General features: G+C 50.1%; 2 protein-coding genes across 2 annotated transcripts; both read left to right on the top strand.

The window, feature by feature from the left end:
* Positions 1-3,907: 3,907 nt before the first annotated feature.
* LOC131583703 (gamma-aminobutyric acid receptor subunit alpha-3-like) lies at positions 3,908-69,926 on the top strand. Its single transcript, XM_058848110.1, is given in 11 exon segments — positions 3,908-3,940; positions 3,942-4,495; positions 12,899-13,027; positions 17,045-17,166; positions 42,656-42,723; positions 45,858-46,078; positions 54,229-54,311; positions 57,878-58,021; positions 59,520-59,672; positions 62,325-62,536; positions 69,597-69,926. Coding segments are annotated over 11 exon segments (2,049 nt in total).
* Positions 69,927-102,734: 32,808 nt separating this feature from the next.
* Positions 102,735-135,640, top strand: LOC131583535 (gamma-aminobutyric acid receptor subunit gamma-4). Its single transcript, XM_058847748.1, has 9 exons — positions 102,735-102,840; positions 107,948-108,096; positions 108,299-108,366; positions 126,362-126,582; positions 126,973-127,055; positions 128,609-128,746; positions 130,194-130,346; positions 133,016-133,218; positions 134,347-135,640. Exons 1-9 carry the CDS (start codon positions 102,785-102,787, stop codon positions 134,638-134,640), a joined length of 1,365 nt encoding a protein of 454 aa, XP_058703731.1. The 5' UTR covers positions 102,735-102,784; the 3' UTR covers positions 134,641-135,640.
* Positions 135,641-141,659: the final 6,019 nt, after the last annotated feature.

Genomic DNA, 141,659 nt, shown 5'->3' on the forward strand with positions numbered 1-141,659 from the left:
CCCCGGCTCAGCCCTGCCCTGCCACAGAACTGCAGCCAGCTTCCTTGGATGCTGGCTTGGGGTGTAGGGTGGGAAGATTGGGGATGGCCTGGACCTGCCTCCAAGAGCTGTGTGTCCTGGAGGTTTGCTGCACATCCCTAAGCTCTTGCTCTGACCTGCACCTGCAGAATGGACCCTCCTGCTTTGCTGTTGAAGAGCTCAGATCTGCAATTCCATTCTGTTCAAGGGCATTGCAGCATGGACCTAAAAGCAAGCAGACTTTTATTCTGGCTTGTTGAGCAGGTTGATGGGAGGGAAAGGCTTTGCTAATTATTAGCAAGGTATTCCCAGGCTGGTGTACTTCCATTTTGAGAGATTACTCTTCAATAATATGGTGACAGCCACATTTTAACCTTGATCACCATAAGAAAGGTTTTCCCTCAAAGCCATGAGCCCCTGGACTGTGCCAGAGTTCAGGGAGGTGTTCTAGCAGGTAAAGGCAGAGAGGGGGAGGAGATAGTTTAAAAAAGAAATTAAAAGCCTTACAATGGAGAGATGCATTAAAAGATAATTGCTTACAGATTTCACAAGATGTTTTTATGTCTCTTAAATTGATGTATGTATCCACAGAGACTGATACTCTTAATGGAGGGTTACCTTTACTTCTGAGTAGAGCAGAGATCAAGGCAATTACAACTAGATATTGATAACACTACCCCTACCCCCAGAGAAAAGGTTGTCTAAAATTGGACTTCTTAAGCTACCTAATGCTTCCCTGGCCAAAGCTTCTTCCTTCCATCCTGACAGCATCCCCTGGTGTCCAAGCCCCTCCTTTGCTACTGCTGGATAGCCCTTATGTCTTTAATTCCATCATGCACTGTCCAGATGGTGGGAGCACTCACCTCCCTTATGGGTCAGGTGGTTTTCAGCACTGGCTGGGATAGAGGAGGATATCCACAGCCTCCTGTGATGTCTCTGCAGGGCTAACAGGTGGGATGAGCAAATCATGAGGAGCATGAAGATTTCTGGGATCTCTGGCACAGCCTCTCTACTCCAGGAGGGCTTTGACTGGTGGTTATTTTGATTAATGGTTTGGCAGCTGGAAGCAGACCTTGCTGTGGTGCACACGTACCTGCTCTGCCAAGGGTTTGCATCAGCTGATTATGGCATGGATCAGCACATCTGGAGGGGCAGAAAGGGTTACAAAGAGCATACCCACAGATCTCCTAATTTGGGAGGTGTGCCTTTCTCAGGTGCTGCACCTCTTGCTCTGCTCTTAGCAACTCACTGTGCATGTGGTGCTTTCTTTTCTGCCTGACTCCAATTAGTCTCTTCCTCACCTTTGTAAGAACCTGGTGGGTGCTGTGGCTACAAGGGGAGTGGTTCAACTTGATATTTAGATTCTTGGAAAAGCTCTTCCAATAAAGGGCCTTACGCCCCAGACTCGTTCAGGCTGCTGGCAGTGTCAGGGACCAGCGAGCAGGGGAGGCAGCGTTTGGTGAAGGCATCTCAGAGCAGAGTGAGAGATGTTGCTCCTGGGGAAATCTGTCTGACTGTTGCTCGTGGAAGAGCAGGCCTTAAGAGGAGCATGGTTTTTGCTGCCTCTGACTGTTGTTAGCAGTACTTAAATGTGTAAATCTTGGAATGTTCTTCAATACGAGCCATTTAAAATCCTGAGTCACTTCTGTCTCTGGATATGCCTGTCTCACTGATTCTGTTTCATGCCTCTTCTCATATCCAAGGCAGCTCATGCCAGCAGCTGAATCAGTTTGGAAAAGAGGAGGAATAAGTATTAGGACAATTTCTGCTCTCAGCCCCACCAATGTCCTTGAATAGGCCAGGTCCCCTGTCTGGGTGTGGTGATCCTGGTATTCTCCAGTGGAGCACCACCTCCCAGTGGGAAGATGGTGGGCCAGATTCCTGGGGCTTTTAGCTAAGGGAATGGCTGGGCCTTGGGACTCCCTCTGGGCTCTTCCCTGTTCCCTTGCCAACACTCTTTTGTTCACAAGCATATAAATGAGGAACAGAAGACGTGGCTTGGAGGAAACGTGGACGTAAGCAGGAATTCCGTGTGAGGAGCTACGGCCAAATTGTGCTGCTCACAGGGCTCTTCCTTAGCTGACCATGCCCTGAGCAGGACAGTGAATTAGCTGCTGATGTCCTGAAATCTCTTCCAGTATGAGTTTTCCTATGATCCTATGATTTGTCCTAGTTTTGGAGACCAGCAAAAAGCTCCTCTGCTGGCGTGCACACACAGCTGTCTTCTTGAGTGATGCTTTATATTATGGCAGGAGGAATTCAATGCAGAAACAGACTTTTTTAAATGGCAGCAGCCCTACACCATGTACTGGGTGCTGTCATTCATGTGTGAACAGCCTAAGGACAATTAAAACGTCGGCTGTCCACACCAGATCTCTGAAGTTAGATCTCTGCTGCTCAGGCAAAATATTTTTCAGAGGACAGAAAAAATAACAACTTGAAGGTCTTGCTGCTACTGCAAAATTGTCCTGTGAGTATTTAATCTCCATTGTCTGGGGTTGGATATGATGTTGAGGGCTGGAGAAACTTATCTTGATTAGGGTTTGTGGTTCAGAGTTCCTGTAAGTGAGCCGAGTGTCGCAGTAACACTGAAGATGCTTCCTGATCTGGTCTAAAACGTGGCAGATTTGACTGTGGGGGCAGTGAGCAGTTTTTGTTTGAGATGTTAGCCTTCAGATCTTGTGAACTCCTCGGGATTTGCCTGTGAACCCTGCCCAGCAGAGGAAAGCAGAACTCTGCTGGCATTTAACCTGCTTCTTACAGAGACCTCTGGATACATGGATTAGTAAAGACCATCCTCAGATCACAGGGAGATGAAATTTGGGTTTGAAAGAGAGATGAGGTTCTCTTCCCACCGTTCAGGAATGTCATGACAAATACTCTTATCTCACCAAAGTCAGGATGGCTGTGGTCTGCAGGGATGAGGTAGAAGCACGATTGCCCTTAACTTTCTCCTGGAAACAAGAACAGGGTCATTTTCTAATACCTCAGTGCAGAGAACTCACAGTTAAATTGGATTTAATCACCCATGCCTTGAGGGCCCTTGTCCTGAAGTATGTTTCCGTGTTATTTTAAGTCTTCAAAACCAGGAGTATTTTCTAGAGGAGCTCTGGGGTGGTGAGCAATGCCTGCAGCGATGCTCCATTGGCTCACCCCGCACCCTCACTGATGGAGGGCTGGTTCTGCACCTTGGAGTCAACTGCGGCTGAGCCTTGCGGTGCGTGTTTAACAGGGAGAGCTCTGCAGGGACAATATATTTTGAGTGTGCCTTACTGTCAGCTTTCGCCTTCCCAGCCTCGCTGCCGTGTGGCTCTGCAAAACCTCCCCGAGCCCAGCCAGCTCTGGCCAGCTCTTCCTCTGGGATCCCTGCATTTCCACACCTCTTCTGCCCTTGCCTTCGCTGCCTACTCCTTGCTGCATTTTACCCTCTCTTCCTCCTCTCCCCTTCCCCGCGTTTGTTCCCCTCTGCCTCTCGTTTTATTGCGAAATAAGCCTCGGCAGTCCCAAGTTGCGGGCCAAACTTCCCTGCCCCGGCGGGAGAGCCGGGATTCGGGCAGGCCCGGCAGCGTGGAGGCAGCTTGGGGTTCTGCCCACCTCCTTCCTCGCAGGAGCATCAGCGCCTCGAGGAGCTCCCCCCTTCAACAGGTAGGGAGCAGCCAGCCCTGCTCTGCTCATCCTCCAGCGCCGAAAGGATGGCGGTGCTGTGAGGCCGGGGCTGGGCGGAGGACCCCGGAGCATCCATCGCTCGGGGAGGTGGCCCCAAACCGGGACAGCGACAGCGACCCATCCCCGCTGCCTACGCTGCGGGGCGGGCGGCTCGGCACAAAGCGGGTGGGTAAACCCTCCTCCGGGGCGCGGGGAGAAGGAGGAGGAGGAGGAAGGCGGGGGGATGCTGCTCCCCTCCCTCCCTCGCTGTCTGCCTGGCTCGCCGCGGCCGGAGCAGCGCGCAGGCGGCACTGGCAGCCCCGGGCGGGCGGCACGGCGGGCTGGGGCGCGGAGCCCTGCGCAGCGCTGCGGAGCCGAGCGGGCTCCGGCCGCCCCCCGAGCCCCCCGCCGGGGCAGCCGGCGCGCCGGTGAGTGCGGGCGGGGGGCGCGTCCCCGCTCCCCCGGGGCTCCCCCCGCGGGGGGCAGCGCGGAGCCGGGCCGGGGATGGGATGGGGCTGCCGGGGGCTGCGCCGGGCCCCGGGTATTGTCTGGGGGTCTGCGGACAACAGGCGGAGCGACGAGGGAAGGGGAGGGGGCTCGGCCGGGCGGCCGCGGGTTCGGAGCATCCCCGCTCCCGAGGCAAGTCCCGAGCGTGTCGGTCCGGAGCGGAGCCGTGCCCCGCTGCTCCCCGCCGGGCATCCACCCCGCCCGCCTGGCGCTGCCGGCTGGACAGCGGGGAGAGCGGCTGCGGGAGAAATGCCTGGAGGAGGAGAATCCTGAACCCCTCTGGCTGGAGCCCGACGGGGAATGCAGGGGCTGAGCGGGGAGAAGGGTGTAGTAAAGCAAAGTCAAATTTCCCCCTGAATCCCGGAGCCGGGCCTAATGGGCACAGATGCTGTGTTGGGCTGGGGAGGAAAAGGAGTTTTGGGGGCTGCGGTTTCTGAGGCTGGTATGAGGGGAGAGGGGAAAAGAGCTCTAGGTATTTTCTCCTTCTCCCAGAGTTACTAGGACTGAGATAGGGATCATTAAAAAGGAATAGCCTAATGCAATTAAGTGGCAGACAGTCCCCACTGCAACACTTATCCATTGTTGTTCGCTCTGCCTCCTGCCAGAATGGTTCTCGCCTGGACAAGAGAAGTACAATTGAACAAATAGTTATTTCCCTGGCCAATTGCATCTGTAGTGTCTCCCTCAAATCTGCTGCTCACTGGCTGCAAATGCAGCAGCGTCCCCAGACAGAAACAGAGAACCAGGACCCTCTGATGAGATTCCCGCTGCTGTGGGCTGGCAAGAGCAGCTCCCAGTGGCTGCTCACCCGAGTTGTTCTGATGGCAACAGCAGAGCAGGTTTGCTCCCTCACCTCTCCATCCCCTTAGTGCCCTTCTGGGGAGCGCAAAGAAGAAAAACAGCAGGTGCTGAGGCAGGACCAGCCCACTAATAGAAGATGCTACTTGTGGTTCAGGCAAGTCTTCTCCTTTCTGTAATCTCTCTTAACTTTTTCCTTGCCCTGGAGGATGCGGGATTTTGAGGGGTTTGGAGGTGATGCTGTTTCGGTGGAGTTTGGCCAGCCTGCCCTTCAGCCTGTGCCCGCGGTGCCCGGGTGCCCCGCAGTGCACAGAGGCAGGAATGCTGGAGCCTGACCCTGCTGCTCCTTTCCGAGAGAGATCTGAGCAGCTGGGGGGCTTGTGGCTGCACCTGGGCCCTCGGCACACACTCGCCTGGAGGCTGCTGTGCCCTTTCCCCTGGAATCTCCTCCTGGTTCTCAGCGTGCAGCCGAGCCCGGCGCGTGGGGAGGCACAGAAGCATTGTCTGCACTGCTGCGAGACACCCTTGGCACCGGGGGACTGCTGCTTTTCCTCGCTCTGGAGCTTCTTATCACAAGTCTGCATCATGGAGCTTTTCTCCTTCTGTTCTTTCTCCTTTCCTCTCCCTTTGTCTGTAGACTGCCACCTGTCCCACTTCACTCTCAGCTTCTCCTTTGCCTTTTCGTGCTTAATGTGTTCTTTCACCTCAGTTTCTTTTTGTCTAAGTAGACCATGTCCTCTTCAGCCTGTTTCTCTCAACACTGGAGACAGAGCCCAGCCCCTCATCTCAGTCAGAGTATTCCTGCCAACTGTTTACAAAAAGTAGCACAATACCCAGGCTGAACACTGACATAATTACATACCCAGCCAGAGAGTGTAGTAAATAATCCAGCTTTTCAGGCTTTTGCCCAGTGGTGAGTCTTTTGCCATCTCCTCTGCCCATGGGCTAAATGTATTATACTTGGCTTGCATTTACTCATATTCTGGAAGCACGGAGTGAGCGCAGCCGTGTGTGGCATGCGAGTGGATGTACAGGGGGATGCCTTGCACCATACACACTCCCCGTGCCTGTGTGCATCGTGTGTCTCACTCTGCTCCCAGGGCCAGGCTCTGGCAGTTGTGCTGGGCTCCTGCTGAGGCTGCCGGGGCAGGGATGGCTGCTGAGGTGTGGGGATTGTTCCATCAGCCAGGGAAAGATGCTCTGAGGTGAAGGTCAAAAGCGCCAGCAAAAAAAAACCGCGGGGCTCAGTGCACGGTGTTTGCCCTGCTGGTTGGTTTTCCAGTACATGGTGTGTACGTGGAATTGCAGACACACAGAATTGTGGATATTGTCAGCACGGTTGTATTTCCAGTTGTGATTGTGAGCCTGAGTCTGTCTGCAGTTGCTTTGATTGTGAGTCAGTCTGTCTGCAGTTGCAGTAGCTGTGAATCAGTGTCTGCCTGTAATTATGTGGGTGAATCAGTGTTGGCTTGTTACACTATGAGTGCAAACGGTTTCCCATAGCAGTTGTGGGTGTGAATCACTCTACAGTCCCTCTGGATGTGTTTTTGAGTAGAGAGATGCAATACTTGGATTAAATTTGTTTTGATGAGGAAAAACTGTCAAGCGGCTTCTCATTTTGGAAAATTAAAGCTGGGTTGGGAGTTGGGCACAGACCTTATTTCTTCATTACCAGCAGAACAACGAAATCCACTTTAAGGCTTGCTCCCAAGATTTACATGTTGATCTTTAATTTCTTTGCCTGGTGCCTCTTCTTCCGAGTGTCTTCTTCTGCTGGCATCCCTTGCAGAGCTGCAGACAACACATTTGATAACCATCACATGGTGCCTCTTACCTTCTGTGTGTGCCAGATTCACAGGAAGGTTGTTTATGGCTTGTACAGTGCCTGTGTGCTTACGGGGACGAGCCCGTGTGTGCCTCTCGGGTAGGTGAGCACAAACATTTCCATGCTCAGGAGTCGAGGACTGTGTAGCTCCTCTGCCACAGCCAGGGCTGTTTCTCTAAGTAGGTGGCAAAGAGCAAGTTGGGTTCAGGTGGATGGAGGTGCTGCTGTCTGTTTCTTGGCCTCTGATTTCTCTAAAATGCTGTAGCAGCTTCTGGCCTTCAGCAGCATCTGTACAGCACCAGACAGCGCTGGACTAGAAGCAAGCTGGAGAAATCCAGGCGACCTCAGATGATGGAAGCAGAGCTCTGGGCCGGACCCAGGCTCCCAGAGCCAGCCTGGCCCAGTGCAGGTAGAGCTCGGAGCTGGCAGGGTTGGGCTGCTGAACGGGGTGTCTGTGCCTGCTCCGTGCAGCGCACACGGGCGTCCCAGCGAGCTCATTTCAGAACAAAGGGATGCAAACAACCTGGGAAGCGAAGGGATGCGAGACAGGGGTCTTGTGAAACACCACAGCGCCTTACTCAGCCGTTTCCGGGCTTCCAGATGAACTGTGGCTGCTCATTGCTGCCCCTGCCCTCAAATGAAAAGATGTTTTTGTTCCGAGGGACCCTCCTTTTTAGCTGGAGTGATTGAGAACTGACGAAAACCCTTCCCAGCGGGGACACAGGCAGCGTGTGCCTCGCCCGTGTTTATTGCTGCTGCACTGAGCACTTGCTGGCTGCTGTCTCTGCGGAGAGAGCTTGGAGCTTTGCTCGAAGAAGCATTAAAGAGGCACAGCGGTGGTCACCAGGAGCCTGGTGTGCTCACAGAGGGTCAGGGACAGCTGGACAGAGCCCAGCCCCTGCAGGCGGGATGATTCTGCAATCGAGGGGTGTTGAAGGACCTCTCTTGCTGCCTGGGACCTGTTTTGGAGAGGCTCCAGTGCAATGAGGAAGGGCTTTAATGAGCTTCTTGTGCTGTGCAAGTGCTCCTGAATTTGGGGGTAAATATGCAGGTGTTGTGAGGTCACCTATAGCGCTGTGCTTGGCTGAGCTGCCGTGCAGGTGGGCAGATGGTGCTTGACACCACCAGGGTCTGGATCACCCTCTTCTTCCTGCACAGAAGTGCTTTGATCTGGCCTCTTGGGCTGAGGCTGCCTTTTCTTCCCAGTCTGATTTCCAGCTGGCTCCCAGCATCAGCTCCTCACTGCACAGCCCTCCCTGAGATGCCTGACTTGACAAAAGATGTGCAGGTGCTGCAGGTCCTGAGGGCTGAGTGGGAGCTGTCAGTGCTCTGCACCCCTCCAACTGATGCCACTGGTGTCCATGCATGGCACGTGGGGATGCTGATCCAACGGCACCACAGATGAACAGCACCTCCGGGTGCAGTGCTGGGGCAAATTTGTCCTTTGGGCTGGTTTCTGAATGCTGTCTGCACGGTGAGACTATTGCTGAGTGAATCAGATGGTTCCCCTGGCTATGCATCTTCCCAGGAGGCAGTAATTTGGGTGAGATACTCATGTGACTCTCACAAACGTGCCCAGGTGGGTTTATGGGCCTCTTCCACCTTCCTTTCTTTTCTGGTGCTCGCAGTATCCTCCTCTCTGGCCCTTCTCTCAGGTGTTTTCACAAGCTTTGCCTTTCAGCCTCCACCTCCAGAGTTCTGTGTCTCTCCCTTGTCGGCAGTAAGCCTGTGCTAATCACTCTTTCCTAGGAAGGCACTTCAGAACATTTAAAGGTTTCTAGAATAAGGATTTCTGGGAAGATCAGGCTCAGTGTGCCAAGTCAGGAGATACCCAATGTTGGCATAGTTACTAGGGTACCTTGCTGATTTCGAAGTTTCCAGCACTTTTTTTTTGGTTCCCAAACCCATTTCAGTGGGAGCAGGGGCTGGAGCATGTCGCTGTCACAAGGGGAAGGAAGGAAGCTTTTCCAATTCCTTGTTCACAGCACATCCAACAGGAAGACTGTATTTCCCTGGAGTGTCGTTGTGCTACGATGCTCTGGAGATTGGACAGATTGTCTTGGAGAGGAGTGGGAATGTTTGTGAAGCCCTTAGGTGTGTGGTTATAAAGACACCTGCCAAATTCCATGTGCTGTGAACTCCAAGTATCTCTGAATTCCAGCTGCAGTGTCAGCAGGGCTCCTTAGGAAATCTGCATTGGATTCAGCTGTGGAGGTTACCAGCAACTGCACAATTAGTGCTGAGTGCATTTGCTAACTGTGCCATTAAGGAGTGAGCAATGGACAGATGGAGGAAGGAAGAAGCGCAGGGCTGCTCTGAACACACACCATCCCTCCAGACTCCATCTTGCACAGACACAGAGGAGAACCAGAAGCTCTGGGGAGATGTTCTTTAACTTATATGGAAAGGGAGTCAGTCTAAAGAGTTGTACCACTCTTTTCTGAGCTTGGAAATTTGGCCATTCTGCACTTTTTTCTTTATGGACACTGTGCAGTTTTCCCTTCAGCCAGTCCTAGTAAGAGATTTGAGGGGTTTTTTTCTTCTTTGAGGCTGTTAACAGCCAATTAACATTCCTAAACCCTCGCTTGGTTACATGCATGTCGCCTGCATCCTCCCTCCCCTTTCCGAGCATCAGGGATCCCTGCAGGTATTCAGATCAAGGCGTTGGCTGATTCAGAGCTTTCCTGAGTGGGAAGTGACAGCTGAATAGCCTTGCACGAGGACAGCCCCAGCACGGGCTGGAGGAGCTCCAGCGCTGCTTTTCCTGAAGCACTCTCGTGGGTGTTCCCATCCCTTCCCTGCGCACCGAGGGACCCCTTTGCCTGCTCTGCCACCAGCATCCTCTCCAAGAGCTACTCTTGTGTGCTAAAATCTGAGGAGCTCAGTTACAGGGCTGTTGAAACCTCGAGAGTTATTTTACAAACTGATTTTATTAGGGAGGCTGTGTGGCCAGTAGCTATTTGGCTTCTAAAGCACTTGCACCAGTTGGATTCTTGTGTGTGCCTGTGGCTGGGCTTGCAAGAGCCCCAGGAAAGGGGAGGAGTGATGCTGAGAGCTGCTGTGCCACGGGAACCACACTAGGATCTGGCTATGGGGAGCTTTGGACATCCCCTAAACTGTCTGAATGGTGGAATCTCCTCCTCTGCAAAAGCCTCCTTGTATTTTCAACAGGTTTCCTGCTTGGATGAGCAGGACTGGGTCTGCTTCTCAATCCGTCTCCGAGTGTGAGGTAGCCACAGAATGAGGAAAATGCCCTGCAGCCTCTTCTATCCAGCTTCCCTAGAAAAATACAGTGCATGAACCGAAGGGAAGTGGTAGGAAACAGTGCCAAGCTGTTCTCTGTGCTGTGTTGTCCTTCCCGAGTCCATAAGTGCAGCCGTAGCAAATCCCCATTTTGGGGGCATTCTCAGTGTGAACAAACTGAGATGTGACTAGCAGAATGTCTGCTTGGGCAAGTAGTGAAAACAGATTTTGCTCCTAGTGCAGTTATAGAGCTGGTTCTGATGCTTAAAATGAGACTCAAACACAAATTTGACTTAATTCAAGCACCCCTGTAGTCCTTGACTAGTATGTTCCTCATCAGAACTATAGAAAGTAGAAAATTAACCTTCATCTCTGTATAATATTGAATGAAAACTCTATGAACAAGGTTTGGTGAAAACGAAATTGTTAAGAGCTTCTTGGCACAGACAGGACACACCCACATGGAAAGTGTTGGATTTTGCCACTGCTCCTGACCCTCTGAATTACCTTGTTCCTCCATTTTCTTGTATTCTTTTTTTTTTTTTTTAGCTTCACTTTTCCACTGTTGGTGGATAATCTGCCCCACTCATGGTTTCACCAAATCTGATAAAGATGGTCCCAAATGTTCTGCAGGAGCCATGACAGTTCTTGCAGAGCCAGGAGGCACTTGCTGCAAATCCAGTGTCCTCATTTGTGTGGGGAATCCCTGGTCAAGGTCTGCTGGCTGTGCAAATTCTGCCCAAACAAAGCATTTTTGGAAACCAGCAGCTGAATGGGAAAATGTTGATTTCAGTGAAAATTTTCAGCAGTGTCTTGGGAAGGGGGGGGGGGGGATTGACAGCAATAGTTCTTTTAATTTTTTTGTAATTTTTTTTTTTCTTTTGGCTAGTGTTTGAAATTGCCTTAGGGAAAAAAAAATCAGTTAAATACTATTGTATAATATGCAAGTTGAAATGGAATGAAAGGGAAAAGTTGAAAGGAAATCTGTTGAGAAGCTGCTTATTGAAGAAGTTCTAAATTTGCCTTATAAGAAAAATCAACATTTTATCTGTCCTTGTCGTGATTTGGAATGAGTCTCCCCGAAATGCTGGAATTTCCTACAGACCAGATGTTCAGCCAGTTAATTTGTGCTCCATCAGCAAATACATGAATTTCCAAGACTGTGTGTCCCCTCTCAGCTGGAAGGTGCGAGGGCCAGAGGAGCCACCCCAAATCAGAGCTTTTCTCACCAGAGCTGTAGATGTGCCCATGCCAGAGGCTCCTGTACCTCCTTTGGTGTGAGGATGAGCTTCCCTAGGGGACATTCAGGTAAAATCCTGATTAATAAAGCCTGAGCACACTGTGCCTAAATTAATCCGTGCATTAATTTCTGCAAGGATCTGAAGTGACTGCTGGGGAGGAAGGTAAAGGTAACTAGGGCCAAATGCTGGCTTGTTTTTTTTGGTTTTTTCCCCCCCTGTGCCTGCTGTTAGTGAGAATCCTGCCAGAACAAAAGCCGAGGTGGGTGGTAAGGACTGGCGGTGTCTGGCTCTTACCTTCTGCCTGCCTGGCAGCTCGTGTGCTCCTAGAGCTAAAAAACAAGGCTCAGGGAGACTGTAGGGCCACATTGCTGTGGGGAGACCAGCTAAATGCAGAAATGTGATAAAACACACAGCCTGGCCTCGTGCCTCTTCTCTTGCAGGGGCAGGGGTTGCCAGGTACACACTGAGGACATGTGTGACCTCCAGGTGTTTCCATCCTGCTCTGCCTGGAATTTCTGCTGGGAGTTCTCCTCTCCCTCGTCCCTGTGCACAACCCTGCTCCTTGGCAGCACTCAGATAGTTCCCCTGCCCCCTTCATCCTGGGGCAGCCTCAGCTGGCTGGGAATTGCCATCCAGGTGCTGGGGTTTGGCTTTGCAGCCAGCACCTCCTTCAGCGCCGGACGGAGCTGCCTGAGGCTCTGCAGCGTTGAGCGGAGGAATCCAGAGGTCACGTTTGGCTGGCACCAGCATCTTGCCCTGGTTTCTGCCTGCTGTGATTGACTGGAGCCTTCAGTGCTGGCTCTGGGGGCTCAGAGTGGGGCTGGCTGTGCCTGGCTGCCATGGTGCTGAATCCCCTGTGTGGGGACAGGCAGAGTTGTGAGGGGGAGATGTCACGACAAGCTGTATTTATCCAGGCTGTTGCTTGGCAGTGCTGCTCCAAGGTGCATCAACATAATGAGATACATAAAAGGAGAAGGCAGTTAAATGTGCAATAACATCACAATAAAAGTAAAACTGAGCATTAATGAAAACTCTGAGCACACTAAGTGTAGTATCGTCGAGCACTCCCACCACCTTAGGCCTTGGTGGTCAAACTTAATAATAATTTCTGGCAGTGTCATTACTGGAATTAAATGAGGGTTTAACTGTCTAGAAAAAGATGTTGGGGGAAAAAAAAATAGGTCTTGAGACTTCACAAGTGGTTTTGCTGTGTGGACGTCACTGAGGTAGCAGAGGCACCAGAGGCAGGTTGTGACTGCAGGGTGAGGTGGAGGAAGGGATGGGTGGAAGACGAGCCAGTGTGCTTACTTTGGAACTTGAGCTTTGCACTTGCTGTTGAAACACCTGAGGAGCTGTAGGATTGTCTGTGAGGGTGGGGTGAGGGTTTTAAAGTGTGTACCTTCTTGACTCTGACCCATGATGCAGCCTCCCCAGGACCAGCAGTGCTCCAGGGCATGATGCTGCTTTGGGCTCCTGAGGGTTTCCTGAGATTTCAAATACCCCAGAAATGACTCCAGAAATACTGACTGTTGCCCACCATGAAAAATTGAACTGTTTGCTTTCCCCTAGTAACTAAAGTCTCTTTCCTCTCCTCTCATTCTCCTCTGTCCCACCCTGGCAGGTTTTGGAGGCTCGTTTTGCAGTGGCTGCACGCTGACACCATGGCGCCGAGGCTCCCGGGAATGGGGCCCTTCTCCCTCCTCAGCCTTGGAGTCCTGCTCCTGGTTCTGGCTCTCCCTGCTGATGCTGGGTAAGGTGGTGAGTGCTGAGCTGTTGGCCAAGGCTGCAGTCCTCTTACTGAACTTAAATATCCTGGGGTCAGCATGTAAATGATTCATGTGTATGAAGCAGTGCAGGGCAAAGCACTAAAGTGTCTCTGCTGTGTTTGACCCTCCCTTTGTCCCCATCCCCCTGCCTTTCATCCAGGGACTGTTCAGTCCCTAACATGGCTGGCACTGGCATAATTTGAGGTGCTTTCACTGAGATCAATTGTCAGCGTTTTTTAAAACAAAACCCATTTTCAGATTTGGCCTCTGCACAACTCATTCTGGGCAAGGACTGTGCTTGTCTGAGTTTTAACCTGGAAGAGAGATTCCCCCCACCCCATTTAATATTTTAATACTATTTTGGAGAAGAGAAAATCAGTCTGTTTCATCTGTTTGTTTGTTAATGGTGTAATGACCCACGGGCAGCACACCTGACCTGCCGCAGCACCGGGGTTCTCTGCCAGCCCTGGCTGGGCTTGCTGCTCTCCTGTGCCTGGGTGTGCAGGCTCTGGCTGTCCTGGAAAGGAGAGTGCTGCTGCCAGCTTCACCTTCCCAGCCTCTGGAAGCTGTCTGGAGGAGATGAAAGCCTGTTAGTCCATGACTGCATCCCAGCAGAGCCTTTTCTGGGTGAGCTCAGGGAGCCCTTCGAGGAAGGAAGACTGAGATGCCGCCAGCTGTGGGGAGGGAGGAGCCCTGCACAGAGGGAGAGAAATGCAAATAATACATGATTTCTATAAAACATTTAGAAAAGCCTTTAGAGTGCCAGGTATGGACACTGAAATGCTGTCTGCTGAATTAGAAGTCCAGAAGGGACCAAGGATCTTCACGCATGAAAAGATGTTGGCGCTGCCCCTCCCGCCCTGTCCCCCCTGTTCTGCTCTGTCTGCTTGGATTTGACTTTGCAGCTTGCCTTGTGCTGTGAGTGCTGATCCTGCCCTCCTGCACAGGCACAGTCAGCCCTGGGCACTGGCCTCTCACCCACAGGGGCTGTGGGGGGTGTCCCCATGCCCTGTGCCTGTGGCTCTGCCTTCCTCACTGCTGCCTTTTCCTCCCCATCACGAATTCACCCGAGCCGCTGCTCCCTCTCCACCTGCCACGCAGGGATTGCTCAGAATATTGGTCCCCAGGAGGATTTGCTTCCTAAATTATGTGTGAGGGGACCCCTGTGCTGATGTGGCACAGCTCCCCAGAGAGCCTGTGCACAGGTGGCAAGGTAATGACTTTTCCTCAAGCCTATCCTAATTAAATTTGCTGTAAACCTCCGTCCCTCCTGCCTAAAGGATTTTAATTATTTTAAAACCTTGATCCCACACATCTCTTTGCAGTTCCTTTATGCCTTGCTAAAGGGCAGCTTTAGCTTTATGTTAAGGTGAGGTGAGGCAGCCCAAAGCTTTCCTGGGAAAGGAATTATTAGCCCAAATCAGGTGCCAGGCAGAGGTGCTGCTGGCTCTCTCCTGCCTGCACCTTCCCTTGTCCTGCCTACGCTGCTCTCCCCCCAGCACCTCCCCAGCAAATCCCACACTGCTCACATTGAAGTCAAACCCTCAAATGTCAGGCTAAGTAAAACAGCTTTGAAATTTGTAAACTCGTTTTTCCCATCACCGCTGAGCCTCCGCCAGGAGTTCCTTCACAAAAATCCATCCTCTCACTCTTTATATTATGGGTAATTTTTAAAGATAGCTTATAAAACATTAATGAATGAGCTTTTCATGAGCATGCTAGCTATTCATAAGTTATAGATGGTTATATACTCATCAGCAGACACTGGGACAGATTGCTTTTAACCATGACATCTATTGAAAGCTGGTACAATTGAAACCCCACTAATTACAGCAGGCATTTGTTAATCTCAAAACTCTTCTTACCTGCAGGGACTTCAAGTCCAGATGAAAAGCCAAAACCAGTGTTTGGATTCATCTGGAAATCTTGGAAGCTGTGATGCAGTTTGTAATGTCAGGGGTGTTTTGAGGTTTGGATCTGGCAGATTGCATTAGGGCTGGGTCAGGTGTTATTTTCCCTATGGAAACTGGAATTTCAGCACGGTGTTACCCTCCTTGTGTTCCTGGAGGCTCAGCTTCCTGCCTTGAATGCTCCTCCAGGTGCTGCTTTGCTAAAATACTGAGGCTAAGTGGTCCTGAGAGAGGTGGGATGTGCCTCTGGAGAAGTGGACCTCAGGCACTTGAAATGCAATTTCCCAGAGTGTTTGGTCAATGAACCCAATGAAAATTAATGTCAGAATTTCCCAAAACGGAATATTTCAATTAACTGCAGCATTCGAAATAGTATTGATTCAGCCTGACTCTTAAAGTACCCGTACCCTGCTCTCAATTTTTCCTCTTCTGCTAGGAAATACTCTTTGCTCCTCTTCAATCTTACAGAATCTGAGTTTTCTGTTGGGTGAACACTTTGACAGAGAGCTCCAGCTCTGGTACTTGTCACCCTACTGACCCTTCACAGTGTATTTACAGGTGCACCAGCAGTGTCAGGGGTAACCAGGCTGACCAGATGGGATGCAGCAGGATAAAGCTTTGAACTCCTTAAATAATATTCCTTTTTCTGTAGTTTTTTTGTGGGTTTTCTTTCCCCCCCAGTTACTTCATGATGCATGCTGAAACCAGTAGCTGCCACACCTCAAAGGACACAAGGCTGGGCTGGGAAGGAAAGGGGCAGAAGTGTTAGAAAGTGACAATTTAGGGGTTTTCTTCCCCCAGGATGACACTTCTGATGGTCATAGGTGCTGTCCTTGGTATTTGTAACCATGAATTCCATGTCCACCACCTCTGGTTTGTGGCATTTGTGGTCTTACTCTGGCCGGTGCTCCCCTGTTATTCTCTCCTCCACTTAGTGCCAATTTGCCAGTCAGGGCTTCCCTGCTCCCAAGGGGCTCCTGTAGCTGCTGCTGAGCATCCCTCTGCTTCAGCAGCCTTTTTTCCCCTGCCTGCCCGGGCATCCTCAGCCATCTCGCTGCCTGTTTGTGCCTCTTAATCTTTTTTTTTTGCCTCATTTGTCTCTCCCTTATTTCCTCTTCCATCTTCCTTGAAAACTCTTCATCTCTATAGATTTTTATTTTTGTTTTCTGTTACTTAATCTTCTGCCTTTCCATTTGTTTTGGTCCTAACAGCTATTTCTGCTGGGGAAACTGTGCTTGAAGCCACAGCACTGATGCTCTGTGTCATCTGAAATCTCTTTTAGAGGCAGGTGGTTCCAGAAGGACTCGCAATCTCCTTTTCTGTTGGTTGAAAGGGAGACACAAAATGCAAATGTATTACTTGAGCCCCTTGTGTTTGCAAAACTGCACTGAAGATTTTGTTCAGTGAGATGTGCTTTTTTAGAGGAATTTACTCCTTGTTTTATTCCACCTGGGGCAGAATGTGTTCTGAGGAAATCATCTTGTTTGGGGGCTTCCAGGCTTCTTGTGTTGAGCAGAGATGGGAATGTGGAAACTCATTTGTTTTTATAAACAGGGAAAGTTCAGCAAACTGCAGAGATGGTTCACTAGGTGTTTTAATGATGAGGCTTTAAGCCTGTTTACTGAATTTTTACTTTTCTGTCTCCCCTCTTCCCTGGGGCAGAGATCTTTGAAATGGCTCAATCTGGCAAATAACTGGTGTCACTTCTCCCATGCTGCCTGCAAGGAGATAGTGGCACTTGAATAACTGAGCTTCCCACAGCCTCTGCTCAGAAAATGCCCATTTTTAGGGGCAGGCAAGGGATGTTGGAGCAGCTCCCTGTTAAAATAGGGCTCCTAAAGCGCTCCCTGTGGTGCTGCTGGCTCTGAGCAGGGAAAGGTGGGGAGGGGACAGTGGGGAGGTCTGTGAGGATCAGAAATACCCTGTGCTGAGTCCTGCAAACGCATGACTTTATCAAAAGCTGAGTCCTGCACTTCAGGCTGGAGCAGGAACCCCCTTCCCTTCACTCCCTGTAGCTTCTCAGAGCACGCACAGCATAGATTTTCCCCCCTAACGCTTTTTTCCTGGTTTTCCCCCTGTCCCATGGGCCAGGCTCTCTCAGAAGCACGTCTCGGACGTCGTGGATGACAGCAAAGACAACATCACCATTTTCACACGCATCCTGGACCGGCTCCTGGACGGATACGACAACCGCCTGAGGCCTGGGCTCGGAGGTCAGTGGGGTGCTTCCCTCAGCTGCGTGCCTTTAGCAAGGCCGGGCAGCACGGATGATGATGAGGAACTCAGCTGCTGTCAGGAGGGGAGGCTGCTCGCTGCCAGGCTCAGGTGGTGGCTGTTGCTCCTTTTTGGGGCTGTTTTGGGGGTCTCGTGGGCCGAGATGTGTGAGGCCCGGGGCGCTGTGGTGGCCTGCAGATGGAGCAGCTGGGGATGAACCTGCTCCTGCTATTTTAGAGGCATCACCCTTTCAGAAATGCTGATCCATCCAGAAAGGAAGTCATTGAGGGGCTGGAGCGTGTCCAGAGGAAAGGCCTGGAGCACAGATCTGATGAGGAGCAGCTGGGGGAGCTCAGCCTGGAGAAAAGGGGGATCATTCTCACTTTCTACAGCTCCCTGGAGGGAGGTTGTATGTAGCCAGGTGTGGGTCAGTCTCTTCTCCAAGGTAACAAATGACAGGACAAGAGGAAACAGCCTCAAGTTGCACCAGGGGAGGTTTAGATTAGATATAAGGAAAAACTTTTCACAGAGATGGGTGTAAAGCACTGGAAAAGGCTCTCTGGGAAATGGCAGAGGCACCATCCCTGAAAGTGTTGGTGAGGACAAGGCTTAGTGCTGAACGTGGTGCTGGTGCTGGGTGTGCAGCTGGACTTGATGACCTTTTCCAACCTGAATGCTTCTGTGGCTCTATACCACCATTCTGCAGAACCTTCACCTCATGTTGGTGCTGCTTTTTAGTCAGTTTGCTTTGCTACAGAGCCTCTGTCTCCACATCTTCTCAGTTATTTCCTATGCAGCTGTCACCTGGCAGGCTCTCCCCCCGTGCTGCTCTGGGCACCGGGCACTCGCCCAGGCCCTGCTGCCTCCTGAGCTGCATTCGGCACTGCTGCCACTATTGCTGCTGCTGCAGTTTCACTGCAAGCTCCTACACTTGTCTGAGGTGCATCAGAAAGAAAAAGCCGTGGCAGTCACCTTCCCACCTAATGCCTACAGCTCCAGTCAGCATGATCTAAGGGGGCAGGAGAATGGGGAGATGTGTGGGGAAGACAGATGAGATTAGGGAGATGTGGGCCTGGGTGGTTTCCTGGTGCACTGTTGCTGTGGCAGAGGTGGCCCCTCTCAGGTGCTGACAGCTGTGTGTCCCTGGGGCTGCTGAGGGAATGTTCCTGCACTGCTCTGAGCTCTCCTGCCCAGCAAAGGTGTGCTGCTGGAGCATGATTTCCACCCAGAGCTGGAGTCACCACATGCTCTCCTATTTTCTGAAGATCCTGCTGCCAATAGCTGATTTTCTGAGCTCTTGCATGCTGATGGGATCTCCTGGAATGGCACTTTCCTTCCCCAGAGCAGCCTTGCCTCCTCCCAGCCTTGTGTCCACCTTTGTGCCACAGCCCTCTGCCCTGCAGCTGCCATTTGAGACCATGCCAAACCTGGGGAGGAAGGGCTTTTCCAGTGAGCATCCTCCCCTCTGCTGTGCTACAGGACCCAGACAGGAAAGGGTTACGGTGTCTGCATAAGCAATCAGTCAGTTTTATTGCTTTTGTTGCTTGTTTCTTTCCCCCAGAATTAACTGTGGTCCTACTAATAGCTTTGCTTCCTCAAGTCTCCCCGATGGCTGTATTGATTTAACTGAAACGAGTTCTGCACAGGGACTGAGGGGGCATTTCTGCTCACTGTAGGCTCAGCTGCAGACAAGCCCATGCTAAGTGTTAACAAGAGGAGTCCCAGGAGCCCCTTGCTGGGGAAGTTCAAACCTTTCGTGGAACATCTTTGCTTCGTTGCTTTAGATCCTTTAATAATGTGTTTAACATAATAAATTGCCTTTGCCTGAGCCAGCCCTTGTGTGTTTAAAGATTGCTTTCACCTCTGTGTTCCCCTGCTGAGGCTCTCTGGCAGACCCAGATGGGAACTGATGAGGGCTGCAGGTTTTGGGGGCTCTTGACTGGCCGTGAGTTGTCCTCTCTGTATGGAGCAGCCTGGTGAGCCAGGCCCTCCCACTTTCAGTTGTTTTTCCCAAGGCTGAAGCCTTGGAGGTCTCTCAGGAGGAGAATTAGGGTGAAAGACTTCTCCCACTGCTGCTAGTGGCCAGAGAAGCAGAAATTATCTTGCTGCAGACTCCAGAGTTTGGGGTTAATGGAAGAGCCTGTGGTGGCAGTCAGCAAGAGACAGGCTCCTGATGTCCAAGGCTGTGTGAGGGCTGGGAAAGCGATTGTCTTGCTCCAGGTGAGCATGTGGGTGATGGACAAGGAACATTTGTTTTCCTGTAAGACAGCACTGGGCAGTCCCTGTAGTCTCCCCATTTCCCTTGGGAATGTCTTCCATTGCTTTTCTGAAGATGTCAGGCAAGAGCATCCACACCCTGCAGTGCATGGACAGGGCAGATGCGGTGATCTTGTGTCCACACCAGGGCTGGTGGAAGGGTGGAGCTCCCTAAATTGTGTGTAACCTGTGTGAAACAGGACATGCAGGCTCTTTGCCTGGCTGGCTTTCCTGTTCTGGATGAGATGCCCCTGCAGACATTTGGGACATGGAGGGCTGAGCAGGGTTTGGAGCTGCAGCACCTCTCAGGGCTCTGCAGTGCTGTGTGTGCTCAGCCCTGTCCCCTCCTTCAGCTTCCTGTGCGCCAGGAACCGAGCAGTGTTTGTTTAGACTTTGGGAGAAGACACTGTGTAAGCAACAGAGTGTTAATGTGGTGACTTCTCCCCTCAAGATAGCCTCTTTGTATTTATTTTCTTATCCCCTCTGCTTTCACCATCTGCTGCCACCCACTCTAATAGCTGCCATGCCAGAGCTCCTCTTCCTACCAGGATGCTGCAGACACGAGCTGAAGCAAGCCCGTGCTGAGGCTGCTCAGGAGCTCCTGCTGCTGCAGAGCCAGCCTCCAGGTGAGGGTGGCCCTGGGCCTGGCTGCTGCTCCTGCCCCAAACAGGAGACATCCAGTCCAGCCAGGAGCCCGTGCTGGCCTGAGGCGGGGGGAGATTTGTGAGCACAGTCCAGGCTGGCTTAGAAGAAGAAAGGCAGGGGAAGGTTGCTGTCAGACCCCTTCTTCTGCAGTAACACCCTGTAGCACTGGGGACACAACCATTTGTGTCACAGTGTCTGGCAGGAGGTTCCTCCCTGTCTCTGCCAGCTGAGCCAGGGCTGGATTCCTCTTAGGAACAGAGCCGAGTCTTCTCTTTGGCCTCGTGACCACTGAAAGATAGACTGGGCTTGGGGAAGAGGCTGCTGCATAAAGAGAGCATCTTCTAGGACTCAGAGTGGGGGAGGAGAGGAAGGAGCTGTCAGCAGAAAACCTGTTTCCCCTGGGAGAACACGGGGCAGATTGGTTATTAAGTCAGAAGAGGAACAGAGATGGACCCCGAGGGAATGGAGACATCTGTTGTCATGGCCAACCTTGTAGGATCAGAAAATGTCCCAAGAGAGCTTCTGTGGACAGCACGGGCCTCTGCTCTTGGTCTGGAGCTGTGAAGTCACACAGATCCTGTGCCCAGCCTGGAGGGGCTGCAGTGGGAAGTGTCTGTCTGTAGCTCTCTGGTTCTCCTTGCTGGGACTCCCTGAGGAGCCTCGTTTGTGCACCTGGAGCTTCCAAGAGCAGGAGAGGGGAGATGTGGCCAGGAGAAGGAGGTGGAACTGGCTGACCAAGGGTGAGATGTCCTGTGCCCAAAAAGAAGAGATGCTCATGGAGTGCGATGCAGATGAAGGGACCACAAGTGATTCTTTGTGAATGACAGATGTACAGAACTAACCCAGGTGTCCCTGCAGTCCTTACAGGGCCAGTGTGACATCCAGCACAGCAACATGAGGGAGGACACAGTGGTTGGGGGTTTGAGGGTCAGTGGTGCTCCCTGGACAGCTGTATCCCCTCTACCTTATTTTCTAATTGATGACATTTTGTTGTGCTGCAACTGAAACAGAGCCATCCTGGGAATGCCTGGGCAGGGCCAGGAGGGGACATTTCCAGGCTTTTCCTTCCTTACAGCCTCGAGAATGCTTTAAATATGCTTTGGCAGTGTAGCGCTATCAGGGAGCAGCTTAGTGCTCGAGGAGGAGGCACCTGGGACCTTTCCACAGCTGTTTGCAAAGCAAGGCACGGGTTTCTTCCAGCTGAGCCAGAGACTGGCTGCTCCACAGGGCCAGGGTTGTGCCTGAGGCACATTTGGGGTAAGGGTGAGGAACCCAGAGGGTGTCTGGAGCAGTGCTGGACAAAGTCTCTGCATTGAGTGCTTGGGAAGCATTCCAGAAAACTGCTGGGCTTTTCCAGGGCACGCTAGGAGAGAAAGATTTTGCCCCAAGGAAGAGGAGAGAGTAGGCTGCTCAGTTTTCTAAAAGATGAGTTGTAAACATCCCAGATAAGCCAGTTTCTCCAATTGCAATTAAAAAGCAATTTGTACCATGTTAAGCAGCCAGGCTGGGATCGATCACCGTTATCCCTCCTGGATGCAGCATGACTGGCAAGGTAACTCGTGGTATTTCCTTGAAGCTTCTACAGCATCTCTGGAGTCCCTGAACAGCTCAGCCCTGCTGAGGGGGTGCTGGCTGCTGAGCATCCTGCCAGACCAGCTCTGCACCAGGGGTTCTGGACAGCTGAGGTTTGGGAGCCTCCTGAAGTGTCCATGGGGTTTAGCAGGACCAGCAAACACAGGCATCTGGATTAAAGCAACACAATTCCCCAGGCAGAGCAAGGCCCTTCACCCCTTGGGTTCCTTCTTCCTTGGGGACAGGGTAAATTACATTCCTTGGCCCTGGGGAGGTCCCATCCAGGCAGAGGTGAGCCCCAGCTGGGTATATCCAGAGGGTGAAAGCAACCCAGGCTCCTCTTCCTCTTCTCCACTGTGTTGTTCTTTGGTGTCAGCACCTCCCAGCCCGCACTGGGCTCGAGCAGGACTTGGTGGAGTCAGGGCACAAGTGACTCTCAGATCAGGGGTGCCCTCCTGGGCCTGTGGTGCCTTTTATCTACCCTTACTGTGTCAGCTCTGCCTTGCCAATGGTTTTGATCTAAGCCACCTGTTAATATTTATCCTGCTGTTGTATTTCCATGATTGTTTTGTCAGCAAAGTGCACCTCAGCTGGAGTTTCTCGTTTCCTCTTTCTGCGGTGCAATGTTTCTTCCTGCTCTTTTAATGATGGTGTGGTTTGGCAGGATGGCTCCTGAGGAACACCTGTATCCCTGCCTGGCCACCTGTATTTCACTGTTTCAAGTGCTGATGGCCAAAAGGTTTTGAATTTGGGTTCAGGGCATCCCCCCTTTAGGTTGAGACATTCCCAGGAGATGCTTGGTGTGTGATATCTCAGTGCATCTGTTATTTTGGCCTGACCTCCTGCAGGTGAGGGCTTGTCTGTTACTGTGGGAGCATTAAGGCAGAGGGGTTGAAATAGAATAATTAAATTACAGAACTTCCTTCTCTTGAAAGTACAGTGCTTTCCAAAATTAAACAGCAAGACCTTGTCTGCCTGGTAGGATCCAACAAGAAATACCTTTGCAGTGAAAATAACCTATAACAGTAGTAAAAAGTGTTAAATTGTCAGATTGAAGTTTACAGAACTTTTATTTCCTAAAATCTGGATGAAATGTTTAAATTTTCCTTTTCACTTGTGGATAGGTTTTTGACCTGTGTGTGCTGAAGCTGCCTCATAAACATTATCTAGACCTACTGTTTGTGTGAGAGAAACATGAGATGACAAACAGAGTTGTCCTCTGTGGTTTATTACAATTTCTAGGGTTTCAGGTCTGTGTTTAGTCTGTTTTTCTGTCTTAATGTTCCACTTCTCCCACTTCTCTTCCACTCTTCTTCCACTTCTCATCTCTTCTCTCTGATCTGACTTCATGCTTTGTATTGATTACTCCAGGGAGGAATGTGATGCTTTCTTAGGGGAAAAAAAACAAAATCCATGTCTTATCTCAGATTTTTGTCTTTGTCTGAGCTTCCTTGAAGAGTTTTAATTTGAAGCTGAGGCATTGCCTGAACAGCATTTCCTTCTGTTTACCTTTCTGGGCAACGGGGACCCTGCTCTGTCTCGTCAAACTTCTGAAGTCAAGATCTGTGAACAAATTAAAGAAAGGTTGTCTTCCCATCGGGGGAAGCTCTCCAAAGGCAGCTTCACTGTGGATTGGCAGAGCCCTGGTGCTCTCCTCTCTGGCACAGAATTCCCGGTGGTGTTGCTGTTTAAACCCCTGGTGCACAGCTCTGTGTGAAAAGCCTTGCACACATCAGAGGGCAGGCGAGGAACACAGCCCTGACAGCTGTGCCTAAGGGTGGAAGCCTTCTCTTAAATAAGTTACCAATGTGCTGAGGGCAACAAGGCTGTATCAAAGCTGCAGGGATGTCACAGGCACTCGGGAGGGGTCGGGAATCCATTGTGAAAGGAGATTGATTGCTTTTGGTGTGAAACACCTGGCTTTGGGTCAGCACTGGTGCTTTGGGGGTATCTGGCAGCAGCCAGTGCCACTGCAGCGCTATGAGTGTGCCACCACGCCGGGTCCGTGCCCAGCTGTCCTCTGAAAGGGCAGTGGAGTGGCCAGAGCCCATCCCCAGCTGTCCTTGCTGGGCACACTTCTGGACTCTCCAGAGCAGCCCAGCCAAGCCCCCAGGCTGTGGGGTTGTGATTTTTGAGAAGGGAAAGGTGTTCCTCCTGCTCCTGTGGATGCCTTTTTTCAACTCCCTGGCTGTGAGTTTCCAGCGAGGAGCTGCTGACCCTGCCGTGCACCCACACGTGTAGGCAAGAAGATTTTCCCCAGGGTGCAAGACATTTTTCTAGGAAAGGAAAGCCATCTGCAGGGGATTTTTGCCCCAGTAATATGTGCTGGAGTAACATGTCAGAGCTGCAGTGCTGGCTCAGACACCTGCAGTGAAGCAGTGTAAACGCTGGGCAGCTGATCCCTGCCCGAGGGGGAGCTGTGCATGTGTCAGAGATGGGATGATGGTGTTTGTTTATAATGACTCTGGAAGGCGATAGCTGATGTTTCAGCATGTTGAACATGTGTTAGATGGGTTTAAGAACATTAGTAGATGATGTTATAGATGGCTATAAACTGCTTGTGAGGATGTCTTTATTGATCTGTTGGACTATGGCAGCTTCTCCTTTATTAGAATTTCCATTCATTCAGTCCCATGTAAAGGATTTATAATGTGGCTTTGATATGGATTGAGAAATAAGATTTTTTTATTGGATGTTACAGAAACAACTTTAATTGGTTTGTTCTGGGAAGCTGGTAGTGAAACAACTGGTCAAATACTGAGGAAACTGCAGCTTTTATTTTGTTGAGCTAGAGGATAAAATGTTTGCAGCAGTTCATGTAGTAATATAGAGGCATTGTTTATGTCTGATAAGGCAAAGTCATTGATTGTGTTGGTGGTGAATTTCAGCCCTGATCCATCTGGAAGAAGCAATCAAATCACATCTATCTGAGCCCCCTGTGGAGGGGGGATTAATGTTGCTGCTTCAGACCTGTTAGCTTCTTAATGCCGTTCCATTTATTTAAAGGTTATTGTTTGATTAAATAAAAATACTGGAGTGTTTGTGAGGTTGGAAGATGCATGGGGCTTTGGGGAGTGCTGCAAGGCTGAGGCTAAACTGTGCAGGGTCTCTTAAGCAAAGACTGTTAAAAGTCAAATGGAAATTCCCTGTTGCAGTAAGTGGCAAAACTCTCACCTGATGGAGCAGGAATTTCCTGTAATATTTCTTTGTCTACTAACTTGTAGCTTAACTTTAAAAATGCACCTCTGAAGGATGTGCAGCTAATGTTTATTAAAAAAAACCCGAGTGCTTGTGGAGTACTGACAATTATAGGCACAGAGTATAGCCTAGAGAGGGATTTTAATCTGCAATTTGCATTGTGAGGAAAGGACGCCCCGTTCTCTTTACCTTCTGGAAGGATATAATTCGAACCAAAGTGTTGAGAATAACAGGCATGGAAGAAGCATATGATTTTTCTTTTCCCCCCTCTCCCAACCTGCTGGAAAATCCTATTGATGACAAAGTTCAGGCTGAGTCAGTGGATGGAAGAACTCGTGACTGGAGCAAAATAAATTGTGTCTGAAAAGCCAAGATGCTGTTTCCATGTCGCAAAAACCATTTCATACAGCTCTGGTTTGGAAGGATCAGTTCTGATATGAAAAACTTTGCTTTGGAAAGGGTCTGAGGACCATAACAAACACCCCAAAGCAGTGCCAGAGGCTCTGCACAGGGCTTGCTGCATCCTTCAGAGCTCTTGTTGAGGAAGTTTTGTGTCCATATAGGCCAGATCAGGTTTTTTTCTCTGTCCTGCATTCGTACTTACTCATCTGAGTTCTTATCTCATCATGTAGATGTCACATTAGCCAGCTGTGGCCACCGTCCTGCAAAATAAGAAGGTGTAAACAATGTTGGGGTTTTTTTCCCCCTCAAGTTGTGTTTTCTGTGAAGGGTCTGTGCACATGTGGGAATTGAATTCCAGACTTTTGTGCATGAAAGATGAGAGCTCTTCTTCCCTTTGGAGAGATGCACCTGGACTCGCCTGAGAATTTGAAAATGCCTTTTCCTAAAAAAGGGCCTTGTTTGCTTTCAGGAGGAAGGGTTAAAAAATAAAAGCATGAAATCTCCTTTCTTCTTCTCTGATCAATCTAGCCATCATTATGAGAGAAGCTTTCTGATAGCTCCTCTTTGTCATGTAATGTCAATACCATTAAGTCCACTTTGGCAAGGGAAGCGATGTATAATTAATTTGCAAATCAGTAAAGTGGATGTGATTTTTATACAAAGGAGAAGGTCTTTAACTGCAGAAGGCTTTGTGTGGGCATGGCCATGCTTGGATGGGACCTCCCTCCAGCATCCCTGTCCCAGCAGTTCCCCTGTGTGTCCCTCTGGGTTCACACCTTCAGCAGGGCCCATTTGCTGCCCTACAGCAAAGGGACTGAGTCAACAAATAAATGGGAACCATGTGGGGCAGGGCTGAGCTCTAACAAGTGCCTCTGACACCTGCCCAGTGAGTTTGGTTGAGCCAGAAAAACATCTTTAAGACTTTGCCTCCATCCACTGGTTTTGTTATTTTGGATTTTTTAAAGCTTTGGTTTCATTGGAATTATTATTATTTTGATGCAGAACGCATTAAAAAGGGAAAAGGAAAAATATCCAAGCCCTATCCGGACTGATTTGTTCCCAGAAAGATGTTCAATTTTGTATGTATAATTGAAAGGGGCTAAATATAGCTGTATTAATATTTATGGGCCTTATGTTGGAGTCAATACAAGAGTTGCTGTTCAAGGCAATTAAGCTTTACCTTTTCACATGTAGGATTTCGGTGTTTGGAGATGACATTAGTGGTGTGACCTGCATCCAAGAGAGAAAACACTAAAAGCATGCCATCATCTGTGGAGTATGATACCCTGTATTTAGTGCTGTTTGCTGACAGGCAGTTTGTCTCCAGTGAGGCTGATCTCTCCAGAGCAGGGCTGCTGTCTTAATAGCAGGGAAATCAGGGAAATCAGTGCTCTGGGAGGCTCACAGGAGAACTGGCCCTGCTGTGTTATGGGAGGAACTGAGCAACGAGACTCTCATGACATCACAAAGTGAGGATTGCCCACCTCTGCTGCATCTGTAGCTGCTGGGGATAAAGGGAAAATGATGATGGTGGCACTTCATGGATCCCGTTTGTCTTCACACCACCCAGGCCCTGGAGCTGGAGCACAGGAAGTGTGGCTCTCGGTGGAAGTGTGGCTCTCGGTGGAAGTGTGGCTCTCGGTGGAAGTGTGGCTCTCGGTGGAAGTGTGGCTCTCGGTGGAAGTGTGGCTCTTGGTGGAAGCGTGACTCTTGGTGGAAGTGTGACTCTTGGTGAAAGTGTGACTCTTGGTGAAAGTGCATGGGGCAGGGAGGGCTCTCCATGCCCTGTCCCTGGGCTCAGACTCTCTGTGCCTGTCTGCAGGGCCAGTCACAACCTTCATGTCATCAAAGCACAGAGAAAGCAAATCCTGTCCGGGGCTCTGGGCTGCTGTAGGGAGCGTGTGCACGGGGAATTAGGTCGGGGCTGTAACGATGAAAACAAGTCAGATTGCGTTAATAACAAAGGCAAAGTGATGGTGTGCTGGATTTCTAAAGCACTGCTTTTCAAGAGAAGGCTATCACTGGGATAACATGACAGCAATCCTGGCAGTGGCTGAATTGCCCTGCATTGCTGCTTTTTGGGAGCTGCAGCTCCTCACTGCTCCAGTTAACAAAGAGCTGTTAGACGCTGTAAAATCTCTCACTGATAGGCACTGCCTGAGTCCTGCCTGTCTCCTAAATTTGATCAATGTGTCAGGCTTTGCCTTTCTTCCATCTGGCTCTGACAACTGCCTTTAGGAAGAAGGGCTGCAGCAAGGAGCTTTGCTTGGGGTTAACCTGCCCTCCCCAGGGCTGCAGGTGGAGATTGTCTCAGTGATGCTGATCCTGGTGCTCATCCCTTCTCCAAGGACTCTCAAATCCTGAGTGGGTGTGTTTCTGTTCTTCCCCTGGTGCGTGGTGTGTTTTGGTAGCTGGAAGCCTTTTAACCTCCTTCAGTAACCATCAGGGGGGTGCATTTTCCAAGGATTTTCATTACCTTTGGCTGCTGGAGCACAATGGCTGCTTAAACAGGGAGGGAAAAGTGGAAATCAAAGGGCACACCTGCTGAGGTAAAAATGGGGTCCATGCTCTCAGTGGTGGAAAATGAGTTTTCAACTCCAAGTGGCCCTTTGGAATTCCACCTCAGCTCTGGGGATTTGCTCCAGGTGACGCTGACCCCAGCACTGGTATTTCCAATTACTGATGACATAATCCTTGCCCAAAGGGTTCTGGCTCCAGAGCAGAGGAGTTTTCCTTGGTGTGCCTGTGAGTTAGCTAGTCCCACCTCATCTCTGTTCCTGAACAAGGGCAAGCCAAGCCATATATTAAGGAACAAGGAAATTGCACCAGTTAAATTTAAAAAACTCATTTAGCTAAAGCAGTGTAAGCGCCCATGAATATTTATCTGATGTTATGGAAGCGTGTGGACTCCCACCTACTTTATTAAATTGATTTTCAATAAAAATGCAAGTGGAAGACGTTTGATTAATGGCTGGTGGGACGGGACAATTAATGTGAAGTCTGGAGTCAGCAAGAAGTGTCCCCTGAGCCTGTGTGTCCCTGCTTGAGGCTGAAAATGTTTCTAAACTCCTCCAAGGGACCGCAGCAATGTTTATCCATGTGGTTTCTAAAATGGGGTGAACAGGAGCTGCTCTTTGGCTGGTGCGTGGTTTTGCTGAGGTCCTGACCTTGAAGTTGGTGTGTGATGTTTTCTCCCAGTGTTCTGATTTTCCCTGCTTTTCCCACCCCTCGGAGCAGGCTGCACCTGAGAATTAAACCCAGCAGCGAGCCCCGGCGCTCGCGTCAGGTTTGAGTGAGGCTCCCTGGGCCTTTGCATTTAAACATGCCTGGGATTAGCTCCATCAGCCTCCAGATCTGCTCAGCTCCTACCAATTTCCTCGCTCAGATTTGTCTCCTGGAGGAAGGCAATTTGGAGCTGTAACGTTACAGCTCTATTAAGGATCTCCTGCGCGGTTTCCCGCCGGGATCCTCGCGGCGCCGGTGCTGCCTCTTTCCGAGGAGCTGCTGGGAGATGCTGATCGTGGAACAAGTGAGGGTTCTCGGGATGGGATCCTGCTCAGTGAGGGGATCTGAGCAGCCCTGCAGGGCCTGGGGGCTCCCCTGTCCTGGAGGGCAGCAGAGCTGGGGGCTCCTTGCAGCCTGGAGTAGAAACTCACCGCTGGGGTCTTGTGAAAAATCTCTGGAAGCTGCCATGGGAGGGAGGTTACATCTCCCATTCCCCACAGGGGTTTGCAGAGCCAGGGGTGCAGGGGTTTGGGGGTGATGGTTAGGGGCAGGCAGCATGCTTTGGTGGGGCAGGGAAAGCTGGGGTTAAACAGGGAGGTGGCTCCATCTCAGCATCCCTCAGCCCCACACCCGTGGGGCACAGAGAGGCCCCACAACACCACGAGCCACAAAAACTGATAAACAACACTTGGGGCAGGAGTCCTTCCCCCGGGCAGGATGGTAGCCCCATGCCCAGGGTCCTGCGCTGGGGAGCAGGATCAGCACTTTGATGCCCTCCCCAAGAGCTCCAGCCAGATGGAACAGGGAGAGCATCCAGGGGGCTGCAGCTGCTCCTGCTGCTGCACCTCCAGGATGGAGAGGCTCGTGCAGTCTCTATTTTGCAGTACTTTGGGGTTTTCTCTACGTGCAAATGCGGCAGCAGGGAATGGGCACAGACACTTTTGGCACAGTTGGCACTCCCCTGCTGTGGTTGCTTTGCTGGGGAGCTGGGCATGGACAACAGTGATGTGAGCAGAAAGGAATTAAAGGAAAAAAAAACTGGGGGGAAGCAGATGCTGGGCATGGACAAGAGTGATGGGAACAGAAAGGAATTAAAGAAAAATAAAAGGGAGCAGGTGCTGGCAAATAACTGCATGGCAGAAAAAGAGAGGGAGAGTTATGCTTGAAAACAGAAGCTGAGGAAAGGCAGATTGGCAGGCAGCATATTTCTGGAGACAGCTTTCTGCTCTGTAGGCTGAGTCACCTAAGAAACGTGTCAATAAAACACACTCTCGGGCACTGTCTCTAATAAATATATATTTAAGAGAGACATTTCTTCAAAACTTCTGCGAGAAGATGTCGAATTCTGAAGGGATGGCATGAAAAATGACATCTCCGGTGGAAGCAGAGAGTTGCCATGGGAACTGGAACGCTTTGAACATACATCACTAAAACAAGAAAACATTTTCCCCAGCAAAGGAAATTAAAAATTACATACATCTGGAGGCATCTGCCCTCTGCCTGTCTCTGATGGGAGTATCAGAGTACCATGCAGCATATCATAATTCATGTAGTGGGCAGGACTGACAATTCCATATCAGTTGCTGAATTTTTGTGAGTAACTGTGATAAAAAAAGCCTTCCTGTCCTTGGGACAGGCAATGCTGGTGTCTAAACAGTGCCGGGGAGCGGAAGATTTAGAGCCAAAATGGAATTTCCTCTGAAATTGTTTTGCTCACCTGGGCATAACAGCAGCCTGAATTCCCAGCTAAGCCCGTCTTGCCACGTGGGCATGAATCCCCTGCTGCCAGAGTTTGCTGGCTCCATTTGGCAGCCAGGAACTTGTCCTGGGAAGCAGGGGAAGGCAGGTGGGAGAGGATGTCCTGGAGGAGCACAGTGAGTGTTTGGCGATTTATGAGACTCTGTTTTCCCGTGCAAGTCAGGGGCAGCAAAGCCAGGAGGAGTTATTTGCACCTGGCAGTCAGTGCAATTCTTTCTTTCCTTTGTTTTCCAGTGTGTTTCCTTTTTCTTTCTCTCCCAGTGCCTTTCTCGGTGTGTGGCAGAGGTGGCACAGGGTGAGCCCAGGGGAAATGCTAAATTGACCAGTGCAGAGCAGTGTGAATTAAATGAGTTTATTTACACTCTGTATTGGCATTGCTGAAATAAATAAGCACTGGCCATGCAGCCCAGTGGCCCGTGCATGACAGGGGACAGACAGCTCTGTGCAGAGCTGGGCTCTGCCACAGAGACCACGTTGGGGTGCATAAAGAAGGGAAAATGTTTGCCTGCAGTGCCCTGGGAGTGGAGGTGAAGGATACCAGCAGCATCACCAGAGACACACTGTCTGAGGAGCTGATTGAGTTCTCTGCTGAAGGAAATGCCAGCTAGGAGCTAATGGATAAGGGAACCAGAGTGCAAATTACAGCTTTGCTCCCTGCTATGGTACTCTTGTATCTTGTCTCAGTACCTGGCACTGGCCTCGGGGGACAGGCTTGAAAATTAAATGGGCCCTTCCTCTGAGCTGTACAGCAACCCCCAGGAGTCACTTTCTCCTATTTTTTGATTTCCATTTTTTGCCCACTACAGCCCATCACATGTTGTGGCAATGCTCAGCCTGCAGAGCAGCCTGGCATGAGACACAGCCAGAGGCACGGGCAGGCAGCACCGGGGCTGAAAGGCAGGTGGGGAGACTGAGGCACAGCAGAGTTGTGCTCAGAGCCACGGTGCAGAGCAGCAGTGGTGGGGCTGGAGCTCAGAGCTCAGCCTGCAAACCTCATGCACTTCACTGAGACATCACTTTTCTTCCTCCTCCCTCTGCAGTGACACAAATTTCATGCAGTGTGTGTCTCATTTGGTTTGAGACTGTTTGGTTTGGGACCCCTCATGACAAGAGGGAGATTGAGGGGCTGGAGCATGTCCAGGGAAGGGAATGGAGCTGGGGAAGGGTCTGGAGCACCAGGAGTGGCTGAGGGGGCTCAGCCTGGAGAAAAGGAGACTCAGGGGAGACCTTATTGCTCTCTACAGCTCCCTGACAGGAGGGGACAGGCAGGTGGGGATCAGCCTCTTCTCCCAGGCAACCAGTGACAGGATGAGAGGAAATGGCCTCGAGTTGAGTCAGGGGAGGTTCAGGTTGGATATTAGGGAAAAGTTCTTTACCTAAAGGGTTGTCAAAGCCTGGAACAGGCTGCTCAGTGAAGTGGTGGGATCACCATTTCTGGAAGTGTTCAAAAAACACATGGATGTGGCTCTTGAGGACATGGCTTTGTGGTGGCATTGGTCATGGTGATGGGTTGATGGCTGGACTCCATCTTGTAGGTCTTTTCCAACCTTAATGATTCTCTGATTTTTCTTGCATTCCCCTGTTTGCTTCCTGGCTTTCAAGTCTTTGCAGCTGTTTTCTCTGTTGTCTATCAATGATTATCAGGTTGGCAACAGCAGTTTTGTATTGCACCTTCGTGCTTATCTTTTTCCTGGGGATCTGCCTGATGAATTGCAGAGCTCAGTAATCACTTTACAAACGCCAAGGATATTACTGGCACTCATCTGAAGATTTTGCAATTCCTCTCAAAGCAACTGTAGCCTGTTGGGAGGTGGTGATTTCTCTTAAAGAAAGACTTGCAGAGAATGAGTTAACAAAAGGCTCAGTGTTTTTAGGAAATGGAGTAAGCAAAAACCTGCCAAGGCCAGTCTGCCTGAGGAAGAAGCTTCAGAAGGTTCTTGTAGGTTATGGATAAGCCTGGTCTAATAAGTGGTTTTCCCAGCTGGGTTGTTCATGTGTGGAGGGATACAGAAGTGCTTAGTTTTGGTGCCCTCACCACTCCCATGTTTGCAACCTCAGCCACAGCACTGAGGCACTGAACCCATGAAATCTTTCTCTGAGGGTTCTGCTCACCAAGATCCTTTGCCATGGCCAGCAAGAACATTGCCATTGATGCCTAAAAGGGAGAATTAACTGAATAAGGTCATCAAGGCAGGCCCAAACCAGAACACAGGTGTCTTGCAGGTAACACGGAGTGGGTTTGCCCAAGGCTGAGCTAGCAGACTGGCATTTTTGCCCTCATGTTTCTGCTCCTGCAGTAGAACTCTCCTGGCTTTGGTTTTCTTCAGGCATAGCTGGATGTACCAGCTGTTTCCACGGCGTTGCCTGTCTGCTCTTCCCCTGTCCACAGGGACTAGCAGGGATTCCCCCTCCCAAGCACCTCTGGCTAAGCCATCAAGGCCAGGCTTTAATACTGAGTATGTTAAATTATGCATGCTAATTTATATTCACACATTTTCCCATTGTATTTATAATATATAACAAACATGTTTATGTAGCATCTCCCTTCCATTACCACAGGGTCTCGGAGCACTGCAGAACCTCTAAAAGCATGCTCATACATACATATTCCTCCTCTGTCTTCCTGGCATCTGAGGGTGTCCTGAGTCCTTAAAATAGTAACGACACTAGCTTTGTTCATTCTGTCTTAGTTCTGTCTGTGGCAAAAATAGCACAGCTAATTTGTAGGCTCTGTTTGTAGTCTGTATGTGTGAGAATAAGGGGTGTGTATAAAGCCTCCATGGCTGCACACCCTCCAGCACTCTCTGTTTCTGACTCTTCCTTCTGTCCCTGCTGGACTGGATGCTCATCACTAACTTGCACCACACCCCGAATCTAACCCCTGGATGTGTATCTAAATGTGGTGATACAAGTATGTGCACGTGGATAAATGGGGGGCAAGCTAAATTACATCACATTCTGTGGAGCCTTGTGGTAGGTTTTTAGCCAGGGTTTCTAATGGTGTAAGGCTTATCACTCCCATCTTGCTGCCTTTTGTCTTCCATAAGCTTTAGAGTCTCCTGGCTGATCTGAGCAAAGCCTGACAGAAAAGGTAGATAACTCTGGGGTTTGGAGTCCCTCCAAGATTTGTGGAATTATGAAGCTGAGTGGAAAAGGACCCAAAGCCGAGAGGTAACTAGGTGGGATCAACTGGTGTTATGCATCAGAAAAACAGGCAGGAAAAGCTGATCTGCAGGAAGCAGGGCTTGTTGGATCCTCTGCTGGTAAAGCAGCATCTCTCCTAGGCTGCTCTGCTGGGTAGAGCAGTAACCTGCACCCCACACTGTTGAAAAGTGTGAGAAAATGCCTTTCACCAGCATGGGAGGGTGTGAAATCCCCGTAGCACCTTCTAGAGCAGCACCTGGACTGACCCAGTGTGCCAGGTATGCCTGGGAGTCCTCTTACCCAGCGTGTGTTGAGACAAAGGGGCAGCACAGCGAGGTCAGACCAGAAAACTGGGCTACTGTGCTGCTGGGAGTGCTGGGGAGGGAGGGATGGAGAGCAGTTACTCACCCAAAAGGGACCAGCAGATGCCCCCTGTGCCTCTCAGCACTGTGCTGAGGAACAAAGTGTGTCTGAGCACTCTGCTGTAAGCAATAGCTGTGCCTTCATCCAGACTCTGCTGGTTATGGAGTCGTGTAGGTGTACAGAGAGCTCAGCCCTGGGTCAGAGCCATGAGCACATGTACAGCACATTTGCAGACTCCTGAGGGATTTCTCTTCTGAAAACCAAGCTGATCTTCCCTATGCAGCCCAAGGAGTTTGTGCCCCAGAATTAGACATCCATCTATGCCTGAGAGTGTGCCATAAATCCCAGACCAGCCATACTCAAGTGGTAACTGGGTCACTTCATGGTCCTGCAGGTCCTTCCTGCAGAGGACATTGGCTGCAGCCATGTGAGAACTCCGCATCTGCAGCATGTGGTATGAGACAGGGAATAAATCTGTGCCCTGCCTCGGCTCTCGGTGGCCCTGCTAAAAAAAGGGAGCCAGGGCAGGCTGTCTTTCTGAGGCTTTGACAGGCATCATCTCACTTCATCTGTGCTGAAGAATTGAGCACATGTAATTGCAGACCATGCTGATCTCTCTCATCACGTGTGAGCAGCTTCGTTGTTGGCTGTCTCTTGAGACAGCCCCTGAAATTCTTTTGAACTCCTCGTTCTCCCTGAAATATTCAGGTTGAGGGGAGAAAGGAAAGAAGCACAGCTGGAAGTGACACCACATGCATAGCTGTGTTTACAGATCGGATGATTTCTCTCTAGTCTGGCTGGAGGACACACAATTGTAGACACTGATGTGCCATCACACCAGAGAGAAGGTAGTAATTAATCACTATGGCTCACAGAGCAGCAACTTGGGAACTGGCTGTACAGCAAATGCTGGCAGTGCCAGGAGACTGGAGCAGCAGCAGTGGGTGAAAAAAAGCCTCAGCACCCCAGGATTGGGGAAACAGGCTTGATGCTTTCCTGGCAAGCAGCAGATAGCCTTGTTCCCCATCTAAACGCGATGTCCTTTTGATCATAACCCTGCAGAAGTCACTGGAAGCAAAACTAAGGGTGTCAGAGCTGTTACACAGACCCAGTTACTCTGGAATCAAGCAAATAACCAGGCAAAACTGTGTGAGACAAATCGTTTGTGACATGGCAGAGCTAGATAAGGATCCAACCCAAAGGTCTTGTTGGCAATCCCCTGCAGGCTCTTACTCACCCCTGCTTTTGCTGAGATAAGACATTTGTTTCAGACATTTATATTGTTTCTTTCCTTACTATGTGGTTTATTCTGCAGAGTACAGATTTCCCAGTGCTCTGTCCTTGGCTGACCCCACTTTGCAGTAGATGAGCATCCTGTCATCTTTAACCCCACTGTCCCAGGTCACCAGCCTTCATCCATGGGCCCTGCTCACCCTCATCTCTGTGCTCTGTAGAGAGGGGCAGGTGCCATCAGAGGTGGTGAGCTCTGGGTGGGCAGAACTCCCTATGTGTTTACCTGTGGGATTATCCATGGGGCCAGCGGGGTCTCGGCTGTGTCGTGCTGCTTCTGCCCAATTGAGTTTTCCTGGAGATGTGTGGGTGTTTCAGGCAGTTCAGGGAATTAGAGCTGATGCTGCTGTCTGGCCTCTGAAGGGCTGGGCTACCTGCCAGCCCCCTGGTGACATCTCTGGCCCCATTGGCTGCCATTTGGCACTGACAGGACCAAGACATTTTGTGTATGTTCTTGCTGTTTCTTCTGAGAAGAAGAACATGTACACACTCCTGTCCGCTTTTGGGAAAGGTGCCCAGGCTGAGCTGCCAGACAGGGGTGAATGCCTGTGATAGGAGACTTGGCTTTCGCTTCTGAGCAAGTCATTTCATATTCAAGGTTGCTGGGGTGCTGCAACAGCCAAGCAATGTCTGAAAAGATGTATTTTTACTTTGGGACTGGGAGTTTGAAGAGGTTGCTCACGACCTCTGTCTGTGTTGTCTGAGATCCCCAAGTCATACCCAGCTGAGGAGAGAGAAGGGCTTGTGCTTGAGACCTGCCTGCATCTCTGCTCTCCAGCTCTGCTCTCCCTTTCCCAGAGGCTGGAGGGAATGCCAGGAGATTCTCGTGGCTTTTTGCCACCTCTGTTCCCCAGCCTTTCCCTCCTGACCCCAGCAGAGCCTCTGCTCCCAGAACACCTGCTGTGGAAGCACTCCAGGTGCAGTTGGGGTCTTTGTGGTCATGACATTAACAATAGCTCATGCTGCTTTGTGGCCTTTTGTGTGGCAGGAGCTCTGTCAATGTCCTTGGAGTCAGCTTTATCCCCTGGTTGGGCTGGACAAGCCCAGGAGGCATCAACAGCACTGCAGAGATGTTCACTGAAATGTTTCCTTCTCTGCTGCTATTTTTGAGCTCCCTTGGAAAAAAAGAAATTGCAAGAAAAGCAAAAAAATTCTGATGCATGTGGGGGAGTCTAACTGCCCCCACAGCAGGAGAGCAGCAGTGAAGGCCACGTCAGGGCTTTCTGGTGTGTGCTTGGTGATGTAGATGTCTCCATTTTTACAGCTTTATGTTGTGGAGAGGTCACCCTCTCCTCTTGGGCACCTGCCCCTCTGCTCGTGCCTCCCTGTCCTCTCCCAGCACTGGTCTGGCATTCCCAAGTGCCAGGTCACAGAGAAGGTGCCACATGCCACAACACCCAGAGATGTCCCTGCCTTCTTCAGTGCTCTCATCCTGCAAGGAGACACCATTCAGCTCCCACTTTCCAAAACAAGGCAGCACCACAGGTTAAAAGGCCACCTGAAAAACCACAGGCAGGGACTGGGAAAGGCAGCCCTGGAGTGAAGGGGCTGAAGTTGTCAAAGGGAGAGGAAGGACCCAAGGATGGAGTTTCTGGCCAGGGCTGTAGAGTGAGACCTCTGAAGGTAAGGGCTGCCCAGGGCTGTGGTTCAGCTCAGCTCCAGTGGGCTCGTGGAGCTTGTAGCAAAGGTCATGGAAACCTCTTTGCTCCAGAGGCTAGAAGTGGAAGGAAAATTAAATCCCCCCAGTGGGAGGCTGAGAAGGCAAAGAATGAAACACACAAAGAGCTTCTGTGTGCAGCTGCAAAAATTACCTTCTACTGCTTATTAATTACTATGGCAAGGAGTTTGGGGAAGGTATGAGGTGGAAATCGCTAGTACCGGCTGACTTCTTGTGTTTCCCTTCCCAGAGATGCTGAGTTAGCTGGAAAACACCACCCTGGTGTTTTTGGGTGTCACCCTGATGTCACTTTAGGTTGTGTGATGTGCAAAAAAGCAATGCTGCATCCCCTCTAGTCATGGTGCCACCGCTCTCAGCACAGGCTGGTGGGAATCCTTCCTGCAGGGCTTTGTTTGCTTGAGGGGACACTGAATAAAAGGGGATCTCAGAAATTCTTGAGCTGAGGATTAATGGGGTTGTTTAGGAGGGAGTTAAGAAGCACTCTCAGCTTGTTACTGCCCTTCTTAGGTTGTGACCACAGCTAGAGATGGGATAATGGAGCCCAGAGCAGAAACACCTCCCTCCAGGAGCTGACTTAGGGTGGATTGAGGGTGTGTACCCCTGGGCGCACAAAATCCTGAACCTTTCTGTTCTCAGCCACCCCACCCCGCACAGAAACACCAGTACAGACGGGTTTGTCACCTCCGAGCTCCCTTGGGTCCCCGCACAGCCCTGGAGCTGCCTGGAGGAGCTCCCCATCCCCGGCTTCATCCCGTTCCTCCGCGCCGGGGCTGTGCAGCCTCCCTGACGTCAGCGCAGCATCCAGGAATCCCCTGCACGGAGCCGCAGCGGCTTCGCCCCTGCTTTTCACAGCACGCATCACTCGGGAGCCCCCAGCGCCCGGCTGCAGGCACATCATCCGGGCTGGCTGCAGGCACATCATCCGGGCTGGCTGCAGGGACACAGGCACATCATCCGGGCTGGCTGCAGGCACATCATCCGGGCTGGCTGCAGGGACATCACCCGGGCTGGCTGCAGGGACATCATCCAGGCTGGCTGCAGGGACACAGGCACATCATCCGGGCTGGCTGCAGGCACATCATCCGGGCTGGCTGCAGGGACACAGGCACATCATCCGGGCTGGCTGCAGGCACATCATCCGGGCTGGCTGCAGGGACATCATCCAGGCTGGCTGCAGGGACACAGGCACATCATCCAGGCTGGCTGCAGGGACATCATCCGGGCTGGCTGCAGGGACATCATCCGGGCTGGCTGCAGGGACATCATCCGGGCTGGCTGCAGGGACATCATCCAGGCTGGCTGCAGGGACACAGGCACATCATCCGGGCTGGCTGCAGGGACATCATCCGGGCTGGCTGCAGGGACATCATCCAGGCTGGCTGCAGGGACACAGGCACATCATCCGGGCTGGCTGCAGGGACATCATCCAGGCTGGCTGCAGGGACACAGGCACATCATCCTGTCCAGTTTCAGGGACACCATCCAGCCCAGTCTCAGGCACACCATCCAGCCCAGTTTCAGGCACATCATCCAGCCTGGTTTCAGGCACATCATCCAGCCCAGTCTCAGGCACACCATCCAGCCTGGTTTCAGGCACATCATCCAGCCTGGTTTCAGGCACATCATCCAGCCCAGTCTCAGGCACACCATCCAGCCTGGTTTCAGGCACATCATCCAGCCTGGTTTCAGGCACACCATCCAGCCCGGTTTCAGGCACACCATCCAGCCTGGTTTCAGGCACACCATCCAGCCTGGTTTCAGGCACACCATCCAGCCTGGTTTCAGGCACATCATCCAACCTGGTTTCAGGCACACCATCCAGGCTGGTTTCAGGCACACCATCCAGCCTGGTTTCAGGCACATCATCCAGCCTGGTTTCAGGCACATCATCCAGCCTGGTTTCAGGCACATCATCCAGCCTGGTTTCAGGCACATCATCCAGCCTGGTTTCAGGCACATCATCCAGCCCAGCTGCCGGCACAGCCTCTGGGAACCCCCGCCTGCCGACCCGTGCTCAGGCCAGCCCCAAACCTCCGCAGCTGACACACAGCCGGCCGAGCCGGGGTATCATGATGTGATTCTTGAATAAACAGCAGTGCATGAGTGCAGGGGGAGGTTTAACACGAGCCTGCTCAGCCCCCAGTGCCCCCCTCCCAGGGTCACTCATAGCTCTGCAGCCGGGGAGGGGGAGGCAGCGAGGCGCTGTAATTTGTGTTCCAGCTCTGCCGCTGCTCCCGGTGCTTCCAAGAAGCAAGTAAAAATAGCACTCCGTCATTTTGTAAATAATAGTTATCTCCTCCCGGGCCCAGGGAGTCACTCAAAGGGGGGGATTGCAGGAGGAAGGGGGGTGTCTGCCTTGGGCCAGGGCCGGGAGGATGGGGAGGGCTCAGATGGGGGCACAGGGGAAATGGAAAAGCCGAAGCACCTCGGCGACAGCCGCTGCTGGGTTACACCTTGTGCACAGCCAGGGAAGTGACAGAGCCTGCTGGTGTGGGGCTGTGGGGGCTGGAGCTGTCCTCCCCTCGGGGCTGGCAGCGGGGATTGAGGTGTACACGAGCAGCCAGATCTGGGGTGGCAGATGCCTGGAGGAGAGGGGTAGCTCTTAAAAAGCAGGCAGGTGTAGGAAGTGCCATGGTAACACTGTGGGAAGGGCTGTTTTTTTTGCCATTTGCATTGCAGATCTGCCCAGATGTGGGGGATTTCTACAGGTGGGAGCAAGGCAGCGTGGCCTGGCAGAGAGGGCTCTGTGCCCCAGGGGGAAGGGGCAGCCCTGAATGACCTGCAGCACCTTGTTCTGCTCTCACACTTGCTCCAAATTGTTCCTAGAAACGTGGTTGTGCTGAAGTTTGGGAATAAGCTGAGCCTATCAATGGCAAAGCCCCCAGACAAAGGAATCATCCTCAAACAAATGACTTAGGAACATGGCCACTTGAACCTCTAAATTCAGTTCAAATACTGAACCTGAAAATCTCTTGCTCTTCCAGCTTCGTGTTGGCTCTGGAGTCTTTCTTTGCTTTGCTGGTGCAGCAGCTGGGCAGGGTGGCTGGAAGGGGCTTGGGCAGCCCAGCAAGGGCTCTGTTGGGCAGTGTTGTGCCAGTCCTTAGGGCAGCCAGACCTGGGCTCTGGTCCTTGCTCTGCTCCAGCTTCCTACCTGAACGCAGTCCTTGCATTTTTGTTTCCCTGGTTATAAACAGGACTGGCAGCATCCACCTGCCACCCCAGCAGCCTTGGAGGCTCAACTCATGCCTGTAAAAAATTGAATTACAGGGAAGGACGCTACTAGGAAATGAAAAGTGTCATTTTGTGTTCCACAGCAGTTCTAGGGAAAGTGCCTACCCCCCTGTACGGTCCTTAATTATTGAATCATTGGGGAGAGCTGGACAAGACAGCCAAGCTACACTGTGAGCACACCTATGGCTTGAGTAGAAAATAAGAATTTCCCTGCCACGTCTCTAAGCAGAGGCAGGAGATGCTTTTCTCTCAGCTTTCTCTTGCTGAAAATGCAGATGCAGCTTCAGCTCTTCTGGGTGGATCAGTGTGAGGGTAAGGAGAGGGGAGGCTGCTGGGGCAGCTGCTGATTTCTCTGCAGGTGGAGGTCTCACAGTCACAGAGCTGGGAGCAGTGCAGGTGCTCTTGGGCTGTGGGACCACAAAGGAAGCGAATCTCTGAGGCTGGAGCTTGCTCTCTTCTGCTGGTGTTTTACTTATCTCTGGATTTCCCAGCTCTGCTGAAATCCCTGCCTGCGTAGCAATGATTTAATTTCAGAAATCCCTCCGGATCCCAGCCAAATCCTGCCCTTAGGAGCACATATTAACAGGGAGGGTTCAGTCTGGCTTTTGCCATGAGAGGTGCAGGAAGCTCATTTTTCTCAATGCTGAGGGACATCACTGAACCAGCGGTGAAGCCCCAGCTTGTCCCTTCACTGGGTGCTGCATGGGCTTGCCAGGGGGTAAATCTGCAGTCTGGAAATGGGAGATTCTCTTCAGATATGGGTTGTAATTAGTTATCCATATTAATAAGTTATTAATAGATTATTGAAGTTTCCTAATGCCATTATCTTTGATTGGATTTACCAGTAGATTGAAGGGTCAGGAAGGGGTCTCTGGAGGTCTGTGACAGCCAGGTTACAGCATGATGAAGACATAAAGGCTCATTTAAGGATTGCAGTATTGTATCAAAAGGTGTCCAAAACAAATTCTGCCTTTTTATCTTCCCCTGACTTCCTGAATTCCTTCCCCTGTGCTTGGAGCCAGCAGAGCACATTGGAAAGCACAGACCCTTCCGTGACCCCCCGTCCCTCTGGTGCGGGGACAGCTCATCCTGCACCTCCCAGGGATTGTCTTCCCTGGCCAGGGGTGGCCACAGCTCCTGATCTGCTGTCCAGGGCTGCAGGATGAATGCCAGGATAGGGAGGAGAGGGGAGGGAGGATTTTGTGTTTTCTCCAAGACATAATGAGCTTTCTCTCGCCGCATGGGGTAGCGGAAAGAGCCTCGCATCACTAAATGTTCTCTGCTGTGTGCCTCATCTGGGGACTTGTTTGGAAGGAGACTGAGAATACCCAGAGTGTTTCAGCCTTACAGAAGGGGCTCATTTTGTTGAGACTTCTGGGTGTTCCACAAACTGTACCGCATACATATTTCTCTTTAACCTTCTTTTTATCGCATCAAGACAAGATCAAGGGTTACTTATATAGCACAATAATATCAGCCACGGGCTGCATCAAAAGCTTCTCAGCCATAATAACTAAAGACATGTATACGTATATTTTAGCCATTAAGGAGAAAACCCTGCCAGAATGCATTACCTTATTTTGGGATGTAAAACTTTGAAGCACAAACCTAAGCTTCATAGTATTGCAAAATAACTCTCAGGGGACAGAAGGATTTCCATAACTAAATTAAACAATGGGCCATCCAGGCTACTTGCAAGGCTGCTGCAATGGCCAAAATTGGGTTCTGTGCATAAAACATGAACTCTGCAGCTTTAAATTGGTTCTTTCATTAGGAGAGCAGCTCTGAGCCAGCTAATGCCACACAACAGCACGATCTATCCCTAAAGTGGGGAGGATTTATGGGAACTGAGTGCTGAACTCAAGGCAGCTCATCCATCATGTTTTGAGCACAACCCAGTGGGCAGAGCACAGGACTGTAAATCTGGGAAATCACCATGCCTCGATTTCCCCACAAAGTGGGGCGGCAGCAGAGGTGTCAATTTGGAAACACACCAAAATCCAAGTCAGGAGGGAGAGCACTCCAGGTTATCTGAAGGTATGTGGTTAAAATTCCCCTGGTTTTAGCACCTGGGCAGGCAGCAGGGCTCTGTGGCTTTGCAGGGGCTCTGAAGCTGCTGCTCAGCATCCGTGAGGGAATCTCAGCCCGGGATGCAGGGGCAGCACGTGATGTGGGCGAGCTTTGCAAGAGTGAGGCGCTCAGGAGAACAGCAAGCACCATGGCAGTAAAAGGCAATCAGAATATTGATTCTTTTTACATACAGATAAGCCTGGAGCTGTAACAAACCCAGGGTTCCCTAAAACTGCTGGTACATTGCTAGGCTGTTTATCTGGCTGGGAGACACAAAGGGATTTCAGAATAAAAAGGAGTTTCAAAGCATCACGGCTTACCTCTGTATTGAAAACATGTGGATCTGTAGCAGGGTATGGATCATGCAGCCACACAGATTCTGTAAATATGCATTGTCTGGCCGTGTGGGACAGATTTGTCCTCGGTGTAAGCGTGGGAAGCAGCAGAGCTGCGCTGGAGATGAATGTGCCCAATTACGAGTGATAAAATCAGCTGTTGTTTGGGGCACAGAGCACGATGCTGAGGGTTCAGCAGAGCAGGAATAAACACCATATAACAAACCTCAAACCCTTGCCTGCACAAGGAAATTCAGCTCTCTAATTGCTTTCTTTCCCTTTTTTTTCTTTCCTTTTTTTCTTTTTTTCTTATTGTCCCAGACAGTGTAACCGAAGTCAAGACAGACATTTACGTGACGAGTTTCGGCCCTGTCTCGGACACAGACATGGTAGGTCATCTCATGGGGAGGGGTGGCTTCTCCTCAGCTGCTGTGCATGTGTCCCACCCCCATCCCAGGACAATATGGACAAAAGTGGCATTTTCCTAAGCAACAAGAGCTAGTGGGATCTCATTCCCAGCGGTAGACAGGAGTTGTTTCCCAGGTGTGCTTGGGCTTTTGGAAACCAGTTGATAACTGGAAGAATGAAGATTCTCCTTGGGAAGAGGGGAGGGTGCCAGAATCTGTTCTGGTTAGGTGGCAGTGTCAGAGACAATGATTCACCATCAAACCGTCCTTAGTGCCTGAACTGGGAAGGGGGCAAAAGAGAAAACAGAACAAGCGTGGACTGATTGCACTATTTTGACAAGTTCAGGGGAAATTATTAATGAAAAGGCCTGAGGTCTGAATTTAGGCTTGTATTCCCACAACAGTTTGTCTTCTAATTAAAACAGGACTGTGGAGCATAATTAATAGTGAGGTTTCTCAACAGCATTTCTTGCAGCTCATATTCCTCATGCACCCAGAGGAGGGTTGGCTGTGGGCGGCTGCTCAGGAGTTTCAGGATGCCACATGAGGACAGAAGGGCAGTCAGGACTGAGCCCCTCCTGCCTGTCCAGCCCCTGAGGTGACCTGGTGCTGGCATAGCCCAGGCCAGGGCTGGGCTCTCCATGCCATGGAGGGTGCCCGTTTTTGGGGAGGGGGGAGGTTGTCACTGGCTAGGCCAGGCTGGAGCAGTGTCCTGTGGCTCTCACAACCCTTCCAGAGCTGCAAGGGTCGAATTTCCTGGGGCTGGCATGGCCTGAACATCTCTTCAGCTGTCCCACAGCAATCCTGTGCTGGAAAGCAGAGGAGCAGGGGGAGAATAAAATCTCTGTGTTGCGTGGAATTGCTCGCTCCATCACTCAAACTCGTGTTGCTTTGGGAAGACCACTCCCTCCAGGCTAAGAAGTTAAGTTGATGTCAGTGTAATCAAGATTATGAACCTCATCTGAGTTCTCCCTCTCTCTCTCCTGCTTTCCTACCACAGCAGAGACCCATAATATATTCAGCAATCGTAGCCCTTGGGGAGTATCTGATAATTACTTCCAAGGTGGAGCATATTTGATTAAGGGAGTGTGTATAATGAACTGTGAAAAAAAAAAAAATATGAGGTATTGAAAAGAGGAAGGTGTTCTCTGCAATGTGATTTGACAAAATGAATTTAAAATTAGGAAGACAGTTAAGGAATAATAAATTATTTCCCCTCCGCGTGCTTTCGTTCCGTGTATTTTACAAATGCATAGCGAATGCATTTTAGCTCTGCTGCTAAAAGTAAAGGAGAGAAACCCCATCTCCTCGGGAAGCGTGGGGAGAGCCTGCTCTGGGGCTTCCTTTCATCTCAGGAGCGGGGAAGTCCCTCCTTCCCCGCCAGTGCTGGGCTCCCAGCGCTCCCACCGCCACTCCCGGGAAGCTCCGGCGCATCCCGGCGCACGCGGAGCTGGAATTATGGATGTGGAGGACAGGAAGGTAAAGCCGCCCTGGGAGCAGGGGAGAGCAGCTGCTCACAAAGCATGGAGGAGGAGGAGGAGAACGTGGAGACCTTTTCACTGAGGAGCTCCAAGGGTCTGCTAATCTCTCTTTTGGTTTGGAGAGCAGAGCCTGGTCAGACCTGAGGCACGCTCCAGTCTTTGGGACTGAGCTCTTGCAATTTTGCCTCAGTCCCTGGAAAATTGTATGGATGAAAACAAAAATTGAAGGGGATTTCTTTTTGTTTTGTGGATGGACTCTGAGGACAGAGTCAGCCTGGATGTTTTCAGTCACTTCTGTAGGCAGAGAAGAGAGTAACACAGAAGTAAGTGTGCTCCTTGGAAGGGGTGAGTTGGGAATAATGTTTTTATGGAAAGAAGCATAGAAAAGAGGGAAAGATTCTGAACATGATTTCTCTTTTCTTCAGGAATGATTCCTAAGCATTAAAGAAGATAAGCAGGGCCTTGGAAGTCATTAAAAATGTTTTGCTTCTTTTTCTGGCACTTTTTAAACAGGAACAGGGAATGAGAGAGCTCTTCTGATAAGGACTTTTCCCAGACCCCCTGGGACTGCACACAGGATCATTTCTTTGGGTTTATCCCAAGAAATAATGAATTAGAGATCACATCTATGAAGGGACAAAATACCTTGTACAGGGCAGAGCCCATGAAAATGTAGAATTTCTCTTTCCTTTCCTAGCCAAGATCCAGAAGCTTCATATTTGAGCAGGGGTGTCTCCATGGCCAGGGAGCAGGGATGGATTTATTTCCTGAGATGCCTCCATTCAGCTGCCATCTGCTGCAAAACCTGCAGGAATTTCTCTGTCCTATAGGAAAGTGATGCACAGCAGTTTTTAAGCGCTGCTGAGAAGTGCTGCAGGAAAGAAATCACTCACAATGATAAGTTTAGTTGGTCCTGCAGCCTCCAGGAACGCATAAATAAAGACTACGAGTCTGAAGCAGCAGGGGGAAGGCAGAATAGTTGGGACAGATAGGTTTCCCAAAGACCCTTCTGTCTCTAAAAGTGGTTTCTGAATCTGCATCCATGGAGTGAGGAGCTGGCCTTGGCTGCAAGGTTTGAAAGAGGTGACTTCTAACTGCCCCAGCTGGAATCTGGCCTAGGAAATGGGTCTCTACACAGGCAGAAAGAAAAAAAAAGAAAAAAATAAAAAAGAAGAAATGGGAAATAAAACAAGAAAAAGAAGACAAAAGAAAGTCACAGGATCTTGTAATGCAAGTCTGTGAAGTCTTCAATTCATTGATTTTCTAAAGGTGGCCTGGGGAACAAAATAACATTAAGACAATGTCATGCAAGGATTTTTTGGTTTGTTTGTTTTTTTTTTTATGAGCAGGGATACAATTACCAGCATCCTGGCCAGATTCCATCTCCAGGATCTTTATTTTTGCCTTCCAAAACACCTGTGTAGCTGCACATAATGGTCTTCCTCCCCTGAAACATCTGGATAGAGGTGATGGTGTAGCAGGGCTGCCCCAGCTCTGGCCACTGAAGGCTGTGCTGCAGCTTCTCTGCAGAGCTCAGAAACACTGACACTCACATTTTGACACCATGGGTAAGTCGTTATCCAAAATGTGCCAAATCATAAACATAATTTATTTTCCCCTCCTCTCTCCCCAAAGGAATACACCATTGACGTCTTTTTCCGTCAGTCCTGGAGAGATGAAAGGCTGAAGTTTGATGGCCCCATGAAAATCCTTCCCCTGAACAACCTGCTGGCCAGTAAGATCTGGACTCCTGACACTTTCTTCCACAACGGGAAGAAATCTGTTGCCCACAACATGACAACCCCCAACAAGCTGCTGCGCCTGGTGGACAACGGCACCCTCCTGTACACCATGAGGTGAGGCTGGCTCTCCTTCCAGGGAGTCCTCTGCACACACAGGGACCTCAGGGTGCAGCACAGCAGGGTTTATGCAGGCTTCCACTAACTCTTGTTAGTAGACTTGAGTCCCATCCTGCTGCTTTCTTTGTTTCCTGCCTATGGACCATCTCTGATCCTCAGCTTGGCACATTTTTACAGGTAGATTTTCCCTCATCGTTCACATTGATTTTTTTTGTTCTTATGTGCCCAGGTACAAGTGTCAGGATCTGTAGTTTGTGAGGTGGATGTGCTGCAACCTGGCCTAATTTTCTTCCTGACCTGTGATGGGATATGAACCAGGTATACAATGTTGGTATGGGAATATTAAGCTGGGAGAATTTGTTATTCTCCAGCAGCTTGAGAACAGATCTAAATTTGTTCAGCATGTTAGAGCAGAACCATTTCACACATCTAATGAGACCAAGCTTGCTTGTGACAACAATGGGGTTGTTTTTTCCCACTTTGTGGAATAAAAAAAATCCAAATCTATGTGATCGATGCACATCATTAGGGGAAAAAACCCAACAAACAGCTAATTAAAAACTGTCATTTGGAGAAGCCAGGGTTGCAGGAGCCATAAGTTGTAAATGAAACAACAAGCTGCTGATAAATGCACAAGAAAAGTATTGAGTTGGTTTTGGCAAGGTGTAAATCTTTGTTTTAAAAAATTATTTTCTCTGTCTCCATCTCCAAGCCAATCCTAACTAATAACAGGCTTCATTGTGGATTCTGTGTGCTGAGATGCTGCACTTTCACCTCTGTTTTTGAGGACCAGGCAGAATTTCATCTCTTCATAGTTAAACTGGCTGAGAATCTACATGGTGTCAGCAAGTTTTCCAGCCTACATTGATAAACAATGCCTTGCTTTTGTGCAGCAGCTCTCAAATATGAGCTAATCCTGCCAGTGCCCTGGGGGTTTAGGTCTCCACACATCAGTGATCCCACATTAAGGCAGATGGGGTAAATGAAGGGAAAAGCCCAACTTGACTCAAGGGCTCTGTTCTGCTCCCAGCTCTCTGACCTACAAGTACACAACTCACACTCCCTGCACTTTGTATCATTGTCTCACTGTAAAGTATTACAGGAGCTGCTGGCATCAGACAGGAAAAAAAAAAAAAAAAGACAAAAAAGGAAAAAAAAAGACTCAGTTTCAGAGCTTTTAAATCATTTTGCTACTTCTTTATTCAGCAAATAGCCATTAGCTTCAGCAAGTTTTGTGTGACTAAGAAAGTGTTGGATTTATTTTTCCATTCAGGGCTGGGCAGGTGCCAGGATGGCAGCAGCATCATGAGACTCTTGGGAATGAGCTTCTGGAAGAAAAGAGAGTCTTGGGATTTTTTAAAATAAACTCAAGCCATCCTTCAGTTTAGCTGTCTGCTGAAGAACTGGGGAATGAAGGACCTCCTCTTACATGTCCTCCTGTCCCCCTTAAATACATCCCTAAGGCTTTGTCAGAGGTGAGGAGCCCACTCAGAGGCTGAGGGTTGGATATGAGACCTTTTGTCACGTTTTGAATTGCACAGAACCAGGAGCTCTTGTGCACAGAGATCTTTTCTTCACCCAGTGTGTGAAGCCCAGGAGAAGCTCCGGGCAGCACGTCCTGGAGCTGGTCATGTGCTTAGAGCTGACCAGATGACCACAGCATGCTGGGATAAAGCAGTTAAACACATCCAGGATGCAATATCTGCCCTGGAGCATCTGATGGCTCCCTTTCTTCCTCTTGCTCAGGACCAGGCTCTATTTTGAGTGGGGTGTCAGAAAGGCAGATGCAAGGGCACAGACTGCAGGGCCAGGACCAAGTCTCAGGCTCAGCCACCAAATCCTACCTGGCTTTGCCACTCCAAGGCACTCCCACCTCCATCCCTCTGTCAAATGATGATGGTTGTATCACCCTCCCTTGTTAACTGCTTTGAAACCTCCTCCCAGGGAAGAGCTGGAGGGATTCTCTTGTTTTCTGTCCAAGTGATGCATTTGCTGTTCTCCCCCATGCCCAGGGACGTGCATGTGTGTCCTTCCTAAAGGAAGGAGCAGGACCTTGAAGCCAAACTCACCCAGCTGACATCCAGTAAAGTGCCCTGCTGACTGGGGAGAGAGTTTGGGCTTCCACCAGATTTCCAGTGGCCTGGCAGCAGTGCCCAGGTGATCCCTTGCAGGCTCAGTCTAGATTGGTGCCTGGCCACACAGTTTGCCTGCTGAGAATATCCTGCTCCTTTCCCTGGTACCAGCCAATATCCTTGAGGGATCAGCTCTGCTGATGTGCAATTAGAGGCACGTCTCTTGCTATTTATCCTGCTGGGAAAGCCAACTTCTCTTAGTCAAGGCTTACAGTTATAGATGAACTTGCTCTGGTGGAACAGCAAGTCTGACACATGCATCCAGCAAAATTACACCTGTGTGACAATATTTATAGCTCCTGGAGAGAGCCTCTTTATCACTGACCTGAGCTCCCAGGAGCTGCACAGCAGCTGTAGCTGAGCATCCAGAGATTTCCTTCAGCCACAGCACATTCTCCTCATGGATCAGTGCAATGTCACAGTGCACACCCCTGACCACTGACAGACCTTGGCACTGAGTCACAAAACAACCTCTGTGACCACTGCCCTGAACTGCATTTCTCTGCTCCCCTGGATTCCTGATCCCTCTGTATCTTCCCTGCCTCAGAGGGCACGGGGAGTGCAGTTTTATTATAGAGCCCTGCCTCTGCAGTCTCTTTTTGTGGAGCTCCTACACCATCCAAGTAGTTCACAAAACCCAGCTATGGACTCTAAACTCTGGTGTCAGACCTGAGTTTAAGCTGAGAGTTGTGCATGGATTTCCATGAGGAAGAGGCAGAAGTAGGCAGCCATCTCTGGATGTACTCTCAGGCTTGGATTGTGTGGGGCACAGAGATAATGGTCTGGTTCCTCCTGGCCTTGAAGCATATAAAAATAGTGGAAGTTTAATGCTGTGCTGATGGCATTCAGTTTTGTGAATCAAGGCTTTAAAAAGCTCTTCTGCTTTTAACAGGGCCTGACAGAATGGCGTGTTGAGGCTTTGTGGTTATTGTCAGAGTGGTTCCCAGACAATATGTGCTCAAGTTATGCATTTGGAAGATATTTTCTTTACTTGTCAGGCTGACACATTCACTGCATGCCCAAAGACTGCTTCAAGAGCCTCTGCTGCTGAAGACAATGTGCAGTCCTTGGAAGGAGGGTCTGTGAACCCTCAGGTGAGGCAGAGCAGGAGGGACAGCTGAGCCCAGGATATGTGCAGACCCACAGGGGCTGTGGAATCACAGGACAAGTCCTCTACCTGGTGTGGCACTCAGGGGGTTGGGTTTCCTTTTGAAATCACAGAGCTTTGCAGTGTCTCTCCCTCAGCAAAGGCTTTGGGTGTCTGTACTGGCTGGGTTTTTTTAGCCCCCAGGCAAGCTGTGATGGCTCCAGGCTGTGCAGCAGCCTCCCCCACGATGGAGGTGCAGCCTGTCTGCAGGAGCAGCAGCTGGGACAGCCCAGCACCAGCTCTCCTGGGCTGGATGGGCTGTGTGTGTCCCACACCAGGGCTGATCCCAGAAAACATCACAGATCCCAGCAGAGCAGAGCTTGGCTGGCTGATACAAACAGGCAACAAGATGAGATTTGCCCCAACTTTTCCCTGCCAGAGCAGATCCAAGGACAAAAATGATCTGTTTTCCAGGCTTGGCTTTGTGCAGGCAGACTGTTTTAAGGAAACTGTCCCAGGAGGGAGAAATCCTCAGAGAACACCTTATCTCACTGCATTTCTGCCATCATGGGCTGAAATCTCCAGGGGCTGGGGGAGGATGGAAAGTGAAATCAGTGCTTCCAGTTCCAGCACGAGGATCCTAGAAGCAATTTGGCTTTCAAGCTCAAAACCTGGCAATTAAACCTAACCTAGATTCTCCCACAGCCTAAACCGTAAACACTGCTCAGCCTGACTGTGGTTGTTAATGAACCTCCTGGAGAAGAAATCAGGACAAAACTCCAGCAGTATCCCTGGCATAAACAAAGCCAGCCCTGCCGTGCAGGGTGCTGTCATGTTTTTGTAGCGCTCACACACCGAGGGATTATCACATTTGCGTCCCAGAAATTGGGCTGAGATCCTGGCTCATCCTGCAGCTGCACGCAGGTAACGACAGGGGCTCTAATGACACATCAAAGGCTCTGCTGAGCTCCTGGTAACCATGAGAACGCAGATGAAGAGGTTTGTTAGCCCGTCAGCCCTGGCAGAGGTATGTTTAGCCTGATTCACGCTTTTTGCCATTGTGTTGGCGCAGTTCAAAGGACTTCCTGTGACTTTAAAAGAATAAAAAAGCACGGTTTCTGTCCTGGGTGTTCCAATTTCGGTGCCATTGTGCCAGCAAAGTGAAGAGAAAACATGAGGAGTTTGGGGTTTGGCTGCAAGACAGTTCTGCATAAGTTACTGCAGGCGCCTGGGACAGATGAGCCAAAGGCTACAGCTGCTGGCTGATGTGATTTCTGGCAGTTTGGCTATTTTTCACATGCTCTTTAGGCTTTCTAAGGACATTTCAGGGCTCCTGGATGTGAATAGTCCATCAGAGCAATGAAGCAAAATGCAGTGGCTCTCTGGCGATCAGCTCCCTTGCACAGGATGAGGGACACAGATGAGAATTTCTGCAAAAATCACTTTAATCCAAATGCTGTGGTAATTGTCTGGGAAGGGAGAGACATTCCTTGTGGTTTGACATTTTGATGTTTCTTGTGTTACCTGTAAACCTGCTGACCTGTGGCTGGCTGAAGCTGCTGAACCAGACCCATCTCGCTGGAATGATGCGACTTTTCCTTTTTTTTAAATTTAATTTCAGGAGACTTAAAAATTCCTTCAGTTGTAGGTGGAGAAGTGGCAGATTAGGTTGCTTTTTCAGTGTTTTGTTGATGGATTTATTGTTTTATTGCTTGCTGGCTCAGCTAATAAAACAGGCTTTAGATTTAAAATGCAACTGCTGCACTCCCAAACACAGAGGCAGTCATCCAGCGCCCATATAAAGTTGTCTCCTTCCCTTAACAACCCTTGCTCTTGTTGGCCATGGTCTGGAGAGGGCAGGAGGGTTTGGCCAGTCTCTGCTGCCCTCCTGGTCCCCTCTGAGGCTCTTCCTGGCTGCTCTAAAGAGCACAAACCCACAGTCTGCAGTCCTTGGGTCACTCAGCCTTACTCAGAGTGGCTGATGATCACAGTCAACACTTGCAGACAATACAGTGCATGGAAAAGACTTTTCTGGACTTTTTGGGGTGAGTTCAGGATGCATCAGAAGGAAGTCACTGGTCAGAGATGAGATCCTTTGGAAAAGCCAACTTTGGGAACTCCCAGCTAAGAGCCTTTGGAAATAATAAAGCAATGATTGAAGCAGATGAAAAACCAGAAAGGTAAAAAGGAAAATTCTGGTGTGGGCTTCTGAGGGAGACAGGGGAAATGCATCAGTATTTCCCTGACACAAGTGACAGTGACAAAATGAGAAGCAGAAAATCCATTGCAGTTGGAAAAGACACAGAAAGAATCAAAGACTAAGATCTGTGAGAATATGCTTGACAAGCTTGCCAGCCATGAGCTGCCCAAGTGGATTTGGAGCTGGCTGAAGAGAACATCACAAAAGAAACAGAAGAGGAAGAGCAAGGCACTCAAGTCCACCCCAAGCTGCCAGGTTTTTATACCTGCTTCTTGAAATCCATATTGGAAAAGAGAGGCATCAGAGCAAATGAGCAATTTGTTCATGGCGGCCTTTGAGTGTCCAGGGGAAAATAATTATAACACTTGCAGGCTTGTCAAAATTGCTGTCAGACTTCAGTGAGCCTTGACTGAAGTCTAAAGGTCAGGTTGATGCTTTGTGAGGCTACCTGGAACAGAGGCTGGACAGAGGTAAAGGAATAAAATAGGTTTTTATTAAAAGGCCTTCAAAGGATACACCTTGGGCAGTACAAGAGCCCAGCCAAGGCTACACCCAAGATAGAAGAGAGGTCATGAGTTTTCACACTTTTATAGGTTTTGGTCCATTTCCATACTGGGGTTAATTGTCCAATTTCAGGTGACACAGTCCCATCCTCCCAGGTTGCTCTCCTCAGTTCGGGGCTGTTTGCACTTTCTGGGCCTGGAGCTGCAGCGGTGTCCTTGGTTCTGGGGCTGGGAAAGGATTGTTGTGTCAGCCTGAGCTGTGGGGAGAACCTGCTGATACTTTATCTGAAGTTCAGAGTTATATAGAATGCAGTATAGAATCTGGAAAATATGAAAACTAAAACTGAAGGCATCAAGGTCTTCTTCTCTTTCATGTAAAACAGGGGCATTCAGTGCAGTGATAAAGGAGAGATCAAGTCAGAGAGGGTGATTTGTCTCCAAGAAGTTCCTTTGGGCACACAGTGGTTCTTGGCTTGGCTGAGAAAGCCAGGCTGGAGGCAGACATGAAGCAAGCAGGACAGTTGAATTGCCAGATTCCCAAAGACTTGGAGAACTGGGAGCTCATGCCCTTCTCTGAGTGCTGCAGGGGATCCAGAGAGTTTGGGCCACCCAGCTCAGCCCCACCAAAATTATGGCAACTCTCCTCCTCTGCTGCTTGATGTAACTCCTCTGCTCTCCCTCGTGGGGTTGCCAGCTCCCCATAACCCTCTGGGAGCTGCAGGTGAGGCTGGGTGTGGCTCTGAAATGCCAGGGGTCCTTTCCTCAGCTGGCAGAGCAGAGCTCACAGGTGATGGGGAAGCTCCAGTGCAGCAGCAGCTGTGCAGGCTTTGCTGCCTTGGGCCCCGTGTGTCCCCTGTCCCAGCAGCAGCTGCCACATGCAGCCACTGCAGCCGTGCCACCCCTGCCACCTCACAGCCATTCTGCTTTCTTTCTTCCACGGGGGATTTTACAACAATTTGTGAAGGGGTTGTTTTTGTCCACTGCATTTTATTATGCCAAATGTAAAAAAAACCTCCTCTTTTCTTCTTCTTCTTTTTTTTTTTATCCTTGCTTGTTTTAGGTTTTTATGGGTTTTTTGGGCTTTTTTTTTTAAGGTTTGTCCACCTAAAAGAAATAACCTTTTATTTTATTTCCTTTAAAAAAAAATATTGTATTCTTTGCTTTTAGCAAACAAAACCCAAAGCCTTTATTTTTTCAGGGTTTATTTTGCATTTGACTAAGCCTCAGTATTTTCTGTGAAGAATAACTTAGCTGAACATTTTTCTAGCTGAAGGAAAATATCTCAATAGAAGCTTCTCGACCTGGGTTTTGCACAAGCCACCTTCAATCTGTGCAGTTGCCCTTTGCATCCACATGTTGCTCCTGCCATGGTTTGTTTGCTGTTTTGCTGAGCCATCAGAAGTGAGTCCTTTTTTTTTTTTTTTTCCCTACAAATAGTTCTTTTCAGAGAAGATTGTTTCAGCCATCTCCTGGGAGGTTGTCTCTCCTGGCTCCCTCTCCCTGGCTGCACGCTTTGCAGTACTCCAGGAAGGAACACGAGCTCCCTTTTTTAGAGCCCTTTATAATGGATCCTTTTGTACCATATTCTGCAGCACACTGCTTTTATGGCTGTTCCTCCCTCACAAAGCTGCTTCCTGACAAGGTATCCTACCGGGATTTGGGGGATTTGGAAGGCACAGCTTGTCCTGCACGCCCCCAGGCAGCCCCAGGATGTTCCAGTTCTTCACCTGCCTGCAGCATCCTCCGCAGTGCTGCCGGCGAGGGGGGAGCCAGGGGAGGTGGGATGAGATGTCCCACATGGACAGGGGCTGCTGTGTCCTGGTGGTTTCATGGATCTGGCTGATTTGAGCAATCCAGCCCTCAGCTCCTGCCACACCACCAGCCCTGCTCCCTGAAGCCCTGAAACCATTCCCCTCTGCCTTCCAGCATGGTCCATGAGGTGTCCCCTGGCCCCAGGAGCTCTGCTCACAGCAAACAGGAGTCCTGGGCTCTGGCAGATTTTGTGAGAGCGGGTGAAGATGGACTCGGGCAGTAGGGTTGAGTTTCCACGGTGGAAAAGGCCGCCAGATGTGTGTCCTTCTGTCCTCTCCACAGCTGGGGGGTTCTGCCCGGAGCCCCTGAGGCTGGTGAGCACCTGGAGGCCTCTGCCACTGCTGGAGGCTGCAGGAGGCTGTGGCAGAAGGGCCAGGCCTGTCTCTGAGCAGCCCCTGTGCTCTGTCCCGCAGGCTGACCATCCACGCCGAGTGCCCCATGCACCTGGAGGACTTCCCAATGGACGTGCACGCCTGCCCCCTGAAATTTGGGAGCTGTAAGTACCCCCAGCAGCCCCTGCAAGGAGGTGGTATGGAGCTGAAGAGCAGTCCTGGGCGTGCCTGGTGTCACACAGTGTTTTAGTAACAGTAATATTCATTTTTGCTAACAGTAAAGTGACCAAAATTTATTTTTTTTTCCTCATACATCCAATTCCTACCATCACTGAGTGACTCTGTGCTCAATTCAGGCTTACAGGGTGGGTTAGACACGCGTGGTTTTGCTGTAAATTTATTTAGAAAGTAGCCAGGTAGGAATCAGTCTCTTCTCCCAAGTAACAAGTGACAGGATGAGAGGAAATGACCTCAAGGGGCGTTTAGATTGGATATTAGGAAAAACATCTTCACTTCAAGCATTGGAACAGGCAGTTCAGGGAAGTGGTGGAGTCACCATCCCTCAAAGTGTTCCAAAAATGTGCATTTTGGGCACTTGGAGACCTGGGCTTGGCAGTGTTCTGTTAATGGTTGGACTTGATAATCTTAGAGGGCTTTTCTAACATTCATGATTCTATGATTATAAATCTGAGCTGTGCCTTTTCTTCATCACAAGGGGATGCTGGGAAGACAGATTTGGGACAGTGGTGGTGGCTCCTGCTGGGTGTCCCATCCTGCCTGTCTGTGGAGAGCCTGAAATAGCTGGTTCCTCTGGCTCCACGCTCCACAGGAGCTCCCAAACCCCTTGACACTCTTCAGTCTGTCAGGCAGGCTGCTCCCAAGTGAAAGGCTTGGAATCTCTGGGAATCTCAGTCCCAGCAGCCAAGGGTCCTGGTTTAGGGAAGATTTGCAGTGAGCTGAAAACTGCTCACAGCCTCCCAGACTTGCAGCTGCTCAGCTGCTTGGGCTCCCCACAGAAGTTCCCTTATCTCTCCCATATGCAAGTTAAATTTCATTTGGTTTTGTTCCTAAAGTGAGTGGGAGCCAAACCCCAAGACCCTGGTTCACCATGATGTGAAAATAAACATCCTAGCCTGGATCCTTTCCCAAGTCCAGTGAACTGAGCACCACTTTTAGTCTATATTGTGTTAGATGAGAGAGTTTCCCACCTCCAGCTACAGAATGAGCCCACAGCAGTAACCCCCAGAGAAACCCCAACCTTCCCAAACTGACACTTCCTTCCTGTAGCCATTTGGGAGCTAACTGAGGACAAAGTTGAAAAGTTTGATTGGCAGGAGAGGAAATCATATTTATCATGTGCATCTGCTCTTCTGCCTCATGACAAACTGTACCCATGAAAGTGGATTATTCTGAACTACTAAAATAAAGCTATTTCTTAGGCAGCACCTAATTAAATGTAGAACTCATTGCCACAAGACATCACTAAGGCCAGTAAAATAGCAAGCCTTAGAGAAGGATGAATTATTAATGTTAATTGACCTTGTGAGGAGGGATATCAAATCTCATACCTCAGGCCCAAACTCTGGGATTATTACAAGACTTGCAGGAAGGCAGATTACTCCACATCTAATTGCTTATAATGTTTCTTGGCGAGGAAAAGAGATTAATGTGTGTATTTCTGCTGAACACCCTTTGGGGTTATTTTTTTTTACTGATTTGACCTCTGAATGATGAGAGTTTTGAGACAAGGAGCTCAGAAAGCTGCCCCTGGTTAACATTAATGTGACTTTTTCTAAAGCACCAGCACAGCATCCCAGCTCACCTCTCCTGTGCTGGAGTGGGATTAAACCAGTGTTTTCACTAAAAAGCCACTGCCAGCTGGAAGCTGCTCATTTTCAAGGAGCCTGAAGTGGGTCAGATTTGCAATTAGAAGGACAATGCCTGTGCCAGACCCATGCTTCTCACAGGATGCTGAGTTTGCCTCACAGACCATTTTCTGCTGATCCCCACAAGTGGCTCAGCAGTGGCCTCCTGTCCCTGGGCCACCACGGCAGCCCCACCAGGGGGCAAGGCAGAGAATTTGCAGAGGAATTAAGGGCATCAGGCATTCCAGAGAGCTTCAGCTGCCCACCTGCATCATCCCTTGGGCCAAGGGCAGTGAAGGGATGGCTTTGCCTATCCCCCTGCTCCCTGGAAGATGAATGTGCACTGCAGAGACCTGTTCCTAAGGCCATCACAGGACATTTGTACTGCAGCTGTCTGAAACCAGGGGAGCAGAAGATGTTGCTGAGTTTACCAGCTCCTCTAAATGTCCTGTTTGGATTGGATTTTGCATTGCAAACGAGGCATTGAGCAGAACCAAAGCAGCTGCCTGGTATTAAACACGTGCCAAGCATCCATGCCATGCCTGTGTGACATCAGATACCCTTCTGTCCCAGACAACCAGATACACAGACAACTGAATTATCAGGAATGAGGGCAATAAAACTGTGGGCAAGTTCCTTTTGTAGGCTGAGAGTGGCAGTGGCTGGACTGTGACTGTAGAGCACCAGGTGAAAGAGCAGTGGCAGAGCTTTACAAAGCTCTGAAGGAGGGTGGAGGGCTCCAGAAGCATGTGCAGGGCTGGAAGGAGGGGTTGACAAATCCTCCACTGGAGGCTGGGATTGGAAAACACCCCATGAGTGTTGCACATGGGGTGTGAGGTGCCAGCCTGCATCAGAAGAGCTTTGACAGCACTCTGACCTGCTGAGAGACATTGGCTGATCATCAAAACCACTCCCAGCGCTTTGCACAGCCTCTGCTTAACTCTGAACAGGTTTAACCCACAGTGCAGGCAGAACAGTGGTTGTTTTAGGAAGATCACAGAAATGTGGTTTCCTCAGGACACAATCTTCCACAAAGCAGGAGCTGAGACATTTCTCTAGTACACCTGACACATTTCTTGACCTGACCCCAGCCAAAGAATTCCTTCAGGTCTTCGCCAGGAGAAGGTGGTGAGTAGGAATGAACTGAAGGCTTGGTTTAGTAAACTTTGTTCTTGCTTAAAAAGATGGTGCAAAATTGGTATAGACAGGGATTTTGGGCATTATGGGGAGAAATAGCTCCTAGCAGAGTCTGGAGAGACTCAATTTTTATATAACCATAGGACTGGAAAAACCAAGAGCACTCTTGAGAGGGGGACTGGCTGTGAGGACAGAGCAGGGCTCAGTCACAAACCCAGGAAAAAAGCATTTAGGTGTGAAAGGACACCACCTCCAAAACTGAGAGTCTTGGAGAGGGTTTTGAGTGAAGGTAAAGACTTTTAACTTTTTAACCTAAAATTTAGCCCCGTTTGCATTCAGCCTTTGTTGCCAGCTGCTGCCAGCAGGACTTTCCCTGTCCCTGGCATGGCTGTGGCTGTCCTGCTGCCCCAGCATCCTGCTGGCTTGGATGCTTTCCTGTGTTGTCCCTGCTTGGAGCCAGCCCTTGCAGAGTCAGCATGTCACAGGGACAGCCTTTCTCTCAATGACAGAGCTCTGCCCCTCTCCAGCTCCCTTCCAAAAACCCCAGCTCGCTCCTGCTCATTTGATTTAACAGTTGTTGATCTGCCTTGGTCTCTGGCCATGCTTGGCTGTGCTCAGCCATGTGGCTCTGAGAGATGCACAGCAAAGATTAATTTGGCTACAGGCTAATTTTGGTATATTTTAGGTCGGGCAGAAGCACAGATCTCGTTCTTCTCCCTCCTCTGCAGATGCCTACACAAAGACAGAGGTGATCTACACCTGGACCCTGGGGAAGGATAAATCCGTGGAAGTAGCCAAGGGTGGATCTCGCCTGAACCAGTATGACCTGCTGGGCCATGTGGTTGGGACAGAGATGGTTCGATCCAGCACAGGTATTTGTGGGACCAGCATGTGGGCTGAGCTGCTCCAGGGATGAGATGGACTCCTGGGCTTGGAATGCCACGACTGGGAATAATTATTGAGGCAGCCCAGGACCACAGCACCTCCTAAGCCAGGAGGATATGGCTGGTGACATCTTCAGCAGTCGCCAAGAGGCAGAAAAGAGTTTGATTTTCAGTGGTTTCCACTGAAAGAGCCTTATTGCCCACAGTCTTTAAGAGAACTGATCTCAAGCATCTCCAAATGATCTGCTGTGTGGAAAATTTGCCCTGCGTTGTCCAGCTGGTTTGTGGTGCTGTGGGTTCATTTGTCTTGGATTCCTTTCCAAGCCCTCAGGAAAGCACTGCAGGCAGGGGAGGCGAAAGCAACATAATGTTCAGTGTGATTTTCACTGCATCTGCTTGCACAAATATTATCATAACTAATAGAAGATTATCCCAAACAAATGTTTCCTCTGATTAATGACCAATATTAATCATCTTTCTCTCCCATCTGCTGCTCCTCCCTTCCCCTCTGAATCCAGGTACTGATAGCTTCTGTTATCTCATGTGTGTCTCTCATATTTCTTTTTTTTTCCTTTTATTTTTTCCCTCTGTATGCACCAGTAGTTCTCTCATTTGAGGATATTTCCTCTCTGGTGCACTTGATTTTAATAGTGTCTGTCTGTAACAACTCATTTCACCTCCCTTGGGGAAATGTGGGGAGCCCAGGGAACTAAATGTCATAATATCTGGCCCATCTCTCTACTTAAGTTGTAGTAAAATGTACAGATGAATAACCTGGAGTGGTAAGAAAGCTGCTAAGGGCTCCTGTGTGTAATGATTTAGCAGAGCCACGCTCACAACATAAAGACACAGTAATCCAACAAAATACCCAAAGCTTTGGGGGGAGGAATAGGATGCTGAGGGAAAATGGGGACAGCTGCCTCTTCAGTCCACAGGTGAGATAACAACAGCAGAACTTGCCTTGTTTCTTGAGATGGTTACAGTGAGGGAAGGTGAGATATTTTCAGGATTGTCAGAGAAAATAAAATCCTGTGTTCTGAAATCCTATTAAAGCACTGTTAAGGTGTCTCCAGGCTTAAAGGATCTTCCCTACAGCGTGGCTCCCTGGGATGGGAGCAGAGTCAGGAGAGACCCACAGAGGCCCCTTTTGCCTGGGGCAAAACAGCAAAAGATTTTACTGCTCAGTTGTTGACACTGCTTTGCCTTTGCCCCACACCCATTTTGTAGTGAATTAAAACTCAGAGAAGTGTTTTGAAAGGACAGATGTGATGTGAAAGCCTCCTGGGCTGTGCTGGGGAACACAGCCAGCATGGCACAGCAGCTGTGAGTGCCTGCTGCACCCCTGCACCCCTCCTTCCCACTGAAATCCCACTGAAATCCCACTGAGAAACCGGGAAGTTTGTTCAGGGTGGATCTCCAGAGCAGTCAGCTGGCCCCAGGCTGGGAAGCTCCGAGGCTCAGCATCCCTCCCTGGCTGTCTCTGCAGGGGAATACGTCGTCATGACCACACACTTCCACCTCAAGAGGAAGATCGGGTACTTTGTGATCCAGACCTACCTGCCCTGCATCATGACCGTCATCCTGTCCCAGGTCTCCTTCTGGCTCAACAGGGAATCTGTCCCTGCCCGCACGGTTTTTGGTGAGTCTGGGGCATCCTCTCAGGCTGGGGATGAAGGGAAATAGGAAGGGAAACACACTGAGCATCAGAGCTGGTCTTTGCCAGGCCCTGACCAGCATTTCTAAGCTGCTGGCCATTCCCCAGGACAGCTCTCAGTGTCTTCCCAGTGAGCCTGCTCCCCCTCAAATCACTGCAAAAATACTCCTGGCCATGTCTCTGCTGCAAGCCAAGCCATAAATATTAACAGTAATCAAGGTATTGATCATCTAATTGTATGCATTTGGCTGTGTCTGCTTATCTGTGTTGGCTTTAGAGCTGAGCAGAGGCTAGGTACACAGGGAGGCATTTAAAACCCTACCTTTGAAATTGCTAATGTGCCCCTGGTCACAGCTCCACATAACAAGTTCCTGAGGCAGCATAACTGCATGGTGAATATAGTGTTATTATTTCCTTCAGCTGCTTTCAGATCCTCTCACCGAAGCAAAGTGCCAGGCTGGCACTGCACATATATTAATAGCTTTTACAAGCATTTAATAACAGAATTGCTTTGTGCTTTCCTGTCAAGACCTTTAGTTCAGGATCTACACAAGCATGCTCCCAGAGCAGGTGTGATGCTGCAGGATTGTATATCCTGGAGGTAACACTGCCCAGCAGATTCCACTTAACAGAGAGGATATTGGACAAAAGTCCCCAAGCAGAGAGGGGATATGTGGTATATGTGATTCCCTCCTGTGTTATCCTGAGAATTGCAGTGAAATAAGTTTCCTCAAGCAGCAGCTCAGATCCAGCAGGCAAGAGCTGACTGAAAAATTAAAAGCTACCTGTGTGACAAATGTCTTTGCTCCCAAATTGCCTTGCCTTCCTATTAAGAAAATAATGAGAACTCCAATTGTTTAGTAATTTTTTTTTTTCTGCCCCTCAGAAAGTATTGTCAACAATATTGAATTGAAACTCTTAAATTACCAGGAGTATGGCTTAAGGGAACTGAAAATTAGTCAATATTTTTATAATGTTTTTAATGCATTTTTAATTGAAAAGCACATTATTGGGGAAAATGGATGGTAATGGTTGCTTGCTTTAATGAAAAAAGCTTTAAAAGACATTTTGCAACAGATCATTTGTTTAAGATAAAACATTGTGACATTTATCCTGGCAGCTTGGGCCACTGACAGCAGGACCCAGGATCCCAGGTGTCCATCCATGCAGGTCACAAGACACAATTTCTAAAACCCTGAGAGAGCTGTGTCAGATGAGTGGCCAGTTTCTGATCCTCCCTGAGGTTCACAACCATCTAGCTGTCCTTTTCACTGTTATTTTATTATTTTTATTTTGTTCCAAAAGCAACTGGAGGCTTCTCCATGACATATTCTACGTGAGCTGGGTGTAGCATCATGCACCTTACCCTGCCAACAGATGAGGAGTGTGGTGCAGGTGCCTTCCTGTGAGCGAGGACTCCTATGGAGAGCAGAGGTCTAGTCACTGGAGATTGGGAACGGTTAATATCATCCTAATGAAGATGTTTGCCATTGACTCTACTCAAAACTGAACCAGAATAATTCCCTGAGCAACCTGAAGTTGGCCCTGATTTGAGCAGGGGCTGGACAAACTGTTGCCCCATGCCTGGAAGTGTTTGAGACCGGGCTGGAGGCAGCTTTGAGCAAGCTGGGATAGTGAGAAGTGTCCCTGCTTGTGGCAGGAGGTGGAACCAAATGGTCTCTAAGGTCCTTTCCAGCCCAGGCCATCCTGTGATTTTATGATTCTGTGAACCTGACCTCCTGCCAGCCTGGCCTGTTCTGTTATCCCATGAGTAGATGTAGATATGGATAGATAGAGATAGATATATAGATAGAGATATATAGAAATAGATGTAGATATAGATAGATAGAGATATAGCTATAGATATAGATATATAGATATAGCTATAGATATATAGATATAGCTATAGATATATAGATATATAGATATATAGGTAGATAGATAGATAGATAGATAGATAGATAGATAGATAGATAGATAGATAGATAGATAGATAGGTAGATAGATATAATATAGATATAGATGATAGATATAGATATAGATATAGATAATATAGATATATAGATCTAGATCTAGATGATAGATATAGATATAGATATAGATTAGATATATAGATATAGATATAGATATAGATATAGATATAGATGATAGATATAGATATAGATAATATAGATATAGATAGATCTAGATCTAGATCTAGATCTAGATCTAGATAGATATAGATATAGATATAGATATAGATATAGATATAGATATAGATATAGATATAGATATAGATATAGATATAGATATAGATATAGATATAGATATAGATGATATAGATATAGATATAGATATAGATATAGATATAGATATAGATATAGATATAGATATAGATATAGATATAGATATAGATATAGATATAGATATAGATATAGATATAGATATAGATATAGATATAGATATAGATATAGATATAGATATAGATATAGATATAGATGTAGATGCCTAGCTCTGGGTAGGACTCCCTGAATTACAGAAGGAATGTGGCTCAGGAGCTGGCTCCTACTTTTACATGACGGGAGTGGCAGCTGTTTTGAGAGAAACCACTGAGTGCAGGATCTCACGGCATCCCTGCGTCCTGCTGTGTCCCCACAGGTGTCACCACGGTGCTCACCATGACCACACTAAGCATCAGCGCCAGAAACTCGTTACCCAAAGTGGCGTACGCGACGGCCATGGACTGGTTCATAGCCGTCTGTTATGCCTTTGTGTTTTCTGCGCTGATCGAGTTCGCCACCGTCAACTACTTCACCAAGCGCAGCTGGGCCTGGGATGGCAAGAAGGTGCTGGAGGCCCAGGAGATGAAGGTCAGCCAAGGCTGGAGGGGAGAGGGTGGGGAAGAAACGCTGCACGAGGGAGCTGTGCCAGGCACAGCAGTGGGTAACGTGCAGCCCCACAGCACTCGGGAGGCTGGATGCTACTCACTGCGTTCCCAGCCCAGGTCCTGACTGCAGCGGTTCTTGAGGGGTGGGGAGGAATGGCTTGGGGCTGGTCAGTGTGCTTAGCTGGGGGAAACACCCAGGCATGGCTGCTGGCTCTTCCCTCTGCCCTCTGTCCGGCCGTTTGCAGAGGGAACATGTGCGCATCCATGCTTTGGGTTTGCTCCGCTGGTGGTCTTGTGTCTCCTTCCTTTCCTTTCCAGCCCAAACCCAAACCCCAACCCGACCCTCCCAAACCAGTGAACCAACCCAACCCAGCCCTCCAACCCCATTCCTTGTTGCTAGCATGCCAAAAACCCCAGGACACCCACGGGGCCGTGTCCCCTGGCCAGCTCTGACACTGGTGCCGTTGCCCACAGCTGCCAGCAGCTGCTGCTCTGTGAGCTTGGGCACAGAGGGTGGGTGGGAAGCCAGCAATCCCAAATGCCAACTGGCAGCAGATTAATGCCTGGCATCACCCACATTTTCCCTCCCCACTCGGGATCAGCCTCTCTGGCAGCTTCATCCTGACAGGCTCTGCTACCCCTGCTCGTGCCCCCCTCCCTCTGAACTGATTTAATCTTGGCTGCGCAGAGAAATCGCTTACTGTAGCATGCTGCTCCTTGTTTATATTTATTGAATCAATTTGAAAATCAGCTTTGTCCTTGTTCTTGGTTCTGGAGCCTTTCTATTTTTCTCCTTTGCATTTTAATGTGTTGTTAGAAATTGTTGTGGGGCTGTATGTTAAACACCTGACAGAATTGCAGCGACTTTTGGGAAGACAGCAGCCAGTCATCTCTCTGGTGTGGAGGTCAAAGAAGGTGAACAGAGCCATCACTGGGTGTTGGATGCCTCTCTCTTGTCTTTCTTGGACTCTGTCTATCTGTTTGCTTTTGCAGCTGTGGTCTGAGCAGCAGACTCATGGCAGAAAGCGTCCAGAGAGGGTCAGGTGATGGCCTTCCACTCCTACCATGAGCAGTGATGCTAACCTGGCCTCTAGAGAAGAGAGAAGCCTTTCCTGAGTCATTGGCATGAGTGAAGAGTCAGGACAGGTCCTCAAAGCCGTGGTGTCCCTTTCAGGGATGGGCAAATCAGCACAAAGTCAGGATTCACACAGCCTTGGGCAATTATGTGAACTGGGCGGAAAAAGCAGTAAAGGCTCAAAAGCTTCAGTTTATCTTAGAAGCAGCGTGCTCCTCAATTTATTCACTGACCCAGCACTGCAAGACTAACAGTGCTGAAACAATAGGGTAAGAGCATGCAGAATGTTCCTGCACATGATAATCAAGCAAGAAAACAAAGCAGGACCAGGAATGTTTCAGAGGGGGAGTTCTCCGTGACTTTGCTGCAATTGGGATCAGCCTGGAGAATCAGGAAGGGCTCCAAATTTGCAGATGCTTTTTCAAGCTATCTCCAATCTTTACTGAAGAAGCAAACTCACTCCCAGTCTCTGGAGCTCAGAGAGCTCCCTGAAGAGTGATGGCCTTTCAGGGAGCTTAGGAATACCATGTGTCAACATATTTGCTTTTCATCTTTATTACAATGAGTATTTCCAAGCAGTGAATTTGCTACGCAATGGAGGTGCCTCATTGGCTCAGTTTCAGCCTTTAATTAGCTCTTCCTGAAACAATTGACAAGCCTCAAGGTGGTTGAAACCACAAAAGGGAGAGGCAAAGGAATAACTATTGGCATTTTAAAGTGTTTGTATCAAGAGTAAAACTGCCAATGACAAGCCCAGGCTGAGCCCTGGTCTCTGGAGATCCTTCTCCCCAGCCAAAAGCAATGTTCTTTATTGGCATGGTGGCAAGGATCCTCACTCCAGGTTTGACTGCATGAGCACAAAAAAAAATCACTGCAGGCAGCAGCAATGCTTCCCATCCCACTTGGACAAAATCACTGCCGTGGAATAGCTGCTGGTTGCTGACAGACACCATCAATGTGTTTATTTCTTTTTTCTCCTCCCCCTCAGCCAAACTTGGTATAGATGGGAACACCTGGGGGTTTTTTCAGGTAGAATCTAAAATGCTGGGCTGGTCTTGGTGAATTATTGGTCTCTGCATAATAAAATCACGAAGGTGTTCTGGCTGTAGCCACAGCTGGTTCTAGCTGGGAGCTATCTGCACATTCTCTGCAGTTCTCCAACAAAAGCAAGCAGATATCACCATAGATGTCACTAAAAGTCCCTTTAGCCTGCACTCTGATAAGGTTTGACTAATGTTTCTTGGACCCAAAGATTTTCCAAGCTTTCCAGCCTGCCATCAGTAATTGCTAATTGTAGATGAAAAAGTTTATTTTTTTTTGTATGGTAAAGTGGCTGCAACCAGCTTAGAGGTGCAGATCAAATTGGAGAGAGGTATTTGGGAAAGGAAAGGAAAGGAAAGGAAAGGAAAGGAAAAGGAAAGGAAAGGAAAGGAAAGGAAAGGAAAGGAAAGGAAAGGAAAGGAAAGGAAAGGAAAGGAAAGGAAAGGAAAGGAAAGGAAAAGGAAAGGAAAGGAAAGGAAAAGGAAAGGAAAGGAAAGGAAAGGAAAGGAAAGGAAAGGAAAGGAAAGGAAAGGAAAGGAAAGGAAAGGAAAGGAAAGGAAAGGAAAGGAAAGGAAAGGAAAGGAAAGGAAAGAAAGGAAAGGAAAGGAAAGGAAAGGAAAGGAAAGGAAAGGAAACTGATTTTCAAAAAGTCACATTAAAACATCATCAGGAGGAAGATGTGAGATTGAGAAGTGTGAGATGAGTGAGAAGTCAAAGATATTGAAAAGATGAGTGGGTTCAGTAGCCAGAAAAGCTCCCCAACCTCCAGCATCCTCAAAATTCCTTGTTTAAAGGATCCACTTCAGGACAGAAGGACTGTGTCTGGACAGAGAGAATCCATCCATCATCCCAGCCACAAGATGGCCATCTGGAGCCAACAAGGGTCCATTTCTTGAGTGGCTATGATAGTGAGAATCCAAAGAGACAACAAGCAACGGTGACTTTGCTGCTGAGAAACTGCAGGGATGACATTTACCAGTGAGTTTACCACAAAAAGTGTTGTCTGTTTCTCAGGATGGAAGATGCTTTGGATTCTTGGAAGACACTTAACCCCACTTCTGCCTGCAATCGCGTGTCTGTGCATAAAAGCTGATCTAGCTCTGTATCTGTGCTGAATGGCATTGCCCTGGGAATTCTGGGGTGTCAAGAAGCAACAAAACCATACAAGTATCTGCAGTCAGACCACATGAAAACAGAACATGCTTTGGATGGAGCAATAGTCCTGGATCTTAATTTGTCATAAGACAATAGTTCTTCAGTGCATGGTGAGGTTAGGTCCGGGCTTGTAATGTACTTTTTACTAAGAAAAACATGCATGAGGTGCCTTTTCTACTGGCTGGGTTAAAACCTGGCTTTTTGTGCAACCCACTCTTCAGCAGTTCTCAAGTTTGCCCCTTTGATCCAGCTCCCTTGGGAATCATTTTTCTTTTTCCTTTATTTCTCTCCACTTGTGGCATCTTTGTTACAATCCTGGAGCCAACTTGAGCCAACCTTGACAGGACACTGTTTTCAACCAGGTTGAAGTCTTTGGGGCTCAGGATGGTTCAGAGCCTTCTCTTTTTTGTCTGCCTCACTACAGTCAATATGCTTTTGCTGGGACTTTCCCTGGCTGGTCATGCTCTGCAGCCCATGTGTCCTTTGTTCTTTGCACTTGCCAATCTCCATGATTTCCACGAGGATCTCAGAAGTCTTTTCCAACTTAATGGATTCTGTGATAACACTGCAAGTGATTTATGTCCTCAGCACTTTCAGTACAGTCCATGAATCATTCTTCAGCAGCATTTCACCTTGTTTCTCTCATGTGGTGTGTTGGGCTGATCATTTAATCCATCCAACCATCCAACCTCTTTGTCTGGTGATCCAGGGAGCATAAGATCATTTGGATCTGTCCCATATAATCTGAATGATCTGAATCTGAATGATCAAGTCCCTGGCACACTGGGGAAAAGGAGGAAAAGGAGGAACTTTGGCTTGGTGTGGGGAAGGAGTGATGCCTTTGCTGCAACAGGAGACTGCTGGGCTTTGGCTGATGTGATACAGGGATATCAGAGACTGGAGCTGCTTGGGGGTCATTAAAGTGACTTTTCTCTACAATGACAAGTGGCAAATCTTGGATTTCCCAAGTTCTGCAGATACTGGTGACTTTCAGGGTTGCCTGTCAGAGGCATAGTGCTTCCAATTTGAATTTTCTCCTGCTGTGAAGCAGGCACAGAGAACTAAATCTCAAGCAAATCATAGCAGTAGTTCCCATAATTTAGATGTTCAGTTGTTAGTTCCTCAGCAGAGAGGCTTGAAGACAAGAATATTTAGCAAAAATACTATTATTTTCCAGTGTGTGTGTTGTTGAACCACTTGTCAGACTGCTCTGTCTAGGGAACAGATTTATCTCTACACCAGATTTTACAGCTTTTCCCTCAGGAGTGCAGCACAGGGACATCTCTGTGCAGCAATTCAGTCTCCCTGTGCCTCAGTGGGGCCGTAAGTTCAATAATTGCTTTGCAAAATAGATGTTTTAAATAGGACAAGTTTTCAAAGCAAATGTGGGGATCCCTCCTGTTTATCCACTCTTCCCTTCTGTTCCAGGAGGACGTGGAATTCCTCACAGATGAAGGTGCAGGGCAAGGGCTGGCGGCTACTTTGCAGCTGACAGCAACAAGAACATTTTTCTTTGTTTGATTGTCAAAAGCTTGCCTGAAACACTTATTTATAAAGCACAGCCCAGCAAACAGGCTGAACTGTTTCCTCTGACATCTCAGGGGCAGAACACATGGAGAGCACAGGCATGCCTGGTGTAGGCAGTGTGGGTGTTCTGGGTGCTCCCAGCAGGGTGAGGATTCCATGGGCAGCTGGGAAAAGGCCCTGGCTGAAGGTTCCCAAGCCTCTGCTCTACCTGAACAGTGTGATCTGAGGTCCAGGGAAGCCCAAATTAATGCTTGGGGCCTCTGGATCGCACTATTGGGAGGAGCTGTCACCACCCACAGCACCCAGATTTGCCTGACTTTACTCCATTTCAGCTGTTTCCCTATGGATCCACTTTCCAAACTCTGGGGCAGGAAAACTGTCCAGGTTGAAAATGTCATGTCACTTGGATTCATCTTATTCCTTTAATGAATAACATGGGTGATTAATACTGAGATAACCACAGTGCACTGCCAATTACATTCTGTGAACAACAATCTGGTTTTCATTTCATTACTGATTATTAATTATTTTATTGCCTCCTGTAGCTGTGTTAATAAGTAATCATAGTTATTTAGGTGTTTTAATAGGTGAAACATCTTTAGATCTTTACTTGCTTTTTGTCAGTTCTTTAGCAGGAAGAGTTCATCTGCTGTGCAGAGGGAACGTGTTTAATGTGGCTCTAATGACTACAGAATCAGACTTAGTTAATTGTTAAAGACCATAAAATACTATGAATATGGTCCAAACAGTGGTTTAGTCTGGTCTGGAGTCTGAAGACATCTAGACCCCCTCCTAACAAGTTAATTTCTGTAATTGCTGGCATTATTACAAGGCTGCCTGGCTGTGGTGTTATTGGAGAGGGGTTTAAAGACTGCACAGAAGTCTGCTTTTAGTGTCCCTCTGAAAATCACTGTGGAAAATTCATTTCCTAAGGTAACCAGGAATATCCATGGTGACTGTAGACACATTTAAAATGGAAGTACAGCACTGGGAACAGAAGCCCTGGGACTGTCTCTGCAGAGCAGAGGCTGGGCAGGCCTGGCCCTTCCAGCTCCCAGTGCTGCCCAGTTCCCAGAGCAGTGTGAGGACAGGGACAGGTCCTGCTGCCTGCAAGTGCAGTTCTCCTCCTGAAGTGCTTCCCTCATAGGAGCGTGCATGACCACCCCCAGCAGCCCTGGGAAATGCCTGGATGAGCCTCACCTTGTGTTTCAGTTGCTTTTCAGCAGGAAAAAAAGTCATCCAAAGGCACGTGTTGTTCTGAGTTTAGAGAGCAGTCCCACCACGAGGCACTGCTGTGTCTGGTGCTGGCTCTTGGTGCAGCAGGGGGCAATCATGGGGTACCTGAGTGCAGATTTCAGTCAGTGGCCTTCTCCTCGTAGGCTTGGCTTGCTTATACAGCACAGTGCAGCTGGTCTCAGGTCCCTGGCAGCAGCAGGAAGATCCCCAGAGCAGGGGCAACACCTGTCATGACTCCCTAGGTCCATCTTCCTGCCCACCCATCCTCATGAACACCTGAACTGTCTCCAGCACTCACCCTCATCCTTCAGTGCATCACATCTGACACACAAGGGCCTCTCTTGCCATCCTCCCTGCATTTTGTCCCCACTGCAGCATGTATGCTGTCCCCCAGATCCCTGTGGGAGGGATTCCCTCACCTCCTGGGATTTTCAGCATCCCTTGGGTATGAAGGCAGGAGGAAAGGCTTCCTTCTGCCCTGTGGTGCTGTGCTGAGCATTCCAGAAATCCTGGTTGGTGCAAATGCCTTCCATCTGTTCTGTGTCTTACCTGGGTGGGCCGTGAGGTGCTCTAAAGGGTTCCAGGAGCAATTTGAACATCGTTATGTTAAATTGTAAGGTGTTCCTGTGAGGAACTCAGGGCATTGAAATATGGTGCAAAGATACTGCAGTGCTGTTGCCCATATTCTTAATATGGCTTTTTGCCACCAAGAAATAAATCCAAGTTGTAATGCTGTGTGCTGTGTCCTCCTCTCACCTGCCCCAGGAAGCAGCCAGCCAAGCAGAAAATCCAGTTCTTCCCCAAGGATGAGCGCACGGGGTGTCATTCCTTTTGCCATTCTTCTTTCACAAGGTACATTCCTCCCTTCTTGGCCTCCTGCTCCTCACACCTTTCTCCACCTTCTCACCCGGACTTAAGCAGGTAAACTCAGAGGGCAAAACATTCTCCGTGCCGTTCTCTGCCCCTTCACCTCTGTTTGTTTGTTTGTTTTCCCTTCCACCTCCCCTAGAAAAAAGAGCCGGTGGCGCTGGCGAAGAAAACCAACAACACCTACAACATTGTTGGCACCACCTACGCCCTGAACATCAGCAAGGAGCCCGGCCTGCCCACCATCTCCAAGAGTGCTGCTGCCACTGCCACGGCCACCAGCGTGCCCCCGAAGATGCCCCGCCTGGAGGAGAAGCTCCCCGAGAGCAAGAAGACCTACAACAGCGTCAGCAAGGTAGACAAGATGTCCCGCATCGTCTTCCCAGTCCTCTTTGCCATTTTCAACTTGGTCTACTGGGCCACCTACGTGAACCGGGAGTCAGCTATCAAGGGAATGATCCCCAAACAATAAAACCGGTCACGCAAACCTTCCATCAGTGAGCATCATCCCAGCAGGAATTCTCCAGGGCTTTCTTCTTTTCTTCTTTTGTTTAATTATTATTGTTCATTTGATATTATTATTATTATTATTATTATTATTATTATTATTATTATTATTATTATTATTATTATTATTATTATTATGTCACTCTTTTCTAATGTAAACAAAACTGTGATTTTAATTTAATCCCATATATACTTTGGTTATATTTACTTTGATGATGAAAGCTAAAAAAATAATAAGGGATCATAACAAGTTGTGCCTCTAACATCTTAAGTCTGCTGTCACCCATCTGACCAAGTCACCCTGTGCTGCCATCTCTCCTCTGCCACCTCCTGTCGTCCCCATGGTCTTCACGCCTCTGCCATTTCATGCTGTCCCCAGGGGCCATTTTGCTGCTCTGGGGTTCCTCCTCTGTGATGGGCTGCCTGAGCATGGGGGATGCTCCTGGACACGTGGGCTGCAGGGTGTGTCAGTCACTCAGCCAGGCTCCTCTTCAGTGCCTGGCTCTTCGTGCAGGGTCCTGCACCTGGGCTGTGAGTGCAGGTGAGCTGGTCACCTGCAGGGACAAGGGAGCAGCCTGGCATGGGCCAGCTTGTGGCCCAGTGCCCGCTGGGGCAAACCTGCCACTGCTGTGGTTACCAGAGGGACAACATCTTGTAGGTACTGCAGGTCTTCTTCCTCTCTGTCTTCACCAAACCCAGCTGGTTTTGTCTCTCCAGACAAGAAAGGTGGGAAAGGTGCTCTCTGGCTGGCATTGTGCACTCTTGGGGCAGTTGATGTTAGCAGGAACTGTGGATCCTATCAGAGAAATCACTTTCCTTAGCATCAGTCGGGAAGTCCAGGCAGGAGCTCTACAAAGCCTTGGAGGAGCTGGCAGCTGTGAGGCTGCACGTGCTCAGCATCAGGACTGGAAGCCACAGAGATGCTCAGATCGATGGTCTATCACTTCCTCTTATGGCCCCATCCATTTATTGTTCTTAACAGATCCTCTCTGTCCCAGCCCTTTCTTCCAGCTTCCCCTTCATCTTCCTCTGGCTGCTCAGCAGCCATCGTTGGTATCTCAGTGCTCACACGTGGATTTAGGGAATCTCCCTCCCCTGGGGTAAGCCACGCTGATGGGGAGGAGCACAGCCTGGGGAAACCCAGCTCGTGGTGCATCCCTGCTCCAGTGCAGGATGCTCTCTGTGGGACCTGCCACGGGGATGGGGCAGGGCACTGGTGGTCCCCAAGACTCTCCCTGTCCCTGCTGAGCTGGTGCATCCTCAGCACCACAGGAAAACAGCAGAAGGGAAGAGCAGGTGACACTGCTGTCCCATAGAGCCATGGGAGCCAGGTGCCATCCCACAAAGCAACTGAGGCAAGACCCAGTCTAGCACTGCACACTCTTCCAAGCAAAGCCCTCCAGAGCCTTGGAGAGAGGCTTTTTCTCCCTTCCTGACCACCACAGTGGACCCAAACCAGAGTTTGTCCTTTTCCCAGCTGCAGCACAAAGTGGTGACATCCAAGCCATCCATCTCTGGATCCATGGGCACACTGTCCTACAGGGAGGGACATCCTGTGCTTGATGATTCCTTGGGGTAGCACAGTCCTGCTGCCCCAGAGGGGTGCACCCCCTCTTTCTTAGGGCACCCCCTCTGACCTTCTGGCTGTCCCCAGAGCTGCCCCCAGCACATTTTGGGCTCCTGCAGCCACACCAGGGCCCCAGCACCCCCAGGGTGATGCCTTCAGCATTGCTGTGAGCCCCTGTGCTGGGCTTAGCTTCCCCCTGCCCGTGCAGGAGCAGGGCTGAGCACAAGGCACAGGATTTGTCCCACCTGGAATATCCATGGGGGCGGCAGGATGGAGCGAGGAAGGCCAGGGCACTTTGTCCTGCAGCATGGGAGGCCCTGGTGCACATCCTGCCTGTCCTTTACCAATCTCACTGGCTCAACAGCAGTGCAGTCACTCCCCCTGCCCACAGCTGAGATTTGGAGAGGAGTTTGGAGGTGTTTAGCCCAGCCCCAGGGTGTTGAGTCCACAAGCACATCCACAGTCCACAGCTGGCAATATTGGGAAGGAGGAACCTCCCCCCCAGGCTGCTGCTAAGAAAACCAGCTCTGTCCACATCCTCTTTCACAGCATCTGCACCCCAAACCATGTCATTTCTACAGTGCCTTTCATCCCTGAAGGTTCCCTGGTGGGTGGGAAGACCCAGGAGCTCTCCTGCTCTGCCAGCAGCATTGGAGTGGAGGAGCAGAGGGGAGGGTGAACCATCCCCAGCCCTTCTGCTGGGCAGGGAGGACATCCCGGCTTCTTTGGCACCTGGTTCTTTCTCTTGGGCCTCCTGCTGCTGCTGCTGCAGCCACGCCACTATGACATTCCAGCTGCCCCATCACTGCCTGGACGTGTCCCCAAGACCCTCACCCCGAGGCACCCCCACACTCCCTCCAGCAGTGAGCTCCCTTCCTGCCACCCTTCTGCTCCCTGGGCTCTCCAGTGCGAAGGGCTACACCTGTCTGTTCTGGAAACCTTCTCTTAAATAAGCTAGATGAAGAGTGTCTCATAAAACATTCATGTCACTGTAATACTCAGGCCTAAGTGAATGGAATAGAAACCCTACAACAAGCAAAACTAACACAATAAAATGGTCACAAAGAGTATGTTGTGTTTACTAATGGAATTACAGCAGGTTTAAATAACTCCATCCAATGATTTAGCTGACTTAGCTGGCCCTGCTGGTTTCCTCTGCTAGCCAGAAAATTCCCCAAAATCCCTTTTACCCCAAGAGCCACGTCTCTTTTTGTCAGTGCCTGCTTTGTAGAGCTCTCCATAAATCATCAGGTCTTACCATCAGCTTCTCAGCAGCCCAAGCACCCTGGGGCTGCCTTTGCTGGCTGCCCAGGCCAGGTGGGCTCTGTGCTGTGGAGTGATGCTCAGGAGAGGGGCTGGGTCACCCTGAAGTGCTGCACACAGCTCCTGATCCTCCTCCCTCCCTTCCTGCTGTGATCCCATCACTCCCACTGAACTCGGGGTGAATTCCTGCCCGTCTCTCCCCGCAGCCCTCTCCTCTTGTCCCTCCCCAGGACTCTGCCCTGCTGGCTTGCCCGTGACACCCATCTGCTGGCTCTTCCAAAAACGCTGCCTGATAAACGCTGCCTTCCTGTGCCTGTGTGAGCACGCCTCGAAAGCCAAGTCTATTCCGAACCAAAGCCTGGCATGGGCTCTGAGTCTTTCTGCCAGCTGGAAGCAGAAATACCGGCATCCTTTGGTTAAAGACAACAAACCAAACAGGATTTCTAGTTTGGCTTCCAAGCAGGAAAGCATTTCGGGAAGATAGTTATAAATAAGTGGTTTAACATCTCCTGCCAGCAGACATCACAGAGAAGATAATGTTCTTTTTTTATAAAACTGTCAGTGACTCAAATTAGGACTTTTCCTTCCCAGTTAACACGAGGCTGTTGATGGGGGCTTCTTCTAAGTGCTTGCCAGGCCAGAGCTAATCTAGCATCAAAAACTGGAGTTTTAGGCTTGCTGTGACGGCATATAAGGGTTCCATTTTCATAGCTGATCTGTACAGAAACTTATTTGTATATGAGCACTGATAATCTAATCCACAGTTGTGCAGACAGTGGGCACTGTGAACCTCAACACTCCAGTATCTCTTTTCTTCTGGCAAGGCCCAAACTTCCCTGACTTGCAGACACTCTCCCAGGCAGAAACTGGAAGTCTTGGAGGGTGATAAAAATGAGCTGTTGGTCTGCACTCTTGTTTTACAGCTCACACCACCTGGGAAACACACAGTGCAATCCCAGCCTGCAGCTGCACTGCTGCTGGGAATGTCAGAGGGATGTTTTGGCACCTTCCCTCTTCTGAAACTGCACATGGGCATGGGGGAGGCAGGGACAGCTCCTCTGGGCTCCCCAAGCAGGCAGGGACAGCAGCACATGGTCACTGAGAGCTGCACTTCAGTGTCAGAGTGGAGAACATCCCTGGGGGGTGGCAGGAGAGGGCTGGAGCAGAGGTGGTCCCTCAGTGCCACCTCTTCTCCCAAGGGCTGATGAAGATGCCCTCACAGAACATCCTGAAAGCTTCTCAAACAGAGCCCAGCAGGGCTGTGGCGCTCAAGACAGAGCTCCCCTGCTCTCCCCTGTGCAGCCAGCCCAGCCTGCAGCACAGCCAGCACAGTCCCCTGTCCTGATCCCTGCCAGCTCAGTGGCTCCTGGCTTGTTTGCTGCAGGACACCCCCAGCGCTCCCCAGGCTTGCTGTTCCCAGGCTCAAGATTGTCCCCAGCCAGCCCCTGCTGGCCCGTCCTGTGGACACCAGGTGCTCCCAATCCTCATCCTTGATTTCTTCTCTCTGTGTCTTGGATTCCTTTCAGCCTTCTCTGGGGAGGAGTCCATCACATCCCAGGAAAGGATTTGTCCTGTTGCAGGTCACCTCTCCTGGGAAGAGCCTCTGTTCTGCTGAGAACCTCTCTGAGACCTTCAGAAACCTGGGGCTGCTGCCTGTCCCAGGGGATCCAGGAGAGTTCTGCAGCTCAGAGGGTGCTCTCCCAGCAGGCTTTCCTTGGGAAGGGCTTTTCAGGGATGTGCTAGTGCCCCCATCCATGTTCTTGATCCTGGGAGTGCTGGAGAGCAGGGGTGGGGCTGTCACAGCAGCCCAGGCCCCTCTCCAGGCCCTCTTCCCCAGATTTTATCCCCCCCTGGAGCTGCACTTCAGACATCTGTGTGGATTTTACAGACTGCAGAGAAACATTTCCATGACTCCTGTTGAGGTTGGAGAGGGCTCAATCAGAGCAAAGGACTCATTGATGGAAACGTAAATGCTCTATTAATATTAAAGTGGGAAGAAAAAACATCCAAGCAACTCACCAATCCTCTCCATATCAAGCTAAACTACTTCTGAAGGCAGTTTTGGCAAGAGGCCACAGCACAGATGAGATTGATGGCTTCCAGGTATAAATATTTACTGTTTGACCTTGTTATTGTTCCATCAGCCAAAGGTTTTTACATATTTATATATATATATATATATATATACACGTGTGTGTGTATATTTATGTTCACAAACTCTTTACATCAAACCTCTTTGTCTTTGAAAGATAGAATGGCCACTTTTAATTATTTTACTTCCCTCTCATTCTCTTCTGAGTCTTCTAGAGTGAGGTCAGCCCTGTCCACTGGGCTTTGGGAGGCACAGGGAATAAAGGGAGCAAGGGAGAAGAGCCTCTCCCCACCCCGGGGGTTCAGTACAGGCTTGTTGCATGGAGCAAGGTCACTCAATATCTTTCAGGAAAGCTTTGTCCCCAGTGTCACAGCTGCTCCAGCACAGCCCTTGTCCTGCTCTGGACACGGGGATGTCCCTGAGATGGATTTTTAACAGCTGAGTGCTGCAAGCAGTGTGTCCTCACCCCATTGCACAAGCAGAGAATGTTCAGTGTGAGGTCTCCACCCTAAGCCTGCTTCAGGAGGGAGCACAAAACCTGCAGGGATCCTCTCCAGCTGTCCCTGGCCAGAGGAACACCTTGGCCTCTCCTGCCCAGCTCAGGGGAGTGCTGGCACTTGGCCTCTGCTCGCTGCTGGTCCAGGTGGGATGCAGGGATACCTGTGAGGGCTGTGGGAGGTGTCAGCAGGAGCTGCTGCTGCTGTCCCCATCTCAGCACAAGCAGGAGCACTCACAGGTGCTGGGTGGCCTGTGAGCAGCCCCTCGCAGAGGCACCCAGCATCAGCTCCCTCAGCATCACAACCTCCCTCCTGACTTAGGAGAAACATTCAGGCTGTGAACCTGCACTTGTAGCTCCTCTGTTCCCTCCTCTGCTGCTGGACAGAGGCTGTGGCAGTCAGCAGCGAGGGCCTGGTGCTGTCCCAGCCAGGAGAATGAAGGATGTCACCCGTTCTTGTCCTGGGTCTGTGCCTTTCACCACAGGAATCTGTGCTGCTTCACAGTCTTGGGCTTGGGTTGGTCCCAGCACTGGGACCCATCCTCCACCAGGAGTGGGGTGATGCTGGTTTTGCTCATGAAGCTCTAGGGCAGAACATGTTCTGGCTATTCTGTCCCGTTCCCCACCGGTGCGGATCTCTCCTGTACAAAACTTTCACAGTCCCATCTGCCGAGAGAGGGAAGCCTGGTTCCATGTTTGCTGTGTGAGCCAGGGTGCTCCCAGAGTCTTTGAAGGCTCTTGGCTCTTCTCTTCAGTGCTGCTTGAAGGCCCTGTCAGCTTGATAAGACCATTGGCTCGTGTTGCACTGTGAGCTTCACTCTGTCTCCCCGAAAAGTCTGTCAGTGCCTCCTGCCTTTCTGCAAGCAAATGTAACAGCAGTCATACGTCAAATGATTTGATTTTTGCAACCACAGAAAGTAGGGGCAGAGCTGGGAAACCTGAGTCACTGCCACACTGCCTTTGCCAGGCTGCATTTAGAGTGGAAGGGTTCCTCTGTGCTGTCACCAGGGAGTTTCTCAGCCCCCCGATCCAGCCAGGTGGCCTCGAGCATCCCTCCATCAACCAGATTGTCACTGGCAACTGACCTGGGGATAGCTGCAGGCAAAAGCCCTGCCCAAAGGTGAGGGCACCAGCTGCTCTTTGGCTACAGAGTGGCACTAGCACTGTGCCAGGGCAGCCCATCCTGAAAAGGAGCAAAGCAGAGGACACGAGTGTTGTCACAGCCTCGGGTCCAGCCTGTGCCCCCGCACATCCTCGGCTTTGTTTTCCATCTCGTGAGACTCTCTTTACAACACTATGAGAAAGGATCTAGCTGGCAGCAGTTTAATGCATGACAATCCTGTTATTACAGCTGTAAATAAATAACAACTAGGAAAAAAAAAATGCATTTTTAAAATTTTTGGTTGACTTTATTTTCACTATTGCCTAGCTGGTAGCCACTTTCTTAAGGGATTTCTCATGGAAACTGTGACCTTTATTCTCTGTATCTCTCTATCTATCTCTCTTTCTTTCTGAGATTTTTTTTTCTGTGTTTCAAATGCTATTTGGTGCAATGTTCAATGCCTGTTTGTAGTTTTGAATTGTATTTTTCAACCTTTGCTGGAAAAAACTAAAAAAAGGTCCATTCTAATTGGCAGGATTTTTAGTCCTGCCATTTTTTTCAGCTTTTAGCTTTTTCAGTAAGTTAAAGCAACAGAAAAATGCCTCAAAAAATTACAGTGAAGTTCTGAGGAGAGATTAGAAAACATCAGAAACAAGAAGTACATGAGTAAGATCAGCAAGCTGAGTGGAGGAGGAGGAGGACTCTTGTGACACCTACAAACCTCCTGATGTAGCACACAAGGTGGGACTAGACCTCTTCACTGAATTAAATCACTCTGCTTTTCCACTCTACCCACTCTCTCGAACTCTGATCAAAACAAATAAAAATTCATATTTTAAAAAGAAATAATCTGGGTTTTTGTCAGCAATTATTTTCCCTAGGTCTGTTTCTCAAAGCCAGATCCTCTGGGTTTTGGACCCCCTGCCCATTTGGGCACTTTGTCCCACTGACAAGGTAACAAGCCACCCATTAAAAAATAATATCCTGGGGGAAAGCAAAAGAACTTGAGAATATCTTCTGGTGCCCATTGTGTCACGTTTTAAATGCTTCCCCTTCCAGTGACAGGGCACAAGGTTTGTTAAGTCAGATTGGCTGGGGAGTTTGGGGAGCAGCTGGAGGACAGGGTGGTGGTGATGTGAGCGGTGGGAGAGGCACGGGAGGTGTGCTTGGCCCTCACATGGGTGACCATGGTCAGACCCTGCTGTTCAGGGAGCTCTGGGACATGTCCCTGTGCACAACATGAATCAAACTTTCTGCTTCTCTAGGGACAAGGAGAAGAGACTTGGCCAGCGCCTAAACTGCCAGAGGGCAGGGCTGGATGGGATATGGGGCAGGAATTGTTCCCTGGCAGGGTGGGCAGGGCTGGCACAGCTGGGGCTGGCCCTGGATCCCTGGCAGTGCCCAAGGCCAGGCTGGGCAGGGCTTGGAGCAGCCTGGGACAGTGGAAGGTGTCCCTGCCATGCCAAGGGTGGCACTGGATGGGCTTTAAGCTCCCTTCCAACCCAAATTGGTGGTTCAGACACCTTTCCTGTGGGGAGTTTTGACTGTTGCTCCCTGTGGATATTAGATTTACACGTGCTATATTTAATAACACGTGGCTGCCGTGTCCCCCAGCCAGTGCAATGTGCTCGGTGTGTGCTCTGCTGAAAGGGAAGTTCAAGGTGTGGAGGCTTCAGCTGGACACTCCACTGCATCTCTTTGGAGCCATGAGATGTTGTATTTAGCAACTAATGGAAAGAAGGATTTTTCTCCCTGTGTAGAAAGATCTGAAATTAAATAAATCTCTCCAAATGCAAAAGCAGAGGACAAATCACCTACAAGAAATGCTGAAGTTCATCCTATTGCATTGAGCTTGAAACTGTCAGTGTTTCCCTGGGACCCTTCTCTGCGTATTTAGTCAAAATATTGATGATTTACCAAAATCCAGCATATTCAATGAGGGCATCTGGGAAGTAGCAGGAGAAGAAAATAACTCCAGTGACAGCATCAGTTGTTTTCCATGCCTGGAGAGGGAGCAAAACACCCTCTGCCTTCCCCGGATTCCCTGAGCACCATCTGGGTGCTGCACCAGGGACTTGCTGGCGGGACAATATCTCCAAACATATTGCAACCTTGGACAAAAAAAAAAAAAAGTAAAAAAAAAAGAAGTTAAAGAAGTTATGCATTTGAATTTGCTGCATTCAGCTGAATCCCACCTCTTCCTCTGAGATTCAGATGACAGAGGAGGCTTGGGAGAGCTGGGGCTCACAGCTGCTGTGGCAGATGGAGAGTTATCACGGGTCTGAGCAGTACAGGCTGCATACTCACATCTTCCTGAGGAAGGAGCAGAGCTTGTGGCCCCGGCAAGAGCAGCCCACCGCTGTTTGAAACCACCAAACTCAAAATTTTCACCCTTTTCCCCAGCACTCCACCAGCCCCTCTGCCTGAGTCCTTCCCTAATCAAGATTGTACAGGGTTGGTTCCAGCCTGAAAAGATCTTCCTGACTCAGAAGACAAAAATAAACAGCGATGTGAAATGCTTCCTTACATTATCACTTCTCTATTTGAACCTAGAATAAGGACCCTGAAGAGGAACAGAGTGTAATTGCAGTGTCCACAGAAAAGAAATAGTAATGAAAACAGAGCAGGGAGAATTGGCAGAGAGGAGGCAGAGCTGAACAAGGATTTATTACCCCAGCACTTAGTGCTCAGGCTGACAGGTGTCTCAGGAATGCAATAGCTGGATTTTATTATTTGGTGCTCATAGCACAGAAGTGCTCGGGGTGAGGGGAGGGCAGAACTGCTGATGTGTGGCTCCTGAGGCTCCAGGACTTGGGGAGCAGATAATTCCTCCCCTATCCCAGGCTCTAACGTGGGGATGGCTCTGCAGGAAAGGATCCCTCTGAGCATTGCTGCTTCAGAAACCTCTTCTGCAAACCAGCTCCTCGTGAGGCGGGCAGAGTTCCCCAAAGCCAGCCTTCCCACATTCCTGATGCCTTAGGATTTTAGCTTTTCCATTTTTCATTCATCTGTAACCCTGCAATTCTTTAGTGTATAAATTCCACACACAGTGCCAGCTGCTGCTTCCCCATTTTGGTCAGACACAGCAATTCCTCTCCAGGCCTGGGAATCAAGGACACCTCACTGCCTCAGGCCCCCAGAGATGGAAACAAAAGTGACTTGAGCAGGAGCAAACTTGGGGTAAATGACTTCATTACCTGGAGCTGTAATTGGAAAATTAATCCCCAATATGCAAATGAACCAAACTTATAAAAGTGTGAAAACCCTGTGACCCATCATCCATTTTTGGGTGCAGCCCCTGGGGGGCTTCATCTGCATGAAACGTCCCTGAAGGCCCTTCAATAAATGGAAATTATTTTGATTCTCCTCATTTTGTTTGGCCTCTGTTTTTAGGTAGCCCCATAAAGGCATCTTTTGGGGTGGTATGATCAAAAATCCCAGCACCAAGGCAGGGTTCCTCCTGCAGAAGGAGCTCTCTTTACTCTGCTTCCTTCCTTCCTTCCTTCCTTCCTTGGTGGGTCCAACACTGCACGACTCCCATCTGCAGGGCTCTTCCCAGAACTATTGATGCTGAATGAATATTGTCTTTATTTCTTTTGTATATTCTCTCTCCACACTTATATTTGTAGCTCTGTAGCCTATTATTCATGGCTAGTTTTCCCTACCTTTATGCTGCCCTGATAGGCAAAAAGACAAAACATAGTCCAAGGCTGAAAAATAGCTCTTTGAGACACATTTTTATAAACAAACAAACAAAAATATAAATATAAATATAAATATAAATATAAATATAAATATAAATATAAATATAAATATAAATATAAATATAAATATAAATATAAATATAAATATAAATATAAATATAAATATAAATATAAATGTAAATGTAAATATAAATGTAAATATAAATATAAATATAAATATAAATATAAATATAAATATAAATATAAATATAAATATAAATATAAATAATATAACATTTTTATTAATAAAGTTTAGTTTCCTCTAAAAAAGTTTTTGTTTCTGGGGGGAGTGGGAGGATTTAGAGAGGGGGAAAATACTTCACCTCTTATATCTCTAACTGGTGTTTTTTGTCAATTATGCTAATTTGCTAAACTTATAAAACTGTATTCACCCCGTGGGAGGGGGTGGGAATTTTGTGGACATTTTCCATGTCTGCCCCTGGAGGCCTCCAACAAAAACCAGCATTTATATTCCCTCCTGCACTAATATTATCTCCAGAGCGTGTTGTTTTATTTTGAGGTTCTTTAAGGCATCACTGTGGCTGTGCTGGCTGCCCTGTAAGCAAAAACTTCTTTATTCCTCCTGACCCAACGCATCCATCCCAGCTTGGCAGCAGGAAAACACGGCTGGAGAGTTTTTTGTCACCCCTCCATGCAGAGAACCCCCTGGGCAGGCAGGATGGTGCATTCCCAGCTTCAGGAGAAGCAGGAGCTGCTCCATCCCTGCTCTGACCCTTGGGAAAAGGAGTGGGAAGTTCCTGAGTCTCCTCCTCGGGCAGCTCTGTGGCATTCCCAGCAAGGCTGGTGCTTTGGTCCCTGCTGCCAGGGGAGAGTGCAGGTGGGATTCACTCCCCCACACCTCAGCCCAGGGCTGCAGAGGCTCCTGCAGTGGGATTTGGCTGCCACAGCCACAGGACACTCGGCTGGGACAGGGGACTCGGCCAGCCTGGGAGCAGCAAACCCTGAGCCACCCCCAGCACCACCGGTTCAGCAGGCAGGGAGAAAATCTCTCTGGAAAGCAGCCCCTGGGGGATTTTATTCTGAAGGGGAGAGGTGCAGGAGCTGGCTGAGCATCAGGTGCTGTATGGAGGCACTTTGGGATGCCCCAGAAATAGCACTGGAGGCAGCAGTGCTTGGAGGGAAGCAAAACTGCAGCAGGGACAGTCCAAGGACGTGAGGGAGGACAGGCTGGGAGGAAAAAGCAGTATTTTGTTTATTACACAGATAGCACAGCTGGGGAAAAGAAGCCAAGCTTTCCAGTCTATAAACTCTCCTTGGGATGTGGTGCTGTAAACTTCAGGCTTGGAGCTGAGAAATGGTCTAGGGTAAGTCTGTTCATGAGGCAGTCAGAAGGCAAAAGCTTCCAGCTCCCAGCAAAGTGGCAACTGGCTTGAAAGGACAAAGGTGCTTCTTGGGATTTTGTGAAGAATAGGAGACAAAATAGTATTGCTGAACTTATCCAGAAAAAAATAACCAGAAATAAAAAGAAAAAATATAAATATAAAATATATTTTATAAAATATAAAATAAAGTATATATTATATATTTTATATATATTTTATAAAATATAAAAATAAAATAATAACCAGAAATAAAAACAAAAATAAAAATATAATTTTATATAAATATATAAAAATATTTTTATATAATAAAAATATATATTTATATATATTTTATAAAATATAAAAATAAAAAATAACCATAAATAAAACAAAAATGAAAATATAATTTTATATAAATATATAAAATATTTTTATAAAATAAAATATATATTATATATGTTTATATATATTTTATAAAATATAAAAAAAAATAATAACCAGAAATACAAACGAAACCAGGCAGCAGTCTGGTTTTAAAAAAGATACAGAAATCAGTATAACATAGAAAACTCCTCTGAAGTCAACACACAATTTTCTCAGTGGATGCAGGCTGTACACTTGCCCCAGAATCCTGGGAGCAATAAGTCCATGGTCTGACCCCAGCTCAGCCATGCATCAGCCCAGCCCTGCACTGGAAATGACCATAACTCACCAGCCCATCTCCCAGCATCCAAAGGAAGCTGCTTAGGCTCCTCTTATGATTTCTCTTTGCTACAGTGAATTTTTCACCATCTATGGCTGACTGTAATCCCCAGTTTGCCTGTAAAACCAGCCTTCGCCTTCTTACTGCCTTATTACACCCAGCATAAATCAGGAGGGGTGGCGAGACAGGATTGATAAGGAGGATTTATTATGCTTGAATAACCATCTATAACCACTCATTGCTGAGTGACTCCCCCTCCCTCCTCTGGAGAGCAGCTGCTGACAGAATGGAGTCCTTGTCAAGTGTGAACACTCAATCAGCTGGGACTGGGGAGCCTCACTCATCCTCCTTGTGGGGAGAGGGTTGGGCTCACCTGGCCCTGGCTGTCACAGGGTGCTCTGGGTTGGAGGGGACCTTTAGGATCCCCTCATTCCAACCCCCCACCGAGAGCAGGAACACCTTCCACTGGAGCAGGTTGCTCAGAGCTCCATCCAACCTGCCCTTGGACGCTCCCAGGGATGGCAGTGTTACAAAGGGAAGCATCTCTAAGCAACTTTCCCAGTCCTGGAGATGTGGAGACGTTAGATTTATCGGTGAATAAGCCCTGAGGTGGGGCCCTGTCACCACAGATATCCCAGGTAAGGAGCAGAGAGATGTGCAGAGTTGCCTGCTTGGGGTCAGGATGCTCCAGGGCACGTCATGTGCTGGCCATGAGGAGCTCAGGGTGGCCACAAGCTGCATTTCACCTCCAGCAGCCTCTCCTCTCCCTTTGGGGCTGCCATGCAGGCAGTGCATGGTTTGCATGCCATGAAAAACAACCCCCAGGGAGGTCAGCATCCCACTGGGAACACCACTGCCTGTCTGCTGGGATCAGCAGGCTACTGGGTGGAAAATTCAGGGTGGAAATCAAGTCCAGGTGTCACAGGTCTCCTTCAGAGAGGAGGTCAGCGTTTGGTGCTTTTTACAGCAGAATTTTTACAGAATTATTGCTGGGGAGCTGGGTGACATTTTCCTTCCCTCACTAAGTTTAGAGGGTAATTGTTGTGCTGCTTGTTTGGGCATTTTGCAGTCCTGCTGTCTGGGGACCTCATTTGCGTAATTTTTTCGGGTCCTGGCTAATAATGACGTCACGTAAAACCAATTTATTCTGCCGGACTGAGAGTGGGCTTCGTCGTCATGGTAACTTTTGATTTGGAGGCTTGCAGGAAGGAGACAGGTAAGTGCCTGAAATTGCCATATTTCAGCATGGTTTCAAATGCCTCGGACGTCTGAGGCCCATTTTCCATAAATGAAATTTCAAGCCTTGTTGAAGTACTTTGTAAACAAAATTCATTTATCGCCTGAAGAAAATGGAGGGAAATTTAGTTGCAGAAAATACTTTTAGAAAAAAATTAAGGTTTCATGAAGCACTCTATAAAATAATGGGAGTTAAACACAAGCAGAATGTGCTAATGCTGCTTTGCTCCCCAAACCCAGACCTGGAGAGAAGTGATCCTTTCCCTGTGAGGAGACAAAGTCCAGTAAGGCAATTTTCATGTTGGGGGAGGGAATGAAGAGGGACAGAAGCAGCTCTGATGGCAGCAATTTCTAATTAGTTTCAAATGCATCCCCCACAAGTGTGCTGTGCTCTACCTAGTCTGAATCAATGAGCCTCTCTGCTCCCAAAATTTGGGTCAATGTGTACTATATTAGTGAAAATACTCTGGAAGCCGAGATATTCATTCAGAGCTGGAGATCAACATGCTTGTTTGGAGCTGTGATTATGAGTGCTTGTGGCTTCTCTGGAAATCAGACAGGAATGATGATTCCCTCTGGATACAAGTTAGTCTGGGCTGGGGTTGTGGGGGGATGTTTCCAGAAAGGAAGCCCTGGGCTTCTGAAGAAAGATTCCCTGTTTGGAGAGGCTGTGTAAAATCAGCAGAAGCTGATCTCCTCTCCAAGAAAGGAAAGGAGCTGATTTCCTTTCCAAGACAAGCTCAGCCTGGACCCAAAGGCATCCCACAAAAGGCAACACACAGAATTTGGCATCTGGATCCAGCCAATGCTCTGGTTCTTTGATTGTGTAGCTCCCCAAACACTGTGCAAGGGGACATGCAAGGCCTGGGAGCACAGCTGTTTGGCCAGTGACACTGTGAAAGGAGAACCTGGTGCATTGTTGTTACCAGGATCTGGACTGCAGCCTTTATCCAAGGCTATATCTGTGTAGATACATCATGGATATAATTTATATGTTCCCCTGAAGTGCTGTGTCTCCTCCTTTGCTTGGAACAGGGTGGCCACTTGGGGGAACTTCCCTCCAAAGCTAAAACAGCCTCCTGGCACTTAAACTGTTGCACAGAAAACATCATTTTCTTCAAGGCAGGTGATAAAAGAAACTGTTTAAGCTCAGCTGCAACTGGGGGTTTGGGAAGGGAGGGAAAGGGGATGGATAATGGGAGGAAATTAATTGTTCAAAGGGCTTGGAGCACGCTGGTGTGGTGGAAAGTGATCCTGGTGGGTCTAGATGGTCTCTGAGGTCCCCTCCAACCCAAACCATTCTGTGACTTTATGAAACCCAGCTGGGGGTGCAGAAATGCCCAGCCCAGGTGCAGCTTGCTGAGCTGCTGCAGGAGGCAGAGGGGTATCTGGAGAGGATTGCTGCTGGTGCAGGGATGGGCAGAGCTGGAACTGTCCTGGGCTGCTCCAGGCTTCAGCATCCTCAAAGCCCTTCCTGGGAATTGCACCGGCCCTGGCAAAGGAGAGAGATCCCCCCAGCAGGAGGGAGTGTGGTGGTGAGGAGGGAGCTCAGAGCAGCAAACTGGGGCTGTGCTTCTTGGGCTCACAAGGAGCTGGTCCCTGGTGTACAGAGGAAGTGCCTGAAATAGAAACATTTTGGAAAAAGAGGGAAAGGAGGGGGTTTGAGTGGCTCCAGCCCTTCTCCATGTGATTTTTCTCAAACCTTCAGAGCACTTGCTGCTTCTTTTGGTGGCAGAAGCTATTCAGGGAATTTGAACTGAATTTTTGCACCACTTTAGGTGCCTAGAAATTGCATTTAATTAAAGGAAATAAGTCGTTTGCTGAAAACATGTTGTCCTGCTATGCAAAGGAGTAAATGAAGGTATTCCTAAAATTAACCCAACGTCAGTGCAAGTGTTTGCTGGGCTCCCAGTCTGCAGGCACCAAACTGGGAGAGCCCAAAGCCTTATCTAAAGAGTGTCTGATTTCTGACAGCACTCAAACAGCACATCAGATGCTTTCTGTGAGCCTGGGCTCTCTTTCCCTCTCATGCATCTCACAGATCCTCAGCAGAGCACTCTCCCAGCCCCCAGCAGTCTGTGGCCCTTGCCTGCAGGAGCCACATCCTTGTGTTTAATTATGTTAAATTATCTTTCCAGAGAGAGTGGTCCAGCACTGGAACAGCCTTCCTGGGGAGCTGGTGGGTGCCCCAAGCCTGCCAGTGTTTGAGAGTTGTTTGGACAATGCCCTGAATAATTATTTTCACTTTTGGTCAGCCTCAAAGTGGAGTTGGACTAAAAGATCATTGTTGGTCCCTTTGGACTGAAAATCTCTGATTATAATAACTCTTGATGGATTGTTCTGTGATTTGGTCTTGAACTCATCTCTGGCCAAAGAAAGGAGTTTCTTGTTTGAATTGTGGAATAAAGCCCCCAGTTTATTTTGGTTTGGGGGCTATGGTTTTCCCTCCCATTTGATGTCTCTGTGCATGCTTTCATTACAAGAGAAGTTCAACCTTTGCTTCTCACACAAAAATGCACTATTTTAAAGAATCACAGAATGGTTTGGGTTGGGAGGGACCTGAAAGGTCACCTCGTGTCAATCCCTGTGGGCAGGGACACCTTCCACTAGGCCAATATCTCAATATCTTCAATTTCTCAGCCATGGGGGCTGAGGGAGCCAAGGCTGTGGCATCCCAGCCAAAAAAAAATCCCCAGGGCAGGAGCTGAGTGTAGCCCCAGCTCTGGGGAGAGCTCAGCCCTCCCCTGGCTCTGATGGGCTGCAGAGTCACAGCCTGTGCACTCCAGGGCTTCCTCACCTCCTGGGAAGAGCTCCAGGATATCAGAGCTGGATTTGGGCATTTCTGTGTTTTGTAGGTGATGCCTGGAGAAGGCTGACCTAGAACAGAGGCTGGACAGAGTTAAGAACAAAGCAGGGATTTATTGAAAGACCTTAAAGGACACACCTTGGGTGCTACAAGAGCCTGGGACACACCAGGGCTACCCCAAGATGGACCTAAAAATGGTCACAAAATGGATGAGTGGTCACAAGGTCTCACATTTTTATAGTTTTGGTCCATTTGCATATCGGGGTTAATTGTCCAGTCATTGCTTCAGGGTATGAAGTCCCATCCTTTGTGTTTCCTCTCTTCAGCCCAGCGTTGTTTCTGCTTTTGGGCCTGAAACTTGTAACGATTGTTCTCGGTACCAAGCTGGAAAAGGAATTGTTTTGTCTACTACTCTGTGAAGAGAGCTCACTGACACTGAATATGAAGCTCAAAACTACACCTAGGCAGTGCAGAATCTGAAAAATATGAAAGCTAAAACTTAGGGCATGATAGGAGCCTGCTGAAAGGGAATTGCCACCCGACAGGACGAGGTTTCTGCAGCTGGGGGACAGATGAGAGATACAGAGGGGCAGTGGCAGTGCCTGGAGGTGCTGTCTCTCTGCCCTGAGCCAGCTCCCCTGCTCTGCTGGGGCTGCTGCTGATGCTGTCACACTTCTGCTGAGGCTTTTCCCCCTCTCTTTGCCCTTGCTCTGCTCAGCTGGGGCTCTCCAAGCTCAAGCTGAAGGACTTCCCTTGTCCTGCTCTGCACTGCTGCCTGCCAGTCATGCCCAGCTCCCATGCAGGGGGTTCTAAAGATGTAGATAAATATTTCTTGGGAGCAGAGTTCACTTTATTAGTGATCAGCACAGCTTTTCAGGGACAAAACATGGATTTAGAGCTTAATCCCCAGCTCCTGCTGTGTTGCAAGCTCTCTCTAAAACCTTTATGGATACAAGGCCGTTCTGGAGTTTCAAAGTTAAACAATCCCTCTCTCCCCTGCACGTGAACACCAGGAGGATTAGAGAATCAAAGCCCCAGTTGTGAATATATTCTGGTTCTCAGGTGCCTCCCTGCCTTGAACCTGCCCGTGTGGCATGACTCCAAATCTTCCCAGCTTCTTTCCTGGCCAGGGAAACCAAAACAATCACAACCCTCCTGATGCATGAATGTGCTGTCAACAAAAGGGATGGTGAATTTTAGCATATTTAGCATAAATAAATATTAATTTGGGGTTTTTTGGGGGGAAGACTTTCATTTATTCACCATCTGCGATTCTGCTGATTAAAAAATCGTCCTGTCATCTGATCCAAGACAGCGAAGGTCTGGCTGGGGCTTGGCTGGCTCACTCTGTGGCACAGAGATCACTTAGGAGGCACATGAACCCCATGGTTAATTTGTGCCTGACATGCTGAAAATGGATCATCAAAAGGATCAGGCAAAGAGATAAAAATTTGCCAGGGAGAATTCAACAAGCACAGTCAGACCCCAGGGCAGGGTTCATGTCCCCTTTAGAAGTGGGGGTTCAGATCAGCAAAGACCTTGCTTGGAATTGCACTTTCCTGGCCTTGCCTGAAGTTCTGGAAATATCCTCCAAAGACAATAATTTGATGTTGGAGGTGGGGAGGTGAGGGGGAAACACAAAAGGTGACCAGTAAAGTAAATGTGCAAGGAAATAAAAATCAGTGGACAAAAGGAGTTCGCTCTGCCAGCAGTCAAACCATTCAGGCAGCCACAATAGCTGCTCCCTCCTCATCCTGTGCACCCCAGCCCTGTGAATTTGTGGTTATTATCTCACCTGGAGCAGATTGGTGTTGCCAAACAAAAGCCCAGGTAGCTTTGCTTTGCCGTGTGCTCATGGGCAGAGGGAAGCTGTCACCTGCCCCTCGCTGCCTGCCGCTCTCGTTGTCCTTGCTCCGCTTTGCTCCCACGGAACAAACACCTGAATGGTGGCAGACGGTAAATTAAGGGCTTGAAAAGCTGTTAGAACAATTGTGCAGCGAGGCCCAGCGCAGGGGGAGGGCTGAGGGGTCGCTCCTTCGAGGGCTGGAGGGCTCTGGGTTTCGGGGAGCTTTGGCTGGCGGTGCAGCGGGGACAGAGCTGCAGAAAGGCAGCAGCGGTGCTGGTGGCTGCTGCCATCAGCTGTCCTGTGACTGGCTGCCCAGATAAGAGAACCTGACAGCAAAGGCTTTTCTGGCTCCACTTCTCCATCCTGAGCTGCCGTGGGAAGCAAATCCCAGCCCTGCCAAGGGAGAGCGGGGAGTGAGAGCCTGGAAAACAAATAGATGAGAGGACGAGGGTAACTCATGAGAGCTGACTGAAACATGGAGGGTTCTGGAAAGGGAAGAAGTGTCCCTGCTCCTGCTCCTTTCCTTGGCATCTCCTCTGGGAAGATGGGAAAAGAGGCACAGCAAGAACCTGGCTTTACCTGCCGTGGCCTCTTCTAAAATGTGCTGTTACTTTGCAGACCTCCTGCCTTATTTTCTTGGGAAGGAAATTTCTGAGGAGGACAATGGCTGCTGAGAGCAGTGCAGAGTTCCTTGGTGCTAAGGGCACATGCTGGAGATAAGGATTATTCCTTCCATTACACGGCTGGGGAGCTGAGCACTGAGAAATCCCCCGCAGGCTCCAATCAAGACAGTTCAGAGCTGCAAACAGCCCTAGACCACGACATTTCTCAATGGAAAATGCTGCTTCTCATGATGGGATGAGAGGCTGAAAATCTCTAGGGCACCTGGATGGCAAGAAATAGCAGTGTGGAGGGGGAGAACAGAAAAACCCAGAGAGTCAAGTCGCTGTCATTTATTTAATGATGTGCTGGGAGGCTGAGTGGTCCATAGGTTTCCCTTCTGTGCTACTATTCCCAGAGCACTCTGTTTATTCTTTTTAGCCCAGGTTTGGAGAAAAGCTTTTACTTCCCCAAAATCAGACTCGGTGTCAATGTAAAATGAGATCATTACTTTCTTGCTGGCAGAGTGGTGTGAAACAATGGTGACTCAAAAAATAGTAATCTCTATAAAACCAAGGTCTGGGCTGGCTTGGCAGGTGTTATTTATTTTTCCTAGCAGAGGGAACAAGAAACTGTAGCTGGAATCTCCAGTTGGCTTCCCGAGATATTACTGTGACATTTTAATGATCTAATTCCCCTCAAAGGTGGCATTTTCGCTTGTTCCCCTGACCTATCACTGTACATTCATTGTGAAACAAACTGTCTGCTAGCAGCCCTGACATCTCAGGCTCAGAGGAAAATAAAAGAACCATCTGAGAGTGCAGTGCAGTGAATGGACTCTTCCCCCTGTACGTCCTTATGAGCCCATGGGCTCTCTGGGACCATCAGTGCTGCTCACCTTGGCAGAGGCTGTGACCTGTGGGATCTTCCTGGCCCATGAACGCTCTGTTCCACCCATTAACACATGGCTGAAGCTCTTGTTCATGCTGTGAGACCCTTTTCTCCTCTGCCTGCCTTGTTTGGAGGAGTCACAGCGGGCAGAAGTGCTGTCTGTGACAGGCATGGCTTGCACGAGGTGACCTGCAGAGGATGTGGCTTTCCAGGGTGCCCTGCCCCACAGCCAGGCTCTCCCTTCACCCTCCGGAGGAAAACTGGTTCATGCTGGTGTGAAATGCGTGCAATGAATAACACAACTACAGCAAAATAGTTTATGTAAAGCACTGATGTGGGAGAAGTTTCATAAGAGGTTTCATACCTCAAAAAGGCCTTTTGTCAAAAATAGAAGCATTTTCTGTAAGGGGGGGGGAAAAAAAAATTAAAAAAATCAAGTTTCTTGCACAGTCTTCCTGTCGTGCTAGCTGCCATGGAGACCTCCTTTCCTCCCAGAGTGCAAGATGCTGCTCCAGTCCTTTTATGAGCAGGACAGAGAGCACAGGCAGCCCTGTGGGGAGTGACAGGGCTGGGGACACCAGCTGCCACCCACTGGGGAACCGTCCTGGTGGGGGCTGAGCTCTCTGCCTGAGATGTTCCGAGGGGGCACGAGGTGCTGGGTGAGCCCTGCCTGGTGGGACACAGCCCAGGGAGGGGTGAGCTGCCAGTGTCACCTGGGAGGGGGCAGAGAGGAGAAACTGGCTGGGAAATCGTGTGGGGAAACATCCCCCTCTGCCAGGAGCCTGGGACAGACCAAAGCTCAGAGTGCACATGCTGCAGGTGCTGCAGGTGCTGCTGGTGCTGCAGGTGCTGCAGGTGCTGCAGGTGCTGCAGGTGCTGAAGGTGCTGCTGGTGCTGCAGGTGCTGAAGGTGCTGCAGGTGCTGCTGGTACTGCAGGTAAATCTGACATTCCTCTGGGGAGGAAACAGGGATGCAGCAAAACCCCAAAGAGGCAACAAATCTGCGCTCCAGCTTCAGAGGGGCAGAGCAGCTACAGGGACAAGAATGCAGGCAGGGAAACCAGGCCATGGAAGTCAATGCAAATGACTTTGATCACGGAGTTTCAAGCCCATTTGCTCTGTAGGAAGCACGGCTGTCAGCAGGGATAGGCAGTGAGAGGGGTGGGATCTCACAGCTTTGTGAGATGAAATGAAGAATGTGGCAGATGCTTTTTTTTTCCCCTCCCCTAGCTTCTGAGGGCCCTTAGCATCACTTTGGGGGCCGATTTCAAGCTCCAGCTCCATGCTTCTCTGTCGAGCTAAGTGGCAGCACCCTGGGTAGTGCTGGTATTGCTCCTGCAGGGCAAAGGCATGGACTCCAGACCGGACTGGGGATGGAGCACATGGTTTTGGGCAGGCTTGGAGCACAGGAAACCCCAAGAATGCCCCTGGGAGGTGCCTGGTGAAGCAGCAGAGCCCCTCCAGGAGCCACAGGCAGCAGTATGGGAAGGGAGGGTGGTACCTGCACAGGGCTCTGCGCCCGCCCTGGGGAGCGCTCCAAAGAGGAAAAGCTCCAGTTATGTCACTCATCATTTCTAGGCATTTTTAAAAAGAAATCCCTCTGGGGCAGAGGCTCTGTTTTCATTCAGAGCCACACATGATGGGATGTGTGCCTTTGCTCTAGTTTCTGAGCACCACTGTTGCTGTAGGTTAATTATCATTAGTAATTAATCATCACCACCCACAGAAAGGCTTTTCCCTGCTGGTCAGGAGTCACACAGAGCATTAACAGCTTCCCCCCCACCCCGCAAAAGCAGGTCCAGTTTGATTCAGGGGCTCTTCTGGCCTTGGCTGCTCCTCACAGCCCCTTGAAAGGTGGTCGAGGGGAGCCTGGGTTGTTGTCCTGCCTGGTAACTTTTTCTTTTTTAACACACTTTAAATATGGGTAGCTAAATTCTCTCCATGAGAAATGTTGCACAGATTCTCCTAGACTAAGTCTTGATGACTTTTTCCTTCTTTTAATAAGTTTCTGATGAATTGAAACAGCTGAAAAAAAAAAAAAATCTGATGATGCATCCAGTGGCAACACATCAGTTTTCAAAGACATAGCTGAAAAAAACCCCAAGCAACTGTAGCTACTGCTTTCACCACAATTGAAAAATAAAACCAGGATAAAGCCAAGAGAAGGAAGTGGCATCAGGATGTTTCTGCTGGGGAAGGAGAGACCCCAGGAGACCCAGTGCCCTTGCTGTCACGCAGCCATGGGCACAGCCATGAGCTGTCTCCCCTGGCAGAGGGATGTCAGCATTGTGGCCTCTCCACAGCACTCTGGGGCTGATTTATTTTTGCCCTCGCAGATCCAGCCGCCAAGATCCTAAAACAGGTCAGGCATATGGGACCACGGCATGAGCAAACTTGGCTGGCTCGAGCTCAAATTTATAAGGAACTCAGTTGCCTTTTTTATCTCTTTTTTTTTTCTTACCCCCCCTCTTCCAACTCCAACCAAATCCCAAACATAAATTATGGCAACCAGGCTCTTCCTGGTGCCTGCAGCTGCTCAGCAAAATTGACTTTTCCGTCAGCGCTGCCGCTCGGAGCACAAACCTGGCAGCTGAGCACCGGACCCAGTTGGAGCCCAGCTTTTCCCATTCAACAAAAGTTCAGCCAGCTCGGAGCATTTCAGACTCAGCGAATTATTTTCTGACAAAACCGTGGGTTTCTTGGGAAATTTCCGGCTGGCTCTAATTGGGACAGCTGTTAAGGCGGCAGTTTTCACAAGAACCAAGAGTCGCTTTCAGATGAGCACAGCTCTTAAAACGGCTGCTGCTTTGATAGCTGCTCGTTGCCTTTCTTGTCTGATTATTGGGCTTAGTATCTCCCTGCAAGCTTAAAAAAAAAATAAAAAAAAAAATGAAATCCACTTTGCCTGTCTCATCTTTCTCTTCTCTTCACCCAGTATTATCTCCTGCCCCTCCTCCTACTTCAGGGAGACTCTGTCAGTTTGAATTTGACCCTAAATCTGAGCTTTGCAAAAATTAACGTGTAGAGCATTTCAGATTAAGAGAATTTCTTTCTCTCTCTTTATTTTTTAGCCCCCCCAGGGTTCACAAACGCTGTTGGGAAGTGAAAGTAAACATTTGCCTTGTTGCTTTAACATGGGAGATCTTGCCAAGAGAATTAACGGGGCCTGTCTCCACGAAGGGAGAAAACTCATTTCCTTCTGATGGGGGTACTGAGAGACTCACTGGCTTTCAGTAATGACTTTGTTTTTAATTTAATTGTTTTTCTTTCCTAATCCCACATACATTTTTGCCATTTAGCAAGGAAGTTGAATAAAGCATATGAAGGTTCCTAAATAGCTAATTCAGCCCCAGAGTCTGTGAGCTGGAAATTTTATGTCCTTAGGGAGCCTTGAGGGTTTGATGAAAGCTCTTGATAAATCCAGATTGAATCTTGCTCTGATCTGCTGGGAATTCCCACCAAGCCCACCTTGCTCCCCACATGGCAATGGGAAGTCCTGGAGCCCCAGAAGCCCCAGTTTGTTTTTATTTTTATTTGCAGATAGGAAAATTGCTTTGGAGCAAAGTGAGGAATGGATTAAATTTGGTTCATATTGAATCAATTTTTTTTTTTTTAATATGGCTTTCCAGTGAAAGAGGAAAAATGAAAAAAATTCATCTTGTCATTTCAGTATGTTGTTCAAACCAAAACAGTGGTCTTTTTCTATTCTTTTATTTAAATAAAGTTAAGTTTTAAATGAACAATGGTGTGCTGAAGTGGAAAAACTTGAAACATTTAATTTAGAACACAGATCAATGAAACATTTTGGCATTCTTAAGCAAAGCATTTTATTTCAAAACAGGTAGGAAAAAAGTATTTTGATTGCAACGGGTTTTGCTTGGAGTGTGGTTTTGTTTGTTTTTCTTCTCATTTAAACTAATTTGCCAAATCCTGCCTATATTTGTCAATTAATTTGACGCCCCAGGACTCTGCTGTGCACCAGATTTGCGGTTCAATTGAAATGAAAAAATCTCAGCACGCAAATCATGTGTATACAGGGAGCTAATGAAGGTCCCCTGACTTCTGGGTGCTGATGTGCAGGGTTTTTTCACTCGTGCCTCCTGCCAATCCCCATGGGCAGCTCTGCTGTGCTCATAACTTGGGAAAACACGCACTGCCAGTGCAAAACTCTGGTTTTCCTCACCAGAAAAGGTGCCCAGGACCTCTGGAATTCACACCCTGCCTCCAGCTGCCAACCAGCCCCACCCCTGGGTGCCAGAGGGAAGGAATTTAAATCAAGAGAAGTTTATATTTAGAGCTGGGGGTTGCTCCTTCATCAGATTTCGCTGCCTTTAAGTAGGTCAGGCGGGAGACCCGAGATATCCGAGTCCCCTTCAAAGGCATCCGTCCGTCACTTATTATTCCAGGCATTTCCCTTTCACTCTGCCTTCCCTTCACAGCCCTTTGTCGCTGCTGCTGGGCTGTGCTGGCTCTCTGTCCTTCCCAACACTCCATCCTTTCATTGCTGTCCCCACTCCTCCTCCCTGCTGGCTCTGGGACAGCCCTGGGGACAGCACGGTGTCACCAAGGCCGCAGCTCTGGGCCACAGCCAGGCAGGCCTGAGGGGAGCCTGGGGGCTCCTCACAGCACCCCGTGTGGGGCCTGGGCACCCGTGGGCTCCCATAAAACCAGCAGAGGTGCCAGTAAAAACACCCAAAAGGCAAAAGGATTCCTCTTTAACCCTATTCTAGTATAGAGAATTTCCTGCCCTGATCAGCCTGAGAGCACCTGCCTGCTCTCCCCAGCAGCCCTGGCACTCAGGGACCCATTCCAGCCAGTTTTCCCCGTAATCAATGCTGCTAATAAAGGCTCTGGGCACATCCAGGGCTCTTCCTGCACGTTCCTGGGCTGCCACACAAACAAACGCAGGCGAGGAGAAAGTGGGGTGCTGTCACGGGGCTCGGGGATGCAGCAGCCTGTCACCTTCATTACCCAAAAGGGCTGAAATCCCCTCCTCCAGCACGGGCAGCTCTGACAGGGGCGAGGGGATGGCGCTGGAGCAGCCCCCGAGGCTGCTCCTCCAGCAAACACTTCAGAATGCATCACGTTGTGTCTGCCCAGCTGACTGGGGTTATTTGAGTGCTCGTAATTACAGATTTTTGCAGGGTGGTGGCAAGGAGCTGGCACGTGGAGGAAAAGGGGCTTGGCTGATGATGGGCAGGTCAGCAGTGGCCAGGCTGAACCGGGGCTGGGGATGGACCAGACCCTCCTGAGGGTCACCCCAACACACCAGCCAAAACCACCATCCAGTCATCCCCACCTGGAATTTTTTTGAGCCATATCCTTTGCTCACTCCCAGTCTATTATGTTTTTCAACTCTCAGTGGAATTACTTTTTTTTTTTTTAAACTCAAGGCCTCCTTCAAGCTGATCACAAGGGAATGCTGAGTGCTTGTTTTTTAATATTCTGACAGGTGCTATTTTGCTATTTGCTTGTGATGATTCAGGACATTTGCATGTCTTTGTCCTTAATTAAAAAGCACTTCACCCTTGCTGCAGGGGTATGGAAGATTTCTCTTGATCTATTCATTTTGGGGGACTTTTAATCAACATATCCACTCTGTAGATGCGGGTGCCTTTCTGAGAGGGGGTGAAGCAGTGTGGAGAGCTGCGTGGGTGTAATTATGGCTTACTCTATTTTTTTTGGGGGGGGGGAGAGAGGAGGGTGATTTTTACTGCAGTTGAAAGGCATTTTCTAACATCCTGCTGGAAGACAGGAGTCCCCTGTCCACCAAGCACATGGGCAATGACAAAGGTAAAATTTGCTGCAAAGGCTGGAGCTGGCAGAGCTGCCTGGGGAGTCAGCAGTCTCTGCCTCCCTGACACGGGCTCTGGCCAGGAGCCTGCAGACAGACTGTCCCCCAGCCTGCAGCACCTTCTTTACACCCCACCCAACCTGCACAGACAGCATCTGGCTCAGCTCATCTCCATCTCTGCCCTCCAAACCCCCGGGGCTGGGCACAGAGGGGTTTGTGCCCCTTTTTCTCCATTTGGAGCATGCCATGGATGATTCTTGTTCTCCTCCAAACACAAGCACTTTTTGCAAGGTGAAAAGGCAGCACCTTTCACAGCCAGGCCTTTTTAAATGGCAGCACGTGCTGCTTTGGGCTGTCAGGGAGGCTAAAAGTGAGTTTGGAGGAAGGCATTCAGCAGCAGCAGCAGCAGCAGCAACAGCTCAGCCAGCAGTGACAAGTGCAGCCTGAAAGCAGCTCCTGCTGTAGGAACCTCCCAGGCCTTAGGGGAGGATATCAGGGCAGGGAAGACCCCTCCATGGGTGTCCCTTGTTTGGGATGAGAGGGTGCTGGTGTCGGGTTTCAGGGATGCAGAGGGGTGAGGCAGCCCCGGGAAGGGTGGCAGGAACAAGGTGCTGCTCTGCCCTGGCTCCTTGCCCTGATGATGGGACCCAGGCAGAGGCCAGCAGCCCGAGGTAACTCCTTTCATCCCCCCAGATTCTTTGCGGGTGTTCCCACTGACTGGATCACCCTTGCAGGTGGGGCAGTGGAAAGGGGATGCAGACCCACCTGGAGGGTGTCAGCCAGGAAAAAACACCCAGCCCCTCCTGTGCTTCTGCCCTGTCTGGCCCTCAGCCCCGTGGGGAAATGGGAACCAGGCTCTGCCTCGGGGACCTGAGCCTGGCAGGCAGAAGAGAGCCCAGGGAAGGGGTCAAACCCTGTGTGCTGAGATCCCATAACTGTTCTCTGATATTCCAGCCTTAACACTTCTGTGTCCTCCTAGAAAATACCAGACTGAAAAACAGCTCCAGCAAGGCTCAGTGTTTATCTGTTCTGCTTTTCCAGGCTGAGGAGCACAGGCTCGTGGGAACCTTTGAAGATTATTTCTCTTCAGTTTTCTGAAGAGACTTCAGCCTCCTCTTGAATCTTTTTATTTTGCCTCCTTTCAACGCATCGTCCCGATTTCTCTGAGACTTAACAGCAATGAACAAGATTAAGATTGGAGCTTAGAGAGTATTAGGAGACGATCTCTCCTTCCCTGACGTGCTGGCAATTGCCAGATCCTAGTGCCAGCATCCCTCTCTTGGAGAGGCTCTCCGTGTGAGGCGTTTCTGCTCCGTTGGCTCTGGGAGCGCAGGAGCTGCAGGGCAGCTCACGGTGTCGGCTCCTCTGCACTTCAGCTGCCTCTGATTGCTGCAGGCACAGGGGCTGCCATGGAGGGGGAAACCAGAGGGGAGAGGGGTGCTGGACACGGCAGCACTGGCTGTTGGTGGATGGGGTCTGGGTATCCACGCTTTTGGGTGGGAAGGAAGATCCTGGAGCTGGGGTACCTGTGTGCCCAGCAGCCACAGCAGCACAGCCCTGGGCAGCACAGGGTTGATCTAGGTCAGTGTTTCATCCTAGAGCTGAGGAACAGAGCAGTGCTGGCATTTCTCCATGAAGTCTTGCGAGCACGGACTGAGGAGCACCGGGGATGCAGTGCTGGGGGAAAGGTGCAAACGGCAGGACCAGCAATGGACAGAGAGCAGCTGGGTAGGGTCTGGGCTGGGGAGCAGCTCTGCCATGCACTCAGGCTGGCAGTGGGACAGCACCCTGATGGCAGGACCATGGAGGGCTCTCAGGAGAGGCAGTCCCATTGATTCCCCCATCTGGGAGTGGAACAGCAGCACTTGCTCCCTTCTCCCTGCATGAATGATGCTTTGGGGCAGGGGTGCAAGAGGATCTGCCTCTGCTGCAGGGAAGGAGCAGCGCTGCCCCTGCCCTGGGAGTGCTGGGGAGCCCCATGCTGGGTGGGCAAAGTGCCTCTGGGTCTGCCAAGCCTGCTCCCAGCTCCCTGCTGAGCTCTTGCTGATGAAGCCATGTTGGGGTGGCACTCAGGGCCACAGTCCCAAGCACTGCCTCCCTAAATAACAACAAAAAACAGCCCCTCCAAAACACATCCCTCGCTTTCAGGCATTTGAGAGGGAAAAGCGTTTCCCTCTCTTGCACAGGAGACACTGGAGCTTCACGCAGGAGGAAATGAAAGAGGCCTGGAAAATGTCTAAGAACTCCCAAGAAAGAAAGAGGCGTGAAAAAATGGGCTTGCTGCAGGCAACTGTCAGAGATCTTCAGAGTCAGACCCATCACAGACAGCAAGGAACAGCTCCTGGGACCCCAGATCAGGCAGCACCTGCAACAGGAGGGACTGTGCTCTGCCTCAGCTCAGGGAGGAAAGCTCCTTTCCCTGTTTTCTCCGCTTGTCAACAGTCCTGCTTTATCCTCAGGCTGACAAAATGTCAAACTGCCAGCAAACCGCAGAGCCGGGGCGAGAGGAGAGCGGAGCGCAGGGCTCGGATCAGCTGCAGGAGAGGGCTGTAATTGAACATCCACACTCGGACACAGATGAGCAATTCCCATTATTTACTGGTGTATAAACATTCCTGGGCCAGTGTAGAGAGAAGGCATTGAAATCCCCACGCCCCTGGGCAGAAATGCATACAGGCATTAACAACAAAAGGCAACTGTGCCTCCCTCTCTCCTTTGCTTACATCCTTTGGGGTCAGCAGGTGCTGATGTGGCTTCAAAAGTTCCCTCAGGGCTGCAGCAGAGGAAGGGCCAGCCAGAGTCACTGCTGGCCACAGGGATTTGATGGTCAGCACCACCTTCCACGTGTTGGCTCTGCTCTGAATCCCAGCCTGTCCTCTGGAGAGCCCCAAGTTTTACCCAGCTGTTGAGCAAAACCTGGCAGGATTCACTATGCCAAACACAGTTTGCATCCCAGTGACAGTTTTTGTTGGATCCATGACCTTCCTGGCTGCTTTTCCCCTTCCCTGAACCCTTGTGGCATGGGCTGACAAGGAGTAGTGTACCTCCATCCAGAAGCAGCCACATTTCTACAGTGAAGAGAAGCAGCTGTTCCTGTTCCCACAGCTGCATGTCCCCAAAGTTTGTGTCAGCAGTTGTACAGTATTTGAAATAAGGATGGGAGTTATTCTGGGGTCTAAACTACCAGCTCATGGTCTTGTGCTGGACGTATCATATCAGATGTAGAGATGGCATAGCCGTAAATTCCACTTGATAAAAGTATTGAAACACCTGGTGCTCGGTTTGCTGAGATTTCCCCTCCTTTTTGCTGCCAGTTCTCTTCCCCTTCCCAACCTTTCCCAGGTACATTTTCTCCTTTTGCATTTCAATCCCTAGGAGAACTGTAACATGTTAAGACCTGGGCTGGGGAGGGTTTTAGAAAAGCAGAGCCATAAAAGCGCAGGAAGTGGCACCTTTCCCATCCCCAGGGTGACAGCAAGAGCTCTTCTGACACACAGGATCAGATCACCTCGCATTTGGTGATTTCTTTCCACTGAGAAACTAATTTTGAGGAGGGACTGGCTGCAATGGAAGGAAAGTAGAGGCTCCTTCAGGCCTGACGCAGCAGCAGAGGATGGAGGTAAAGTTCTCGCTCCCGTCAACGCTCTCGTCACCCCCGGGACAGCTTGCACCAGCTCCTGCTATGGCCTGGGCTGTCCTCCCACACCCTTCACTCTCCTTGGAAAATATTCACGTCACATTTGTTCAGGCTCCAAACACATTTTTTTAATCTGTCAGCACTGCAGGTTCACTCCAGCACCTAAAAACCGAACTGTGCCCTGTCTGCTTCATCTATCATTGCTGTCCATAAAGGTGGGGAGGCAGAGCCCAGCTGAAGCTGTTATTGATGTCATGTGAGCCCAGATACAGCATCTGCTGCTGTGCCTGGCGAGCCTGAAAAAGACAAAACCTGAGTTATGTTGAACAAATGCCCTGGTAGAGTAAACAAATGTTTCTGCTGTGCAGGACATGCCCCAAGTCAGAGAACAGGGCCGAGTCTGGTGCAGGGTTTTTCATCCTCCAAGTTTTGCAGAGGGAGCCTGTAACCAGCTTCTCCTCAGTTGTGCCTGCCCACTCCCATCCAGGCCTGCCAGAGCTCCCATCCTCATGGGTGCTGCTGCAGGAGAGTGACCAGCCCCTGCCTTGTGCCACAGCACACAGCCCTGGCTGTGGGGAGAGGGCTTGGCCTGACCCTGCCTGTCCTGGGGGATGCTCTGGCTCGGTGACAGCTCAAGGACCAGTTCATTGCCAGGAGGACAGAGAGCATCAAGGACAGTGGCTCTAACTGTGCTCTGTCCTCAGCCGTATGACGTGGAGAGCGAGGGAGGAGGGGGAAGGCGAGCTCACCTCCGTGCAGCCCTTCAGAGCAGTCTGCTGCATGGCCCTGGCACTGCTGCCTGCCAATGCCCTGGCAGCTCCTTGTCCTGGAGTGCCCAGCTCTGCCAGCAGTGCTCTCAGTCCTGCCCTGCCCCTGCAGAGCCCCCCGGGATCTGTCTCTGCCTGGGCTCCTGCAGCACACGCTCCTCCACCCTCAGAGAGACATACCTGTCTGAGGGAGACTGTGCAAATGCCAAGGGCCTGAGCTTCCTCAGAAATGAGCTCCTGAACACCTTGGGACAGGGGACTTTTCCCCACTTGTATCAGTTTTCCCTCTGATGTAGCCTAGAAGAGCAGTCTCCTGAGGCAAGCAGTGGCCAGCCCTTTGCACGGGCAAGAGGAGGCAGAGCTCTTTATTTTTTGCCTCCTGCCTTCCCCTGCTGCTCCAGCCTGAGCCCCAAACACACCCTCAGCACAGGAGCAGGCAGCACACACCCCAAAAAGGGGCTCTGAGAGAGCACAGAGGGGTTTGGAAAGGGCTGCAGATGTGCCCAGGCTCATCTCTCCGAGAGCACTGCCATTCTTGCAAGGTTTGGGATCCTTGGTCCAGGGCTGGAATTGTCTCCTTGTCTCCCAGAGCTAAATCTTGCAGGAGGACTGCACAACCAAACCCTCATTTGCTGTGGCAGCTTGGCCCCCCAGGCTCTGGGCTCATGAGGACTCTGTAAATAATAGGTTTTATTAGTTTGCCGGTTAAACTGAAATACCAGAAGGGATAAAAAACATCTTGAATAAAACATTGCATCTCCTGTTTAAGTTTCAAATCCCATGACAGTAGACCTCAAAACAAATGTCTCTTCAAAGTGGAAAATAGGGTTTGCTCCCTCCCAAAACATAAGAGCAGGACATTTTGTCCTTCTCAGCGTTTGGACTGAGGATGGTTTTCCTGGTCAGAACCAATCATGGTGAATTTGAAATGGATTTCTCCCCAGCCAAGCTTGTGCTGCTGATAAATAAGGTGTTTGCTTGAAAAGCGGTGCCCTTGCTCTCCAACACCATCAACAGGCTTTGTTCTTATCCTTGGTTCCAGGGAAAGAGTCAGCACCAGCTACAAAATGAAACTCCTGGAAATGAAGAAGACCAAAGAGGAGAAGTGCTCCGAAGCTTCTGGTGCATAAAACTGCCTGGAAGGTGTCCCCAGAGCAGCCTCCTGAGGGGATGCTGTGATTCCCTAACATTTCCCTGCCCATCTCCAGTGCTCTGCGCACAGCCCTCCCCAGATCTCTCAGTTCTCAAGTAGCAGAACGGGGTAGTCAGAAGACATCAGTCCTGGGAATTTCCCCACATACCACTTCACATCCTGCGTCTTGAGGGGGAGCTGAGAGCACATATATGAACCCCTGGATTTTCTGTGGTCTGCTCATGACCAGAATCCTTGACAGCTCCATCTTCCCTGCAGCTATTCTTGCACCTTTCCCAACTTCAGCTTCACCTGGATCCCTGAAGAACTTCTGGAACAATCCAGTGGCTTGCTTTGAAGCTTAAAGAGCTCTTTCCACCTTCACTGCTGCTTTGATATTCATTATTTACTCTTTTGACATGTGCTTCCTGTAAACTCTGCCATCCAGAGCCGGCTTTTTTGCATGAAGTAAAGGCAACATCATCTGTAGCTGCACCGTTCCAGGGAAATGCCATCTCGGAGCCCTGATGCCTGCAGCTGACTCTTGTGGCTCTGGGACCGCTCAGATCTCACACTCCAGGGCTTAACGTGATCATTGCAGCAATCAGGAAGGGACAGAGCCTCGGAAAACCACCCAGGTGTGCTGTTACTGCCTGCCTGTGCCCCTGTGGGATCCCCATGGCCACCCAGACTGGTCCTGGCTGGGAGGCGCTGGGTGCGCCTGGGGAATGGGAGTCTCCCTGCTCTGAACAAATGGGACAGCAGCAGGAGGATGCTGCAGATGGAGAACAGAGGGGTGATTTGCCCCTGCCGGTGTGGGGAAGGCTGTGCCAGGCCCAGGAGTGAGAGGAGAGTCAGCTCTCAGTAAAAGGGATGGTCCCACTCCAGTCCAGAGGAGCTGGATTTGCCATCAGAATTACCAGACCTGCAGGAGATGCAGGACCAGGCCTCTCTGGGAACCAGCTCCTGCACCCCAGCCTGTAACTAAACAACAAGGGACAATTATTGGTACCTCTGTAGGTGTAACAAAGTTTGTTCAGAGCAACTCTCGCCCAGAGCTCCCCAGGAAGGAATCTGTTAGCCCTGTTTGCCAGTACGTGGGCAGAGTAAAGAAATGCCCGGGTACATCTTGGCAAAGCCTGAAGGCAGAGAGAGATAGGCTGGGAGCCCACAGCCCCCAGCTGTCCCACAGCTCCTCCCCACACACCCTCCTGGCTGTTTTTGCGGGACAGCAGCCCCAACAGGTGGGAAAGGACCCTCTCCCGGCTGCATCTCGCTGCCAGCTCAGCCCAGCGGGGCCTGACGCCTTGCGTAATTTAGCAATAATTACCCACACTTTCTTTTTTCAGACAAACACCCCAACAGTTGTGCATGGGAAGGGGGAAAAAAAAAAAAAAAGAAAAAGGAAAAAAAAAAAGCGAATATTAAGAGAAATCAAACGCCTTGTTACGCAGAGGGGGAGCGAGAGCTCCTCGCACCAGCTGACGATGCTCGCTCCCCGAGCGGCAGCGCGGCTCCGGCAGATGCGCGGGTGCCTCTCGGCGCCCCCCCGCCGGCGCTCAGCCCCGGGGCTGCGGGGGAGGCCGGCCCCTGCGCGGGGAGGCAGGAGCCGCTGCCAGCCCCTCCCCGCCGCCGACCGGAGAAGAGATGCCCAAGTTTGCGGAGCGCGGGCGGCGGCGCGGAGCGCGGGGCGGCGGCGGGGCCGGAGCGCGGAGCAGCGGGCAGCGGGGGGGCCCCGGAGCCGCCCCCGGCCCGGCCCCGCGCTGAGCCCCGCCGGGCGGGCTCACGGCCGCCGCCGCCCCCCGGGCCGCTGCTCGCCTCGCAGAGATGCCCCGGACGGTGCTGCTGCTCTGCCTGGCCCTCGGGCCGGTCCTGCGCGCCAGGTGAGTCCCCCCCCCGTCCCCCCCCCCCACACACACACCCGCCGACCGGGACGCCCCCTCCCCGCCTCAGTTTACCCGTCGGGACGGTGGGAGGGGAGGGGGTTGGAGTGGCAGCGCCTCTCCCCACGCCGGCTCCAGCGGGGATTTGGGCACCTCCGTGCCCCCGGCTGTTCCTTCCAGCGGGTCCCGTCGCGGCAGCACCGAGTGCCTGCGTGTCCTCTGCGCCCCGGGCTCCCCCTCCGCATGCCGGGATGGAGAGGACATCCCGTTCTCCACCGGCCATCACCCCGCTGGCTAATCCTGCCGGGGGCCGAGCCCCTTCCGGGGCTGCCCGGAGCAGGACCGGAGAGAGCTCGGCGCCTCCGGGGAGCTCCATCCATCACCGGCGTGTTTCCACGTGGAGCGGGGTGGGAAGGAGCCCACCTCTCACTCCATGCCCCCGGGCCCCCGCAGGGCATGTGCAGCCTGGCAGCGGGAGGGCACGGAGGGCTCCTGCCCTGCTCCACAGGTTGGCCGCAGGTCGCGGCTCTGGCTGCCGCGGGGAGCCCGAGGCCAGCCCGGTGCCCCGAGCGGGGCCGGGCAGGTGGCAGCGCTTTCCCAGGGCCAGCCGTTCGTAGCGCTTTTCTGTAAACAGCGGTGAAAGGGCCCACGCACAAGGGGGTTTCAAGTTTCTTTTTCTTTTTTTTTTTACAATTCCTAGCCCTGCTGATGAGTTTAATGGCTAGATGGGGAAAGAACATGTTGTCAGCAGATTGTTACCCCCAGGGCTTGGGGGAAGAGGGATTTTACTGGCTGAAGCTAATTGGCAGAATAAGCCGCCTTAAAGCCGATCAAATCCCATTACAGATGCAGTCAGGGACGGGGAGCATGAATACTGCTACTAATGGTCTGCCCTGCCAGTGCTTCCCGACCCCGGCGGTGGGCACCAAGTCCATCTCTGCCGTGGTCCGGCGTGGCTTGCCCTTCCCAGGGTGGAGGAGCAAGAGCTGCCCCGCTGCTCGTGCCCTGACACCCAGCCTCTCCCGTGCCCCGGCACAAAACCCCTCGGGAGGGGATCCGTGCGTGTGCCAGGGGGCACTGGAGGGGTGATGGATCCGTGGTGGTCCCGGTTCCTGTGCCACACCGTCCCTGCAGTGCATTGCCACGAGCCCTGCGTTTCGAGAGGATGGCTTGTAAGCTGCAACATCACACGGAGGAGCAATTAAATCATGCATTCACATACCCTTGAGCAGGAATGTTCACCCCATAGCTGGCCTGGCCTCTCTTCTGCCTGGTGCCTCAAGTCTGCCTCTGCCCTGAGCCCTGCTTTGCCAGGAGCAGTGGAGGCTGTGGGGGGTGGGCATGATGGAGTGGGAGAGGAGAAAAAGAGCAAGTTACATCAGGGTCTTGCTCTGCATTCACTGCATAAAAATGAACCTGGATGCAGTTGTGGAGGGTGAATCTCCTCTTCCCTCATGGTAGGTGCTGGGGTGGGGAGCTCTGTTCATGTGAACAGAGCTGTGCATGTGTGTATGCTCTTCTCCTGGTGCAAGCAGCAAGACCCTTCCCCTGGTGCTGGAGCAGGCTGGATGCTTTTTGCCAGGTGATTCAGCTCCCCTCAGCTGGTCCCCCCAGCACAGAGACTCATTCCCCAGCATTTCCCATTTCTCGGCTGGGACCAGGGCAGCCAACTCTGGGCCCTGAGGGCAGGATCCCTGCACAGCATCACAGCAGATGCTGGGCTTGGCAGGTGGTTCAAACTGTGCAGATTGGACCACTGGGGCTTCATGGAGTGTTTTGTCAGAGGCAGGAAGACATGTGAGAGGGGTAAGAGGCAGTTAGAGTCCCCTGTATTTAAATCCTCTGCCTGCTTCTAATTCAGTCACCTGCCTCAACACCCCTGTGCCTACAGCCCTAGGAGGCATCGGGATGGGTGACTAGAAGGACACATTAGAAGGACGTGATGTGGTAATTAGAATTGACCACGGTGCTTTCCAACCATGGGAAATGTTGTTCTTGCATTTTGCTGCTCTCTTTTCCTTGGGAGCAGGGAAGGCTTTCAGCTGTGTTTGCAGCAGGGCTGGACACAGCCCGGGGATCTGCATCTGCGCTGGGAGGCTCCTGCCTCAGGGCCACCACCAGCTCGTGAATAATTGCGGGTGTGCATCCCAGGCAAGCGCCACCGGCTGCCCCGGCAGGCAAGGAGCAGAGGTGTCTTCAAGGGCTTGTGGCACGTGTTGCTCTTGCCCTCCTCCTGCCAAGGGAACGCCTTGCCAGACAGCTTGGGCGCTGGGGGAGGGAGCCAGCCAGCAGCTCTTCAGGTGACTTTCCCCAGCAGTGTGTTTGGAAGCCTCAGCCAAACAGGTGTCTGCTCGAGTAAAAGGGGATCAGGGAGCCGAGGCACGGCTCTGTCCTGCTGTAATGCCACAGCTTGCCCAGGGAGAATTGTCCAACCTCATCCATACATGTGAGCACATGCGAAAGGACACCTCCCTGCCGTGCCAGCCTCCTGCTCGGGGCACCAGCGGGGCTGCCTTGGCCACAACTCCTCTGTCAAGACCAGGGATTTCCTTGTGACACCCCCAGTTCTGCCCTGCTGTCACCCCCCTGCCCACACTGAGGCTGTGTCCCAGCCCCATGGCCCTGCGCTGAGGAGGGTGTTCTGACATCTCAACAAGCAGAGGTGAGGAAACACGGCTCTGCTTTTCCCCCTGGCTGCACAGAGACATATGAGAACTGGCTGTCCCCTGTCACCAAGCCAGTCGCTTTGTGCCTGGAGATGGAGCTGCCAGGCCAGCAAGTGTTCACGGCACGTTGGGGATCTCTGCAGGTCTGCAGTGTGACATTTCCATTAGCAGCTGGAGGGGGGATGCACATGTCACCTTAATGCCTCTCCTCTGCAATAGATCTTCCCTTCTCAGTTTAAAGTGGGGCCACCAAGAAGAGAGAATGGGGAGGAGACAGTGGCTTGCATAGGGTGGCACAAGAGTTACACTCTTGACCAGCAAGGGTTGATGTGTGTCTGTGTGTGCACAGGCACTCAGAAAAAGCATATTTTCTCCAGTAAAAGCTGGCTTGCTTATGCTAAGATGGCTTAGTATGGTTTAGTCGACTAGGATTAGCTGCATTAGCAAAAAGCATATTTTTGGTAGTGTCCTTGCATCCGTAATAGGGATGTGACTCCCTGGAAATGCTACCCAAGCCTTGGGGTGTTAATCAGTGACACTAAATGTGGGGAAACCAGAAAACTGAGAGCAGGGTAGGCTCAGCCAGGGTTTGCTCAGCCCCTAAAGGGATGTTTCAAACTCTGCTGTGGCCTTACTCTCAGAGGACCAGGATGTTTGGCAGGGCAGGGGGATGCGCCAAGTTCAGTGCTGGCAGGTGACTTCAAGTAAGGTCAAGGGAACAGGGAGAAAATGCCTCGGTGTAGCTGTTCCCACTTTGCCAGAGGCAGCCTGCATCACCCAAAGCCCTGGCAGCTCGGAAAAGCAGCTCGGATTGCTGTCCCTCGCCCTGGGCTGCGCTGCGGGCACACATCCCTCTCTGTTTCTGTCAGGAGCGGGGCCAGCCCCCGATTTCAGCCCTGTGCCGCTCTGGGCTGGGCTCGGGGTGGTCCCCGGTGCCTCCTGCAGCTGCCGGGTGCCGCAGGGCTCCCCGCTCGCCTCGGAGGCAGCGCCGCGGCGAGAGCCCGGCCAGAGCGCTGCTGGGCTGGGGAAGCGCATCCTGCCAGCGCTGCTTAACACTCCCCAAGCATCGTTCCGAAGTGCAGCGCACTCAGCCAGGGAACAATGAGCTGATGTAGCAACACCTAATGCGCGGCGGCAGGCGGGCAGCTGCGCGCAGCCCGGCCCTCGGCGGGGGACGCGTCCCGGAGCCGGAGATGCAAAGAGTTTTAAAAAGCGAGTCTTGTCTGGGGTTCTGAAAGAGGAGCGTCTGATAAATCGGCCGCAACGTGTCAATTTAATGCTTTTTCGCCCCCTCCGAGCGCCTCGGCCCGGCTGTGCCGCCGCAGGCGCTGGGGATGCGGATCCGCGGTGCCCGATTGCACCTCGGAGCTGGGAAGTGTCAGCTCCCGCTGCCAGACCCTCCCTGTCGCCGGAGCAGGTGACACTCTGACATGGCAGACGTCGAGGGGGCTGTGCCGGCAGCGGAGCATCCTCTCCCACATATGGCTGTGTCATTCCGGGGACAGCCTTGTGAATGAGCTGCCCGGAGCAGCGGCAGGTGGTTAGAATTTCCCGGGTGACCGTGTGGACCTAATCTAATTAGACGGTTTAGGAAAACTCCTTTAGGAAAAGGGAGGAGTGCCGAAGGTTTAGAGAGGGCAGGTTTGAAAGGCAGTGAGAGAAGCTGTTGCTAAGTGGATCGTGTCCGAAGGAGGATGGATACGAGCTTTCCTTGCCTGGCTTGGAACTGGGAGATTGGGAAGATGGGACATCTTTAAACGGGAGCTCACGCCACAGGCTGGGGAGGAAGGGTTGGTGAGTGCAGGGAATGGGTTGTGGCAGGTCTTGGCCTGGAGGCAGAGGAGTTTGCATAAGGCTTTAATTTCCAGGGATCTGTGCAGGGCAGATGGCTGGGTTCCAGGCATGCCAGGATGCCTAGTAGTGTTAGGACCTCTTTTCTCTGAAATTTACTGCAAATGCTTTGCTCCCCAAAAACACTGTTTTGTCACTGCCTCTCTCCTCAGAGGAAGCCTGCTTCAGGTGTCAGCAGCAGGCAGAGTAGTGGAGGTATTTGAGGTTAACAGGCAGCTCTGGCAGCAGGAGCTGCTGGGTGGGATGAGTAGGAAGGCAGGGAAAGCAGGGACTGGCTCCCATGCCTTGAGGATGAGCAGTGTGTCTCCAAAGGGAGCTAAGGAGGAGGTGGAGCACTCTATGCTAGTCTTCCCCACTGGTGGCAAGGCCCCTGCATGTCTGGTGACCCTGAAGTGAGCAAAGGTGCCAGGTGAGTTGTGTCTCCTTAGCAGTGTGGCTGAGGGGACATCCCTGAGCTCCTCATGCTCTGCCTTTTGCCCGTGCTGCATCCTCCTCCTTTGGTATCTCTGAAACACAGCTGTGCCCCTGCTCCCAGGCAGTGCCAGAGAGCTGCCACAGCCACATCCCTGCCCTTTGTCTCTCCTCTCCAGGTGTGAGAGCACAGAGGAATATGATTATGATTACCTCAGCATCAATAAAACCTGGGTCCTCACGCCCAAGGCACAGGAGACCGATGCCACGCAGATCCTCAACTCGCTGCTCAAGAACTATGACAACAAGCTGAGGCCTGACATTGGCAGTAAGTGTCCCCTGGAGCTCCCTGTGGCCTCGGGTGGTGACCTGACCTGTCTGTGCCTTGTGTTTTCCATGCTTTGGTGCCCGCTGTAGTTGGGATTATTGCTGCCATAGGGCCACGCTCATCCCAGATATTCCCCTTGTCTCCATCCCTCTGCAAATGCTCCTGGCCCTGGCTGATGGTACCTGTTTTCTTGTCTTTCCAGTCAAGCCCACGTTCATTGATGTGGATATCTACGTGAACAGCATCGGGCCCGTGTCTGTCATCCAGATGGTGAGTGCTCGTGTGCCTGGGGGTCCCAGTGCCCCTCCCCACGGCGGGGCCTGCACGGGAGATAGAAAAGGTAGAAAACTCTCAGAAGCTGTGTGAAGGCAGATCTCAGAATAGAAGAATACAAGAATACAGATATGCAAGGGCAGGAAACAATAAGGCTGAGGTTCTGAGTGGTGTAGAGATAGGCCTTAGAAAAAATGGTAAGCAAGAAAAATGTAAGTTTCATAATGAAACTTTATCCATTAAGCTACAACGAGCAAACATTGTTAGAGGCAAAGTGTGATTGTAATTTTAATGATTGGCTTAAGCAAATGCTTGTAAGCTTTTAACATCACCCTATTGGCTAGAAAGTTTTTACAAAAGCCTTGTAACCAAGAGAATTTTGGCTGCTGTCATAATGGCATGAGCTCTCAACATCTTTCGTGTCTCACCTTGTCCTGAGGCTGATGCTGAATAAAAAGCTCGAGGTTTGCCTACCTGCAGCCCCGTTATTGATAAATAAAGACCCAACAGGCCTGGCCTAGCGCTGTGGCACTTGTGTCATGCTGGCTAGATGTGGTGTGAAAGCAGTGCTGGCTTGAGAAGAATTTTCCTCTCCTTTAGCAAGAGGTGCTCTGACCTGCTGGGAGCTGGAAAGACCTGAGCACCATCCCTGGTTAGGAGCAAGGTCCTCAAGCGCCCTGGGTGAGCTCAGCAACCCTCCCATGCCTCAGGAGAGGGATGACGCTGCTCTTTGCTCTCTGCTGGCAATGAGTGGCAGACACTTCTGCCTGGTGGCTTTGCCCTCTCCTCCCTGGGAAGTGTGTGAGCACCAGGGTACTTAGGGCAGGGCTGAACCAGGGCAGCATGTTTCCAGCAGGACTGAGAGAGGTAGCTGGAGATGGCAGTGTGAATCTCGGGTGCCCAGGCCTGGCCTGTGGTGCTGAGCAAAGGGAAAGCAGGGGTGCCTTTGATCCAGCATCTCCACAGCACAGAACCTTAGAGAGATGCCACTAGCAGGATTTCTCCTCACGGCTCAGGACCCAGCTGTACCAAGAGAGCTGTGAAAACACTTAACAGAGACACTCTTTGATCCAGAGAGCAACTGTTGACTATTTAATTTTCACAGGAAACTTCCATTATTATTATTATTTTCCCTGGAAAGTCATCTTTTTCCCCTTTTCTAGCAAGGAACAAATCTGACTGACTGTCAGGTTTTGAAAGACTTCTTCAGTCCACTGGGCAGTGAGGTGGAGGGGACAAGGCAAGGGACAGCCAGGACAATTTGGCTTTTCTAATTTCTCTCAATGCAAAACAGAGCAGGAACAAAACCAGTCCCTTTAAACTGAAAAAAACAAACAAAAAAAACCAAAAAAAAACAAGTTCCTAGGATGGGCACCTTATTTTTAGTTTCCAAAGTACAAAATCTCCAAGGAACAAACCCCTCTGGGGATGGAGGGATGGTACAGTAGCTGTAGTACCAGTTCCACTCCGAGGAGCATTTTGAGGCAGCCCTTCTGGCCGGCCCCCACCGAGGATGTGCCCCCGAGCAGCTCCTGCTCACAGGCCACCAGATGGGCACCCAGCCCAATGAGGGCACCATCAGGAGGCCCAGCAGGGACGGCCTCGAGGCTCAAAATTTCCTTACATTGTTCCAAGCATGCCTGGTCTTGAGGAGAGGAAGCACTGAGCTGTGTGGATGTCACCCCTGGCTGCCAGCACGAGCTCCTCCAGCCCATGGGGTGTGTGGCCGTGAAGCCAAAGTGACACAAGAGCAGCAGTGCAGGGGCTGGGTGTGCTCACCCCTCCTGCAGGTACAGCACAAGCTGCCTGTTCCACCTGCTTTGCGCTGCCCAAGGATGTGCCAAGAAACCCACACAAAACCCAGAGCACACCCTCATCCTTCTCTTTCCCTCTCCTCCGCTTCCATCACCCTTTTCCAGACCTGCTGGAAGTTCTGCTGCCCTCACTGTCACGGGAGCACTGCAGAGCCATGCAGGTGGTAGCAGCAGAGAGTGGTTTCTAAAATCCAGTCTGCATCCAGAGTTCATCTTTCCTCCTAAACAGGGATACTGCTGCTAGGCTGGTTTCCTAAGAAACACAGCTTATGCCATGGTGATGGGGATGTGAGAACGTACGTACGTCCATCCCAGGCTTTCAGGATTTTGGATCTGCTGGGCTAACACCAGCCAAAAATGGCTGCAGGTACAGGAGCTTCAAGCACATTCAGTATCTCTGGTATTTTTGGGAAAACAAGATGCGAGGCAGTGACAACAGCCACCCCCACCAAGGGGAAAAGCTGTTGTGTGAACTCAGCCCTTACTAGAGACCAGGAAATCATGTGGAAGAGCTCAACCCATGCGTTTAGCTCTTTCTAAGAGTCAGCAGAAGCTTTTTCTCTTCATGAGACGGGGTTCCACAAGTGCACAGGACCCCTGGGGCAGCTGGCACTCGGAATTGCCAGCATCTGCAGGGCTGATGGGGAAACTGCTGCCATGGGGCTGATCCACCCATCTGCAGCCTTCCCACCTGAGGAAGGGATTGCTGTTCGTGGGAATGGCACGGCCAGGAGCTGCTCAGGCAGGGAGGAAACTGCTCGGTGTGGACAATTTTAAGGGGTTTTGTGCCTTGGTGCTGCCAGTCCAGGGCTCCCTGCGAGGTCCCAGCAGTCACCTGTCATCTTGAGACACCTCTGTAGGACACCCCAAGTAGACTCTCTAGGGGTATCTCTCATTCCTTGTTCCCTTGTTCCTTCTTAAGCATGAACCTGTGATGCCCTTGAACTTTGAAACCATTTCCCATGAGATTAAGGTGATGTTAAAGGTACTGAGGGCAGCTAGACCCAGGTCTCACAGCCTCAGATTTCTGCTCTCTGTACTCTGTAGACTTCCCCCTGCTCATGGGAGAGGCTGCATCCTGCTACCTGGTCTCCTGAAACACGAGGAAAGGGCAGTGACAAAGCTCTCACAGTGTCACCTCCAGACTTGGCTGCTTTGCCCAGTTGTTTTGTGTTTGTTTGTTTTTCCATGCTGATGCAGTGAATTAAGTTGTTCTGTGGGTCGTGCCAGCCCCTGGCAGGCTGGCATCAAACATATGATAGATGGTGTTTGCTGGGGACATGTCATTCCCACTCTGTCCCTGTTCTCCCAGCCTGAGACCCTCTGCCCTCTCCCAGCTGCCAGGCCCATCCCACGTGCCTCATCTTGCCTTCTTCCCATACACAACCTGAGGAAATGCACATTTCCAAGGAAAGGGAGCTAGAATTTGTCTCAGAGCTAGATCTCTCTTGAGCCCACGGTGACATTTCACTCTGCCACAGACAGAGAGGCTTGTGTAGGCTGGAAGGTCTACTGGAGGGGAAATGTCCCATTGATCTCTTTTAGGTGCATTGCCATGACAGCGCCTTACGTAAATATTTCTCTCACATAGACTGTGTAGAAGACAAAAAACCAAGTTCTGCTTTTAAGAGATACAGCAGCATTATTGTGGCTGTTAGCTTGGACCACTGTGGCCTTTAAATCTGCAGCTGAGGGCTCCAGGATGGCCCGGAATGCTGCTGGAGTGGAAGGCTCCAACTTCAGCAATCTGGTTTAAATACTGGTCTCCTGTGCTCCCCTGCTCACCCTCAAAGGGTTAATGACTCACTGCTGTCTTCATCCTGCTGGTGCTCTGTCAGGGATTGGAAGCTGGCCCTGCGTAGCCACTGCCCAGCCTCCAAATGATAAATCATGTCAGGATGCAAAACTGATTCTGGTCCTTAAAAATGAATAGGTGATTTGAAAATGCCCTGTGCTGGGTGTGAATTCTGCGTCTCCCTCATCAATCACTTGTCATAAATAACATTAGCATTCAGGAGTCAGCAGAAGGTGGGCAGGTTTGGAGCGGGAAGAAATGTAAAGTGATTTCCTGATATCTTTTGTACACCAGAATGGCAGTCTTGTTTCCCGGTTAGGTGGCTGAGCAGATTTTATTCTCTCTTCCCTGGGGAAAGGACCCTCTGTGCTCCCCAAACAAAATGTGGCAGTGACCAGAAACAGGGCTAGAAGATGGTTCAGTAAGAAGTGGGACAGGAGGAAAAGTGGGACCATCAGATCTCTTTATTCCAGTCACTGCGTGGACTGGGATTTCCTCCCCAAGCCCAAGAATCTGTGGGTGGGACTGGGGCTCTTGGCACTTCTCAGAGCAATGGGAAGCTGTGTTTACACCATCAGGGGAAGGGTGCACTGGGCCACGAGCCCCTCCAGAGCTCTGGCCACTACTGAGCCCTGGCCAGCAGCCCCTGGAGCCAAATGAGCCATCACCCATGATGCTGCAGCTTTCCAAGCTGTGTGGTGGAGCTGCATGCCCACTTAGATTCCCATTAACACAGTACTGAGGTGTCCCTGGCTTAGCAGCAGCTCAGCCTGATGCAGAGACCCACCTCCATCCTCCAAGCATGTTTGTGGGAAGAGGTGCCAGGGAGGGCTGTGGCAGCGTGGAGCGAGGGAAGAGACTTTGGGTGCAAATTTTTCGCTGACTGGTTGTTTGCTGGAGGGATTTGCTCCTGGTTTTGTTTTGTAATGGCTTTATTGTTATAGATTATAGCTTTAACTGGTGTCAAGGGCACCTAGAGCTCTGGATCACCTTCCTTTAGGGATGTTTAACTCTCAGGAAATGATGCTGTAGAAGTAAAGCGAGTGCCAGCTATTGGGGCTGAGTGTCTTCCAGCCCTGAGGATGTCCCTGATGTGTCCATGAGGGACAGTATGGCTGAGAGGGGGAGAAGTGCTTCTGTTCTGAGCTCGAGGATGGAGCAAGTCTTGCCCAGAGCTTCTCAGATTCCTCCCAGACGCCAGAGCTGAATGTCCTTTTCTTCCTTTCTTACACAAAACTGGGAGTGAGGCTCGAGGAGCCAAAGACTGAGAGCATGAACACTGTGGTGGCCTCCTGGCAAAGGTGAATGGAGACATTTCAGTCAGCCAGGGACCTGCCTTGCTTACCTGCTTCAGGTGTCTGGGATCAGAGGCACTGCAGTCAAGGGCTAGTTTGGGTGCTGATATTTGCTATGTGTGAGGTGATGCCCTTGTGTGCCAAATTTTGTAGCAAAACAGAATGACACCAGCTCTTCTGCTCCTCAATCTCATTACTTAATGATAATAAAGATGGAAAGAGTAAAACTGGCCTCTGTCATTCACCAGGGACCAGATTCTGCTGTCTCAGAAGTGCCTGTGATTTCCAGCGGGGTTTCTGAGCTCCTATCTCAATTGTTACAGCAAATTGTTTTCTTATCTCTGCCTGTGAGTGGGGGGCTGGAACCTGGAGAGGGTGATACGTCCAAATACAAGTGTTGGCTACTCCCCCCTTGCCTCTCTAGGAAGGAGAAGCTGCACGCTATTAAATTCATAATGCTCTGCTTGGCTACATTAGTTACCATGCAACACACTCACGAAATTGAGGGTGAAGAACATATTTTCCCACATCTGGAGTACTGCAGAAAGCATTTAATAGATTTGCACGTAGGGTGCATTTGTGGAAACACTGTGAAAAAGGGGGAGGGAGAGAAGAGGGAAATGTTTATTCGTTATCAGCTGATGAATAATTAATTTACAAACATTGTCTTGTTAAATATAAATTAAATCCTCATTTGACACACTTTATAATTTAGAAGTATAAGCCCAGCACGAAGGAGGAGAAGTCCCCACTGACTCCTTTCATGTAAATCCCGAGGAGGCAGGGAGGGAGGCTTGGCTTTCATAGTTAAAGCCGACAAGAGGTAGTGCTTAGGAAGGGGGCTGATGTGACAGAGAGAGCTTGGGGACCTCGAGCACTTCATCTTTGCTCGTGGGGAGATGGCTGAGTGGGGCAGGGAGGCAGTGGGTGTCTGCAGAGCCCTTTTCCAAGGATTGCTGCTCCACACTCGGAGCTGCTGGCTCTCGGAGCGAAATCTGCGCCGATGCCGCCTTATCGGAGAGCGCAGCGAGGCAGCAGCTGCTTGTGAGCGGCTGAAACAGAGCCCCTCAAGAGGGGAGCAGGGCTCTACAGGAGCTAAGCCACCCTTGTGCAGAGCCCTGGGGCAGCTGGAGGCCAGGGAAGCTGAGCCACATCCCAAAAAGTGCTGTGTTGGAAGGCAGCTGGTGTGAGCGTCCCACTGCAAGGCTCGGGTTAATGCCTTCCGTTCTCTCCAAAAGATGGGGAAACCAAGACCAGTAATAATTGTCTGGCTCTGAGGAACACTTAAGTCTTGATTATACTTAGCTTTGGCTGCTTTGGAATAAGTAGGAAGGAAATGAATTGAAAATGGCACGCTGTTTAAAATGCTCGACTGTGTTCCTCTGGAGCACAAGATAAGCCTATAGGTAAAGGAAATTTGCTACCTCCCCCCTCCTTTCCTGATAATAATAGGTTCCAGCAGTTGCACAGCACTTCTCAACTGAAAGGACTTAAAAATCCTTCACAAATCATCTGTCTGGGAGGCAATAGCCCAGATGCACCCACTTTAGGGTGGATTGCAATGCCTAAAGCACACTGCGGTGCTCTGCCAAGGATTGCGGGCTCTCCTTGGCCTGCCCGCTGTGCAGCGAGAGTTGGTCATCAGCACAAATCCAGGGAGGTTCTGCAGGACACACTCATGGGCTAGCTTGGGTTTTGGCCCCAATGTGTATCACAGACATTTTTGAGTCTTGGGAAATGGGCAGTGTTCACTAACAGCCCCAGTGCTTTTTCTGCCTTGTTATTTTCCATGCCTGAGTGATGGCTCGGAGCTGCCGGTGCCGCATTTATTACATCTTCACAAATACTCGTGTGCTTGGAGAGTGCTCACATCTCCTGATTCCTGGATGCTCAGGAGCAGTCACTGTCCCTCATGCTGGTGTTCATAGAGCAGTGAGGCCAGGTTCAGGAAGGGCAGCAGCTTTCCTCAGGAGAAGTTTGTCTTTCTGTATAAAACCCCCCGCCCCAAGGCCCCTGAGGAATGACACCAACCACTTGTGACTTCTGGGACAAAGCATGGCCTGCAACAAAAGGTCTAATGAAATAAATAAGTTGCTCCCATCCTAAATGTATCCCAGGAGCTTCTGGAAGTGTTAAAGTTTGCTTCCAAAATGGAAAAGAGCTGATTTATTCACTATGAATAATTCAGCCAGCTCCTTTTATTATCCAGAACATACACTAATCCCCTCCAGATATTTTCTGTGAGACATCCATGTTGGTATTTTATTTACAGGCTGTGCAGAAAACTCAAGGAGTCTGTTATCAGGGAAGAGGAGTGAAAAACTGGAGGTTTGCATCTGAAATTTGGAGCTAAATAAAACACGAAAATCTGGACAGTGGCCTCCTGGGGGCAGGAAAAGTGCATTTCCTCGGAGACGTTTCTGGAGAGCAAAGCCCTAAAGTTAATTAACATCTGTGCTCGCAGCCTGGTGCTAAATGGGGAGTGTGGCTGTACTTAAAGGTTTCTTAAACTGCAGCATCAGTCCTGGCACACAGGTGCCTCTCGCAGCCCACAGCTCGGGCAGCCTCTGGCCCTCGGGCAACACGGGATAAATCAACATCCATAATGAAGTAATCGGCTCTCGTAAATTCCTTCACGGATCCCATTTCCGCCCTTCTGCTGGCACGAATGACTCAATCCCTCATTCATTTTGTGCCAGCCTTTGGAGAAAACTCGCATTTCTTCAGCTGGGCTGAATGCAGAAGGGATTTGTTCGCCCTGAACCTTTGCAGGCAGCCTGGGAAGGATGCTTCCAGTGGGTGCCGCCCAAGGAAACGCTGTGCTGGCTCTACCTGACCTGAGAGCATTAATTCCTCACCCTTACCCACAGAAAACCCTTCCTACAGCCTGGGGTCACAGCAGCTGCACCTGGCCCCACTTTCCAGAGGTTTCTGGAGCTTCCTGCTCGTTGAAGGGTCCCAGGGACACTTTTCCAGTGACCAGGGCAGTCTCCTTCGGGGACCCTTAGGGGGTCTGGCCCAGCCTGGAGGGATGCCTCTGCCCACCCTGGCTGCTGGCTCTCCGTTTGGCAGGGCACTGAAGCAGGTTTTGCTGTGGCCCAGAGGCTGCAGTGCTGCACGGTGGGAATGCAGCTTTGCCCGCTGCATTGGTGGGGCTGCAGAGCAGGGCTGGTTCCAGCCACAGGCACCCTGAGGATCCCCAGGCGGTGCTCAAGGACAGGGCAGGAGGCCTCTGTGCCATCCAGGCACTGATCTGTGCTCTGACCCTCATTAAATTGATTCTTCCAAGTCAAAGGGAGAGCGCTGCTGTGTCAAATTTGAAAGATATATAGACTCTGTGCTCTACCAATAGCTGTCACTCGCTGGGCTGAATTATTTTTAAGACAGAGTTGATTTATCTGAACTGAAGGCTTTAGATGTCTCTGCAGGAGAGGATGGGATATTTCAGGTGTGTGAAAATAGAGTCAAAGAGGTGATCAGAGGGCAGGGTTTGAGGCCAAGGTTTCTGGTCTAAGGCAAACAGCAGCATCATAGGAAGGATAGGCACATTCTCCCCTCCCACTTGGGACAAATATCCAGAATTCTTCAGCATTTCCAAGGAGAAATGGGTTCAGGGACAATCAAAACATTTACATTTAGTTTCATCAGATTGTTTTGATTTGCTCTTCATATGGTGATAAATCCTGTCCTGCGTAAGTAAAGCAAGAAAATGAGTATTTGGAAATAAACGTCAAAGTGAAGTGCATCAACTAGATAAGGGCAAAACGAAAGATTTTGTTCGCTTACTGAAGAAAAATAAGTTTTTGAATGAAATTATAAGGTTGAGGTAATTCATTTTAGGGTTTGACAATTTTAATTTATTTTGAGCAAAACTTCTTTTTTTTTTTTTCCAGTAGAAATCAGTTCTATTTATTTCCTGCATTCCCAGATGAAACCATCCTACCATTTCCCTTAAAAGGCTGTTGTGAAATCTGCCTGCTATAAATGTGTCACAAAATGGAGACCATTTCTCAGAATTCAGTGGTTGTGGGTGACCACAATCAATATGCTTCAAGGACCTCTTCATGCCTCAGTGCTAGGGGCGGAATATTCCCATTATTGCATCCCATCTCCATGCACAGGAAGGGTTTAATTGCCCTTGGTACAAATTAGAAGTGAGAAGCCATCGTGAGCCTTCCTGGGGCTTTGCTTCTCCTCACATCCCCCCATGTCTCCACAGCCTGCCTTGGTGTCTCCGTGGCTCCAGCTCGGTGTCTGAGCTGGGATATGGTCAGTGAGCGGGCAGGGGGATGCTGCAGCCATTTCCCACCAGTGCTGCTGACTGCCCCACCAACTCCCAGCTTCTCAAAGCCCCAGAGGGGTCATGCTGGCTGCCTGGGGCACTGGGGGTGGGGGAATAAAGGGGAGTGATAGCTGGGGACCCTGGCATAAACCCTGTGTGTCTCCACATCCAGAGAGCTTCATGCTGAGGATTTGTGTGTTTGTTCCCTGACCTGCAGCTGGCCAGGAATGGCTCCATCTGATCAGCTTTGCTCAACAGGGGAATTGCAGGTGGTGGTAAAGGCTCCCCCCAGGCAGATGCCCGTGGGAGGTGTGAACCAAAACATTTGGAAGCGTGGGTGGGGGAACACCTTGTCTCCATGTGGCTGGGGAACAGGGGAGGTCAGAGCGGGGATTCTCCAAATGTTGGAAGCTTTGTTTCCGACAGTTCCCCTCAATCAGGTTCTCCCTCCCTCCAGATCTGCCACCTGTGATGCCTCCCACAGCAGACTGTGGCCTTTAGTCTGTCACTCTCCTCCACAGACACCCAAAACCACCTTAGTAGTGTTGGAAAGGCAAGGAGGGGAAGCACAGCAGCAGGGTAGAGGAGTGGGGAAAACTTCAGGGAGTTAGGCTGGTTGTTCCTACAGCCATAGGGGGTGGAGTTAAAATGATAACTGAGTGATCTTCATTTGGTTCTTGAAAAGAAAAGCTGAAGGCAGAGAAACCTGTAACATTCAAGATAAACCACTTCCTTCCATGATCTGGCATGTCCAGGGATTGCAGTTTCTCATGTGAATCTGGACCTGGTGAGAAGGCAAAATGGACCCTGGTTCCTCTCTCTGGATCAGCAAGAGGAGGGATGAAAATACCTTGGTATTGCTGCTCTCACAAAAAGCCAAAGCCAAGTCCAAGTGCTGCAATTTGGCAAGGAGCAGTTAAAGATGTGCTGTCCAGCTCCTGGGAGCTTTGGACTAAGACAAAGATCCCAAATTGTTTCGTTTCTTTCTGTGTATGATTCTGGGACATACAAGACCTGTCAGAGTATTTCTTACACCACTGTGTAGAAAACAGAGCCTTTACCTTTTTCACCACTTCCCAAAGATGTTCTAAAGTCATTGAGGGGAACTGGGGAAGGTCAAGTGGTTGAGTCTCAAAGGAGGCACCTACAGTAGGCAGAGACTGTACAAAACTGTTGGGAGCTGGAAAGAAAGGACTGGGAATATCGATCCCTCATTTCTCAGGAGAGTTGTTTGCACCCACCAGGTGCTGTAGGAAGTGAGCAGCCCTCAGGAGCAGAGCTCAGCAGGTCCTGCTTGCCCAGGAGTGCTGACCTGACTGCCAGATGACCTCCCCACGTGGCCTGAAGTGTGGATATCTACCTGGAGAGGAGAATCAGCTGGCCTGGTAACCCTTCTGCAGATGCACTCCAGCTGCTTTGCCCTCCCAGGACCCAACAGGGCAGGCAGAGAGAAATTGTTCTTTTTCTGTAACCTGATTCGTTTCTCCCAGTTGCTTTCCACAGCCTGGTGCTCCCTTGAAATCTCATTAGGGCTGGGCTGTGATTGTGTGGTGGCTTGAGAAGAACTGCAAAAGGAAAAACAAAATGAGGCAGAGAAAAGGAATATCAAGGAACTGGCAGGGCAGGAAGAGAGAGGTGGTAAGCACAGCGAGGGGGCATGAGAGACAACATGAAACAGATTTCCTTGAAAGAGTTGGTGAAGCAGAGTACACTGTTCCCATCTTCATCTGGAGCCAGGAGAGAACAGGGTCATGAGTGAGGATCTCTGCAGAGGGCACAATCTGCTCCCCTTTTGTGAAACCAGAGCTTTCTCAGATGTTTTGAATGTCCTTTTTTTACACACGAGGGTGAGAATTAGACAGGGATTTATACAAGCGGTTTTTCTCCTGGCCAGTGCAGGTATTTCCATACCATGGGTGCTTTCTCAGAGCCAGTTCTGATCCTCCACCCTCTCGACGTGCTGCCAGCAAAGGTGGTTTGGCAGAGCTCCAAGGGGTGCTTGTTGGTGGTGAGTGGTTCTCATAGAGCAGTGCTGCAGCAGCTGCTCCCTCCCCACTCCTGGGCAGTATTGGCCTGCCCATCCCAGTGGTTCCTTTTAGTCACAGTGGGTGGCATGGGAATGGGAAGGGCAATTAAAGAAATTCCAGCTTCTCATCTGAATCACCGAGCTGTTCTGGGGGAGCGATCTGGGGAGTTAATCTCATGCAGTGAGAAGGTTTGTCCTCCAGCCCTTCCCAAGGAAATTTCCTTTCGTCTCCTCAAACACCCCATGAGCCAGAAGGAAAAATGAACAAGAGCACCTGCCCGAAGTGCAAGATATTCTCCTCCAATTATCCTATGTGCTTCCATCCTCACCTCCTCTCTTTCCCCACCTGCTCTCTTCTTCCTGCATGAAGTTCCTTTAATCCCAAACATTGCAGGGAGCAGTTAAGCATTTAGCAGTGAGGTGTGACATGAAGACAAGACTTTGGACAAACCCAGCTTTGCTCTGCCCAGGTATTTTCCAGAGGTTGTGGAAACTGGGCTGCATCTTTGTTTGCATCAGAAGGTGCTTCCACATTGTTTTGCACCCAGAGCATGTCCTGTCCTGAGAGTGGAGGAAAAAAATCAAGCTGAAAGGAGGTGGGTCCTTCCCTGAGGTGCTTTGCATAATATTTCAGTGAAGTGTTCAGTACCTTCCCCTTTAATCAATTCTGCCCCATCTGCATAGAGCATCCCGTGTCCACGGCTCTGCCTTTTCAGTAATAACCTCATCAGGGACAGTGCAGACAGACTTGTGCTTCTGCAGAGTCTGGCTGATGTCATGTCTCGCCTCAAGGACTTTCCTGGGTCCTCTGGGGAAGGGCTGTTAACAGATGCTAAAACACACACGTGTGGGTCTTGTGCCCCTCGGGCTCACGGGGAGAAGCCTCTCCCTGTGCCAGCCCGTGTTCCCATGGAAAGAGGAACGAGCACCCAGGGCTGCATGGGCAGAGATAACATCACTGCAGGGCAGGAAGAGATGGTACAAGGGAACATCTCTGAAGAAAGGATTTGGGGTGGCTGGCTGTCAGGGGTGTCAAACCTGCCTTTTAGATGTCCCCACCCACACATCCCTGGCAGCAGGAACGAGCAGAGGTGAGGGGGAACAGGCAGACAAGGATCTGAGAAGGCAGCACAGCTTTGAAAGCCCTGTCCAGTTCCCATCTGCCAGCTCCAGGGGTGAGCAAGCTGTGACTGGGGGAGTTTGCAATGGACACAGCAGCATTTATAGCATGACTTGTTTGACAGCTCCTGGCACGGGCAGAGGACAGGGAGATGGTTTTTAATAGCATGTTTGTATTATAAAAAGAACTCTGTTTCAACTGAGATTCCCTGGACAGAGGCAAAAGACATTGAGGCAAGGACAGCACTGCCGGTGTTGCTGCAGAAGTGAAGCAGATGGGAAGTTCAGTGTGTCACCTTGAAAACACAGATCATCACAGCTCTGCTCCTGCTGTCCTTGAGAGCTCCCCTGGTCACTCCAGCATCACGTCCAGAAATCACTCTGGGGTCTGATTTGGAGGGAAGAGGACTTTGGAAGTGGAATTAGACTTATATCACATTCTTTTGGTCTTTGTGTTGGAGAGACAGATCTCACCCAGAGCAGGAACACAGAGGTGGCCACAGGTCCCACGCTGCTGATGGAGAGCTGGGAGAAGCCTGACGCTGCCCAGCCAGGCCCTGGAGTGCTTGGTGTTGGGCACAGCACGTGCTGCTGCTGCCTGTCCCCTCTGCTGGCTGTGCTCACACATGTCACACCTAGAATCACATTCCTGCCCACCAGCTGTGGGGACAAGAAGTGGTGCATTCAGATGTCAAGATTATCCTAAAATACAGTGATCTTATGTAGGTTATTTACTTTGTCTTGAAGCCATCCCCAGACTTTTTATTATTGTTGAAAGTGTTCCCTGGGATGTGGAGACAAATGTGTGGTGCAACTCTGGATTTGTCTGAGATGTTTGCAGGCTGGGAGGGTGAGTGGGGCATCCTGGAGAGGAAAATGCTCACCTGGGCAGGGCTGTGTGGGACGGAACATGGTGAGCACAGCTGTGTCTGAAGGGGGGACCCTGTTTTGCAGAAGAGGGAGACTGGAGGAGAGGATTCCTGGCTTCCCTTGACCTGCACAGACTGTCCTATCAGCCCTTCAAAGAAAAACACCCCATTCCTGGGTCTCCTCCAAGAAAGAGCTTCTGGGAATTTCCTGAATTGCAGCATCCCTAAGAGTTTGCCTGTAATATTTGCTTTGCTTGGCTGCGTGATTGGCAGCATGGACACATCACATTCACGTCAGAGCACCTGAAATGCTGTCCCTGCTTCCCAGGAAAGCAGCCTGCTTTATTGGACTGCAGTGAGGGATTTCCTTGGAGGTGAAGAGGGAAGGGAGCTCGATGAGTAAAAACAAATATCAGAACAATGAAAGCTAGAAAGCGACTGTCTAGGATATTAATCTCTCAGCCCCACTGTTATTTAGGATTTTTCACAGACTATTCTGAGTTGGAAGAGACTAAACCATCTCTCCAGCAGAGGAAAATTGAGGAAGGTGTTTCCAGGTCTCTGAGCCCTCTGTTCACAGGTTTTCTTGTTGCTGTTGAATACAAGTGAAGTCGCAAAAACCACATTTAAATCCTGCATTTTATCCTAATTTAGGAGGCCATCTAAGACATGTTCATCTCATGGCTTTTCTCCACTCTTTGGAATTTGACAGAAACTGAGCTCTTAACACAGAAAACGAAGCTCATAGATGGAACAGAGGAGCCACAGTGTCCCATCCCCTCTGGATCCCACTAATTGCACCCTGGAGAGGGGCCAGCTGAACTGAACACCCAAACCTGATAAAAGCCATTAGAAAAGGATGTTTTGGGAGAGCCCAGCTGTATTTATTTGGTGTGTAAATTAACCTGAAAATACACACTGTTCACTTCAAATCTTGTCATGCAAACCCTGTGAGTTTAAGCTGTTGTTCTGAAACTCAATAGCCCTAAATTATATTTGCTCTGAACCCAGGGTGGAACTTGGTCCAGAGCAGAGTTCCTAAAGTCAAATTTGACTGGAAATATGGGCTGATTCCCCATCCTGCAATAACCCAAGGAGCAGGCCCTAGGGTAGCACACAAGCCAGCTCCTGTGCTGGGGTCAAGCTGATTTCTTTTCTTTTGGATTGAAAATATTTAGGGTTTTCTTAGAAATTACTTTTTCCACAGCAAACTCATAGCTTTTGAAAAATGAAAGGGTTTGAGAGCGCAATAAAATCTTTCTGTTGTTATTTTTTTCTTCCAATATGAAACACCCCTGCCAGCTCCCCATCCTTTTATTTCTCACAAGTGTTCTTTTACTGAGCAGCACTCTTTCCATTAAATGTTTTCAGGCTATGCCATTCTCTTGGAGCTGCGTTTCCACCAGCATCTGTGCTGCCCACACGAGGAAAACCAGGGCTGATCAGGGATGTGCTGCAGTGCCAGGTGGTGACAGCGACCAGGGGCCAGCAGGGACGTGCTGAAAGGCTGGGTTGGACATGAGCACACTCAGCCAGCACAGGCAACGCTGCAGGGCGTCCCTGAGCACGGGGTAAACTCACGTGGCAGTATTTAGGGTAGGCAGCCCTCAGGGTTTGCCTTACGTGGAGTTTGATTTATTATTTCATGACTGAAATTTGACGTAATATTGCATGTGTGCCAACGTGTGTGTGCTACCCCACGTGTGATCCAAATGGTGTGGCCAAACTGTTAAAGCAATTCCTCCTTACTTCGTTAGCTCCTTCTGTTAAAAACACTAAAAATGCCTGTGCTTTCACAGAGAAGTTAGCAACCTCCATGTGCTGCACAGCAGATGGTGCAGTAATGGTGGAGGCGTATTTTACAATAACCCTTTTCCACAGGGGGAAATCGAGGCATTGAGAAGTCTCTTTCTGATGGCTGAGTGTCAGGGGTGGAGAAAAACTACAGGGCTGCAGGAGATGGTGAAACAGTGCCCTGAGCTTTACAGGCTGAGCTCATCCAAACTCCAGCTGCTCTGCTTCCATCAGTGGACTCTTCCAAGGTCAGGAGGAGTAAGAGGTTATTTCCACGAGACAACCTGGACTGCTGCATATTGAGATCTCCCTCCAGAAGTCCCTGCCCTCCCTCTAAGGGCTGTAAAGGGCTGTAGGAAACCCATGGGAAAACACCTCCTGCTTTAATCACCTTGGCAGATGCCTACAGCTGAGTGGGATCTCAGTAATGCCCTGGGAAGGGTCTGAGCACCGTCCCCCAGCTGACCAGTGCAGAACCCCAGCCATGCAAAGTTCCTCAGCATCAGAGTGGGGATTCCTGATGGGAACAGCTGCTGAATTCCTCAGGAGCTGTAGTGGTTTAACCCCAGTGGGCAGCTCAGCCACACAGCTGCTCACTCACTCAGCAGCGTGGGGGAGGAAGTTGGAAGGGTAAAAGTCCTCCCAAAGGCCAGAGCACTTTTGTATAAATCTTGCCTCAGATAATTCTGAAAGAAAATACATTTGTAAATGCCAAAATTTCCCAATGGGCTCCCTACAGGGAGTCAAGGGAGCCAGCTCAGCTACTAAGTTCTGCCTCGTGAATAGCTGTGCTAATAATAGCCACTGAAATTAGATCAAACCACAGGACAGTGACAATAACAGCTCCGATTTTTCAGAAGAGCTGAATGACTTGTGACCACACCTTTTCCAAAGGCTGGCTATGAATGGCACAAGAGGAGCTCTTTAATGCTGATCTCTCCTGAAAAGCTGAGCTTGACAACAAATGCTAAGCCCCTGGGATAGCTGACCCTCCAGTCTTCCAGAGTGTTACCATTGATGATCCCAGACTTGAGTGCTGAACTTTACAGCAGGACATAACCGAGCAGCCAGCCCAGAAGTGAGATGTCATCAGTGACTCCAGTTGGGAGTTAAACACTGATAATGACTTCTAAGACGAATTTATCACTGCATTTCTGGTTGCTTTCTCCTACACCAGAGATATTACTTAGGAGGAGCTATGTAAACTCATCTGAACTCAAACGGGGTGTGCAGTGATGGGGGAGAATATGTCAAATATTGTGCTATTTTGGCCCCAACACTGTGCCAATGCTACTTTTATTTCACATTTTTACATGACTCCATCACCACACACCCTATATGCGAGCAGTACCCGGTGTGATCCAGCACATTCAGGTGCTGGGATGGGCTCTCCCAACCCCCTGGGTCTGGGCAGTGAGGAGCTGTGAGGACTGCTGCTGTCCTTAGCTCTGTGTCTGCTCACATCTGTTCTGAATGAACTCTAGAGGCAAAGCCACCCCTCTGAAGGTGCTGCACCTGTCCCCATTCTCCCCGCTCAGCCATCCATTAGGAGCCTGTCACCTTTGCTGATCCCCGTGTCCAACGGGTGCAGCATCATCCCGGAGAGTGACTGGGCTGCCTGGCAGCAGCAGCTCTGCCCTCACCATCTCATTCCTCTGCAAGGGACATGCTGGGGACCCATCGCTCCTCGCTGTTGGCTGCCAGGGGAGTGAGGATGAGGAGGATGAAGTGGGGCCCGTGCTCTGCCCTGCCCATCCCCAGCAGGACTCACTGTCCGAGGGAGTGCTGCAGCTATTTCAGCTGGAGGAGCCGGCTCGGAATCAGCAGCGAGGGGAGGATGTGCTGCAGTCATAAAAATTCCACCGAGATAAATCAATAGAGGGAGGAGGAGAATGAGAGGGAGGGATGGCAAAGTCAGACTTTCTTCGTCTCTGCACACAAAAGAGAGGGAGGCAATGGGGGTCATGCAGGTTCAAGAGGAGTGGAAGGTACCAAAGATCACGTCAGGAGCTATCAGGAGCAGGTGACTGACTGCAGCACACACTGGTGGAACTGGATCTGGGGTCTGGTTCAGACAGCTGCTGAGTGCCAGACTTGTTCCTGCGTGGCATTAATTAGCACCTTCTCAGGCAGGCTGGAAAAGAGTTTAAGGAGCAAACTGACTTGCAGCAGCGAGCAGCAGAGTGGTGGGCTAATGGTGTGGGCTACTGCCAGTCCAATCCAGGCAGGAGCTGCCTCCCAGAACTGCCAGTTATCCATGAGCTAGGACACACTGTCTTACCAAAACTGAAGGCCCTTATTGTGGTGGAAATTCTCTTTTCTGTCAGCAAAAGACAGGATTTTTAACTGGTTGCACCCAGAGCTGGGACCATGCAGCCCCAGCTTTCTTTTCTACTCTCCAGCAAGGGGTGTCCACCCAAGGACCCAGAGTGCTCTGGGTTTTCCTCTGAACCCTTTGCAGTGTAAGTCCTGTAGCAGGGGGTGGATTGTCGCTGGATTTATGCACAGCACTACTATTGCTCTGTGTACAAATTAGGTGCGTGGAACAGGGCTGGGCTGTACCTCAATAAATAACAGAAAGAACTTTCTGCTTGCCTTCTCTGCTAAGCTGGTGAGCAGCTTTCCCACCTGTGACAGAAAGGTGTAGCTGAACTTAAGGCTGGATTCAGCCAACATCCACACTGCCCTTTCATGTCTGTGCTTAAAAGGAGCATTGAGTTGAGCTGCCAAGAGGAAGCCCAAGGTCTCCTTTGTATGGTTCTGGTTTTCCAGGCTCAGCCCACCAGTAAACACAGAGTCTTTGGCTCTTCCTAAGTGTGCCATGGATGTCCTGGCCATGAGCTAATGGTGAGCCAGGAAAGGTGTCAGTGGTCACCAACACCTGCTCCCAGACTGAGAAAATAAATTTCCTGGCTGTGACTGCCTGCAGGCCAGAGGAGCAGGCTCTGCCTGGCCTGAATCCCTCTCAGAACATCCCACTCTTCCTTGTCTTTCCCAGGAATACACCATTGACATCTTCTTTGCTCAGACGTGGTACGACCGGCGCCTGCGCTTCAACAGCACCTTGAAGGCGCTGACGCTGAACACCAACATGGTGAGCCGCATCTGGATCCCTGACACCTTCTTTAGGAACTCCAAACGGGCTGATTCCCACTGGATAACCACTCCTAATCAGCTCCTCCGCATCTGGAATGATGGAAAAGTGCTCTACACCCTCAGGTACATCCAGCAGGCTCTGCTGAGGGGAGGGAACAAAGAGATGGTCAAGTGGTTCCCTAAATTAAAATCCTTTATAATGTTGTCTTGGTCAGTCCAGCTATTTTATTCTGTTAATAAACATTTGGCTCTTTGTTCCCATAACTTCTCACTTCCATAAACGAATCTGAAAAATTGACTAAACAGAAGGGCTTTTTGAAGGTGAAACTTAGATGTTTTTCCTCACCTTGAAAATATCCAAACATATATTTTTGGTTTGGAATGTTCCTGCAAACAGACTGATCTTCAGCAAATTAGTTCTCAGGGAAGTGAGAATGCCTCTGTCACATTTAGGTGTTGGAATCAAACCATCCCCACCAGCTCAAAATCTCTTTCTCTCTCTCCCTGTCTCAGGCTGACAATCGAGGCTGAATGTCTGCTCCAGCTGCAGAATTTCCCAATGGACACCCACTCCTGCCCTTTGGTTTTTTCCAGTTGTGAGTATACATATTTTTAAGATAGCTTTAGAAGGTGAGCAGAGAAACCTCAGTGGAGTAATACTTTCCTGGGGAAACCATCCTCCTTTTTAGCTATGTTTTTTCACCTAATTTCTATGGCACCCTTCCTGAGCCATTACACTTCATGGCCTGAAGCTTCCTCCCACTCCTGGGCTAGCAAAGTTCATCAGGGACAGATTCACAACATCTCGGAGTTTCTCCTTAACTGGGGTGGGTGGTTGGAGGAGATTATTTCACGGACCTTCTGGTCACTCCAGACAGAACACGGATATATTCTGGTGAACAAATAGCACCTGTCCTGCCTTGTGTCTTCCCCCTTCTCCTCTGAGTGAGGTCTGCAAACGTTCTGCTCCAAAGGAGGGTTACTCAGACCTCCCCTCTCAGCCACTACTCCTCCAGACTCTTCAGCAGAGAGGCCTTCCCATGTTATCACATCTCCTCTGGTAATTTTTCAGGGAGCCTTTCTGCACCAAGAGATCTCTGTCCTTGTGCGTGGGTGGGAAATCTGATTTAATCATCTGAGCTCGGGTTCTCCTGCTTCCCCTGCCACTGAAGAGATGCAGCTCCGAGCTCTGAGGTGCTTCAGAAGGAGGCAGCATGCTGAGGAGATCTCATCCCTTCATGTCCCACCACTCCTCACTCTTTGCTAATTAATGGTGCATGCCGTACACGCTCGATAATTAGAAACATGCTGTTAGTTAGCTGCCAAGCTCTTACTCCATCCTCCTCCAAGGGCCTTACTCCTGGGTCCCTGCTTCACTGCAGGCTTGTTTTTTTATCAAGAAAGCCAGAGGCAGGAGAAGCTATGCTGCAGCCTGCAGGGCCATGGGGAGTGTGCCCCTTCTTTTCCACAGATCAGCTCTGAGGGCAAGAGGTACAGGGAGCACACAAAGCAGCCAGAACCATGCTGGCAGTTTTGTATTCCTGTGTACTCAAGCCTGGGATTGCAGTCATGAGGTGCCAGCTGCCCCAGGGAGCTAAAACCCTTCAAGATTTCAGGCTGGTGGAGTCACAGAACCGCAGAACACTCGGGGCTGGAAGGGGACTTTGGAGATCATCCAGAACAGTCCCACAGACAGGCAGAGTCACCTAGAGCAGGTCACACAGGAATGCAGCCAGGTGGGGTTCTGAATCCAGAGTTTTGAATCCAGAATCGTGGGAGAGAGACTCCACAGCCTCCCTGGGCACATTTCTCTGCCACCCTCTGAGAAGCTCTTCCTCAAGCCAGCAGAGTCCTCTTAGACCAGCCCACATCTCATTCCCAGCAGTGCAGTCCTTAGAAAGGCTCTGTTTCTGTGCCTTCCCCATCCCCAGGATCTGAAGCCTACAAGGGGAGATGCAGTCCCTACTGCCATTCCGTGTGGGGATGCCTCAGGGAATCGAATCTAAAGGCACCAGAAACACCTGCCTGAAGGGTTCATGTTTGCAGAACAGCCCTGGTGAGGTGCCAGTGCTCCTGCAGTCAGGGTGGTGCCCGAGGTGGGGGTACCTGGCATGCTCTTCCACTGATGCCTGTGGATGGATTTTCCCAGATGGATACCCTCGGGAGGAGATTGTCTATCGCTGGAGACGCTACTCCATCGAGGTCTCTGACCAGCGCACCTGGAGGCTCTACCAGTTCGACTTCACGGGGCTGAGGAACACCTCGGAAGTCCTCAGGACTGGGGCAGGTGAGACAAGGGCAGGCAGCCCACAGGAGCACCTGTGCTGGAGGCTTAGTGGGAGGCAAAGGAGTGGGGATGGAACAACAGCATGGTCAGAGAAAAAAAAAACTAAAAATGAAGGATTGGACCTTGGCTAGAGGGAGCAGAAGTGATGGGGGTGAAGGGTGAGGAGAAGATGGAGCAAGGAGAGGCCAGAACCACTGAGATCTGTGAACTGTGGGGTGACAGTGCTGATGTAAATGAAGCTATCCTCCCTAGGGTCAGGAGGGAGAGGAGAGGGAACTTGAATCCCCTCTTGTTGCAGTGTGTGCACGCTGTGTAATCTCTGTGTGCTGCTTACGACTGGAACGGGGGTGGAGAAATCACAACTCACAGGTCTTGATCTTTCCTTCTGTTATCTTGTGTCAGGCTGATGAACGCTTGAGCTGTGCTTTAAGAGACAGGGACAAGGCTGCATGTGTGAAGAAACTAAATAATGGAAGCCCTTCAGCTCCTCCTCCTCCTCATAATAGCTCACATCCCTTTCCTTCCCACAAAACAACTGAGGAAAGCCTCTGGATTCCTGAAGGTGGAGTGAGCTCATACTTTCAAGCCCTCTGAAACTGCAAGGAGCAGTGCTTCTCCCACTCTGCAGGAAGCTGCTGCACTCAACAGTGGCAGCCAGGGTAGAAAGGCAGCACAAACTGGGACAAGAAGTGAAAGTGTCTTGAATGCACCAGCAGCCCTCTGATGCTTGTAATTCTCTTTTTTTTGGTAATTGCTTGCAAGCTCCATCTTAACCCCAGAGCTGTCAGGTGGCTTTCTTCCAATATTCACTGTGAGCCTATGAAAAAAGAAAGAACTGCCACTGTAAGTTGCCAAATGAGCAATTAGGATGTACAGCAGCACATGTCTTTCCCAGAGGCAGAACCAGACTCTCAGTGGAAGCGATTGAAGGACACCTCCTTTGTCACAGCTCAGGTAGTTGGTTAGCAAGCCAGGCCATGCAGCCTGTTACAGCCAAAGAGCTTCTATAGAAAAGAAACCCTCACAGCAATCAGCTGAAGATAAATGCTGCCTGCAGTTCCTTCCCTGAAACTTTTCCAGACTCTGTGCTTTTCAGTGTCCCTAGCCAGGCCAGTAGGAATGCAGCCTGCTGGCCATATGGGCAGCCAGGCAAACAGCCAGTTGGGAACCACAAAGTCAGCTCTGAAATTAGTCACAAAGGCATCAAGCAGCTCAGCTACAGAGCCAGCCAGGTAGCCACAGAATCCAACCAGCCACAAAACCAGCGAGTCACCAAACCTACTCAGCCAGCCACATGAAGTTAGCAATCTGGGCAGCTACGAAAACAGATAGACAGGCACTTAATGAGAAAACCTCATCAGAAACTCCAAATTCTAAAGCTTTGCTCCTTTTTCTGCTCTAGGAAGCCCCATGTTATGATTCCAATGACTCTGTTGTTTTTTCCTAGGGGAGTACATGGTGATGACAGTGTCTTTTGACCTAAGCAGACGTATGGGTTACTTTGCCATTCAGACCTACATTCCCTGCATCCTGACTGTTGTTCTTTCCTGGGTTTCCTTCTGGATCAAGAGAGACTCCACGCCAGCCAGGACATCTCTGGGTAAGAGACAGGATGATGCATGTCTGATGCTTGTCAAGCTATGCCAGGCAAGCAGACTGGCAGTGTTGGACTACAAAATCTCCTGAAGCACTTTGCCATTTTCTGGCATTTTTGAGTTTACCAGAGAATATTCCCCTCCTTCAGCTTCCTGTGTGTAACACTCCACAGCTCAACCAAACTTCCAGCTGTGCTGGTTTGGGCTGCTGGATTATCTCAGGAGAGCACCTCACTCTCATGGCTTCATCTGAAACCCAAGCACAGCCTTTTCCAAGCTGCCAATGGGATATTCTCATGCACCAAAAGGGAGAGGGTGGGGCTGAGCTGTGGCATTGCAGTGCTGCCCAAAGCACTGCACATTTTCCACGTTTCCTCACAACTTTTCAAAGTTTCTGTGTAGGGCTGCTGACAGGAAGGTTGTAGGGTCAATGGGCAGAGTTGCTTGGCTGCACCCACAGAGCCCCAGGCTCTGGCAGGAGCTGGAAGCTCTGTAGGGACAACCTTCTTCTGTCAGTCACCCCACAGGACCCAGAGAGTAGCTCTGCCTGTTGTTTAGATTTTTCTCAGCAAACTGCTCCTTGAGGCAGGAGAAACACTTCTGTTGATTGAATGCTGCTCTGATAGGTGCTGGGGAGACCTTTCAGAGTCTTTAATATGCTTTGGCTGCATCTGCATTTTGCAGCAAGCTGTGATTCCCAGCTCTGTCCTTCCTATCAGCCCCGCTGACTTTGCCTTTAATTGGAGGTAGCATTCCCAGCCCTGCTTGCAGGTCTCTGTGGAGAGGAGAGGAGGGGCCATCAGCTATTCAGAGCCCATCCATGATGGCCATGTCTCCCCACCTCCCTCTCAAATTAATTAGTTTGGTGCTCATGGAGAGAGGAGGAGGAGGAGGGTGTCATTTCCAATGAAGGTGAGGGTGTGCCATAGTCTGTGGCTGGCAAAGGAAAGAACAGCAAGAAGAAAATATGCATGGTTCTAGTGACTGTCTCAAAAACCAAAGGCAATTTTCCCCAGGAGAGGGGCCAGTCTCTATGGGAGGGGACCATGAAGAATATTGTATTCTCTCCACAGCCCCTGCTGTACTTAATAAAAGTGATCCCCAGCACATTTTGAGGCTGCCAGCCTACATTAGGGAGATGTACACTGGACCAGTTCCACTGGCACTTCAAAAATATGGGAAGTCACATCCTATCTCCTAATGCAAGTATGGCAGGAAAACATGAAAGTCTTTTGCCTTGCTCACCCCCAGAGCCACTGAGGTGACCTCAGGAAAGGGTGGCAAGTGGATTTAGGTGGATGCTAGAGAAGGAGAAGCAGGTGGACTTCCTGCTTCTTTCCCACATCCTGAAAATCAGCGGAGGAGATCACAATACCAACTCCTGTAGCTGATCCTTTGCTGGCTCCCGACACTTCATCTCTGGAGGCAGAAATGTGAGCGTTACTGCTTCTGCAAAACCAATTCCAGGCCCCACTCACGTCAAAAGAAATTCCTTATCACCTCCTACGTGATACTTGCCCTCTGCATCAAGGAATGGATCGATTGTGAAGAGCTGTCTCTGAAGAATAGCCAGGAGCAGATTGAAAATTTATGGGTAGGAATGGGACCAAGGAAATAAAGGGAACCTTGTGGCAGGTATCTACTACAGGGCAGCCTGGTGACCAGGGAGCAGAACAGCTCTGGCAGATTTTTCAGGACATTTTCCAAAGAGCACAAGGGCTCTCAATCCCCAGGTGTAGGAAATCAGGAAAGGAAGGCAAGAGACCAGCATGGATGTATCAAGAGCTTCTGGTCAGACTAAAGGGCGAGAAGGAAATGCACAGGCAGTGGAAGCAGGGACAGGTATCCTGGGAGGAGTACAGGGACAGTGCCCAGTTGTGTAGGGATGGGGTTAGGGATGCAGAGGATACTCACAGGGGCTTCTCCAGGTTTGTCAGCCAGAAAGGGAAGGTCAAAGCAGATTGAATACCACTGACAAACTGGTAGAAATGGACAAGAAGGAGGCTGAGGTACTTTTTTGCCTCAGCCTTCACTGGCAGTCTCTCTCCCCACATTCCACAGTGGATGGACTGCAAGGTGGGGACTGGAGCAGCAAAGTCCCTCTCACTGCAAGAGAAGATCAGCTTTGAGACCACCTGAAGAGCCTGAAAATCCATAATCTATGGAACTGACAAGATACATCCCAGAGCATGGCTGATGTGGTTTCCAATCCATTCTCCATGATACTTGAAAAGCCATGGCAGAAAAGGGGAAATATTGCACCCCTTTTCTCAAAGGCTAGACAGGAGGACTCCAGGAACCACAGAACTGTCAGCCTCCCCTGAGTGCCTGGGAAGATTGTGGATCAGATCCTTCTAGAAGCTGTGCTGAGGCACATGGAGGACAGGAGGTGAGGGAAACCCTGCCTGACCAGCCCAGCCTCAGGCAGAGTCTGAGTTTCCCGCTCGTTCACCAGTCCACATTGACGGTCTGTGCCATACCTGAGTTTTGAACATCATTCCTTTTCACAGAGCATTGGCAGAGGGCTCCTCAAGACCACAGTGTGGATGAGCAGAGCCAAAATAGGACCAAACAACCAGAGCAGACGGAAAATGGGGCTGTTTTGAGGGGTGGATGGGTGTAGGAGACAGAAGTGCTCCTTGTCACTACTCAAGCCAGCTGTTTTCTCTCTCAGGTATCACGACTGTGCTCACCATGACCACCCTGAGCACCATCTCCCGCAAGCACCTCCCCCGTGTTTCCTACATCACAGCCATGGACCTCTTCGTCTCTGTGTGCTTCATCTTCGTCTTCGCCGCTCTCATGGAGTACGCCACGCTCAACTACCTGGTGGGAAACAAGAAACCGCTGGAGCACAGCCACAGGAAAGCCAGGCTGGTAGGTCAGAGGGGCCAGCAGAGCTGGATGCCCTTACAACCCCAAGCTATTTAAAAATATCCTTCCTGAGTCTGCGTTGGAAACTGCTGCTGTGGTTTAGCGCCTGAGCCAGACTGAGTTCAGCCAGTCTTCAGACCACTGTCTGTACTGGGTCTGAGAGGTGAGGCACAACCAGAAAAAGCAGCTGGGGCTCCCTTAAAACAAGGAGACCCCTGACAGAGCCAGGCACCCTGTGCTCTCTTCAGAATTGCTGGAGAGCTTATCAGAACAGCTTAGAATGACTCACGTGGCTGAATGTTAATGCCACTTTAAGACACCTGTGTCAGTTTGATCTCTGGATTACAGAGGTATCTTAGGTCACAGAGATGCAGAAACCGACCTTTTTTTTGTGGTCTTCCACCAGAAGACCTCCTGAGTGTGGGGTAGTGAACCCACTATGGGGATGGTGGTCATCATTCTCCTCATCCTCATCCTCATCCTCTATCCTGAGATCTGCCCGAGCTGATGGCAGGTACTTCTGACCCATGAGCTGAAAGAGGCCTCTGAACTGGGGCAGAACTGAAACAGAAACAGATCTCTTCTGAGCCAGGCTCATTTCCCAGCACATCCCCCATATCCCTCAAAACCCCCACCCTCATATCCCAGGCCAGAGTTCTTCCATGAGGGTCATGATGGGCTAAAAGGAGCCACACACAGCCTTTCCTCAGCTTTTCTCCAGGAGCTGGCAGCAGCCAGCAGACACATCTGGGCTGTGTGCTGTGTCCTCAGAGACAGCTGAGCTGAGGGAAATGAGGGAATTGGCCAGAACAGATCGAACAGGTCGTGTTCTGCACTGACTATTATTGGCACAGAGGGGGAATCGGTGCAATCAGACCTTTGCTGAGTAGGGCTGTGCCCTGGGGTGCCAGGAAGAACACTCAGAGTCAGGCAGGGAGCTGCCAGTTCCCCCAGTAGGCAAATGTGGTGATTCACAACCAGGTGCAGAGACTGGGGATGATCAGTCATCCCTCTTCATTGAACTGCACCCATGATGATCTGATCTACTGCCAGTTGGGTGGGGGTTGGTGTCCAGAACATGTTTTGTTGCTTTTTCCACCCCTTTAACCCTCCTCCCTCTCCCCCTCACAGCCACCTGCCGGGGCACAGGTGATGCCAACCTTCACCACCATCAACATCAACCACATCATGCACTGGCCCCCGGAGATAGAGGAGGATGAGGATGATGACCCCGGCTCCCCATGCCTGGAGGGAAAGGAATGTGAGAGGTTCTTTTGCTGCATCGAGGACTGCCAGACGGGAATGTGGCGGGAGGGGAGGGTCCGCATCCACATATCCCGCCTGGACTCCTACTCCCGCGTCTTCTTCCCCACCGCCTTCCTGCTCTTCAACATCGTCTACTGGATTGCTTATCTCTATCTCTAGCCCTTCTTTGTCCTCAGCTGGGACGAACTGGGCACCAGCAAGAGGGGCTTCTCAAGGAGCACAGATAGAGAACAGCGTCTCTCCTGTTGTAGTCAGCTGTCAGTCTGAACAACCCAACCTGGTGATTCCCTCTTCCTGCTCTCTCATCTCTTCTGAGAAGAACCAAACAGCTTTTTTTTAGCCTTCTAACATATCTTTTTAGAGAATCTACCCTTCCCCAGACAACCTTCTCTCCAACACCACCAGCACTGTACTCCTTGTAAGATTACCCAAAAACATCCTATTCCCATCTCAGGCATTAGGGATTTTGTCAAAAACAAAAACCTTAATGCGTTTCATTGTTCCATCCAATCCTACTCTGAAATTTCAAGGGAAGTGACAGCAAATGGAGTTTTCTGCATAATTATTAAGACTGCAAAGGAAATAAAATACATCTTAGGACTTCTGCACCACTTCCACCAGAACGGACTTTGTGGGGTGCTAGAAGCCCAGAAAGGTCAGAAGGAAATAGTGTGGAACAGGACAGCAGTGCAGCTTTCCCACAGTAGCTGGGTTTGGCTAAAACGTTTTGGGCCTGCCCAGACATCTGATGGTGGCACTGACGAGGATGAAGTTGCTGCAAGCCTCCCCCAGCTCCCCGCAGAGTCTCTATGAAGCATTCCTCACGGATCACTCCAGGACACCCACCCACTGAGGCACTGCTGATTGCCATCAGATGCTGATGAAAAGCACTTCACAAGCTGGAAGGGCCCACCTGCCTTACTGGAGCAGACTCTTCAGGGCCCACGGTGACATTCCTGCTGTGTGACCAGGACTCGGAGCAGGCTCTGCACAGCCAAAAGAGGGAGGAAGTCCTGGTGAGAAAGGCCAGGAGAAGCCTCCTGAGCCTGTTGTGAGGTGGTTTTCTTCGGGCTGTGAATCAGAGGGGCAGTGCTGTCCCACGCAGTGACTCTCATTGATGCCACCAGATCTGCGCTGGGTCGTCGGAGCCAACCTGAGGAAGGGGTACAGGAAAGGGAACACACCCAGCTGCTGTGAATTCCTGCAGCTCAGATGTGTTCCCTTCTTTATTTTTTTTTCATAATTGCATAAAGCAAGAGTTTTCACTCTAACTGGATGGCCCCTCCCAGTTGCCATCATCACTTGGCCTGTTTCCTCATGAAGTCAGGAAGTGGAGTGAGTTGTCCTTGGTGGATTTTAAGAAGGACAAGCGTAGTGAGATGGTCCCATCTTAAAGAGATGGAGAAATGCGTAGCACAGTTTCAGCTGGGGAGAAACTGCATAATAAAGAAGAGGAAACTCAGGGCCAAGGTCCATATTGTGTCAACTGGCTGCCTCCCCATTTACACCAGCTGCTGATGTGGCCCACAGCATGATTGTGAAAAGCAGTGGGCCGTTAATAGTTACTTACTGTGTAAATTAGAAACAGAAAAGATCTTTTTTTAAAAACAGCATGTTTTAGAAAAAAATTAGAACTTAAAAGGCTTGCCAGGAGAAGAAAGCCGGCATGGCTGCAAAGGAAAAGTTAGGAAAGGCTGGCTCACAGGTCAGCTAACGGGTGCAGGAGGTTTTACGTATTATTGGAGAGCAGTTTGATCTGGTTTAAAGACGGATTTTGACACTGATCTGAATAAGGAAGTGTCATGTTTAATTCATTCACAAATGCAGCCTTACCTGGGTTCCAGATGAACAGCTAGAGCATCTTATTAAGTATACAATAGTACAACACTCAGCTAAGTATAACCTAATAGGGTCAGACCAGCAGAGCTCTGAAAGGGGAAATTGTGCCTGTCTAACCTGTTACAGTTCTTTTAAAATACCAAGTAAGAGATAAAGGTTACTCAGAAGCATAATTTGCTTAGCTACTCCGACAGCTTTTGAAAGGGAGGAAAGAAATTGTGGCGGGCGGTTCTAACTGAGGAAATTGATTTAGCAAAAGAATTATTAAGGAGGTTCTAATTAGAGGAAATTAACTGAGGAGAGGGGGGAAAAAAGAATTGTTAAGGAGGCTCTAATTAGAGGAAATTAATGTTTTAGAGAGAAAGACACAGAGAGGGAGAAGTCTAAGAAAAGAATCAAAACAACTTGCAGACAAGGGAAGCTGCTGGGTGACAGTGCCGACTCCCAGCCAAGCTGGTTGATGCTCTGCTCCCAGTAGCAAAGCGTTATTAGATGTAGCAACAGAAAAACCTCCTATGACTCAGCCCTACACCGCCAGGGAGCTGGATTAAACAGGGTCCTGTGATCTCTGTGGGGAGCCAAAAGGAAAGAGCATCCTAGATTAAAACTGGCTCACACGGCAGACTCTGAGTGAAGCACGTCCTCACATTTGGGAAGGCAGCTGTCAGGGGGTGTGTGGGAGGGGACGCCCCGGTGGCAAACCAGGGTCTGTGCCAGATATCTCCTCAACAGGATGGTGGCTTGGAAGGTGTGCAGGCAGTGGAGGCTGCTCTGAACCCAGGCAGCAAAATGAGGAAGAAGTGCAGCTGAGAAAGGGAAGGTGGAAGGGAAAAATTGACAATGTGCAATGGTGCCCAAATGGCTGCAATTTGCTGTGGCTTGGAAGCTCTTGGTGAACACACATGATGGGCACTGGAGAACAGACTTCAGCCCTGAGAGCAGCAACTTGTTGAAATGAGACCTTTTACAAAATCAGCCAGGAGAGAAACAGGGTGTACAAAAAGCTAAGAGGATGACAGGGACTCGGACAAAGTAGACTGGAAAGATTGTTAGATTTCACCGACAAAAGATAAAGCCAACACACACCTAGGCAGTTTAACCAATGATGGAGGATTTGACAGAGGAAAATAGTCTAGCGTGGGCTGGAGCACAAGGAAGCTGATTACTAAGGCTGGGGAAGGAGGAGGGAGGGGGCTTTTTGGCTTAGGGAAGTCTGTGCCCATCATCCATAGCACAATAAATAAAGGCATGCACAAATTCAATCATGTTTTTAATTTTCTATAGTATCTCAAAAAAAAAAAAAGAAAAAAAGGGAAGCTAAGAAAAGCCAAAAAAGAAAAATCTGCCATTCTTTTGAAATTACTTTACAAGGCTCCAGTTTCCTTATGAAATGGTTTTCAGGCTATCAGGAGGGAACACAGGGCACAGAGACATCCAGTAGCCATGAGTTGCCCTGCTCAGCTTGGCCCTGGGAGTTGAGCCCCTCTGTGCCCTCCCAGGCAGGCATTAGACCCAGACCAGCACCACAGGGCTGAGTTGTGCTGCTCTGGGCAGGGAGGAGAGGCACCAGGGCTGCTGCAGAGCACTTGGATTGTTTCAAACCACCTGGGTGGCTCTGCTGCCTCCTCCTCCCATGGAGGTTTCAACATTCTCCACTTCCCAGGAATGTGGTGGAGGAGCTTCATCCTGCCAGCCTCACCAGCCAAGTGGGCACTGGGCTTCCCTCACCTCCTGCCTCCCTTCCCAGGGACCAGCAAGTCACATTCCCACCCCTGCACATCCCCCTGCCGTGGTGAGCACAAACACATCCCAGGCCAGCAGGAGCAGGGCAGTGAGCTGGGGCACTGGGGAGCCCACACCTCAGCTCCTGGGGGCAGCTTTGGAACAGGGATGGGGAAAGGTCTGGAGCACAAGGTGATGAGGGGAAGCTGAGAGAGCTGGGGGGGCTCAGTCTGGAGAAAAGGAGGCTCAGGGGGGACCATATTGCCCTCTAGAACTCCCTGAGAGGAGGGTGTGATGAGGGGTGGGCTCTTCTCCCAGGTAACAAGAAACAGGATAAGAGAAAATACACTGTAGTTGTGCCAGGGAAGGTTTAGGGATATTAGGATATTAGGGAATTAGGGAATATTGGATATTAGGGAAAATTTCTTCATTGGAAGTGTGGTCAGGCTGTGGTGGAGTCACCGTCCCTGGAGGTGTTTAAAAGATGTGGAGATGTGGCACTTGGGGAGATGGTTTAATGGAGTCCTTGGCAGTGTTAGATTTACATTTAGACACGATGATCATAAAAGGTCTTTTCCAACCTAAATGATTCTATGATTCTATCACTCTACTATCTCAGTATCTAATGATGGGGACTGGAAATTACGATCTCAGCATTTATGTCTTGTGGCCTTTGTTTGGAATATAAAAGGAAATCAGGAAAAAGGTTGATTTTTCATTTCTTCACCTCCAATTCCTATTCTTCCCCTCCAAATTATGCCAGATAAGGAACCATTTTTAGCCTGTATGCTCTTCAGGACAGGGATTCTGTTACTGTGTGTTTGTACTGGGGCTGGCACTCTGGGGCTTGGTCCTTGACTGAGATTTCTGGATGCTTCTTATTATACATAATAAACAACATTATACACTGCCCATCCTCACCACTGTCTGTCTACACCTTGTGAGAAGGGTAAAAATTATCTCCTGTCCCCCTCCTGGTGGGGTTACTAGAGCTGGTGGATTTATTTATTTCCCCACAGAAAATTTTCTTGTTGGAAAGTAGGGAAAAGGCGTCACTGATATTTTTGATGGGCAGTGGATATTTTTGGGTTTGTTGTTTTTCTTTCAGAAAGGCAGAAGTTGCTTCAGGTCAGCACTGCTCAGGAGCAGCCTCAGCCATTTAAAGCCATCATTTGTAAAGCAGGAGAAGGCCTTGCTTGTTCCCCTCAGCCTGATGCCATTGTAAATAAAATAACAGATGCTCCCCCAAGTGTCTTGGGGTGGAGGGAGTTTGGCAGTGATATTTGGTGGGTTTTATTTCAGCCTTTCTATATCCCCACTCCTGCTTTTGGAGCCATCACAACCCAAAGGACAACCCCAGCTCTGGAGAAGGCCTGGCTCACGAGCCACCCCCTTGTCCCTGGGCCCACACAGCCACATCTGCTGCACTTTAATGTTTTAATCATTTTTCCCCCCTTTCTTGCCCCACTTTTGCATGCCAGTGGAGGCATTGCTGTTTGTTGAGGCACAGGGAGGGAAGGTGCTGCTTTCTGAGTGCCCTGGGGAGAGACCCCTGCCTTGGTGCCAGCCCACAAATGGAGCACCTCCACCTCTCCCTGGCACACTCTGTGTCCCTCCAAGATTTAGCAGTTCCCAAAATGTTAAAAACATGAGGTCATGAAGGGGGAGGGAAGGGCAGAAGAGAAAGTTATATTAAGTCGTTACTTTTTATATTCCTAATCCACATTCATTATGACTTGTCTTCCTCCTAATGCCTCAGATTTGTAAGCCTTGGGAAGACTGAATTTAAGGAGGATGAGAATGGCCAAAAATGCTCCAAGCTGTGTGCCTCAGGGGAGACACAAACACTCCTGCCTGCACGGGATGGGAGCTGCCTCTCCTCATGGAGAAATGGCTCCATCACCCACTCTGGCAGCCCATGAGGGGCAGGAGGCAGCTGCTGTGAAGGGCTGGGGTAGAACACACCTTGCCTCACAGTGTTCTCGTCACAGTGGGTGAGGAAACCTAGGGGAAATGCTCTACTGCCTGCAGATCTCTAATAAAAAATTAAAAAAAGGAAAAAAAAATTATTTTTTATTTTTTTAAAGGATTGTGCATGAGAAAATTGACTCCATTTTCTGTCAGAAGGACTCTCAGGTCTTTCAGGTTGTTTTTTTGTTGGTGGCACTTGACATGATTTTACCCCTCTCTACTTGTTTTCTTCCCCTTCTTCCCACATCTTCCAGAAAAAGTAAATAATAGAGTCTGGGCCCTCTCTGTCCCAGGCACACTTCTGAGCCTCTATGACAGTAAGAACAATGCAGGATAGAGGAGAGGTAGGAAGCCTCAATAATTGCTCTGAGCAGGTCGGCATAGCAACATCTCCAGGGAGAGCACTCCATGGGGTAATTTCCATTCTCTTTAAAGCCCACTTGGGCTGCTGGAGTGGTATAAAAGGGACTCAGGAAATGCCTGTTAATTAGGATGAGCAGCTTCAGGAACATCAGGCCACAGTGCTCTGAGCTGAGCCATTTATCTGAGAGAACTCAAGGCTCTTGAGGACCTCCTTCACAAGGCACAGGATAGGACACATCAAGGCAGGCAAGTTTGGAGTGAGGTGGCAGAGCCATCTCTGAGGGAAGTGCCCCAGCCTGGCTGCTGAAGGGCTCTGCAGCCCCTCTCCCGTGCTCACACCACCCTTTGCTGGGGTCAAGAGGCACAGAACCATCTTATCAACACGGGTTTCATGTGTTGTGAAACCCCCAGGGCGCGTGCTGGCTGCCCCTGGGTGAGGTTTTGGGATGATGCACATGCCATGGATGTCTGAAGAGCCCCGAGAGAAAGCAGCCACTGCGGACAGGAGGTGGCAGCCACGGCTGTCCCCATGATCTTTCATGGACTCCTTGGAAAAACAAACCAGGGACATTGTCACAGCTGCTGGGATATGACTTTTATTCAGCTGCCATAAGATTCCTGCCTTTCATCATTCTGCTGCATGAAAGGCCCAAGGAAGGTGATAAATCTGTAAAAATGAAACCCATCTTTGCAGCAGCCTGTATCACACACATGGGCAGAAACAGGCTGTAGGGAAAGGTTGAGTCATTGCCAGGCTGCCATTGGGCTGATTTGCATCTCTGGAGTGTTACTGACCCTGACAAACCTCCCCAGGAACTTTTGCTGCCACCTCCCCTTGCCAAAAGTGTGGTGAAACACAGATGTCTCCTTCACATTATTCTGCTTCTCTGGGTGTTTTCATCTCCTCAGGGTAAAACACTACCTGAATCAGAGATGAGCTGAAGGAAAAGCTGCCCATCTGGGACTGGAGTACCACTTTCCTGGTATATATTGCTCTTCCTGGAGAAATAACTTTAGATCCGGTCAAAAAATCCCCGTGGCAGCAATTCAGTCCCTCACTGCAATCTGCTTTTCAAGATCATGCAGTCCAGGAAAAAGTCCTTTGCCATACTGACTGCTGGGCCAGGTTCAGGCAGCTCTGAAACATGTTTTAAGGCAAATAATCTCCTCTCATTTTAGCCACAGAAATTCCCAGTAACCTCAAAGAACATATATAGCAGCAGAAATTCGGCAGGTCAGAAAGACAAGGAACCCCTGCCCAAGAGTTTACAGTCAGCATTCCG

This window comes from Poecile atricapillus, chromosome 12 (genome assembly GCF_030490865.1).
Source record: "Poecile atricapillus isolate bPoeAtr1 chromosome 12, bPoeAtr1.hap1, whole genome shotgun sequence".
NCBI lineage: Eukaryota > Metazoa > Chordata > Aves > Passeriformes > Paridae > Poecile > Poecile atricapillus.

Coding starts and splice junctions, on each gene's coding strand:
- LOC131583535 (XM_058847748.1), top strand. CDS start 102,785: ATGCCCCGGACGGTGCTGCTGCTCTGCCTGGCCCTCGGGCCGGTCCTG. Junction 102,841..107,947: donor GGGCCGGTCCTGCGCGCCAG/GTGAGTCCCCCC, acceptor TCTCCTCTCCAG/GTGTGAGAGCACAGAGGAAT. Junction 108,367..126,361: donor CCGTGTCTGTCATCCAGATG/GTGAGTGCTCGT, acceptor TGTCTTTCCCAG/GAATACACCATTGACATCTT.